At 38.0% G+C, this 144179-nt stretch overlaps 2 protein-coding genes across 4 annotated transcripts; both read left to right on the plus strand.

The window, feature by feature from the left end:
• The first annotated feature begins 15662 nt into the window (after positions 1 to 15662).
• On the plus strand, positions 15663 to 26194 carry ARGLU1 (arginine and glutamate rich 1). Of its 2 annotated transcripts, none has more exons than XR_015749901.1 (4): positions 15663 to 17751; positions 21273 to 21498; positions 23258 to 23827; positions 25375 to 25414. XR_015749901.1 is itself a non-coding variant. In XM_026668907.2 (4 exons), the coding sequence occupies exons 1-4, from the start codon at positions 17399 to 17401 to the stop codon at positions 25537 to 25539; spliced, it is 828 nt and encodes a 275-aa protein (XP_026524692.1). In that variant the 5' UTR covers positions 15663 to 17398; the 3' UTR covers positions 25540 to 26194. The 2 variants fall into 2 exon arrangements, 1 of the variants encoding a protein (XP_026524692.1); XM_026668907.2 differs by having other exon boundaries at positions 23744 to 23827; positions 25375 to 26194.
• A 7791-nt stretch (positions 26195 to 33985) lies between these two features.
• Positions 33986 to 89570, plus strand: EFNB2 (ephrin B2). 2 transcript variants are annotated; one of them, XM_026668908.2, is made up of 5 exons: positions 33986 to 35029; positions 58209 to 58492; positions 83578 to 83670; positions 84499 to 84612; positions 87059 to 89570. In XM_026668908.2, exons 1-5 carry the CDS (start codon positions 34902 to 34904, stop codon positions 87439 to 87441), a joined length of 1002 nt encoding a protein of 333 aa, XP_026524693.1. In that variant the 5' UTR covers positions 33986 to 34901; the 3' UTR covers positions 87442 to 89570. The 2 variants fall into 2 exon arrangements, with proteins under 2 accessions (XP_026524693.1, XP_087823416.1); XM_087967290.1 differs by lacking the exon at positions 84499 to 84612 and having other exon boundaries at positions 34003 to 35029.
• The last annotated feature ends 54609 nt before the right edge of the window (positions 89571 to 144179 follow it).

The following is a 144179-nucleotide window of genomic DNA, read 5'->3' on the forward strand; positions in this document are numbered from 1 at the left end:
TGCATGGCTTATTGGGCTGGTGCCACCACTCATGGCAGAATGCCACAAGGGTTGTCACGCTGGTGGCTCTGCTTGCAGCAGAAAACTGCAAGGCTCACTAGCCTCGTGGCATCCTGCCGTGAATGGTGGCACTAGTGTGACAAGCCATGTGGTGTCTGGCTGGTGAGTGGCCACAGAAGTTGGGCAATAACATGATAGGTGTTGGGGCATGGGAGGTATGGCTGTGGTTATCAAGAGCTTCGGTGGCACAGTGGTTAGAGTGCTGTACTGCAGGCCACTTCTGCTGACTATTGGCTGCCTGCAATTTGGCAGTTCAAATCCCACTAGGCTCAAGGTTGACTCAACCTTCCATCCTTCTGAGGTGGGTAAAATGAGGACCCAGATTGTTGGGGAAAATATTCTGACTTTGTAAACAATTTAGAGGGGGCTGTAAAGCACTATAAAGTTGTATATAAGTCTAAGTGCTATTACTATTGCTATCCTAAGGTAAGCGGATAAGATGTCCCCCCAAAATAAGACCTGGTGCTTATTTTGGGGGCAATTTCAGGGAAACATGGTAATAGTTTCATTACTACCCAAAATCTGCAAAACCTGACTCACCAAACCAAATATAGTCTACTAGTCATGTATTTGTTGCCCTCTAGTCAGATGCTTTGATGTTACTTGTTCATTTCACACAATCTGCAAAATAAGACATGTTAAATGCATTGCAAGCTGCCATACATGCCTTAAAAGTGTAGGTGATAAGACCTATAGGCCCATCCTAAATAAGAGACCTAATTTTCATTGAAAAAAACAGATATACTTCATAGGAAGGAAGTGTAATCCTTTCAGATATCAAGATTTGTATTAGTGTTTGCTATATAGTTTATAAAAGAACAACAAAATAAGTCATTATGTTTTTTTGAAAAAAAAATGAAAAGGGGGAACTCTAAAATGTAATCTTAAATTCAGCAGACCAAACAGACTTAATACTTCAATGTATGTAGCAATCTTATAAATATTAAATGAACTTTGTGATTTATAAAAGTATGTTTCTGGCAATGATAAATCAAGGGGTTGTGACACAATAACTATCCATCATTGTTTACAAGCCGGAACTCTCACCATCCATTTTACACAAGGCTACATTGTCATCTGAAAACAAATGTTGCCATACATTCAATTCTTAAGGTGCGGTCCACCCACTTAACTAGATCCAAAAGTGATTTAGGGTTATCTATTCATTAGTTAATTAAATTTTACAGATAAATTCAGGAAACTTACTTCACTGAAAGTCTATTCTGTGCCAAAACTCTTTTTCTATTTTATGGTCTTTTAAACTGAGAAAAACAACTCCCCTCACCCCTTCATTGGACGTTAAAAGATCTTGCCAGCGATGGAGAAGGGAAATCGTTAATGGAAGGCAGAATTTTCCACTATTTCAATAGGGTAGGTTAGAAGAGGAACCTTTCACCATTTTGAATTACTGCAGAGATAACACCAAAATGGTGTTATTCTTCATACTCTTAGATTACGTGGTACTCTACACATCATATGGGTATTCCTGGATATTTTGGCTGGGGTTTACAAGAGCTGTACTCTAAAGCAATTGGAAGACAGCAAGGTGCCTACTTTTAACAGCATGGAAGAGCCTGAATGATTACCTGGATTAAAGCCTATATTCTCATCCTCTTTTAGTTCTCCATCATGGTAAGTGCTGTCAGCAATAACAAGGTTCATTCTCTGGCTTCCTTCTCTTAGTTCATTAGTTCACTCCCAGAAGCTTCATCCTTTTCTAATTCCTTCTTCTTCCTTTATCCATTGATTCTACTATGGCTTCTTGCTTCACAGGATCATAAACTCATTCTTCTTCATAGGCTCTTTAGGGTAAACTTGAGAATATTTGGCTGAAGTCACAGTAAAAATACAGAATACCTGTCTGTATTCAAGGTAAGTAGAGGATGATTAATGCAACTGAAAGTGCTATTGTGCTATTATGTGGGTTATTATTTTCCAATTAATTTTTAAGATGCCATCCTTGGTGTTCTCAGTTTTTCTTCTGCCAACCCCTCATTACCAGATCACTTAAAAGAACAGCTTTCCTCTGTGCAGTTTGAAAATGCATAACACTAAGTGCACACATTTATTTCCCTTGCAATCTTTTGGCAAAGATTGACATAATGGTGTTATACTGAAAGTGAATATGAGGTCACCAAACTATATTGTTCTTTAAAACTAAAACTAGTTGATGACTCAAAATGTATGCTTCCAGTCTTCTACAATAATGCTTTGCAGAGTCTAAAATGTTAAAAGGGGGATAGTTTTACTTGTTTGTTTAGATATATTGTGCCCCACTGAAAGCCAACTTATACCACCAACATGGTCAAACAAACCAGGATGTAAAATTTCCTCAAGGCAGGGGTAGTTTTAAAAATTGTTTAACTTTTGATTGGGAGCTGCCCAGCGTTATTTGAAAGGTGGGCAGATACATAAATGTTTTAAATAAATAAATAAAGTTCTCAAAACCTTTGCTTCTCTTTAAATGGCTGGTCTATGGCCTAAGTCACACCAGCTTTATCCGAAATCTTCAGATATGTTTAGGGATCATAATTCCAATGATCCCTAACTGTCTTAAGAGAAGTGAGAGAGCCTGGATGCAAAATTGTTTAGTTTTTGTTTTTATCAGCTGTCAAATAAGTCTGCTTCCCCCAGCCAACCACACTGCTTGCTTTGGTGACCAATAGACTTGCTTCAATAAGATATAAGTTCTTCCAGATGACAGGGTATGGATGGGAATTGGCAGCAAGATCCCTCCTGATAAGTGACATCATAACTAGGTTTGCAACTGTGACACATGAGTGTGTTTATGCTGCTTTGTCCGTGAATGGGGACATTTTGTTAGAACTCACTGCCTTGTGCTAAATAGTGGTCCTCCTTAGATTGCCCACCTCTTGGCTTTTGGATTCATTACATAGCAATTTCTTTTTCCCTATTCATTCATCAAAGCAACAGGTGGGGTTGGTAGGAAAAATGCCCAAAGGCTGATTTGCTAGTGTACCAGCTGCAAGGGATAGAAAGGAGACTGAAATTTGCTGCTATGGCAACTGTGAAGCTTTGGGTGTTTTCTCTTCATTTGTTTATATTTTCCTACAATTGACTTTTCCTTACACAGTCTCTACTCAAATTACCTCTGGGAAAGAGAGAGAGAGACAGAGACAGAGAGAGACAGAGAGACAGACAGAGAGAGAGAGAGGAGAGAGAGAGAGAGAGGAGAGAGAGACAGAGAGAGAGAGAGAGGAGAGAGAGACAGAGGAGAGAGAGACAGAGAGAGAGTGTCTGGAGAAACACTCAGTTATTAATCAGCTTGAAAGGATAGAAGCATGAATATTGGTAGGCCAACTGGTTTTCTGCACTCAGATATTATCCATAAAATCAGAGCAAACACTGATTGATCGATGGTTCTCCATGAGCTATTGACTTGCCAGCATCAAAACATCTGAGATGATCGTGTTCAAAGCTGATGTCTAAAGTCTCTTTATACAAACTTGCATATTTTGTGTGCTATGCTATGATCGTTCATCCACTTTGTGAAGTGTACGATGCTTTCCCTAAGTAAAAAGAGAGGGAAAGAAAGTGCTTTGAGTAAAAGCAATCTGGCTGAAGAGTTTTGGCAGAGAGAAAAAACAAACCAAAGAAACTTGTGAGGACAAAATTAACCGTACAACAAGAATTGAAGCATTGGAGATTCTCTGCAATAATACCTCATTAGTGCAAATTCCCAGAATTGGTCTGGATCCTTATGAAGAACCAGAAAGCCAGAAAACCAACCTGATCTTCATGAATATAGCAATCAATCAATCAGAATAAAGCTGGAAGGAGCGTTGGAGGTCCAAATTCCTGCTCAAGCAGGACAACCATTTCAAACACGTGACTGTCCAGTCTCTTGTTAAACATCTCCAATGACGAAGCATCTACAACTTCTGGAGGGAAGCTGTTCCACTGGTCAATTGTTCTCATTGTTAGGAAGTTTCTCCTTAATTCCAGGTTGCTTCTCTCCTTGCTTAGTTTCCATCCATTGTTTCTTGTCCTGTCCTCTGGTGCTTTGGAAAAGTTGACCCCTTCCTCTTTGTGGCAGCCCCTCAAATGCTGGAACACTGCTCTCATGTCTCACCTGTCCTTCTTTTCTCTAAACTAGTCAAACCCAAATCCTTCAACTGTTCTTCATGTTTTAGTCTCCAAGCCTTTTAGTTGCTCTTCTCTGCACTTTTTCCAAAGTCTCAACATCCTTTTTTTTTTCATGTGATGTAATGTGTAATGTGATAATGACCTTGAACATTATGTATCTGATAGGGATCATCCTTATCACCCATCCCCTCCCACTTGTGACTGTATGACTGTAACTTTGTGGCTTGTATCCTTACAATTTATATTGATTGTTTCCTAGAATGATTTGATTGCTTATTGAACCCTATGACTATTATTAAGTGTTGTACCTTATTATTCTTGACTCTTGATAAATGTATCTTTTCTTTTATGTACACTGAGAGCATTTGCACCAAGACAATTTCCTTGTGAGTCCAATCACACTTGCCCAATAAAGAATTCAATTCAATTCAATTCAATTCAATTCAATTCAATTCAATTCAATTCTATCTATCTATCTATCTATCTATCTATCTATCTATCTATCTATCTACCTACCTACCTACCTACCTACCTACCTACCTACCTATCTATGGAACATTTTTGAAGGAAGTAAATCAGGTTTTTAGAAGGCTTAACCACATAGAGGAACAGGGAGATAATGGATTGTGTACAACATCTATCCTGGCTAACCTCCTATGCCTCTTCTTCTCTAGTCCAGTACTTCACCACCCTCTCATTTATGCTTGTCGTCATATGGCATTGCTCCCATCATAAGGGAAAAACAAGAAATTGTTAATGTAATAGTTAAGCACTTTTAAAAGTACACATTAGTTACTGTAACATTGACCACAGCTCCAAAAATCCCTAATCAGTATATTCGTTATTTATGGATACAATTGAAAGAGACTCAATTTGGACAAGCTGCCTTAGAACAACCCAGGAAAGAAAGTAAATCAGTATTACTCTCTTAAACCTAAATATAAAAGAGTAAAAGGCAGAGGGTTGCATAAGAGGATATTGGGTGAATTGTGCTTTAAACTTCATTTTTGGAAGCCGACCAGACAAAATAGAAACCAATCCTGAGCAAATAAATCCTTAGGAGAGATGCACACATCACATGCCACGCAAGTGCCACTTTATTGACATTAAAAATATGGCTGATTTAATAGATCTGTACACACGGTTGCAATAAAGTATGCATCTTCACCTTATTTTTTACATTATTTGTCTTTCAGTGACAGAAGGAAACAGTCTGGGGACCTACATTCTCAATGTGATACAAGCAAACTTCTGCTTGTAAAATAGCTTTTCTTTTCCAGTTCTCCTTTCATCTATGGCATTTCATATCTGTTATAGAAGGCTTTTAACTGTATTGAACTATTATTAGGGTACTTGAGGGGTAAGATTTCTTAGCCCAGTAATAGCCATTCTGACAACTGACAACACTACTGCATATGACCCAATATTGATTTCCCCAGGATTCAGTTCCAGACTTCTTACATTAATTCCACCTGTATTGATTTAGGGGAAAAACATACTTTTAGAATCTGTATTCTTTTTGTTCCTCCCTACTACTTCCTATAGAGCAGTGGTGGTGAACCTTTTCGGCACCGAGTGCTGAAATGGGAGCACATGCACGCATGCACTGGAACCCAGAAGAGCAGCTCCCCAACACGCATGCACAGCACTGGAAACTGGAAGGTTAGCTTCCCAGTGCATGCATGTGTGCCAGCCACCTGGTCTTCTGGTTTTTAATGCACATGCATGAGTGAAGACCAGCATGAGCGTACCGGAACCTAGAAGAGCAACAGGTGAGGCTGCTGTGCTCGTAGAGATGGCTCTGCCTGCCACTTCCAGCATGTGTGGCATCGGTTCGCCATCATGGCTATAGAGTCATATAGCCACTTAAATAAAATATTATGGTACAATCATTTTGTTCCAAATCACTGTATTTTCAAATATGAATGTTTACATTTCTTGTGGGATTTCCAACTACAGCTTATATTTTCCAAGAATGTTTTGATAAGAAGCACCCCTCATTGTTCAAATTATTCATGGTTCAAAATAATTCCTTTTTGTTTTTAATTAGCATCACGTGGTGATAAATGGAAATTACTTCTAAGTCTGTGCAGGAGTGCATTCTAAAACTGCAGCTTATGTTGGAGTTATTCCAGAAGAATATCAAATACCTATGCAAATTTTCAGGTAGAATACACACATGTATATGCTCCTAGAGATTCTTTTCTTTAAAATATTTTGAAAAATAAAAGCATAATCTAATTGACATTTCTGTAATGTATATATATACACATACATACATACATACATACATACATACATACATACATACATACATACCCAAGGTGCATGCAATGCAGAGAGGCCTCGGAGATAGTCCAACAGATAATAGCAGGCAGGAACAACATATATTAACTGGCACAACTAAATACCTGGCGTTGTGTACAGATCCACTTGTACAGTGTATGTGCGACACCCTTCCAAGTCCAGATGGGATTTCCAAATTCAGATCTGGCCAATTAACCAGACATTATGTTAGTACATAAGGCACAAAACACAGTGGCAGTTATAGATGCTGATTTCAGAACCTGGAAAAATAGTAGAGCCTAAAGGAGGAACTAGGGAGCACTCAGTGCTGTCACTCCTAAGCTGGAGCGTTGTTGTCCCCAATTTGGATGTGAGCCTGGTGCCGAGGCCGATGAAGGATGTCAGACATGAGCTGCAGGTTCTGATTGCCTTTTTATTGGAGTACTCCAAGGGAAAGGGGTCCTGGCCAAAATGCCAAGAACAAAGGATTAAGAAAGTTTTATACATTTTCACTAAAGGAGAAGGAGGGACAAGGCAGGATAATTTATTTATTTATTTGATTTGATTTGTAAATCGCTTACCAATCAAGTTTGGAGCAGTTCATATTGAGTTTGTATCTGTTGTGTGCTCTTGTATTGTTGCGGTTGAAGCTGAAGTAGTCACTGACTGGTAGGACATTGTAGCAGATAAGAAATAACATCTAGTAAACATTTTAGTAATGATCTAACAATTTGTTCTATTGGTTTCTAGCTTCCCTATTCCTAAGCCTTGGATAATGAATGCTCCGGGAGTTATCTAATACACATTCTATTTGCCCCAGGCCATCTCTATTCCTAACTTCTAGCTGAGATCTGCAAGATGCCTAACTCTTTGTTACTCTTATCAGCTTTCCAATTACCCAGAATTGTTATAAGTTTTACACCTGCATATATCCTGTGAATAAGCAGTTTTTGTTCTTGTGGGACAGACTCCACAGTTATAGGCTTCCTGATTTACTTTCAGCTATGTGCCATGACTTTTATTTTAGCAGATAGTCCATCACATCATCAGAACTCTCTGTTTATAAGAGTGCAGTGCTAGGAACAGCTAAGCAGGACCCTCAAGCTTCCAGAGCATTGGTAGAGCACCTAAGATTGGGAAAGACCCATCGCACCCATAGAAATGAGTAAGGACCTTTTTTAAATGGATTACAGAGAACTTAAAGCTATCTCTGGACTAAAATACAATCCATATCTTCGTTACCTTTCAGATTTCATTCCATTTTTCATTTTCTAGCTCTTACATCCCCCCTCCCTCAAAAAATATAAAAGAGAGGGGCCTAAAATGCTTCAAAAAATAAAACAAAAAAGTATTTTTGAGATAATGTCTATGAAATTAAGAAATTAAACATTGAGAAATTATATTTTAAAATGCATATTCGGTAATATAAAATAATACACAGATATGTATATTGTATTATTTTGACATGTACAGATTAATGTGGGAATAGAACGGACCAGGTGACAAAAGAACAGATGGAAAATTGCTATAGATGGTTCTGCCAATTCTTAATGCTGCTAAGGTATTATTTTATTTTCTCTATGAACGTTGGTCTGATTTCTGTGGAAATATTTATACTTTAAGTGGATATGAAAGAGGATAATTGAAACCCGTCCTCCTATACATTAGCAAACGGGCCTCTAAAGTGGCCAATATCTTTTTTTCAAAACTTCAAATAGGATAATTGGAAGGGTTTGTTTGCCAGAATTGTTCTTGGGAAGAAATTACAGAAGCTGTTAGCTTCCATGAAAATGCTGACTGACTGCTAGCAGTAAGTGCTGCTTAATACAAACACTCTGGAGAAAATGCAGGAAAATGCAGACTGCATAGCTCTCAGTGTTTTCCAGTGCACTACAGATCCAGTCCAAGACATCAAAATCAGAGGTGGTATTCAGCAGGTTCTGACCAGTTCTGGAGAACCAGTAGCGGAAATTTTGAGTAGTTCGGAGAACCAGCAAATACCACCTCTGACTGGAGATTTTACAGTATCCTTCCCCTGCCATGCCCACCAAGCCACGCCCACAGAACCGGTAGTAAAAAATTTTGAATCCCACTGCTGAACAAAATGTTGGGACGATCACTACTACTAACATAGTTATTGTGAAGTGGAGCAGGAGAGCCACAAACATAACTTCAGTAAATTCAAAGAGCTGGATTATCAGATTATCTTCTTTCACAGCGTTCCAACCTTTTGGGCCCCAGGGACTGGTTCTGTGGAGAAAGGTTTTTCCATGGACTGGAGGGCTCGTGGTTTTGTGTGCTGCCTGCATCCCACAGATGGGGCTTTGCTTGTTTGCAAAGCCCCATTGCTGGCATCCCCCGGACTGGTGCCAATCCATAGACCAGAAGTTGGGGACCCCTGTTCTATTAGGTTCAAGCATTATTGTTCAGACCTAGGCTTTCCAAGATAATAAAGCAAGACTCCTTGTCCCAATAAAACCCCTTTTATTTAAGTTAAAGTTAATTCCTCTCCAGCAAAGTCCCAGCAAACAGTCTTTCATGAGATTTCACAACTACAGACCTTTATCAGACTTGGAGAGTTGCCAGGCCGATATCTGCGAAACGCCACACTGTAGTAGAAATTACTTGGCAAGAAGTCAGGAACAGATCTTCACCCTAATGAATTGAAGTAATTGTCTCCTGCAAACCCCACTCCCCTTTTGCACCTCTTTATTCCCTATGGGAGGGTCCATTCACCATCCACCTGTGCCCTAACTCCTGAGTCAACCTTTGTTCCTTAACTGTTCCCTTCTCCTGACAGCTCTGCGCATGCATACACTGGGAACAGGCTCCAGCTGTTCTTCTGCCCCATTGATCTCCAACTCTGAAGGCAGCTGATAACTGTCAGATGGCCCTGGCCCCATCTTTTCCTCCAATGCAGAGCACTCATCAGAGCCTTCCCCAGACTCCAGGACTGGCCCATGTTCCTCCCCAACCTCCTCGCTGTCCTAGTCTGTTGCAAGTAGCTAAATAGTTACCACTTTGGTGGGAAGGTAATCCAGTTCTGTGACATTAGCTGGCTACATGACCTCGGAAGTGTCTTAATTCCCCCCCCCCCCCCGCCCCCCCCCGCCCCAACCCCCCCCTCAACCCCCCCCGCTGCTTGTTGTTGGTGCTCGCCTTTTTTTTTTGTTAATTTGTTTATTTCCCCTTCAACCCCACAATTAAAAAAAATGCCCTTTTTTTTCCCGGTTTTGCTTCCCCCACCCCCCCCCCCCCACCCCCCACCCCCCCTTTCCAACAACCCCCCCCCCCCCCCTCCCCCCCCCCCCCCCCCCCCCCCCCCCCCCCCCCCCCCCCCCCCCCCCCCCCCCCCCCCCCCCCCCCCCCCCCCCCCCCCCCACCCCCCCCCCCCTTTCTGACATCTCTGATTCAATGGCTTTGAAAGGGAGATGAACACTGCCCCCTATAGTCAGCAATGACTAGTGGAAAAAAATCCACCGGGACTTCTTTTATTAGAACATTCTACATATTTTCATTACTTATGAACTACCCTTCAAACAAGCAGCTTGCAGGATTTGTGTATGTGTGGAGGTTTATATTGTTGTTGTTTTTTGCTTTGAAATCCATTTAATATCCCTTTCTCTCTCCACAAAGTCTCATGGCCAACACACCATTGTTTTAGTTACATTTAATACAGTATATAAAAATGAACTGTCCCTCTTCTCAGTACTGAAACAATGACGTCCTAAAATATTTGTATCTGACAAGAAAACAATGAAAAGCAGAAATGGCCTCAACAGGCATGGCTTCCATTAGAACTTGGCAAAATCCACTCCTCTTACATTGAAACATTAATCAGATCTTTCACACAGTAGCAGACCAAAGGCAAAGATAAACTTTTAGTTACAAAGATGTGGCATTTTCAAGAAACTAACAAGTGAAAAGAGTCCCTGCTTTTTTAAAAATATCTTTTGCCTGATAGGTACACTGAATATTTGATCTCTGAGTTAGATCATATTCCTTGTTTTCTGGGAGCGATTTCCAATAATCTCTGTTAATGAGACCAATGCACGGTGTTTTTTTCCCATTCATATATATGTTTCTGCAAAATAACAGTTTGCAGAAACATAGATAATCACTGTTTGCTTTTAAAAACAACAACAACAACAATCATGGACAAAACTGTCATGCTTCAAAATATATATTAGGGCTGTCTGGCAACGTAATATTTTTCATGCACATGTGTGGAAAGTTTAGTGAGATAACCCAAAGTGCAGCAAAATCATTCATTATTGTTATACATACAGCCTTATAGTACTTTTAATAAAGAATATTTATTTAATTTCATTTGATGTGCCATCATAACATGCCAGAGTCTCTCAATAGTTTACAGTAAAAAGAGCTGTAAAATCAACACTATAATAATTAAAATTAATTAAATAAGGAAAGCCAATAATATTATTATATTACAATCAATAGTTAAATGGCTGTTCAAAAATTGTTTAAGTCTGTTTAAGAAGATCACAAAAATGTGGGAGTCCCACACTTGGCTTTCCAGCCACAGAGAAGGCCCAACACTGTGTTGTGACTTGCAGCAATTGCAAGTGAATCTCCTCTTACGATTCAATAGGTATGGAGATGTATATTGACTTAAGTTGCATAGTTCTTCAAAATTAATGACTAGTACCTTGTATTTTGCCACAGAGATACAGTGACTGTTCCATGTACAACATCATATTGTTTGTTATCAAGCTTGGAGGTTACAAGCATGTATTCTGTGTTTAGATCATTATTTTCCAGAAAGACTTAACATGACAAGTAAAGCTAATAAAAAGCAGTCTAACTTATTTAATCTAGGAAACTGATGACAGAGAACTCCAGAACAACTCCTGTATATTAGCTTCTTCTGGATAACTGTAATTCTATTTAGAACTCATTCATCTATCACATCTCTAAAATTACAGACCCTGTCAAGGAACATCTTTGTCTTCTCTGGATTCAGTTGCAATTTATTATCCCTCTTCCAGTCCATTACTGACTGCAGGCAAGCATTCAGGAGGAATCATATCACTTTCTAGATTGGACAGAGAAACAGATCTAGGTGTCACTAACATACTGAGAGCACCCAGAATGAAATTTCCTGATGATCTCCCTGAAAAGCTCTGGAGATAGAATGGAATCCCGAGAGACATAAATTAAGAGCTCCTGTTTTGAGGAATACCTCAAAAGTGAAACCATATGAAATCTGTGAGAGATTTAGGAACAGGACATGATTTACAACATAGAACATAGAATAATAGGGATCTTGGGAAGGGATCTTGGAAGTCTGCTAGTCCAAACACTGCTCAAACACGAGACCCCTATATAATTTCAGACAAATTGATGACAAGTCTCTTTTTGAAAGCCTTCAGTGATGGAGCACCCACAACTTATGAAGGCAAGTTATTCCATTGGTTGATTGCTGTAACCATTAGGAATTGTTCTGACCCGGGCTTCTCCAACAGCATGAAGCCGACTCCTTGTCCCAATAAACCCCTTTTATTCAGTTTACAGTAAATTCCTTTTTAGCAAAGTCTGGCCAACAGTCTTTCAGGATATTTCACAATTACAGACCTTTAACAGGCTTGGAGAGTTGCTACACAGTAGCAGATAATACTTGGCAAGAATACAGGAACAGATCTTCACCCTAATGAACTGATTGTCTCCTGCAAAACCCCACCTCCCTTTCGCTCCTCTTTTATTCCCTATAGGAGGGGCCATTCACTGTCCACCTGTGGCTTTACTCCCAAGTTGACCCTTGTTCCTTAGCTGTTCCCTTCTCCTGGCAGCTCTGTGCATGCGCACACTGGGAACAGGCTCCAGCTGTTCTTCTGTCCCACTGATCTCCGACTCCTAAGGCAGCTGATAACTGTCAGATGGCCCTGATCCCATCTCTGCCTCCGACGCAGAGCACTCGTCAGAGCCTTCCCCAGACTTCAGGACTGGCCCATGTTCCTCCCCAACCTCGAGACCTGAGTGCCATGTGACAGGGTAATTTCCCATTACTTGCCCCAGCTCCTACCCACCTAGCAGTTTCAAAGCATGAAAATGTGAGTAGATAAATAGGAACCACTTCAGTGGGAAGATAACAGTTTACCTTGATTTATCGCCATAAATCAGAGTACACTGGCTCCCTTGGCTAAGAAACAGAGATAAACACCACCCCCTAGAGTTAGAAAGAACAGAACAAGGAAACCTTTACCTTTACCCTAGGTAGCATGGATGTGGCACACTGACAAATGCTCTAGGTATCACTGGCTCACGTCTACGCATTGTACATAAAACAATTCTCTCAAAGATATCATCATTTGTGTAATTGTGTTCTTAGAAGACACAATTACACAACTATCTCATCTACTTCCCCTAGCCAGCTCTACTCTGAACTGTGCTCATGTCTCATACAGCTAAGTTTCTATTAAACAAGCCAGGTTGGTTAGCTTTCAAGTTGTGCTTAATACCTTGGATTAAGGAAGAATCATAATACAGTAATGAACAGGGGCTGGAATCATTCTGCAAGAGTGAGTGCTGACATGGTCTACGGAAAAGAGAGCAGCACTTAGGGTTGTCTTCTCCCTTTTCCTATTATGGTCTGCCAATTTTCCAATACCAAATATTCTGTTCTCTGTCCTCTATTGTGACTGCAACCTAGGTTTCTAGAAAAGTATGATCAACATATTATCAAACAGTATTATTATTAAAAAATAAAATAAAATAAGATATGGCCAAAATCTAACCACCCTCAGTACTTCTACACGTGAGTAGAAGCTGGTAATGAAGAACAACAAAGGGAGACAATGATGAAGACAATGGGTGATCCTAATCAATAGGTCTATCCTTTTTTCTTCTCCTGTTATGTAACCTGCCATTAATACAATCCTCCTCTAGCAAAATGGGCCTACTCCAGATAAGAGAGAAATGTAGAAGATGGACACTTAGATACATCCAGAAGAAGAGAGGAGTGGGTCACCTATTGCCATTATGAGGAGGAATAAAAAAAAAGAAGAGGAATAAACTAAAATCTCCCTTTAAATTCCAGGTTTTCTTGTTTTGTAAATGATACGTGTAATTGTGTTGTGTTCTTTGGAGCCTTACAATTATTTTTGGTGAGGTTTCACATGGCACAGGAGAAGCTTTCAAACTTTCTTGGTTCTTAGTATCTCAGGAATTTTTTTTTTCATGGTATCCCTAAGCCAAAACTGAATTATTTCAAGCTAGTAGTTTGAGGGGTGTTTGATGAGAAGTATCACTCTGTTTCCAAGAAGAATTTGAAATGTTCTGTAGTACCTTGTGAGTCTACTGCAGTTCCCTAGGTACCTTGTGTCAGAGTGTTTGGGAGCCCCAGATTAAGAGGTCCCACTGCTGCTGATTGTTCCTGTTCTCAGTTCTCTCTTCTGCATTATGCAATCTCCCAGATATTGTAAATTTCCATGATTTGAAAAATCCTCATGGGAGGAATCCAAAATGATGTTTACCTTTGGAACAACTAGAAACACACTTGTACAATGCCATGTACACAGTTAAGGAAGGTACAGTAAAAGAACTTTGCAGCCCATTCATTTCCAAATGTTATTATTTCGAGATAAAAAGTTAAAATTACTTGCAGGGGTGGGATTCTACCAATTCGCACCTATTCACTAGAACCGGTTGTGAACATTCTAAGCAGTTCGGAGAACCGGTTGTTAGAAGAAATTACTGGCCTAATCCTGTAAGGAAGGCAGGAAGGAAACATTCTGGTGTTGCTTACACTAACTGCCTCTCCGTTAACCCTTATTACATTCTTGGCAGGACTAGACTTCCTGTCTCAGGAACTTCTCTGGAGTTTTTTCCCCTCCTTTGCTGGTATTTTGCTTGTATGGAGTGACCATTCAAAGTTACAATGGCACTGAAAAAAGTGACTTATGACCATTTTTCACACTTACGACTGTTGCAGCATCCCCACAGTCATGAGAGGCCAGGCGAGGAGATGAGTGCCACGGTGTGAGTGATATTGAGTTGGCACTCCCAGCCAATAACATGACCACCAAGCCATGTCCACCCAGTCACATGACCACCAAGCCACGCCCACCACCTAAGCCATGCCCACAGAACCGGTTGTTAAAATTTTTGAATCCCACCCGATTACTTGTTGTGTATCTTGCCCACAGAATATTGCTGAGTATGTCATGTGTGCACAAGCTGGTTTTGCAAAGACATCATAAACTGGAAGCTGAAGTCATCTAGTGTCCTGCTTGAATAGGGTGATCAGAAGTACCATAAAAGGAGGACATGTCCTGATTTTTGTCCTCATGCCTGGTGTCTGGCAGGCACAGCCTTCAAATCAAATGTCTATTTCTCCCCCCCCCCTTTTTTTTTTTTAGTAATTACCAGGTATCTCTTCCTGAGTAACTTTTCTTTGGCATACTTTCCTAATAAGTGCTAACCACAACTTTACAAATTCCACTGTAACCTTAATTAGTACCCTAAGATTGCTTGCACTACTACCTGAAATTGTAATACTGTAATCAATTACACACTGTGTATTTGCTTCCTAGCACATTCCTGTAATTGAAAAACCAGTCTTTCTCATGCTGGAAAAAGTTAATTGCATGTGCATGTAGACATAATTAAAATGGTTTTTTTTCCCAGTTTTTCCTGATAATTTTTGTTCCAGATGACAAAAATGTTAACCACTTACTATGTCCTTTTCTCCCATTTGTCCTTCTTTCCAATTGTCAGTGACCTCTTTTGCGTGTTCAGATATCTGGCAACCAAGTTTCAGTAGACCAAACACATTTCATCTTGATAAGGGAAGGAAATTTTATAAGTCACAATTAGGATGGATTCCTCTAACTATTTTTCTCCAATAGTTTCCATTGCTATTTTGGAAACAACTTTTAAAGCCTACTTTACGTGGAATCCAAGGCATTATTAGTTATTAAGCAAATTGGAAAAAAAAGTTGGTATTTTTGTAACAGTAGATAAGTTTCCTTTCAATTCAAACTAAAATAGGCATAGTTTCTGTTGTAGTACATAGAAAATGGCCATCTGCTGAGTTTCATCCTTAGTCTCTGACATTTCATAAACTGAGTGATTTACAGATATTAACTATAAAGATTGCAAACATGCCATCTTATTTATGTTTGTATGCTGTTTTTTTAATAGCAAATTGACATAACTAGATATCTACAGATCTAGGTATCTGCTTTAGGGTTACGGTTATCCCTACATCACCCTGTTTGAACACCCAGACAGCTAACCTGAGGTTAGAAATAGACACAATGCATCCTATAAATATAAAAATAACATCCCAGGCAGGGCTATTCTTTCAGGCTTTGGGTTAGAATGACAGTCGAGAGCCCTTTGGTCTTTTTTTTTTTTTAATTGTTAAGCTGCCCTGTAGACTCAGGTGAAAAAAAAAGACTCCATGTGAGATAATGAGTACAAATAGTCCTCAACTTATGATGACAACCGAGCCCAAAATTTATGTTGCTAAGTGAGAAATTTGTTAAAGTGAGTTTCACCCCATTTTATAACTTTTCTTGTCACATTTGTTCTGTGAAACACTGCAGTTAAGTTAGTAATGTGGTTACGTGAATCTGGCTTCCCCATTGACTTTGCTTGCCAGGTCACAAAAGGTCAAAGGACCCAATATGAACCAATTGTCAAACATTCAAATATAAATCACGTGACCATGGGGATGGTGCAACGGTCATAAGTGTGAGAAATTTTTCAGTGCTATTATAACTTCTGTCACTAAATGAACTGTGGCAAGCAAATTTTGAAGTCTACTCCACATGGAATCCAAGGCATTTATTAGTAATTGTTGGAAGAAATATCCTTCTGGGTTCAGTTCCAAGTGGGGAAAAAGAAACTGGAAACATGGAGGCTGTTTGGAAAGATGGCTTAATAGTGGACAGGACCACATGGCTTGGAGCTCCAAAATGAAAAGGACAATCACATGCTTCAAGATGTTGGGTGAAGGAAAAGAAGGAAAGGGCTGAGATGCTGAGAGTGCAATTGTTTTATACCTTCTGTTGGGCTCCACCTTAGTGTTTCCTGTTCCTGTATGACATGTATTTCATTGGCTGTCAGACTCTCAGGGGCCTTAGCTAACTTTGTAGGCTTTGTCTGGACCACATGGCTTCACCTGAGTGCTGGCTGATGCAATCTTCCCAGGCCAGGTGGTGAGATGGGCAGAGGCCTTTGTTGTGTAGAATACTCTGGCCTAGGCCTTAACAAAGGTGGTCGTGAGCTTCTGCTTCTGAGGTTAGTTTCTGCTTCTGAGTTTCTATTCTTTTTAGGGGAAATATCTGCCTTTTTAATATTTCCTAGGATATTTCATTTTCCTAGGAGAGGATGGGTGCTAACTTCCTACATTATTAAACAAATTGAATTATTGAATTATTATTATTGTACTTGTGATTATATTTTAAACAAAGTAGGATTGCTGCTTCGAAGTTCCGTTCCGCTCACGGGTTCTGTCCCCGTTCCCCGGCGTTCTCAAACCGCCCCTCGCCAGAACTCGAACACTCGGGTTTTTCCGTAACAGGCCGTAAGCCGCGAAATCACTCGAGCATCATCGTCGCCATCCTCCCCCCCCCTCCGCTCCGTTTAAGCATTCCCGCGCATATTCGGCTATTCCCGGCAAACCCCGGCTCTTTTCCTCTTCGGGCATTTCCGTAGAGGACTGCGGCGCTTTCCCTTTCTTAGGCGCGCCGTCGAGGTGCATTGTGGGCGAGCGCGGTGGATCCTGGGGCGGAGGAAGGAGGAGAATTCCCCCGTCTTAGAGTCGGGCCGCCGCCGCCATCTTGTCTCGCTGTCGCCGCCGGGCCTTGGGCCTGCTGTGCCGAGGGGCCCGCGAGGTGGACGTAGTGCCGGCCCCCGCGTGGATCCCTTTGGGGCCGCGCTGAGGACCGCCACACCGGCGTTTGCTGAGGCGCTCGGGATGGGCCGCTCCCGCTCGCGGAGCTCGTCCCACTCCAAGCGTGTCAAGAGCTCCAAGCACAACAAGAAGAACCGGAGCCGATCTCGGTCCCGTTCGCGGGAGAAAGAGCGGGCCCGCAAGCGCTCCAAGTCGCGGGAGAGCAAGCGGAGTCGCCGGCGGGAGTCCCGCTCCAGGTCTCGCTCCAACACTGCGCCCTCCCGCCGCGACCGAGATCGCGACCGGGAACGCGCCTCCTCCCCGCCCGACCGCATCGACATCTTCGGCAGGACGGTCAGCAAGCGAAGCAGCCTGGATGAGAAGCAGAAGCGGGAGGAGGAGGAAAAGAAGGCCGAGTTCGAGCGGCAGCGGAAAATGTAAGCGTGGGCGGATGGCCGGGGTTGGCTCCATCGGTCGGGATGGACGGGCGGCGGTTTCTGAAGGGTCGGCGGGAGGCAGCTGAACGATGCAAAAATCGGCATGCGCACCCGCCGTTAAACCGACGGTGGGGAAACTGCTGGATTAGGCCTGGGATGCTGGGTAGCAAATGTGATGGCTTGGTTGCAACCTGCCAAAAAAGGTAAGTGGGGAGGAATGAAAAGGATCTGATCTGGACCTGGTTCGTGTTTGGATGGGCGAACACAAGGAGATCAACAAAGCTGTCGATTGGAAAACGCTCTTTGAAGGGAGAAGATGTCAAACCATGCTTCCATGTTGTTGCCTGGGGGAAAAAAAAATTGGACGTTATTTGTGTACTCATCAGAAATTTGAATGTGACTCAAGGATATTGTTAACTTTGTCATTATTTCCCAGTACAGGAACATTTCTGTTGCTAAGGATAGAATAGTTTAAGACAATAAATTTATATTAAAATATCTTCAACGACAATTCTTAGCTATTTTGATCAGTCTGCTCCCCTTTTCTGAGAGCAATAATCACAATTTTCTAACTGCAAACTTTGCAGTTCCTTTTGTCTACATGATTCTGATACTTCCGTAGTAAATTTTATTTGAGCACCATATTTAATGTATTAGTAAAGAAGAAAAGGGGACGGACAGGAAGTAGCTTGGCTATATGGAACAAGAGTTAGCACGATGGTTTCAATCTACATTTTCAATCTGCTATTATTAGGATTAGCATTATTATAAAAAGGAAATTTCATTTTAATTTTTTTTTATTTGTATACTGCCATAGCCTTGAGCATTAAGATAAATCTTTGGTTTTTCACAATCAATTTTGTTACTATCTATATGTACACTTAGGGAAGTACACTGATAATTTTTGTAAAATAGCATTTTACAGAATGCTACCCTGATGTGCACATATGTCACCTCTCCTGCAGGAGCTTCATTGGTTGCCGATTAGCTTCCGGTGCAATTCAAGGTGCTGGTTATCCCCTTTAAAGCCCTTCATGGCTTGGGTCCGGGTTATCTGAGGGAAGGTCTCTTGCCGGTCACATCTACCCGACCCACTAGAGCAGGGAGGCAGGGGATGTTGCGGGTCCCATCCCTGAGGGAGATACACCTGGTAGGACCCAGAAGAAGGGCCTTCTCCATGGTGGCTCCCTCTCTCTGGAATATCCTTCCCCAGAGATTAGAATGGCCCCCACTCTAGCACTCTTTCGGAAGGCACTGAAGACCTGGTTTTGCCAGCAGGCCTGGGGAACCCAGAGTGGGATGGAGCCCATCAAATGGCTAGTGTGATCTGTCGGTGGAGTGAGGTGGATGGGAGTTGGGGGTGATTTATTTTTATTTTTATTTTTTCAGATAAATGGATTGTACTTTATTAATTTATTTTATTCTTTTTGTTATTTTTTATTGTTTTTTATTTTTATTTTTTGTTTTAAATATGGTTTTACATTGTGTAAGCCACCTTGAGTCGCCTTGGGCGGATAAGCAGCAATTTAAATTAAATTAATTAAACAAATAAATTTATAATTCCTAATAAACCTTGCTGAGCAGCTTCCATGAATACACCCCAGTGTTCTTCAATTCTTTAAAAAATAAATAATAAAAAGTGTAGTCTGAGCTGTTGTGATTAATGCACCTATTTTTTTAACTTGGTGTAGAAAGGCAAGAGTTCACGCTGTGTAAACAATTATGTTGTTTTAGATTATATTTATAATATTGGTTTGCCAGATTCGTTTTGACAGAAGGCCTACATCAGTCTTGCGATTTGTGTAACATTGCTGTGGGAAGTGCAATGCTTGCATTAAAATGTCAGTTTCTATCATAACAATGAGAAGTTTGCACTCCGATTCAAACTGAAATGTGGAATGTCACAGGGCTTGAGATGGCCTGTTGATACTAAGTCATTAAAATCTTGACTGAGTTTATTTAAGTAGACATCACTGGTAACAAATGTTGATTAGCATTTTGATACTGTCAAAATCAGTGTCTGGATATTTGACATTACAGTTGCTTAAAACAAGGTTAAATATTAAATATTAAAAAGGTGAAGGAAAACAACTGACTTAAAAGATAGATGGGCAACAACACATTATTAGAATACCTGCTTTGCTTTTTATTGAGCACAGAATACTTTGAGGTATCAAAATGAATGCAATTCCAATTTACAAAGTATCATTTAGAGCAGTGATCCCCAACCTTTTTTATGCCGCGGCCCGGTATCCCCAACCTTTTTTATGCCGCGGCCCGGTACAGGCATTAGCTGGGCGCCGCCATCTTTTTTTGATGAAAACGTGCTTCCGGTGAGCTTTCTACCCGGAAAAGCTCACCGGAAGCGCTGGGCGCCGCCATCTTTTTTTGACGAAAATGTGCTTCCTGTGAGCTTTCTACCCAGAAAAGCTCACCGGAAGCACTTTTTCATCAAAAAAAGATGGCGGCGCCCAGCAAGCCAGCGGCCCGGTAGGACTTGTTCCATGGACCGGTACCGGTCCGCGGACCGGTGGTTGGGGACCCCTGATTTAGAGGACAATATTTCTATTCAGGGTTGAAATGAGAGTCTCCTTCTTGCAGACATTTCATTACTCAAACTAGGTAACATCATTGCTAGTAGGGAGTGGGATCAAAGAGCACCAAGGAGCCCTAACTGGGTAATATTTAATATGCTTCATTACAATCGGAGGAGTTTATGCTCCAGTCTAAATTTATTCCTTGCTTTTATGTCATGGTAAAAATTAGGAATATAAATCACATCAGTAATATATTCCTGTCTATAGCATCTACTATGTGTTTGAAAGAATTTATTCTAATATAACAATGTTAACAATAGACAGAAATTGCAGGTCTGGCTAATGATGGGTTGATTGTTTTATTCAATATGATTCTTTAAAAACATTTAATCCATTAAAATTAATAATTTTTAATTTTTGCATTACATTTGCATTTTGTCTTATTGAATAATTGATAACTACCTTATTGTTTGACTGTAATGCTTTGACAACACATTTCACTGCTTGAAATAAGTTCTCTGATGTTGTCATGAAGTGCTAGATTTTAAAACTTGAGTTCTATATTATAACTCAAGAGATGTTAATTTATTTCTGTGAAACACATTCTACCATTCCATTATTCTTTCATTAGGCCTCTATATTATGCATATTTTTGGTATTATAAAGTATATCCATCATGGTCTTTTGTCTTTATTTTGGCTTTGATAAATTTTAACAATAAATATGCTTATAAATTGTAAAGTGTTTGGTCCATCTAAAGATTTATGCAATTGCATTTGGAAAGCAATGCTTCGAATCTTATATTTCTCTTTCTGTAAGTATTTTTGTTTCCAAAAATTATTTCCTAGTTTTTTATTATATAGACACTCAACATTTGCATGTTACAATGTGTAAGCATGATGTACGCAACAGGTTATGGCTGAAGTGTGATGAAGAATTTAATTTTCTTGACATTTGAAAATGTATATATTTCTCTCCCTGTAGTCGGCAGCAAGAAATAGAAGAGAAACTTATTGAAGAAGAGACCGCCAGAAGAGTGGAGGAACTTGTAGCAAAGCGAGTGGAGGAAGAACTGGAGAAGCGGAAAGATGAAATTGAGCGGGAAGTTCTCCGCAGGGTGGAGGAGGCTAAGCGCATCATGGAAAAACAGTTGCTCGAAGAACTCGAGCGACAGCGACAAGCTGAACTTGCTGCACAAAAGGCCAGAGAGGTAACGCTCGGTCGTTTGGAAAGTAGAGACAGTCCATGGCAAAACTTTCAGTGTTGGGTTGTGCCTCCTGTTACGTTGAGAAGGAGATGGAATACAGCAAATCTAATTCCTTTCTTGTGTAAACTTGCATTGCTGCGAAACCTAATTTCTAACTTATTCAGAGGAGCTAACTGATACCTCAAACATTCTTCCAAAACCTGTGAAAGGATACTTGAATTTTAATGGAACTGGCCTACTTATTTGAGACTTGTTTGAAACTTTTGCCATGGCTGCAGGATATATCCACAGTTCTTTCTTAACTGGGGGAATGGGTTGAACAATCTGTGACTTTGTATCCTTCATTTGTTTTGTTTTATTTAGACTGTAAGAGGCTTTATGCCTTCAGTCAGCAAGAAAAAAATAATAACAACAGCAGGGTCCATCATTGAGCTGCAATGCCTTATTTTAACGAAAGAGTTTTTCTTGTTTTTCCTCTAAGGCAGTCATGCATTCCTCTTGACTACACAGTGGAGTAATTCTGGAACTGTGGTCCCGTTCACTTTCAGAAAAGGCCTATGCCAAATTCATGAGATCCATTTTTTTTTATCAGTGCTATTAACAACTCCTCCTTCTTTTTCTCTAGACTAGAGAGTTGTAAAAGAGCAGGTTGTCCTTGTCTGAAGTTGAGCTAAACATGTGACTTCTTCTGTCAGCAGCTGGAGCAGAAGCTGAAAATGTCTTTCTGTGAGACAGTAATTTGCTACTGGAGGTTTTAATGCTTGTCAGCACTAATCACTCCAGGATCCCCAAATTTTAAAGTTCTTTTAAAACTTTCTTAAAAGTAGTGCTGAGTTAAACAATACTCTCCATATTTTCCTGTATTATGATTTGATTAGTTGCTTTTAATCAATTTAGTTGATAATAGGAAAGACGTTTTAATAAGATACTTTTTAATATAATACAATATGATTAAAAAAATTAAAAATGCATGTGATGAAAATTCATTTTAATTCTACAAATCAAGATTTTGGCTTTACATAAATGCTGAATTATGTAAGATTTCAAATTTTTTTGAAAATTCAAATGGATTTTGGCTGAAATCGTGGTTCCTCACCATTCTAAGAGCAGATTAAATAGTAGTCAGTGAGTGGTCACATTAGGACTTTTACTGTGGAGCATAATCTTGAATTCCTGGAGTGAAGGGTGCGAACCTGTAGCTGGTTACTAGACATAGCAAGAAATATTTCTTCAAATACTTGCTTTGTTCTTATTAAACTATATTTTTGTGCAGACCTCAGGCTGTTTACAAAAACTGCCAAATATAAAATAACCTGAATATTTATTATGCTAATTGAAATTACTCTTGCAATCTTTTTGCTTATGAGTTGCATAACCAAGTTTCTTTAAACTTTTATAAAAAGAAACCTAGATTTGATTTCTATATCATACTTTTAATGGACTCCTGAATACCAGTTTAAATGGTAGAAGGACAGTTTAATACTGTCTTTAAACTTGTCACACTTTCGGATGTTCAGTCCATTTGCCCATAAAGGAAGCCCATAGTTCTACAGAATATGGATTACCATTTGTACTTTTTGCTAACAGTAAATGTATTTTTCTTATTAATTGTTTGCTTAGGAATGTTTTACATATTTTTTGTTCCTTCTTACCGTAAACATCTGCATTCTTCAGCTCAGCCTTCCTTGTATGTTGTTTCTTTATAAATGGTTGAGCTGCTGATGCAGGCATTGCCAAGCTAACAGTACAAATCATTTTAAAGAGGAAGCTGGCGCGTATGGCAGCCGAGGAGCACACTCTGCAGGACACTGGACAAGACAGTAAATATTCAACTTTTAATGCTGATTAAAGGAGTATAGGTAAAGAATGCGTAGGTATACATAATTGGTGAGACAAACTATTCACTTTATTTATATTTTAAATATTACTCTTTTAATTTGGTAAATGCTATCCAGTTTTGTAGTTGTCCTTGTTGATTTGTGTGATATTAAAATGCTAGTAATAATTGGCTAGGATTCTGTGATTATGGAGGGTTTAGTTGGTTACTGTTTGGATTGGGAGGGATGATTTAAATTTAGAGCTAGAGATCAATTTTAGTGGTTGCACAGTTTGCTGTTTGAAAGACAAGAGGGTGGCTATAAAGCTGTCCCTTTAAGTCAGCGCGCAGAAGGAGTTTCTAGGAAGACTAGTGCAGATGGCTAAGTGAGTATTTTACTTTTCTAACATCTTACCCTATCCTCCCCTTTAGGAGGAAGAGCGTGCAAAGCGTGAGGAACTTGAACGAATACTAGAAGAGAATAACAGAAAAATCGCAGAAGCACAAGCTAAATTGGTAAGTTAGTTTTAACTACAATTGAGAGATAAATCAGTAAATTCATGCAGGAGATGGAGTAGGATTACTGAACATTAATTATAGATTAAGATTACATAATGTCACCGATTCTTAGGCCCATAATTTGATTGAAAAATATTTCTCTCTTTCTTGGGAAGTTGTCATAATCTTTCTCTTCTCACTCCCTGAAATCCGATTTAGAAATATTGGGAAGCCAATCACTATACTAGTAGTCTAAATTTATCACCAGTTACAATGTACCCTTCCCCAAAATACCTTACAACCTAGATTCACACTTCTGATGGCAGTATCATCCTCCCGGTTATGTGGTTATAGTTTGGATGTTAGGTAACTGGCCTACGTTTATGGGTCACATGACTGATTTATGAGGTGTGTTTTTTTGCCAGAAACTGACATTTACAGCAAAAATTGCTCACTGGGGACAATGGTTCATTTAATGACAGCTAAAATCGGTCATGTGTGCCTTAATGACTGTCATGCCATGGGATGGAACTTCTGAGCTTTGTTATCGTCATAAGTCAAGGACCACCTGTACAGAAGCAAAAGTAAAAGTGGTCAACATGAGATATTGCCAAACACTCAGCTTTCGCATTGTCCCTTTAAGAGAACATAATTAAATATGGGACTTGAGAATGGTTGCATAGTTATTTTAGTTTAGTATCATTAAATGAAAATGAATTCAAATTTTGTTCTAGTCTCGTTTAGTGTTTCTTAAACTTAGAATCTCATCTGCAATGTTTCAAACACTGCAGATTATCCATAATATGCATATTTTATTTCTCTGTATTTATGGATAATTTTCCCCATTGTTACAAAAAAAAAGCCATGGTGATAATATGACTGCAAGTGATGAATGTTTGGATTCACTTTTCTCATAAAATATTGTGACTTCCTTCCCTATGGCTTCCTGGGAACCATAGCATTTTTTTACAGAAGCTGTAAAATTTGAAACACAATATAAATATTAAATAAAGTAATTCTTAACTTTCATGCTAGAATTCTTAACTCCTAGCTTTTAATTTGCATTAGCAGCTGTATCACAGATCATACTTGACCCTGTAGGTTGAATTCATAAATTAGGGATATAGGAGAAATACTCCAGTGCACAAATTAATTCTAGATGGATTGGTTAAAGCTGGTCTTTTAACATCATTGTGGCCCTACATCATTTTAGAAAGCAATCTATTTCTGTATGATTTTAAACTTCAAGCATCTTGGGACAACATTTCTTAGCTACTTTTGATTTTATAGTTCAAATAGTTTTCCTAACTTTCTATTGGAACATTATTTAACTTTGCTTCCTCATTTCAGTTTCGTTTTAATTCTTGTTTTTATTCTGTGTCCTGGCACCACTTCATTTTTTAAATGAAATTGTGATAGGAAACAAAGTGAAAATGACTTATTTTTCTTTGAGTAATCCAAGACAGTTTATGGGTGTTGCATGGATTTACACTATTTCCCCAAAGTTATGTAATGTTATGCAAGGAGTATCAAATATAATCTAAACTGTTGTTTTCTGGTTACAGGCTGAAGAACAATTGAAAATTGTTGAAGAACAAAGAAAAATTCATGAGGAGAGGATGAAACTAGAACAAGAAAGACAACGTCAACAAAAGGAAGAACAAAAAATGATCCTAGGCAAGGGAAAAACTAGGCCAAAACTCTCATTTTCACTAAAGACTCAGGATTAAATTTCAGCTCCGAACTCTTAATGAAAATTGGGGAAAAAAATCTTTGTATAGTAGCTTCATGTTGAAGTGTTTTGTTTTTTTTTATTTTCTTTGGTGATTTTTTTTGGGGGGGGGGGGACATCTGAATAGTTAGCTTGTTCTAATAGGGGCTGTGCTCTGCATCTCTTATTTTAACGTCTGTTAAATTAAATCCTTATCAGATCATTGTTTTAAAGAATAAATCTATTCTTATCTGTTTTGATTCTGTGATAAAGTGGTTTGATGCAGATCAGGTCACTTTATTATTAATTATGTATGGTCTGATAAGATTTTTACTACCCGCTGATCTCAGAGTTATACTCTGATGCTAACTATTAAAGCTGGTTTTATTTTGCTAACTTTAAAAAAAAGTTTGGCAAATATATTGGTAAATTCCCACAGTGTACTGGATCCTTAGTGGTTTGTTATACCAGTGTCTTTTGATACTATTCCACTATTGTGCTTGATGTTCCTGATACAGGTAAGGAAAAAAGTTGGTCAGTGTTGCTGGAGATGTGTAAAGGGAGTTCAGTATTGTCTCTACTAGAATTGTTTTTATTCCACTGATAAAACTCAACCAGCATTCCCAATTGTGTAAATAAACCAATTTGCTGAATAAAATAAAATCTTAAATTCATATGTTTTAAGTAAATTTTTTAGTGCATGAATATTTTATGCTAATAAAACTTACTTTCCCCAAATCAGGCACACATTGAAATTAAGTTCACCAACATTTTTCATACTTTCAGAGCCAAGATTACACTGCAGGTTGAAATTATTGTCCTATGTTAAGTGGCTCTTGCTGGTTTAATGATGATTTTTACACTGATTGGGCACTTATTTCAACTGTGGATTTACTGTCTTTTTGGCAAGGACCTTGATAGTTGCTGTCATGTTTCCTTACATGATAAAATTGTAGACTTGCTACTCGGCTCCGTTTCAAAACCAATTGCCATGGAGTGTTATGGAGTTCTGTTTGAGGACAGCTTTGGTTTTGTAAGAAGTTTAATAGTTTTTGCATCCCCAGCATGAACATGATGGGCAAATAAAACTGGCCACATAGTTTAAAACAATCGTATTAAGAGTACTCCATTTTTATGATCCTGTAATCCCTTAATTCGGTACTGTGTTCCTGGAAATATTCACAGGCACTTTTGGGCATAAGAGCTCATTACAGTCATTTTGTAACTTTTTTTTTTTTGCCATTGTTGTAAGATTAAATAAAGATGTAAGTTTCCAAGTAATTGCTAGTCCTTCTAGAAGGTGCAACACTTGCATCTTGCTTGTTTTCGGCAATTCCCTGAATTCTTTTTCACATGTAGGTTGAACCTTCTCATGTACTATTTCTTCTAGACTTGCAGCATCCTTAGTTAATGTTCTTATTCCAGTATTTAAATCAAAATAACAACAATGGTACCCATTTAGTTTTGTTTTTATGTAACATCAATTGTATCAAGTTTCCAGTATGTGGCATAGGTTGAACAGACTCCTGTTTTGCTTGCACGAAGTACGGAATGAAAGATCATGAAGTATACAGTTGAACAGTCGGTATCTCTGAGGATGTTTTTAATAAATTAATATTGCTGTGACCATTGTGCTGTTCTTAATTTAATCAGACTAAAATAAAGCAATGATGCCTGGGAGTTTCAAATTATTTCAAATCTTAGATGATTTTAAAAAAGCAATTGCCCTGATGCTGTAACTAGAAGCATTCCTTTGGAAGAGACCATTTAAAATTTCAGTTGCTAAATGTACTAATTGTGCATTGGTATTTTCGAATCTCGGACTCTTGAGCATACAGCTTATATCAAATAAATTGTTATATCAAATGAATTGGATATAGTTTGCTTTTGCCAAAGTACAAAGCACAGTGCATTCTCTAAAATGTAGAGGGATGGTGTATCAATTTATCCCCATGCATCTGTGTGCATCTTGTACATATTCAGAGGATTCTGGAATCTTCTGGATCAAATGTTCACAGGTCCAGGCAATCTCAAGGAAGGGAATCAATCATTAACCCTAAGTCAAAATTTCCCAGAAAATGTGGATTGAAGTGTTTTTATTATTTAGTTTTCTCAGTTAGTTATGTCTATAAGAATCTACTTTTTAATATATATTTGCCTTACAATTGTAGTATATCCAATAATGCAATAATGTCACTGAGGAAGTAGACTTGGGAGTGTTTGACCTGTTTGTTTTGCTTTGCTACGACTTCCTGTGTTTTATTTCCCCTAAAAATCCCATTAGTAAAAATGTGTTCATGTTATTATCAAACGTTAGCAAGATACTGAATGCTCTGGGTTGCGCTTGACCTTGGGCAGACAAAGGGTATTTTGTATTGCTGATGCCAGCATATGGGCTGTCAAAAAGAAAAATACTGCATGCTACAATTGGTTCTATCTGGGGCTACCTTTGGTGAGTGCCTCAAAGTTGATGCAAAATGGAAAGTTGCTGGTTGATGAAAGCTGCCAGTAAAATATAAGCACCAATTGTGGGAATGCTAATTTGCTTCCAGTAAGTCTTAGTGCAGAGAACTGACCCTGGTGCATTCATCCCAGATGGAAATGTGGAAAGTACTATTTGCCATAGGAGATGAGGAAGAAAGTATTTTGGAGGAGGATGTACATGCTATCCTTACTTTGGAGATCTGAATGGTGCTTTCCCTGATGGTATTTGGAAGGACCATGGAAATGGATCTTCTACAGACCTCTTAAAATGTTGTAAAGAGTTGAAACATTGTCACTTAATATAAGTGCTAGTGTTTAAGTTGTAATTTTGGATTGGTTATAAGTTATAATTATGAGGTGTTTTTTTAATTGATGTGGTCTTTGTAGTGTTGGCAATACAAAATATAAATATTATAAATAAATACTAAGTTGTAAGATAAAATGAATACTTGTTAAAAAAGGGAGCAAGAGCTGGAAAGCCCTAATAGTAATGAACAAAACTTTCACAATAGTGGCTCTGTGTTTGTGTGTGTGGGTGCATGTGGGTGTGTAAATATACATTATATGTAATGTATGTGTGTGTGTACATGTACATTACATATATGTATTACAGTGCATGCCATGGCTCTCAGTTATAGGTAATGATCCTATGCTCGTTTGCTGCTCGGCATGAAAGCTTTAATTCCGCAGAAATATATTAATGGAAACCAGCTATTAGCAATGCCCCAAATAAAATATGTGGCAAATAATAGAACTTGATCAAAACTGCAACAAAAAGCTTAGACATTCCCAATTCTTCCTGTAGTTCCTTAGGATACCCCATAAAAATAGCTTCACCAAGCACGCTGAAATCTAAGTGGCGTTTCTAGCTATACTGCAAAAGCTGCTAGTGAAGAAACTCTACCAACAGGCTGAACTTGAGGTACAGCTGGAGCTCAAGTTTGATTCATTCAGAATTATGTTTTGTAATAAAACCATAACTTCATAGATAAGGAAAAGTGGCTCCATTCCTTGATTAATATCCTTCACTATGTGTATATAACAAGCATGCTCCTTGTTTCTAACGCTTTCCTGTTACCAGGAAACATGGTGTTGACGTAACTTTCAGCTATGTTGCTGAATCTCTGAAACCAACGTTATTCTGATTCTCATCTTGATTGTACATTCACTAAATCTCTGTATGTTTTGTTCCACATACAAGGGACAGCTTTAGTTTTGCACTAAAGCTGTCCGGGTTCAGAATTTATCCACATCTCATCCAAATTTTTTCTAATTTTGGACTTGCTGCTAGGCCCGAAATGTCAAATTTGGAAATTGTAACATTTTTATTTATTACTTGATTTAGACTTTTTTTTGTTTTAATGGGGTATCAATTGCTGATTCCCAAAAAGGCTGAGCATATGGAACAGGCTGTCTGTAACTATTTAGAAGAGGAAGGGTTACAATTACCAGTTTCTAGTGTAGCATCCTGAGCGATTCCAGATTCGAAATATTGCTGCCCGTGAAGCTTTTGTTTCAACTAACTAAAAATTTCCTGGAAGGACATTGTCAGGACAGTCACTTATGGGGAAGAGAGAGAGAGAGAAAATCCAGGGGATTATTTTTGCAAGGTTTCTGCCACTGACCTTCGCTTTATTTCCTTTCTTGCATTGCGACTATTCTCAGCAGCTGAGGAAATGGTGACGAAGCTTCAGGTTCAATTTGCAAGGCTTTTTCTCAAGCTTGGGTGGAGGGAAAGTCAAGAGGACGGATGCTTTAGTTGGGGTTTAACTCCATGCTTTTAAGTTCGTTCTGGCAAAACTGAAACTAAAAGATGGGCTTCTTTTGCATCTTGTGGAGCCAGTACAAATGCAACTTGATTCCTGGAGTAATTCCATCTTAGGTTCGGCCAAGGTTTCTGGTTAAGAGCCCAGGGCCAACAAGAATTCCTGGAAGCTAGATCCTGGGGACAGTCCCTCGGAAGTCCATCCAAATCATCCCAGCTTTGCAATCCAAGGACTGTTTACCTGCAATCCAGACACAAATGGTCTTATCAGCCTTATCATCACAAAGGCATAGATTTTATTTCCAATTTAAACAGCAAGAGACTTTCAAAGACCCAGAAGGTTGTAAAAAAAAACACCCCAGTACTTTTCCCTTCGGACAAGACCTTCCTCTCTCCTTAAAAGGAGAACCTAACTGAGCTGATTGCCGCTGTGTTCCCAAAGAAGACAAAAACGGTTGACTCTCCACCAAGTATATTTGTTCAAACCGCCTTCCTCTTTTTATAGGCTTCAATCCGGGTGGATTTCTCAGATCTTTTTTTATTTGCACCGTAAAACCGTGGCCAGGTGGATCATCAGCGAGCGCGCACGAAAGCTTCCCCGACGTAGAAGCGAAGCTAAAAGGCCAAAGTCAGAGGCTTCGCACTTCTCCACTTGGCTGCTGTTGTCGGCTTCCCTTCCTCCTGCGGGCCTCGCGTGGCGGGCCCGATTCCCTTCGCTCGGGGAATCGGCAATTGATATCTTCTAAGGCTAGATTAGTCAGAGTAATTCTTGCCGGTAGCCCGGGCCTACTTATTCCGAAGGGGATGGAAAGTCACCCGTGTCCGGTTTAGACGACCGAAGCGGTGGCTCCTCACCGGCGGGAGAGAGTTTCGCCATCGCCCATTTCTTTGGCAATAAGCCCTAGTGGTGAGCCACGCTTCATCCTCCGAAAATCTGCAAGGGAAATTGTCGTCAGGAACTTCAAAACCAAAAAAAAAAGAGAGAGAGAGAGAGAGAAGTTGTTTTTAGGGTGACTAGATTGGGGCTGTACAAATCCGAGCGATTCCCACCACGCTCCGGCAAGAAAGATTTAGAGATGCCTGTCTCTGCCGCCATCGAGCGATCGTCCGGATTTTTGTCAGCCCAGATCCGGTAACTCCAATCTTCTGTTTCCCGCGTTTATTATCGAGGTGCCTTGAAATGTGCGAACCTTAAGGGTCCGTTTGTGCTGTCGCTGAGGGAAGGGGAGGACATCGGAAGAAGAAGTGAAGTGGCCAAGGAAGTGATCCCGTCCTTCTCAAACTTTCTCTCCCGCTCCCCTCAGCAGCCAAGGCACCCACATCTACTCAAAGGGAGGTGAGCGAAAAAGCTCCGAAATCGCAAAAGAAAAAGAGATCGGAGTTTGGGGCGACCGGCAGCGGCAGAGATCCTAAGCAGTCTCATCCTCCCCTCCCCTTTTAAATGCTTCTCTTAGGCATCTTTTAGGGCGCCCTACCTGGGAACCTCAGTCCGCCCCTTACTGCAACTGTCGGAGCTCCCTGAGCAGATGGAGTTACAAGCCGATTCTTTACACGGTTCCTCCTCGGTAGATGCCATCTCGAGGCGCCCAGGCAGCTGAGGACCGCCATCCCCATCCCCGGATCGCTGAGTACACACACCTGTCCCCCCCTCCCCGACCAGGCTTGTCGCACGGCTGCTCCACGACAGCCAAAGGACCCCCAGAGCCACCTGACTATCGGTTGTCTCGCTCAGCGAATGACATCGGATCCAATAGATCGGGCTAGGGGGGAGACACGCCCAACTTCCAGGCGCCGTCTTCCTGAATGAATAAACGTCCCCAAAAGTTGAAATCCTTTTAAAAGAATTTTGGAAAAAAATTCTCCCCGCTCCCCAATTCTTCCAAATATTCTGGGGGAAGGTCTCCTTGGGATTAAAGTGGAGGTGGCTTCACTTTGTTCGTTTCCTCCACCTCCCCCAATATCCTCAACTTGGCTATTTCCAGATGTGTCCTTCTCCCAGCAGGCGAAGCCGCTCGGAGTTCTTGTAAGGCTCCAGAGGCGCCTGTCTAAGAAGGGCGAGTTGGCCGCCCCCCCTTTTTTTCCTCGGATGGGGCTCCGAGCCTCTGGGAGCGAGCGTCATTTCTTTTTGGAAAAGGTAACCTGGACTTGCCGAAGTTAATGCAAAAGTTGTCTCCCATTCCTACAACCTTCCCGCTTCCTTCTGCTTCTCTTCGCATCTGGCGCTGGGATTCGCTGCATTGACGGACGGACGACACAGAGGATTGCTTCCACCCGCCTCCCGAAACATTATTTGGGCCGCTCAGGGGCATCGAACCAGTCCGCTTTGGAGGAGGTCAATTTTGTGCCAAGTGTCCCAAGAAAGAGACAGGAGCGCTCGATCCGGAATGAGCAGGTTTGAGCTAACCCATTTCGGTGACTGCGGGAGACGGTGCCAAACCTGGAGCTGCGAAGTCGGAGTCAATTCCATAGTTTTGGAAGTGGGACTTTCACGCGGCTTGAAAAAAAAAAAAGAAAAAAAAAGGAATAAAAAAAAAAGAATTTCCTCTCGCTAAATAAACAAGGAAAAAATCTCAGAAACTTAAACCCAGTTTTCCCCTCAAATTATTAACCCGCTCTCGTTATGATGATTTCCTGGTATCGTTTTATTTAAGCGCAAGAACGTTAAGTTTTAACGAGGAGAGGAGAATAAAATTCTGCGTAGACTTTGATATTTATTTTCCGGCTGCTTTGTTCCCTGGGTTTAACCCAATATTGAAAAGTGTTTTCAGCTTCTCAGTCCGAAAGAACTAATTTTTTTTTTATAATGTCATTGCATTTATTTTTAAATAGGTATTTCTCGAACAAAACCTCTAATGTCTAATGGTATACTTGAGATATCACATATCCTTCTAATATCGCCGCAGAATTATTTTTATGGCTATTTTTTTTTTGAAATCCACATCATTTTAGACAATTTCGAATTCCTACCTCTCCACTACTCAACCTCAATTAAAACGTTTTTATAATTCACAACATATGGGCTGTATCTAGTTTTTAGCCAGATTTTAATTTGCGTTCGTTTGCTTTGGCTACCTGCCGATTGGACAGATCAGATCGAAAACGGCACATTTCACCTCTAATTCCTAAACGGATTCAATCTCTTAAAAAAGCCCCCTTAACATCCACGAGGATTTCAACAACCACACCCAACAAAAAAGTCCAGTTTGACTTCAAGGCGAACTTTTCCGAGGATCGCCAAAACGAAGGTAAAAATAAAGCAGCGGTTTTTATAGCGGCCGCTAGTGGGTGCTGTCGCTCTATGAAATTACACACAGCTGGCGGCAGGCTAAGATTGGGCTGTGTAAAAAAAAAAAAAAGCGAGACCCGCCGCGCTAGCGCGTCCTCGTTTAATTTCCAAGACTCGGCTCCAAACTTTGTCGCGGGGCTTCCCTTCCAACGAATTCTTGGCCCGTTTTGGGTCCGGCAACCGAACCCAACCGCGCCGCCCATAAAGCCCCCCAATGCCAGGGTTTGGGAGGCCGTCTCCAAAGCGATCCCACGAACGGGCGCAAAAGCGATACAGATGCGCTGCGCGGGAGAACTTGCGCCTTCCGCTCCAAAGCTAGAATACCTGGCGCCCCTTTGGTAGTAAGAATTTGCGCAAGTCGCAGGATTGCACCGGGCGGGTTGGGAAGCGAGCCACACAGCCTTTTTAAAGTAAGGGGTTCAAATGCAGCCCCCCCTCCTCCTCCCGGCGCGCTCCTTATTGCCAGCAGCGAGTCCGCAAGGAACTTTCCAGAGCTACGACCTGGCGTCGAATCTCAAAGAGTCGCGGGGTCGGCGGTCAGAGGCCACCTGCTTTTCAGGCAGGAGAAAAATAAAGGCGAAGGCAAAGTTGGCGAGTCCCGAAGGACGTTCTTGCCTCTCGTGCTAGCCGGCTTGGCGGGGAAACGAGAGAAGTGCGAGACGCTCCCTGCGCTCAATCCTTAAGAAAAGACACCTGCGCCCAGCTGAGGGAAAAAGCGCTGGCCTTCTCGGCTCCCCAGAGCAGCGCCAGGGCTGAGGCGGCTCGCGCTGCAGGATCGGGCGCGTTACCTGTCCCTCCCTCCCCCTCTTTTCCTCGCGCCGGCCCCGCCCCTTTGGAAGGTGGGCTCCGCTTCTGGGCGTAAGTGACAGAGGCGCCACCCAACCAGCGCAAGAGTTTCTGGAGAAGGGGGGTGGCTGGGTTTATAATGAGGAGGCAGGGCGCGGGAGCGGCGACTCGCAGCTTCACTCTCGCGTTTGGAGTCGAGGAGGAGACCGTGGCAAGAAAGCCCGGCAGCCCGGCAAGACGCGGTCGAGCGAGCCTTGAACCAGAGGAGGAAGAGGGCGGCGGCGGGGGAGGGGAAGGGAAACGGCGGCGGTGGCGGCAGGAGAGAGAAGGCAGCGGCCGCTCTGTGTGGCCCCGGCGACGGCGGCGAATGTGAAGTCGAGGGCGCCTGCCTGGTCTCTCGCTCCGTCTTCTCTTCCTTGCCGTGTCGTCGTTGGCGGCGGTGCGGGCGCTGGGAGCCCGCCGGAAGAGGCATCGCTGCCCTTTGCCGGGCTCGCCCCGCTGAAGAGGGGACGAAAAGCCTTTGGACGCCAGGAATAAGCAGCCTCTTCTGGGCGGCCGGGAGGGCGATGGAAGCCCGCGGATCTGCCGCCCGGCGGCACCGGCTACCTCGCTTTCTCCAGGTGGATTTATAGAAGGGGCGAAGAAAACTGCGGGCGCCGCCGGGGAATTAATTGGGCGTCCTCGCTCGGTTTTTCCTTCGCGCTTCATCCTTGGCAAGGCGAAGCGGGAGCAGCTGAGCGCGGCAGCGGCAGGACTGAGCGACGGGCGGTCCTTAGCGTCGTCGTGCTCCTTTGGCGGCCGACGGGGGTTGAGGGACTCCCGGGGCCGGCTTGCACCTCGCCTGCCTGCCTGCCTTCCTTCCAGCTCGGGATTGCCGTTCCATGCCGGCGGCCGTGCGCTCGACGACTTAAAGCCGGGAGGGCGAGCTCGTTGGCTGCCCGGGATTTGCCTCTGGTGGTGGCTCCTTCGTGCGAGGGGAGATTGTGGACGCCTCCGTTCTTCCGGGCGCCGCGGAGTTGGCGAACCTTTGGGGCAGGACCCGCCGGCGGCGCCCCCGACCATGGTAGCTCGCCGGGGGGGATCCCCGCTCGGGAAATGCTGCTGGGGGATCTGGGTGCTTTTGTGCCGGACGGCGCTGGCCAGCTCTCTGGTGCTGGAGCCCATCTACTGGAACTCCTCCAACTCCAAGTAAGTACCCTGGGGAGGCTCGCTTCTTACCCCAACCCCGGCGAAGGCGGGGAAGGGCTGGCGAGGGCAGCCTCGCTCTCTGACGCGGCCAGGCCCTTCAGGCAGGCCGCGGCGTCGCCGCCGCCATCCGAGCGAGCTTGCGGGAGGGCAAATGAGGCGCAAACCCTGGCGAGAGCCCTCCGTCGGAGAGGCCGGGGAAACGGGACTGCCAACTGGAACAAAACTGGGGGAGGGAGAAGGGAGACGCAGTTTAGTCCTCGGTCCTCCTCTCCTAGGTGGGCGCTGAGCCCTTCCAGTGCGGGAAGGAGTGTGTGTGTGTGTGTGTTGGGGGACTGTCTCGAAGTATCGTGCAGCGATTTGTTTTTTTTTTTTTAATTATTATTTTGTACGCTTCGCTGCATTGGTGGGAGCGACATTCCGCTGCTTTAGAAGCGAAACGCGGAGCGTCTCTTGACCGCGATCCCCGTGCTGGCGTCTGAAGGCTTTCTTTGAAAAGGAACGGAGCCCAGCAAAAGACGCGGCTCGGAATCATTTCTTGGGCGAGGAGGGGGGGACAACACATGACGGGCTTGTGGGGCCATGCAGAGTGTTAGTAGCCGGCCTGGTTTCGCCAGAAATGGAGGTCCTTTGAACGGACAAACCAGCCGTCCTTCCCCCCCCCCCAGAATTGGAGCCCGTTGAGGAAAGGACATGTGTGGAAAAAGTGGGAAGGGATTGACTTTGTAGTCCCAGGTAAAGACTCCCAAGGCTTAAATCAAGGCTCCTTCTAATTTTGTCAGCAGAAATGCGGCCAGGGCGTTGAGGAAAATGTTTGCCTGGCCGAATGTTTTCCCGCTGTTAGTCTTCAGGGATCCAAGCAGAACAAAGATAATAGGCACCCTAGAAAGGGTTGGAAAGAGTTGATGCAAAGAATCAGAAAGTGACATGTGGTGGGAGTTTCCATCCTAAGTCTAATATGATATAATAATGAAGTATAATGCTGTAAGAACATGCTTATCTAAGGGATTTATGCTTAGAATAAAGGGGGGAAAGAATTTGTTTCTTGCCCCTGTTGAATAGTATCTTCCTGCAAATAACTATGTTTAAGCCTGTTAACTTTTGCAGTCTTAAGAAACCATTATTTGAGTTGACTTTTCTGTGTTTTGTTTCTAAAAGAAATGTAGTGGAAATTTCATTCTTTCCTGAGAAAACAATTTTTTAAAAGCCACATCAATCTCTGTGATTTCTTAGCATGTGGTTTATTGAAAATGATTTTAGTGAGATCCGCTTCTCTGCATAACCTCCTAAACTTGCTGGGCATGAACAGACCCACACTTTTCTCTGTAAAATAATTGGAACAGCCCGTCTCACAAGTGTGAAATAGTTTATGAGTTGGGATATACTATCTGCAGCTCTAAAACAACACACATTTGAATTTAAGTCTAAAAGTAAAACTTTGAAGATATGTTCATAAACTAAAATATTCTGATGTCCATCATTTCCCCCCCACTCCGCTATTGATTCTGCCCACTCCTCTCTTTCCCCCAAAGTGTTTTTTTTTTGTCCAAAGCAGCCCTGATAATATAGTTAGTGAAATATTCAGTTAAAACCTGACTAAATGAAGAATGGATCTTTTATTTTCATTAAAATGTGGAAAACTGCTCTATCCTTTGTGAGGATCATGAAATGCTTGTCCAGGTTCAGTAACACTTTCTTCCTTTCCTGAGATATATGTACACTCTTACTACCGCTGGAGAGGGACGCAAAGACCTTATTTTAGCATTCTCTCTGCAACTTAGAAAATGTTTCAATTAAATTCAATTTAAACCAGAAAAGAAGTGCTTGTGTGTATGTGTGTAATTACATGCTGAAGTGCGGAAGTTATCCTAGTATACAATAGTGTTAAGATTAGTCCTAGGAAAAAAAGCAAATTCTTCCATCTTTAGCTGCAGTCTAGTGATTGCATTTTTCCTACAGAGGTCACTCTTCCAGTACATAAAAGTCCACTTAGCTGTACTGTAGTCCTTTCCTTCTCCCTTCAGTTTCCAGGGCTTGCTTGCCTACGTGCTCGGTAACCAAGGGTTCGTTTTCACTATCAAATGATTTACCATTTATAACAGAGGGGCCTTGTCATCAAACTGATTCTTCCATTTTACTTGATAGAAATATTACCAACCGCAAGTTAACTACAATTTAATCAACAGCGCTTCTACTTGTTCGATGCAGCATTTTGAATAAGTAGCGCCCCATGATAGGATTGAAATGTATTGGTATTAATTATTCAGGTTTGTTCACCTCTCTGAGGTAGCATGTGTAAATGGCCTGCACTTTTGATAAATGCATTAGTAACCCTACCCTGTGTGAAATGAGTCTGATTGTCACTTTTAATCAATGTATTGTATTTCTGGGTGCTTTTCTGTTCTGAGCCTGAAGGATAGTATTTTATTTCTTCAAAGAAAGGAAAGATCTTTATAGAGAGATTATTCTTTTTTTCCCTTTGCCTCCCATGACACTCTGCTTAGAAGGATCCAATGTTGATATGTAGAGTTGCAGGCATAAACATACCTTTCATGTGTTTACAGCAGAATAGGATTTACTTCTGAATAAACATGCATAGAATTGCATTGTAATGCTTTTTCATAGTTTGAAGACATAATTGCTAAGCCCTTGTTGCTCAGGGTGAAAGGTTACTATAACTCAGAAATCTGTTGTTCTGCAAGTGATTCGGTGGAAACTTTGTCAAGACCAGGTCCCACTGAATGTTCGGTAATGCCATAGAAGTTGAACCAGCATTCTCTCACGACCTGATTTCCCAAATTTCAGTTCTGTGATTTATATTGGTAACTAGCATATTTAACAGTGGTTAGGAAAAAAAACAACAAGGTGGCTGTCAAATGAGACTTTTACATTAATGTTCCAGCTGTGGCTTAATGCCTCTGTCTGAAAATGCCCTAATCTTTAAAAAAAAAATCATAAGAGATACCACATATGTTGTGCTTTGCTCTCAGATTTTCTTTGTAGGCGATTTCTGTGGTCTTTTCAATCACTTAGAAAACTAGATACAAAGACAAGATAAGCTCTTGAATAGCTCTAGTGACAGAATGAAGAAATTTCTTCCTGCCAACAATTGCCTTGTTTATGTTGGCTTTTTTTAAAAAATCTTTGTAGCCAGTAGGGCGATTTCCCAATTACATATAAACTGAAGTTTTATTAGGTGAGTTTCAGAGTGAAGGGCAGACACATTTACTTATCAGTGAGGTTACTTAAATTTGTCCTTTCTTGCTAAGAGAAGTTATGTCAGCCAAATATTCTGCCAGTGGTGGAACTCTTCTCCTTAAGTTTGACTAATTTGACTAAGGTAAAGCAAACAAATAGCCAAACAGTATCCCCGATAACCTATTACACATAAAATCTGCAGCAGTTAGCCTGAATAAACACCAGCCTGTCAGAGACTGATAAAATGGCCTACAATTGATGGGCCTATTTAAGCTGTCTCTTCAGTAGCATAAACCAGCCTGCTTCTCATTGTTTGTTTCTGAAATTCTTATTCTTGTTTTCAAGGCAAACAAATGCACATTCACTACTGAATGAATAGCTCCTTGAACTGTGCTCTGCAATTTACTATGGGTTAATCTTGTCGGTTTTAATACAGAGTAGGAGGAAAGTGGGGAAATCATGGGAGTGAATTGTGAGTGCCTTCACATCACCATTTCTTGCATTTTGCCAGGATGATAAACTACTTGTAACAGACAGTCTTGTTTTAGAAGGATACAAAAGCTATCAGAGCAATATCTTGAGATAACGTTTGGTAAACCTTCTTCATGATTTATTTAGGAACCCAGAGCCTTGCTTCTTAATCTTAACTATTATTGTCTTGTATGTAATTTATATAGGGACACATGGAAACCACTGCAAATATATTATTTTTGTGAGTTATAGATGGTGCAAATGAAATCTTTATCACTCATTGGATATTATCTCCCCAAATGTATAGGGTTTAACCGGGAACTCATAAAACTGTCTTCATAATAAAACCATATCTCTATAAAATATATCTGACCTCAATATAGAAAGTTAATGTTATATAATGAAATTAAGTCTATTTTCAGATTTCACTTTAAACCACATTGCCAATTCTGGTTTAAAGGAGTGTAGCCCTAGCTATGATTAATCTGAGAAATATCCACATGCTTAAAGAGATTTACTGATTGCAAGTAGTGACCTCCAGATATGTTGGACTGCAATTCCCATAAGACTAAGTCATGTTGGCTGATAGGTATGGGAGTGGAAATCCAACATCTTTGAAGGACACAAGATGCAATGAGTAACTCAAGCTTTTTAAAAAAAATAGATAATGCTTACTCCACAGCAAAAGGCTATACTTGAGTGCAATTTCTTTTTGCCTTTATATACATTATTATTGCTATTATATGATCAGTTGGAAACATAGTACAGTATGTGTACATACTACTGGTATGTGTACACACACACACACACACAGAGAGAGAGAGAGAGAGAGAGAGAGAGAGAGAGAGAGAGAGAAAATATCAAAGCTTCTTACCTGAAACTTTCTGAAGTAAAGCAACTCTTAACTCAGTTTTTTTATTTAACATATGGCATCTTAATTCAGTAATTGCTATAGACAATGCAGTGACTGAAAGTCAAGTTGACTTAGGAAGTTTTCCCCTCTTTTTATATCTTTTTCCTTCTCTGCTCATGATGTTTGATGGGGAAAGTGTAATGGTAGTATACTGTACCATGTGGGGAGTTTATTAAACCAACCTTCCCTTCCTCCCCACCCCACCGTCCCCCCAGCCTGGCTGGCTCTAAGAAAAAAATATTCTTATCAAAACTTTCCTCTTCTGAATCTGGTCTTTTTTTTTTAAGTAAACAAAAATGTTTTTCCACCAATGAACATCCTTCTATGTAGATTCTGTCTTTTCTGTGCAATCAAGTAGATCTTGCTGAAGGGGACTTACCTAATTAAAGTATTTCGATTAAAACCCAAGGGCATAAATGTATGTTGGTATTGAGGCATGGGTCTAAGAACATATCCTATCCTCCCTTCCCCCATCTGAATGCGGTCAGTGTAAAGTTGATGGCTAGGGACTATGTCAGAACTGCTTGGGAACAAAACTCGTGCAGATCCATTGTTTTTCTCTGTAGGCGAAGTATACAAAGAAGTACTACTATTCAGCCCTTCAGCCATGATGGAAAAAGTAAACCCCTGACATCGCTCTCCTTGTTTAACTTGTTTAATTCTCATTTTGAATTCAGTAGTATAGTGGCTGTGTGAACTCTGAAGATTTCTTTGATAATCCATTTTGTAGTTCCGAATCAAAAACAAAATGAAAAGGTCGGACACAATTTGCTTTTATTTTTAGGCAAATCAACCCCGCTCCTAGTTAATAAGGGGATTACAACCCAGACTAGGCCCTTACAGATGTAATGTAAATCAAGGGCAGAGTATAAAGAAAGTGATCCCTTTTGATTGAAGTATGGTAAAAAGGCATAGAGAAACTAGCAGCAGTAATCTGATTGTATGGCAATAAAACCACCATTTTCTGTCTTTCAGATAAAAAATAATGTGGTAAATCCATGCCGCTCATAAGATGTAAAGGCAGATAAAGGGGGATACCATGGCAACATATAGATTAGCTTGATGTTGGAAATGACATGTCGGTGAAAGGGATGTAGAAACTAAGGGCCTTGCCTTCAGGGCTGCAAGGTATTATGTGAGAATTGAAAAAAGAGGGAGAGAGAGAGAGAATCTTGGGGTGGGGGAGGTTGGGATTAGGAAATATAAAGGCCTTCTTATAGCCAGAGTGGATGGGTAGCAGAGAAAAGCTGCTCAGTTCTTGCTCATTGGTGGTGCCTAATATGGTAAAGGTGGATTTCATTTACTGCCTTTTTATTGCTGAAATTTGGATTGATTAAAACTTTGGAACCCCGGAATGGTTCAAATGTAAATCTTTTCTTTTTTTCCCTTTTTAACTTCAGCTCTAGCAATGACATTACCTTCTGTAGGATTAGCCGCCCTTCACATTTATTTATTTAATCTATTTGGGATTCAAGTAGGATGCTGGCAAGGAACAGAAAAGAGCAGATGGATAGAATGGAGGTTTTCTGATTTTTTTTAATGTTTTTATTATTAAGACAAGGCTTTGAGTTACCTTTCTGGCAGCGCTTTCAGTCTTGCACCTCACGTGAGAAGCAAAACTAAACATTCTGTTTTGTTGCCCTCCCTTCTTAGGAATAAGAGAAGGTTGTTTAAAAACTTTATAGTAATCCGATAAATGGGTAAATTTATATGAAGCTCCTATGAAACTTGTTATGATATTTTTGATTTAAAAATGCAAGTTTATAGATCACATGCAAAAGAGAAGGGAGTGTTTTAATAGAACAAAGCATGGATTAAGGGATCATAGAAGGCTTGTTGCAATCTGTCCGTTTTGTATTTTAAGGTCTGGCATATTTGGAGAAAGCTGACTGGTTAAAATTTACCTAATCATAGGTTTTCCTGCGTAAATATTTTTGAAACTTTTTTTGACCCAAACCCAGATAGTCAAATTATCCCAAGCTGATATGCTTTAAGAAATATGTAATAATGAGCATTGTGAATTTTTCAGTATTTCTCCTTAACCTTCAGAAATCTATAGCAAAAGATCCCGTTAGGCTGCAGATAATATACAAAGCTCAGGGGAGGCCCTTCACTGCTTTAAAGGCTGGTCACATCCAAGCACCTTACATTCTGCATTTGACAATGATTGCTAATGGGCTATTCAACTAAAGTATTTGCTTGTTCACAGCGAACAGGGCATGATAAATGTCCAGCAAGCTTGCAGCCTCCTTCAGCCTTTCAAATGCAGACTGGTGCATATTTATGGAAGGCAAATGACAAAAGAAGCAGCTGAATTACTCTGGCCTTATGCTTTCTGTTGGAACAAGGGTTAAAGTGATTAAAGAAATAATGCAAAAGCCTATGTCATTTGTTTGCTAACCATTATCCAACATTTAGCTTTCGAACCTACCTGTCATGTCTCATTTCTGAAATGTTGCAGATAAGGCTATGTACATTGTGATACATCAAGAAGAGGCAATTATTTATATAGTGTTTCTCTATGCAGAGGTTGTCAAGTATGTTTCTTCACAATGTTCGTTCTAGAAATCATCCAGACATGTACATTTTAACATTGCTCTTACTTGTACATCTTTGTTCTGATGAGAACTTGCATTGCATTGAAGTTTGCAGCTGGAGGGACTGTATTATCTCTCTGAAAGGAATGTTCACAATGCAGTGAAGAAGCCGTTAGCCTGTAGATAAGTTGTGCTGATTTCTTTCTTGAAGCACACACAAAGGCAGGTGGTAAACTTCTTGGAATAACTTCTTGTATAGAGGTCAGACTCTTTCTTATGACATTGAATATTGTTCTGATTGCATTTTATTCATATTTATTCATACCTAGATTTTCCTTCTGAAGTTAGTAGAAATCTTGTTCATTTAGATTAGAAGAAATCCATCTTTTTGCAGCTTTGAGTTTATTACCACATTTAGTACTATATATAATTTATTTCTAATTTTAGAAGTTATATCTTAACTTGTTCACATAGTGGGATTTTCCTCCAAGGCTAAACTCTGGGATAGATTGGGCAGGGAGATAGTGATTTCTCGAAAGACATTCCCTGAGCTTCCTCCATTGAGAATAGACTTGGTCCTAATTTATACTACTATTCTACAATCCAAATGAACTGGATCCACAACATTATGTATCCATGTATGTAAGTGTTGCCCTGTTTGAAAGTTAAGGCCAAAGAAAATTTGAAGTCCAAATGGGTGGGATTGAATTGATGCATGATCTGCTTATAAGATAAGTTCCTACATCTGGATTCCAGTGAAACTAATCCTATTAAAGAGTCCCTTTTCTCCTCCATCCCCTGATTGATGATCTTTCTAGAACACCAGAGCTCTGCAGGATCTAACCAAATACCTTTTTAGCCCTGTTCTGTTCCTGCAGTGGCCAGCCAAGTATCTGTGGGACCCCTAACACCTTAAAAGAAAGGTGTTTTGACAAATTCACTGAAAGAGTCTTCCACAATTGATATGGGAATCTGTGAGGGACTACATCATGGCATTTCACTTGTGGAGCACTCTGCTTTAGATCTTTTTGAAATTAATTTTTGTAAGACTATTAGATGTACATAGGTAGTTGCTTTGCCTGATGTGTGAAACCACTTCATGTTATGTCCTCCATAAAAAGAAATACAATTGTTAACACAATAACTAAGATATGTAGTTGGTCCTTAAATCTATTTTCATTAAAATAATTGGAACATTAAAAAAAAAACAAAAGTTGGATCAACTCCTAAACTTTTCATTTCCAAAAATAGCCAATCTTACCCAATTATTTTGTGTGTTTTAGATATTGTAGACAATTCAGATAATTATAGAAGTCATAGGAGAAAATACAACAGTTTATTTGCATTATAAAACAATATATAAATAAATGACATGAATCGTATAGATGGTCTTCTATGATTTGTTGATATAGCCTCACAGAAAGAACGAACTCTAAAGATTGACAGGTTAACTCTTCTGAATGCTTTTAAAATACTTGATAAAAGTTAGAGAAATAGCAGAAGCAGTGGATGAGCATAAGCCAGTGTTTACATGGTCTAAAGTCTTTCGGTGAGTAATATCTTGCTGTTCCTTAATGGAACAATAAAAATCCTGTGGAAGATTTCGTTTGGAATGAAATAATGCTTGTAACTTTCATATTCTAAATTGTAGCTAATATTAATAGAATATCAACTTTTTTGTAGGTTTCCTTTGAATTAAAAAGTTGGCCAACTTTATAAACATGACAAATAAAATCATCCATTTTTTTCAGACTCTAGCCGTTGTGTACTACCCCATATTACAGATGAAAGAAAGTATCTTTTGGCACTTTTTAAACAACAGAGATGAGTGAGTCATGTGGCTCTGGGACTATGCCATTATTATTTTAGATGGGATTAGGCATTGGCTTTCCTATCACTTTCCCCCAATACTGATTTGAGCCAGCTCTCCCACTTCCTCCAGCAGCACATTCTTTTTTAATTATTAAAAATGATAGGAGCATTGAGATGTTGAGCAAAAAGAATAAACTTGGAAAAGGCAGGTCTTACGGTCTGTCATATTCCCCCTAAAGCAGGGGTCTCCAACCTTGGCAACTTTAAGACTTGTGGACTTCAACTCCTAGAATTCCTCAGCCAGCAAAGCTGGGAGATAAAGTTCACAAGTCTTAAAGTAGCCAAGGTTGGAGACCCCTACCACAAAGCCAGCTTAACACTGCCAAGTACAGTGAAGAGTATCATTGCATCCTATATTTAAATTGGCTTCATCTGCCATTTTGGGCCACTTTGTATATAGACCTTCAAGTAAGCAACCCATCCTGGAAGTGGTTGTCTATCTTATTCTATCTTATTCTATCTTATTCTATCTTATTCTGTCTTATTCTGCAACGGTGTCCGAAGCAGCCCTCCACTCCTAACTCGATAGCCTCATTGACCACCCCAAAAAACAATCTGCTCAACTCCAGCCCATTTTCGAGCAAGCTGGTACTTTCACTTTTAAATTTTAAACTTCTTTATGCTTGTCTTGAGTTTTTCATGTGTGAAGTTGGATTTAAAAAGTCCAGCTGGAAAGTAATGTATGTGTATCTTCATATTGTTGCCTTGCTGTCTGTCGGATGAGTTATCCACTAAGGCCACCTGTATTGGATAACTGTTTGCTGCAGTAGTGCCCAAATAGCAGTTCATTTGTATGCTTGACTGAATAAAAATGTCATTTAGAGTTAAGAGCATCTTTTGGGGGGGGGAGGGCCCATCCGTCTGCATTTTTTTGGCCCTTCTCCATTTGTTTTCCTCATGCTTAATTGTCACTTTATATTCCAAGAACAGTCTGATTTAACTATTCTGCAATGCTTAATCTTTAGTGCTGTTCCTGGTTCTTTTCCCCCCACCTCAAGAGAATTCTAGATTTTATTGGTGAAATGAGCATGGGGAAATCAGTTTCCTGGTGAGGACCTGAAATTCTGCAAGAGAGATTAGTTAAAAAACAGATGTGACCATGATTTCTATTACTTTAAGCGCTGCAAAACTACTGTCACTGTCACGATTTTCTTAAAGCATTTGTTATGTGCTGTGATTAAAGTAATAGATTTATAACATTTGGGGCAATCTGTTTTTTTAGTAATGCAATGCTAATGACACACATTGTTACAACTTAGGCTTTTGCTAATATACTGTATACCTAAAGGAAGAAAGTTTGGTGACGCCTTCCGGTTTGAGTTTCTTCGGCGACAGACCGAAACCTCATCTCTCTGAGGCTTCGATCCGTGCTCGCCGCTGGAGCTCTCTGAGCCGGCTGGTTTCGGGGCTAAGCCACCCATAGAGGTGGTGAAGAGGGGGGAGACTGCCTGCAGGGTTCAGGACAGCCACATCTCTCCACCCCAGCTGGCCATTACTCCCTTTCCCGAAGGCGGTTGTAGCGGTGGTCAGAAATGGCCACCACAAAGAAGGACTCGACCGGAAAAGAATGTGCAGGAGGAAGATAAGAAGAGAAAGTTTTGGTTGACCGGGTCAAACAGCAAAAGCAACAAATAAGGTACCCTGGAATTTAAACTTAACAACATTGTTCCCAAAGAAGATTTTGAGCTGCGAAGGAGAGAGAGAAGGGAAAGGATTAGGTTTTTTTTTTTCCCTTCCTTATACTGACAGCTAAGAGACTTAAGCAAGAAACTGGAAAAAAAATCCACTTTGACATTAATAGGCATTTAAGCTGAAAATAAAAGTCAAAGGGATAATAAAGATTTCTGGACATTTAAAAGTTTTTAAAAGCTGGAAAGGAGAAAAAAAAAAGAATAGAAGGGCAGGATCTGGAAAAATGGAGGAGACTGCCTGGAATTAAGGAATGGAACTGTAATTAAAAGGAACTTACAGTGAAATTTTAACAAGATTCCTCAAAGATAAATTTTAATGGAAACTTGGTAGAAACGTTGTCCCCCCCCGTTCTATTTTTTTTTTTTTTTTTTTTTTTTTTTTTTTATATATTTATATATTTTATATATTAATAAATATATAATAAATATTATTTTTTTTTTAAAAAAAAAAAAAAAAAAAAAAAAAAAAAAAAAAAAAAAAAAAAACAAAATAATAGAACCCCAGGAAGAGAAAGTGAAAAAAAGAAGCAAGTAGAAACAGCCTTGGATTATTTGGATTACTTGGTAGTTTTGGGTTTTTGCATCTAGATGACTAAAATTAACTGGGTGGTTGTTTAAAAGTTTTTAAAATGGTATCACACTTAGAAGAACTGAAAACGGAACTTTAAAAATGGAAAGAAGACGCACAAGAAGGGAGTAGTTCTTTTGGCTTTGTGTTTCAATTCTTAGAAATTGAGATCTGGAACTATGAGAAGCAACAAGGAACGCTTGCAGAACAAGAAGATTGGGACAAAGGAGAAGCCATCTTTAATGATCAAATAATTTTAAGGGGGGGGGGAGAAAAAGGGGGAAAGAGGGTGAAAGGTTTAAGATTAGAAAAAACAACCAAAAAGAAGAAGAACAATTTGAAAGATAAGTATAATATTAGAAAGCAACAGAAGAGGGGATTACAGATGAGAGAGTTAGAAGTAGAGAGACGAGGGGGTAAAAAGGGAGGGAGAAGAAGAGGGGGAAGAAGGCAAGGAAAAGAAGTTGTAAAAGACAGAAACAAGAAATGGAGAAACGGGGAAAAGATGTAAGGATTGTAACCATAAGTTTGTTTAGAGATAATGGGTGAAAATTTAATTGTAAAAGGGATTCTGCAAAGGTACATAAGATAGCTTTGTTATATTACAAATAGAAATAACTTTAGAAAATATGATGATGGATAAAATATTTATTGTAATGCAGTGGGATGTTTGTTAATAAATAAATGAATTAAAATGATTGAGAGAATTAAAAGGGAACATTTTTAATTATTAGTAATGATTTATAAAAATATAAGTGAGAAATATGAAAAAAAAGAATTAACTATGGAAAGTTTATAAGTGTTCCCAAGGAAGTATGATATTCAATTGAAAAGAAATATTAAAGATGTTAAGATTTTAATGCATATTAATGATAGAATTGAATTGGAATGGAACATGTTTTATTTACATATATATATAATTAATTTTTTCTTTTTAAGAATATAGTGTCTATTTTAAGAATGTACCAAGCAGAATTCGATTGGAAGTTATGTATTATATTGAATGCTATAATCTTAAAGCTATACATTGAAGCTTAAATAAGAGCTTGAATGGATAAAATTAAAGGATATAAAGGTGTCATACTCTAATTGGTAACTACAGGGAAAAATTTGCTTAATAAGAAAAGATAATGTGAAATTGTAACAGGACAGACAAAAGTATAAATATAATGATTTGAATTGAGATAATTAAAACAAAGTTTGAGAAAATTAGAAGAGGGGAAAAACTATGTAGAAAATATAAAATGGTAATAAGATATGGAATAGAATATAAAAATGAGCATGAAATTGAGTTTTGTGTCTGTATGAAGAAGTGATAACCCGGGACCATGCTATTTTCAAAAAAGATGTTTTATTTGTATTTTGTTTTTGTGAAAACCCAAATAAAATTTTCAAAAAAAAGAAAAGAAAGAAAGAAAGTTTGGTGACGCTTCATGAAATTTTTTAGAAACCTAGCTTGGGTGAAATAAGAATGACATAAATAATGGTGCACCCCTGATCACATCTATACAGAAGTCCCACTGAGTTTAGAGAAGTTTTCTTCAGGAAAATACATATAGGATTATAGCTCCATTTAATTTGATAACCACACATGGAATATCATACATCTATGGTGGTGAAATGGATATCTGAGCAGAAGTATTTCATAGATTTTAAACACCATTGTTCAATATAGGTTAAAACTATGCTTTGTAGGTGGCACATAAGTGCTGTGTCTTGTTAAGTATACACATAATTTCAAATAAACTTTATATTGAATGCATGAAAAAGCCATACACAAGTTTTTTGTTTGATTCAGCGGTGTAGTTAGTTATGTCACTGTCCAAACACAACTCTATTTGGTTTTAACCTTAAGCCAGTTTGTCGTACATCATGGCATATTTTTGTTTTAACATTTATAAATTTGTGGTATTATGTATCTTGCAGGCTTTTAAATACCTTTTACTTTTAAGGAATTATGCTTTTTAAAACAATTCACTAAATATATAATGAATGCTGTAATTACAGCTGAAACAGGAATTTTGACTGTTTGGAAAGGAACTTTAAATGGCGATAGATTGACCTGAAGGTATTGGAAATATTTATTTCTCAAGTAACAACAGCCCATACAGTTGGCTTGTTTTGGGGTGTAGCGTGATCTGTGCATGCATCTGTAGTAAGAAGAATTCATGGATTGTACAAATTGAAAAGAAACACACATACACTATAGTTTAGTATTATGTATAAAACAAGGATACATCAGAACTACATAAAATAGTTTATACTGATTCGTGCATTTTAATACATTGTTTACTTCTATTTGGATCATGTATGGTAATTTTATTTTCATTAAACAATGTTAAAATTGGTATTTAAAGTACCATATAATTTATATCTTGGTGTTTTTCTTGTTTGGTATATGGATGTTGGACTTATCTTGGTTGCAAGGCGGAATAGTGAGTGCAAATTCAGTTCCAAAATGAATGGGTTTGAATAGGGCTAGCTTTATATATAGCTATTGCCAGGATGAAGAAATAACTGCTGTGTATTACATCTCATCTTGAAAGCAGCGTGTTTTAGAAAGTTTCTGCATCCCTGCGATTTTCTTACTCAGACAAATTTCAATCAAAGAATAATTAAACTAGAATTTCCTGTATTATAAGGTGCAGTTCTGACATTCCAGCCATTGACAAGATTGTCACCACTCTTTTTGAACTTGGGGTTAAAAAAAACCCCCACAATTGTAATTAAGAAGAACCTCAAACTTTAAACTTCCGTCTTAACATTCTGACTAACAAAGGATTTAAGAATAAGAATCTTTGATAGCCCAGAAATGAAAAATTATTTCTGTGTTGGTTTTGCTAGCTTTGCTTATAAGTTTCCATCCCCATTAATAAAGTGAACTAGCTGGTTTTTGCTATCTTATTTCAGATTCTGAATTTTTTTTTCATCCTTTAAAACAAAAAACATTTACCAGCATCCTACTATACAATTCAACAAAACTTTCCGTATCAAACAGATCTCCCTCGCTCCCCTGTAATCATGTTAAAAAGTAGCTGAAAAAAATGATTACCTTGTTGTAACATAGAAATAAAGTCAGTGCTGTACAGTTTGAACACACATGCGTGCCTTTGTAATACAGCGTCAGACTCCTCCATTTTGTGGCAGCAGAAATGAAAACTAAATTTTATATCAAAAGGAGTTGGCTTTCATCACCATGAAGGTTCAGTTGCACATTGCTAAGGGCAGTGGAATGTAATATTATTGTGACTTGTTTAGCAATTTTAAGATGACAGGCAAATGGATTAAGTTTAAATATAAAGGTGCCTAGCGCATACAGGCTTTATTCATGGATTCTGAGGTACCTTTAGAAGAGAGAGTTCGTCTTCCATTCCATTATCAGGACTGTATGTTTATAAATAGTGAGCCACAAAGAACGATGTTTTTGCTTGGAAAAGAAAAAAAGAAGCAGAAATGTGCAGGAGTATACAGTATCATCATGCTTAATAAAATTACTGTGTGTTTGTAATTTAGAATAGCTGAACTTGCTTTTGTCTCATAGATAGCAGGGCATTTGAATTAGTTCGTGCTACTTTATTTTTGCATGGCATTGTAGGAAAATAATTTTGTGGCTTTTAGCTCCTGCTCTCTTTCCTTGTAACCATAGCAAACAAATTTAAATGGCAGTGTATTTTTCCTTCCTGTATCTAAAAAATGTATAATAATGTGAAATAACAGAAAAGATTCCTCTCGAGTGTAGATTTGCCTGTAGAAAAAGAGAATATTGGGTTTAACCCTACTAATTCCTAAGCTATTTGTTTAACTTGCTCTGTCATCCTAGTTGCTACCATAACATATTCAGCAATGTAAAGGCTATAAAATGCAGCTTAAGAGTTCTGTAAATCTTTATTTCTGTGCTAGTCATCTGCTATTTCACAGGGATTCACAATAGCATGTTCATGCTCAGACCTGTTCTAATGTTAAAGTGCAAAAGGGGGCAGTAAAGTGCTACCCAGAAAATCCTATCTTTGCGGAGAATCTTTTGTTTAAAAAAAAAGTGGATTCTCATTTTACTCTTGATTTGTTATTTCAATTACTGATTAATTTGTTATTTTGGGCAACTCTTCTCCTGCATTTAGCAGTCTTAAAAATGCCTGTGTGTTTTTTGCATGTAAAAAAAGTGTAAAAACCATCGTTTTAATGGTAAACATTCAACTGAATGTGATTTTGTTTTCTGTGTCATCCAGCCCGGCATGCAATTGCCCCCACATTTTTCTTGGAAATGCTCAGATTCTTCCTTGAAGCACATTCTTAAAGTGTTTTTTCAAAGAATCTAATTCAGTAACAGCTTCCTTGCCTTCTCTATTAACAGCCTATTCCTCTGAAAACATAGGGCATACTTAAAAGAGAAAAAGAAAGAACTTTGAGGCTGAGAATTGAGATCTGGAGAAGTAAATGTGGAATGAGGTTATGGGGTCAAGAGTTGGACTTTTGCCAAGAGGTGCAGGCATGATTCATCCAGAAGTGGTGGGAGTAAGCATCTAATTTCCCTGTATCTGTGTAGAGGGCTTCATTCTCTCCTAGTAGTTCCACAGCCATTCACAATCCATTTCTTAAAAGACACAACTCTTAATTTTACTACTGATGCCTTGTGTATGTCTGAATTCTGGGTTAAATAGTATTTCAGTGAAATTAAGCTTTTTCTTTCATTCTGGAGAGTTTCATAGCTAGACATATTAGCAGAATAACCAGAATTACTATTACTAATTTCATTATTGGACATATTATAACAAAGTTAAACACCCCCCTCTCACCCTCCTCCCTTCCCAAACATTTTTCACTTGGTAGATAACAAATCTTCCACGTACCAGCTGCTTCCTTGTGTAACCAAACATGAATCAGTAAATGGATTAACATTTTCCACATGTACTTATGCCACAGTTATGAAATGTTTTGAATCCTGGTTTGGATATATATGTAGTAGGATGGGTTGGGTTTGTTTTTTTTTTCATTTTATTTATTCTAGGTTTATGATCTTTAATCTGGAGATCACAAGAACATGATCTAGAACTATATTTATCTAAGTGGTTAAGGCACCAGACTAAAAACCAGTAGACTTAGAAGACTGTTTTAGTCCAGCCGTAGGCATGAAACTGACTGGGTGACTTTGGTCCAGTCACACTCTCATCCCAGCCCACCCCACTGGATTATTGTTGTGGACAAAATAGGAGGAGAAAGTATTAGACAAAATTGTCATCTTGAGTTACTAATAAATTGACACGGGTGGAGTAAAAATCTGATAAATAATTGGATAAATTTATTCATTTATTTTTCTGATTTATAACTAATAGAAAATAATACAAGTCTAGTAAAATAAAAGTTAACAAAAACTTAATAATAAAAGTCGTGGGTGGGCATTGTTGCTGATCCTACTTATCTTCTGCCTTTCTAAAGGACACCAGTCTTGGATTTCCTGAGGGAGCCATTTTCTCTCCTTGGCATTGCTAAGAGGTACACCCTGGTCTTTGGTGAGGGGAATCCAGGACTGCTGGCATCCAAGGCAGGTCCAGAAACCAGAGGAAAGGGCATTTTTGACACTGATTCCAAACCTTATTTGCTTTATGGGTTAACAAGTTTCATTGTCTGCAGTATGATTGCAGACAATCATTTCTGGAGGTCTTCAAGAAAATAGTGAACAGCCATTTGTCTGGGATGCAATAAGGATTTCTACCTTGGCAAGGGATTGGATTTAGAAGACCTCTAAGAACCCTTCCAATTCTGTTACCCCATTCTGCAATAAATTCTCTCTTGGGAACTGTCAAATTCTTTAGACTTATTTTTAAGTAACATTTTAATCTGAAGAAATTTGAGACCTGACGTTTTGCAATGTAAAACATTTGCGTCATTGTTATAGGTAGATTTTGATTTACAACAGTTCAGTGACCCTTCAAAGTTATTACCATTTTTCACACTTATGACTGTTGCAGCATTTTCATGGTCACATGATCAAAATTCAGATGCTTGGCAACTAACTCATATTTATGGTGGTTGCAGTGTCCCAAAGCATGCGATCCCCTTTTGTGGCCTTCTGATAAACAAAGCCAAAGGGGAAGCCAAATTAACTTAACAACCATGTTGCTAACTTGGGAATCACTTATCAGCTGTGGCAAGAAAGGTCATAAAATGAGGCAAAATTTACTTAGCCATTTTCTCCCTTAGCAACAGAAATTTTGGGCTTCAATTATGATCGTAAGTCGAGGGCTTACGTATTTGCAAGAATGTCCCTGGGCGCTATATAATCTTAGACAATATAAATTGGTTGCAGTTTAGGGGTTTGTTTAGAAGTTAGCCATCAGTGATGATAAGAAGGCAAAAATGGAAATCAGAGGTCTTGTTAATGTCCAGGGAGGAAACCTAGAGGAGTTAGTGTGTTTTTGAGACTATTTCTCCAGATACTATTTCTCCTGTTATTTTGTGAATGGACCAGCCTTTCTCCATGGCAGACATTTTGTGAGAGAACCCATAGCATGCTATCAGATTTCCAGGTCTGTTCAAAAGATGGAGGCCATGGTTCTGAACTCTATAAATATTCGTGTAATTTGTAACATTTCTAAATCAAGAAATAGATCCAAGTGCAGAATTTATCTCCTCATCTCAAGGAAATGGGGATGTTTGAGAAGCCTGCATGTTCATCTGTATAATCTCCTCATCCCTTGAAGAGAATGGAGTGTATAAAAAGGGATTAAGACTCACTAAATGAAAGTCAGTTACTAAATGAAAGTCAGTTAAGCTTGCCTAGAAGCTGTTGTCCTGTTGCAGTCCTCAGTAATGACATATTCTTAGAATAGCAGAGCAATCCAGTCTTGTGTCAACTGTGCTTCTCTATTGATAAAACCTGTTGTGAATGGCAGCTCTGCAGTTACAATCTGAAAATGAATGTAACATAGTCCAGGGAAGCTCATTGTTAGCAGTCTAGTTCTGCTTTACATGTTTCCCACTCAAGAGAGATCTTCAGCGCATTGTTTAAAGTTGTAGTATAACAAATGAACACATGATTGTTGTGATACTTGTATTTTCAGAAAAAATAATGTAATTCTGCTCAAATTGAATAATTGTACTGATTTTATAAAAATAAAATTCCATAGCAGTATGGTAGTACTTAGAAGTATTCTAAACAGGTAGTCCTAGATTTATTACTTCAGTTGGAATCACGATTTTTGTTGTAAGTCATTGCTGTCATAACTCGAGTCATCATGTGATCTGACTTGAATTTATGAACATTTTTATGATGGTCATAAGTCAAGTCATGCAGTTATAGGTGTGAATCCAGCTTACCCAATGGCAGTTTTTGTCAGAAACTGGCCAAAAACATTGCTAATTCACATCCCATGATTCTGGAATGCTGCAGCTGGTTATAAATGCAAGATGGTTGGTTCCTAAGTGCAAGAATTGTGATCAAATGACCACAGAGGTAGGGTATTAGTTGTAAACCTGAATTTAGGTCTTAAATCCCTTTTTTGAAAGCCATCATTTATTTGAACCATTGTTTAATGGTCATAATTTGAGGATTGTGAATATTCAAGGTAACAAAAAGACATTTGTAAAGCTAGCTGAATCAAGAAGCATGGTGTAGAATGAACCATTCTTAAGAATGAGAAAATATATTACTTGTGTCATTGGTCTAATAGAAACAGTTTAGTGGTTTAGTTGATTTAGCGGTTGAGACACCAGACTAGAAAAGTGGGGCACGATGAGTTCAAGTCCCACTTTAGCCATGAAAGCCAGCTAGGTGACTATGAGTCAATCACTTTCTTAGCCCAACCTACCTTACATGATTGTTATTGTGAGAAAAAATAGAAGTAGAAAAATGTGTTGGATATGTTTGCCATTGTGAGTTATTTGTAAAAATAAAGGTGGGATACAAATAAATATACGTTTTGATCAAATCAAATAAATCTACAGAGTAGAACAATATTTGGAGGAGTATTCCCTCTGTTGATAACAATACTTGGGCTTGGCAACTTTAATTTATGTGTAATTTCAGTAACAGGTTGGGAAGCAAATAGTGTAAGATGTTCAGTGAACATAAGGAGCAATGGGATTCCATCCACTGGTCAAGAAAACTGATATGGTTCCTTGATGGTCACACTTTTAGCCTAGAGGCTCATCTTTTCTAATATCTCATGTTTAGGAGACAGATGGAACCAACTGCCACAGTCTCATGCCCTTTTCTCTAAAAATCACAAAAATATCCCAGAACAAGGAGATATCAGTTGTAGCCAAATTAAAAGTAGGTTTTAGAATATAAATATTGATATATTATGTATTCATACATTTTCAAATTTAAAATGTCTTTATTCTTGATTCCCCCCTCCCCCCACTCAAAGTAATGGGATGTTTCAGCAAAGTAAAAAATAAGCTTTGTGGAATTTGTGTATTTCATATTCAAATTGCTTGGCCCAGGGCTGAAGTTAGGGTAGTATAAAAGCTGGATATGTTTAGGCAAAAGGTGCCATTAGTCTGTGTCTGTTGGATGGATTCCTAGTAAACATATGCAGTTCCATATTTTCTATTGTAGAAGCTACAAGTAAGGCAAATAAAAACAGTTAAAGGAAGATTAAATCGGTTTTGTTCATTAACGACATCTGATTCTGTATATCCCCACTAAAAGTTATATATTCTCTGTCTGCCTCACCTTACTTTTATATTAATTTTATACTTATTTGGGTTCCTCTGCTTAATTTATATGATTTCTTACTTGAATAAAAATGTACAGTGGGAGTGAACAGTACAGGTGAAACTCAAAAAATTAGAATATCGTGCAAAAGTTCATTCATTTCAGTAATGCAACTTAAAAGGTGAACTTAATATATGAGATAGACTCATTACATGCAAAGCAAGATGGTTCAAGCCATGATTTGTCATAATTGAGATGATTATGGCTTACAGCTCATGAAAACCCCAAATCCACAATCTCAGAAAATTAGAATATTGTGAAAAGGTTCAATATTCTAGGCTCAAAGTGTCCCACTCTAATCAGCTAATTAAGCCATAACACCTGCAAAGGGTTCCTGAGCCTTTAAATGGTCTCTCAGTCTGGTTCAGTAGGAATCACAATCATGGGAAAGACTGCTGACCTGACAGTTGTGCAGAAAACCATAATTGACACCCTCCATAAGGAGGGAAAGCCTCAAGAGGTAATTGCACATGAAGTTGGATGTTCCCAAAGTGCTCTATCAAAGTACATTAATAGAAAGTTACGTGAAAGGGAAAAGTGTGGAAGAAAAAGGTGCACAAGCAGCAGGGATGACCGCAGCCTGGAGAGGATTGTCAGGAAAAGGCCATTCAAAAGTGTTGGGGACTTTCACAAGGAGTGGACTGAGGCTGGAGTCAGTGCATCAAGAGCCACCACACAAGACGGATCCTGGACATGGGCTTCAAATGTCATATTCCTCTTGTCAAGCTGCTCCTGAACAACAAACAACGTCAGAAGCGTCTTACCTGGGCTAAAGAAAAACAGAACTGGTCTGTTGCTCAGTGGTCCAAAGTCCTCTTTTCTGATGAGAACAACTTTTGCATCTCATTTGGAAACCAAGGACCCAGAGTCTGGAGGAAGAATGGAGAGGCACACACTGCAAGATGCTTGAAGTCCACAGTCTGTGTTGATTTGGGGAGCCATGTCATCTGCTGGTGTTGGTCCGCTGTGCTTCATTAAGTCCAGGGTCAATGCTGCTGTCTACCAGGAGATTTTGGAGCACTTCATGCTTCCTTCTGCAGACGAGCTTTATGGGGATGCTGACTTCATTTTCCAGCCGGATTTGGCACCTGCTCACACTGCCAAAAGCACCAAAACCTGGTTCAATGACCATGGGATTACTGTGCTTGATTCGCCAGCAAACTCGCCTGACCTGAACCCCATAGAGAATCTATGGGCATTGCCAAGAGAAAGATGAGAGACATGAGACCGAACAATGCAGAAGAGCTGAAGGCCGCCATTGAAGCATCCTGGTCTTCCATAACACCTCAGCAGTGCCACAGGCTGATAGCTTCCATGCCACGCCGCATTGAGGCAGTAATTGCTGCAAAAGGGGCCCAAACCAAGTACTGAGTATATATGCATGCTTATACTTTTCAGAGGTCCGATATTGTTCTATGTACAATCCTTGTTTTATTGATTGCATGTAATATTCTAATTTTCTGAGATTGTGGATTTGGGGTTTTCATGAGCTGTAAGCCATCATCATCACAATTATGACAAATCATGGCTTGAACTATCTTGCTTTGCATATAATGAGTCTATCTCATGTATTAGTTTCACTGTTTAAGTTGCATTACTGAAATAAATGAACTTTTGCACGATATTCTAATTTTTCGAGTTTCACCCGTAAGTCAACTTTGGGACACTTTTTATTTCATGCTTTTGCTGCCAGATACACCCAACTGCTACAGATGTACGTAGCTTATACCTGCTGTAACATGTCACACTGCACTTTTTAAAAAAGAGGATATGTCCTTCAGATGTTTGGTACCATGTATGGGATTCAGGAAGTTTTTGATCAAGTCCAAAAAGGGTGTATCTGTTTTAATTAGCTTGGGCACTGCCACCTCATGTACCTTTTTCAAAACAGATGGGGAATTTTATTTGTTATGGGCTACTTTAAGATGTTCATAGTTTGCTTCCTTTGCTGAAGGATTGTGCAATAGTATATAGCAGCTTTTATTGTGTATAAATACAAACATTCAGGTGTTTATCTTTCTGATTAATGGCCAAGCTAAAATTATGACAACTCTCTATCTTCAGTAATCTGAGATATTTAGCCTATAAAATCTGCATGCCTGGATGAAAATAATTTCCCTTTGAGCCTGTGTTGGAAATGCATGAAATAAAACAGCACTAGAGGTTGGGGACTTAGTACTTCTCCATTATTTTATATTTTTGATCATATGAGTGTCTGCTGTGGAGTCCTTAATATAAATTGCTGGAAATAATTATTCATTAAGAAGCCAATTTCTTCAGTAATGTTTTCTCTTACAGTAAGATAACTGTCGTGAAATGTTTAGATTAGGAGGTGTTTAATATTAATATTAAAGGGTATTAATATTAGGGAGATTCTGCATCCATAACTCTAAGAATATTAATTGGGACTCATAAATCTTAGGCAGAAAGTAAAGATTGCAGTGACTTTTTTTTTGCTTAAACAGAGTACATTTAAACCAAGAAATTATTTTCATTTAAAACTTAACCTTTGTTAAGGTAGTTTTACATTAAGGTAAACTGAGTTGCTTGAATAGTGAATAGCCAGTTTTAAGTAATTTGAAATATTTAATGTATCTGGTTGATACCAGGAACATTTAACAAGTTATTGGTGCAGGTTCTAGTTTTAACAAAACAAAAGCTTCACTCTTTTGTTTTACGTTTCAAAAAGATAAGCTGAAACCTTCCTAAGGGATAATAAAATGCTGTAATAAAAGAAGGTCAGATGTATATCCAGTGCTTGGAAGCTGCAGCTGCTGTTGGTTCTCCATATGGCAGACTAGGAGAGAGATGAGGCCTCTACCTCAGTGGAAATAGTTGTTTATTGTATAATGAACAGAGGCTCCAAATAGTTTTATCCAGTACTTAATATTGGATACTAGATCAGATGGTCCTATTTTATCCATTTATTTTGACCAAGTATCTTTGCTTAGAACAAGCTCAAGAAGAAAATCTTTAATTAATTCTTATATTGTTGAATAAAACTTAATTTGAATTCTTCTTAAGGTAGATCCAGAAGTTTGTGATAATTAACTTATCATTTTGGATTTCAACTTGTCCATAGTAAAGAAAACTAAAATTGGGTAGTTGTTGTTTGTTTATTTTGATACCTTCAGTTTGTAGGTTTCTTTTTATGAGTATGATACATAACTTCTCTTTATCTAATGAATGATTTTTATCTGTTTTTTTTTCTTTTAGATTCCATCCTGGACAAGGATTAGTACTGTATCCAAAGATTGGAGATAAACTGGATATTATATGCCCAAAGGTGGACTCTAAGACTGGTGGTCAGTATGAGTACTACAAAGTCTATATGGTTGAGAAAGACCAAGCAGACAGCTGTACTGTTAAGAAGGACAACACTCCCCTGCTCAACTGTGCCAAGCCTGATCAAGATGTTAAGTTTACCATCAAGTTTCAAGAGTTTAGCCCTAACCTCTGGGGTCTAGAATTTCAGAGAAACGAGGACTATTACATCATATGTAAGTGAACAATAACTTTGTTTCCTTTCTTTTTTTGGTCTTACTGTTTCTTAATTTATTCATTGTATTCAATCAAGTAAGAAGCTTAAAGGATTTATATTGTTTTCATTGAAAGTATTTTCATGGCAGCTTATTATTAACTTCCTCCCTACTGTTTTTAGATCCTGTTTTATTTCCAGGTTTTCAGACAACTGGGTAGGCTGAACTGGCAATGTTAGCAATGTAACTGATTAATACCTGGGTATCTTAATATACACTGCTCAAAAAAATAAAGGGAACACAAAAATAAGACATCCTAGATCTGAATGAATGAAATCTTCTTATTAAATACTTTGTTCATTACATAGTTGAATGTGCTGACAACAAAATCAATGGAAATCAAATTTAGCAACCCGTGGAGGTCTGGATTTGGAGTTACACTCAAAATTAAAGTGGAAAAAAACACTACAGGATGATACAACTTTGATGTAATGTCCTTAAAACAAGTCAAAATGAGGCTTAGTAGTGTGTGTGGCCTCCATGTGCCTGTATGACCTCCCTACAATGTCTGGGCATGCTCCTGATGAGGTGGCGGATAGTCTCCTGAGGGATCTCCTCACACACCTGGACTAAAGCATCCCCCAACTCCTGGACAGTCTGTGGTGCAATGTGGCATTGGTGGATGGAGCGAGACATGATGTCCCAGATGTGCTCAATTGGACTCGGGCCTGGGGAACGGGCAGGCCAGTTCATAGCATCAATGCCTTCGTCTTGCAGGAACTGCTGACACACTCTAGCCACATAAGGTCTAGCATTGTCTTGCATTAGGAGGAACCCAGGGCCAACTGCACCAGCATATGGTCTCACAAGGGGTCTGAGGATCTCATCTCAGTACCTAATGGCAGTCAGGCTACATCTGTCGAGCACATGGAGGGCTGTGCGGCCCCCTAAAGAAATGCCACCCCACACCATTACTGACCCACTGCCAAACTGGTCATGCTGGAGGATGTTGCAGGCAGCAGAACGTTCTCCACGGCGTCTCCAGACTCTGTCACATTTGTCACATGTGCTCAGTGTGAACCTGCTTTCATCTGTGAAGAGCACAGGGCGCCAATGGTGAATTTGCCAATCTTGGTGTTCTCTGGCAAATGCCAAATGTCCTGCATGGTGTTGGGCTATAAGCACAACCCCCACCTGTGGACGTCGGGCCCTCATACCACCCTCATGGAGTCTGTTTCTGACCATTTGAGCAGCCATATGCACATTTGTGGCCCACTGGAGGTCATTTTGCAGGGCTCTGGCAGTGCTCCTCCTGTCCCTCCTTGCACAAAGGCGGAGGTAGCGGTCCTGATGATGGGTTGTTGCCCTCCTACGGCCTCCTCCACGTCTCCTGATGTATTGGCCTGTCTCCTGGTTGCGCCTCCATGCTCTGGACACTACGCTGACAGACACAGCAAACCTTCTTGCAACAGCTCGCATTGATGTGCCATCCTGGATGAGCTGCACTACCTGAGCCACTTGTGTGGGTTGTAGACTCCGTCTCATGCTACCACTAGAGTGAAAGCACCGCCAGCATTCAAAAGTGACCAAACCATCAGCCAGAAAGCATAGGAACTGAGAAGTGGTCTATGGTCACCACCTGCAGAACCACTCCTTTATTGGGGATGTCTTGCTACCTGCCTATGCTTTCCACCTGTTGTCTATTCCATTTGCACAACAGCATGTGAAATTGATTGTCAATCAGTGTTGCTACCTAAGTGGACAGTTTGATTTCACAGAAGTGTGATTGACTTGGAGTTACATTGTGTTGTTTAAGTGTTCCCTTTATTTTTTTGAGCAGTGTAGTTTAAATAGTATAAAGAAGAAAAGTCAGTTATGCTAGAAATTAAAGGGCTGCATCCCATATGTCATCTTTCTGATCTAATACGTTTTCCCTTAACCCCATTTGCAGTATTAATACATTGTATTTTGAGATGTAGTAAGATACAATAATATTCAGTCAATGTTCATTCAGTGATAAATAACAATCACAGTTTGAATGACACTTTAACTCTTTCAAAGTATTTGGCAGTGTGTTTCCTATATATACATAACATACAAGAAAAGTGATCACAAAGTGAGATAATAACTTCAAATAGAAAACATAAAATATAATTGAAGTAAAATTTGTTTGTATTTGCATGGACAGTTTTGTTTTCTACTTGCTTGGTTACTAGATATTTAATCAAACTGGAGTATGGTTAGCTGGTATAGCAATGGTGCCAGGAAAGAGGTGAAAGGATGAGTGGGAAAAAGCTCAGGTGACTTATCTGTGGGATGGATGCTTTAAATTCGAGTGAAAAAAAAAAAGCTGAATGTTCCTATTTCTCAAGAGACCAGCAGATGTAGATGTAGTTGTTCTTCTAGCAACAGATCATTGCTGTGTCCCAGCCATAAATGAATCGTGATGCTGGCATGTATTTATGATGGTTGCAGTATTCCAGGGTCATGGGATGACCATTCATGATGTTCCCAGACAGATTCCCACAAGCAAAGTCAATAGGGGAAGCCAAATTCATTTAACAAGCACATGATTCTTTTAATAACTTCAGTGTTTCAGTTAACGGTTTTGGGAAAAAGTTCGTAAAATCAGGTTTGACTTACTTAACAACTGCATTACTTAGCAATAAAAATTCTGGTTCCAATTAAGGTCCTAAGTTGAAAACTACCTGTAATCCACTTATTTGGAAATAGTAAAAAAATGATTTTATTAGGTCAGTCCTATGTAAGTAGGCATAGTATTATAGTATAAAAATATTATTTAAAAAAAACAACCATTGTCATACTTCTGAATCATTCCTGAAAAACAAAGTGCAACAAATTCCTTTTATATGTATTCATTTAAAAATGGAAAAAGAACAGAATGGGACTAAAATAGGTACTAATAAAATTAATAATTGTATATATAGAGTACATATTAATTAAATTAAAATGTGTATTGTTCAGAACAAAAATAGAATATTGAAAATGTAATTTGATGCACGTATGATCTGTTTTAAAATATGGCTGTTGTAATTTTAAATGCAAGACTTCTCAGTGCTTAGGGCTTCTGAGAAAGAAGTGAATCAATAAATTTTGTATTGCTAGAATAAAAGGTACAGAACTGAAAGTAGTCAGTACTCCTTATGAAAATGTACCGTGTAAACAGATCCCTCCGTGCTCAAATAGCTGTTACGAAATATAGCAGTTATTTAATGTTTTAGGGATTAATTCCCAATAGTAGGCCAACTGTGACATAAATGGTACTTTAATTATGACTTGAGACTTATGGACAAATGGAACTTATGGAAAACTGTCAGCTTTGTCATATCTGTGTCAGTAATATTCTAAATCCATAAATAAGACTCATTTTCTTCATTTTTGTATAATTATTTCATTATGGTAATACAGTATAATAATTACATTTCCGGGAGGATTATAGCATTCTTTGGGGTTTAGAAAATTCACATCTTTCAGCCTGGTGCCTTGGAAATGGTATCAGGGTGATGGGTGATGCCTTCAAGATCCAATTTCTGATCATAGGTCAGTGTACAATCCCCTGAAAAACCCATCAAAAAATCTTATTTCATAAAAATCTGACCTTAGGTTGATACTTTGTTTCACAAGAATTTTTAAATAAAAGTAGTTTTTAAATTTGCCTATAAGTCATATCAAAAGCCTGAATTCAGATCCAAGAGTCAAATACCTGCATGTGAACAAAGTTAAGTGGGAAAGTCTGAAGAAAAGGAACCAAGTTGTTATCTTTCTTATCTCATGATCATTCTTGAAGAAAGATGACATAGCACAAAACAGAAGAGACAGAGGGTAAATCACAGAATGAGTAAAAGTGCAAGGAATAGATTGCATCCCTATCCTTTGCAACTTTGCTAAGTAGAAATCAGTACAATAGTAGAATTACAGCAGTTGAGTCTGTCTTGATTACTGTAACAAATCTTCTGAGCTTTGGTTAACTTAATCTACAGCTCTGTGTATTTTTATTGGGAAACCAATTTGATTCCTTCCAAGTAATCTTATAGGGAATCATTTCCAGATATTAGTAACTATTGAAAATATTTCTCAGTAACAATACTTGATAAGATATACTCTCTCATCCAGTTAATAATTCTTTCATGAAGGCTCTTGTGATCCATTTCCTAACTGACACTTGGCTGGAGGAAACAAATATAGGATTTAATTTTGGTTCTTGAACTGACCCATAAGCTACGGTCAGAAAAAGAATGACTTTCTCCTTGTCTTCATTTTTTTCTTTTTTAACTAGTCAAGATTCTAAAACTTTTGACAACTTTTAACCTATTGGTAGAAGTGGGTAGGTAACTTTGAAACTGTTCACTTTTCAATAAACAGCTCACAATATGTTTGTGAGCCACCCAGATAGTAAGATGGGTGGCAAACAATCCTATAAATAAATAAGATAACTTTTAAGCAGAAATGAGAATTAGAATGAACTAGATTCAATTACAGATAATCCTTGCTTAAGAATCAGCAACTGTTGAAATGTTCCACCAGCCTTGGTTCACCCAGTCGACATTTGCTGTTTTCTTCCTAGCTGCACCGGGCTTCTTTCCAGAGGCTGCACACACCATTTTTGTGATGATTTGGAAGGCTTTTGAAGTCATCTGAAACCTCATGAGAAGGAATGTTCGCCTTCCTTCAAATTGAATGTGCTGTTCTTCAAAATATTGCCTTCCAAAGCTTCAGGAGAATGGTACATGTGAAGGAAGAAGGCTTATACATGTGGCTAACAGTTACTGGGGGCAGCAGGACCTGCAGAATGCAAGTAGTTAGGGCTTTGCGCTGGAATGGCTGGCTGCAGCCCAGTTCTTGAGGTGGCATTCCTCAGCAGTGGTAGGCGCCACCAGCACTGTGGCTGAAGTTGCAATCCAGGGATGGCAGCATCTGGCTGATATTGCTGAAGGTGCAAGCCTCTTTTTAAGGTCCAGTTCCGTTGATTTTGCCACTGTGGAGTGCCGCTGTACAAGGTGGCCAAAAAGGTAGAGATGAGGGGGAAGATAGGCAGGTAGGGTAAACTGAAGAAACTACAATTACCTTATTGATTTAGATTTAGATTTAGATTTAGATAAATTTATTGTCATTGTACTCAGAACCTGAGAACAACAAAATAAGGTGCTCTTTCACAACATACAACTGAACAACACCAAAAGACATATACAAATAACAATGTAAAACAAATTAAAACAATTTACAATTAAAAACTATACAACCAGGATATATATATGTTAAGACCATATATATATTATTGAGACCCGAGATAGGGAAGGACCAAACTGGGAATGGCTTGTATAAGGTTCCCCTTTCCTAAAAACTGGTGGGATTTGATTAACGATGGCAGCAGGGGCTGTTGGGATTTCTGCATTAAACAATGTGGTCATTTGATCGCACACTTATGAACCACATTGCTTAGCGATGGAGATTCTGGTCCCAATGTCCTTAACGGAGGACTCCCTGTAATTTACAATGAACTGTTTGCTATCAGCATACAGATTTAATGATATTATGTAATTTTTTTAAAAAAGTAGGAAAAATCCTAATTGAGAAGAGGATTAAAAGAGGTATTACAAATTTTACACAGATGAATCTATATCTCGCATTATTTACTGTGACTTTGATTATGACTACTGTGTCTAGTCTAAAAGCTGAAGAAAGTCCATGGTTCAAAAGAATGATAAGAAAAAGTTGCTATTTAGAAGAAAAAAGGCCCACAAATCTCATTTTTGCAAAACTAAATTTTCCATAGTCAGATTGCCAAGAACAGGATATAATTCAATTCCACTTTCAGCCATAGAACCTTTCTGGGAATAAATATTCATGCCAATAATTTATAGGTTATAAAATATATATTTCTCACATTAATAAAAATGAGCACAATAACATTTCCTTTAATTTGGATGTTTCACTCTTGACTGTTTTACAGAAGTTATTACTCTGTTATATTTTCCAATTGATATTCCCAGATGTGCCTTCTTAAATGGATAAAACTCCATCTGTTTGACTCTAAGGGCGAATGAAAGTAAGAAAAAGTAGTTCAACCTGTTCCTAACTTTAAAAATATAATTTCTTCCAGAAAAATTATATTCAACAGAATAATTAAAAAACCAAAATTCTACTACATATTTACACACAATAGTATTAGCGAAAGGTTTTGGATAGGAGCACTTCCGTTCCCTAATACCAGCTATTTCTGATATTCTTGTTTTTATAGTTTGCCATTGTTCAATTTTTTAAAGCAATAACTTTTAAAACGATAAACTCTGGATTTTGAGGACATGACCTTTTATTGTAATATGTAAACGCTTATAAAGAATATCAGGTTGCACGACCATAGGCAAAATATGATCTTTGCTTTCTCTCTTTTGTCTTAAATTATATTACACATACAGAAATTACTTTCAACTTTTCTTTTGGGTTTAATGGAAAAGATTTAGAAAAAAAAATACCCAGGGACTTTGATGTTATATATGTTAACAGCAGCAAGATTATACAAAAAAATGGAAGGACACTTTGATTCCCACAATGAATGAATGGCTGCAAAAGTTGATGGAGTTAACAGAGATGGACGAAGTGACTGGTCTGATTAAAGAAAAGAATGCAATTTTATTTTTACTTGGAAACCGCTTTTGGACTTTGTGCTTGAGTGGAAAAAAATGAAACTTTGTTTTTGGGTTTTGCTAATCAAATAGGTTTGTTGTTATAGAAATGGCTAGTTTGTATTATTATATAAAAGTAAAACAATGAGGTTTGATGCTATTATCTTATTCTACTGCACCAAAAGGAGTCAGACGTTTCCAATTTTTTCTTTTCTATTTTTGTATTTTATATTGTATTTGGATAAACTAATAAAATTTTGAATTATCTATATTAAAAAGAAAAAGAAATTACCTTTGACTCTAACATAATATGATACAGAAAGTTCAGTCACTGAATCTTTGGAGAATCATTCTTAATTCAGCTAATTCAGTTCTATTTGAATTAAATACACATCATCAGCATAAAATTATTGAAGGGAGAAAAGTAAGGATTTTTAAGGATTCTCTCTCTCTCTCTCTTTCTCTCTCTCTCTCTCTCTGTGTGTGTGTGTGTGTGTGCATACGTACACTGGATAGAATTAATGGATGTAGAATCTGGCGAGTGCATTTTTCAACCCACCAGGATCTTGTAAATGTACTAATGTGGCTATTATAGAATGCCTTCATTCATATATGTGCCATTACATAGGCAGTGCCATCAGTTGATCTCATTTATAGCTAGACAGAAAGATACTCCAGAAGGGAATATGTAAATACTATTCTTATTCTCATGGGTAGCAAATGAGAGATCAAGATGACTGTACTTGTTAGTAGGTGGGAGCTGGTAAGCCAGTCTTTTCCCCAATGTATGGCGGATATTAAAGTACACAGAAAAATAGAAGACACACTGCTTACAAGTGAAAATGAAGTATTTCAGAGTTGCTTAGAATTGCTTTTACTGTTTTATAATCAGTTGAATATTTTCAGCTGGTTTGTTTAATATTTCATGCCATGACTGGTTCACATGCATGCGTGAACACACAAACACATAAAAGTTTTGACAATTAAATTCTACAAAGGAGAATCTCCTTTTTCTGCTTAAGGAGCTTTTATGTATTCATTATGCAGATTAGTATTAAACTAAAATACTTTAAACATAATAAATAACTTAAACCATTGGTTACAAAGGCTTACATGCAGAGGTTTGATTTTTATGTATACAAAGCGTCTCTGTGACTTAAGTAGAACTACTCCCATGTGTAAAGTTAACTACAAGTGTAAAACTATGCAAAATTAGTGCCCTAAGGCGCTTTTCCTCCTGCAGTGGGATTTGAAGAATTCTCATTAAATCAGAGGAAGTCATTTGCATCCTGTAGAAGAGGAGGGCTGTTTAAAAAAAGTCAGAATAAATTTAAATGGAACGTGTTTATTTTTTTTCTGGGTAGATATGATAACCAAAAGGTACATAAACTATTTAATTGTAGAGGTGGAATAACAGAACCATAAAACATATTGTAAGGATGGTTCCCATTTCCAGTTATACATAACTTTCCCCTGGAGTATTTAATAGAATAAGAAGAAAGTATTGTGTAAAAGAAAGGGTGGGAGAGAGGAGGGAGCAGAGAGAAAGAAAGAAAGAAAAAGAAAGAAAAGAAAAAAATCCAACTAAGTCTTTTATTTAGGATTTTTTCAGACACTGTCATGAAGTTGTTCTCCTTTATACATCATGTTAAAAATGCAAAATCCAAGTTTTAATTAGAAACAAGGAAACCTTGGAAATGCCTCAAATTTGAGTTTAGAAGTGAAATTTTTCAATATAGCAGGTGGAAATTTATACATTCATTGTATAAATTTCCACCTGCTATAGAGTAAATATTGACATCTCTGTAAACTAAATGATACAACGTTTAAAGTGTGTCCATATAGCTTCAGCTCTAAGGTGAATGCAATTTATCATAGATGCCAGCAATCCAGAGAGCTACACAATGGTAAATGCTTAGCTGTACAACCAGTATCACAATTAGTTTTTTTTTTAGTGTCAGTTGCTTTGCAGTAATGGAGAAGCTGAATGCAAGCTTTATATTCCCTTCTAATAGTGAGTTGAATACTGATTGCAGCACTTCACAGTCTAGTTTTGAAATTGTTTTTGAAAAGGGTGGCTCAAAAAAAGTGATTATAACACTTATTGTGTGAGAGCTTCAGTTTTGGAAACTGTTTTTATTCTCATATTGTTCGTAAATTGAGGCAAGATCACCTGTATGTATTTTTAGTATTTATTGTACTGTGCCCTAGATTACTAGCTATATTAACTTCCATAGCAAAATGATCACATTAGAAAATTCAATTTGGACTGTTCACATAAGATGTGTTTATTTGCTTGTTGATTAAAATAGAGTATTCACAGTGCTTCTATTAAAGTAGCTTTCATTAACTTAGAGTGTGTGGATTATCACAAATACGTTTTTCTTGTATAGCACTGTTATATTTACAGGTAGTCCTTGACTTATGACCATTAATTTAGTGGCTGTTCAAATTTATGATGGTGCTGAAAAAGTCAGGTCTTCACACTTACGACCAGTACTCGTACTTACTGCCCTTGTACCAATCCTATGGTCACATAATTGTAATTTGGGCGATTGGCAACCAGCTCATATTTATGACCAGTTGCAGTTTCCCATGGTCATATAATAGCAATTTGTGATCTATTTTTTTTAGTAGTAAAATGTCCATTCAGAAGAATGGATTCACACAACTGTGACTGTGCTTAACGATAGTGGATTCAACCATAATGACCACCATAAAAAAGGTCATAAAAACAAGTCTGACTTGACTTACTACAGAAATTTCAGTCCTAATTCCAGTCCAGTCATAAATTGAGGACTATCCGTATATGACCATTTTTGTTTGTTAATTTAGAGCTGTGCAAAATATTTGAGCAATAATGTTATCTGTGCCTGGGGATAGCTTTTGAAGATGCTGCGCAAGCTTTGCCAAAAATGCAGATGCTTTAAACCCTGGATCTCCATTCAGGCAAAGATGCTTCAGAAAATACAAGGCTTTCGTTTTCATTTCAGGATACTAATGTACTGTACAATTGCTCTATATTATTTGCACTGTATGAAATACATTTTGTTGGAAATTATTTTGTTAAAGTGAGGAAAGCAGCGAAGGTTCAAAGCAATATTATAATATGTTTGTTGCAACATTGCTCAGATTTAAAAGGTTGATCTTAATCAACTTAAGGTGCTGATTTTTAAATGCTAAGTTATTTTTATAGTAGACTGTGGTCACACGATTAAAAAAAAAAAGTTTTTTTCCCCCATTGTACATTAGAACAAACTTCTCTTTGTGCTGAATTTAAAAGCACGAGCCTTTTTTTTTTTAATGGAAACTAAAATGTGGAAAGTGGCACTAGATTGTTAGATTAGACATTATCTCTCCTGAAAGAAACATGGTTCATTTGTGGGACAAACCCTGTGTCATTTTGGTGCGGGGTGAGGGTACTGCTGGACTCTGCAGTCACAGCAAATAACGTCATGTCCATTTAAGCCATTAGAGCGTGTGTGGCACATTTCTTGTCGGTAGTGTTATAGTCTGAAATGTCACTAGGCATTAAATCAGTCAGTGTTGATGGCCTACCACCTAAAGATGAACTCTGCCTTGAGATGATGTTTTCCACTTCAGTGCCACTCTTACTGCAATTACTGGGTCATTAATATCATTGCCGGCAATTAGTGACAGTACGCTGCACAGGGAGTCAGCTATATATTTCTGCCTCCAATTGGAACCTTTTCTTTTAGATTCTATATTTTTCCAACAGCAGATTAAGTAATAAACTATAAGAATATTGGAGAGATCTGTTAAGATTGAAGAAAGCTTCCCCCCAAAAAAAAAAATAGAAAATTGGGCAGGAGAGAAAAAGAGCTTGCTTCTGTTACTGTAGCTTCAATGAATCTAAATACGGCCTTCTAATTTTGGAGAAGAAACTAGCCATCGCTCAAAATACCGTTTTAGGAAAGCAATTTCTCTATAAATAAACATATATTTCTCTAACCCCAATATGAATAACTTGACTATCTCATTTTATACAATTTATTCAACTGAATGTTATGCAGGGAATGGTCATAGGCTAGGCCAGAAAAACAGTCTACTGGTTTTAAGATGTTTTATAATATTGCTATACATAATATAATCATCCTTAAAACTATAGCTAGAAGTAAGAATATATCTATATATCTATATGTATCCTTCTGTGTGTGTGTGTGCACACACAAATATGTTGCTTTAGCACATTTTGGATGGAAGACTTTGAGATACATGTAACATGTATGCGTTTGTGTTTAGAGTAACATCACTGCTTGCTTACAATAAGTTTATCCTTTTCTGAACACCTTTCTTCTTTACGTCCTTATTTTTTCCTACTTCTATGCTCATGTTTGCCAGGTTTGCCTGGTTTTCTGTTTAAAAAAATTCAAGTTTTCAGGTATTCTGGATGCCATGTCCTGATATGAAAAAAGCATTAATGATACGATGTAAGCATTAATCATATGTGAGCATAATGCGCCTGGTTTCATCATAACAATATAGGAATTACCCCAAAGAAGTTTATTTTACTAAAGTTCATAAATGTATCTGTTGCAAAAGTCTTCAAACGTCAAAGATTGACCCTCTTTTTAGAAGTGAGGTCGCCTTTCACAGAATTCAAGAAAATGCTTGCTGAAAAAACATGACCCTTGATCTTCTTAGTAGTGCTTGTGTTTGAACTTATTGAATTGACTGAGGTTTTCTGAATTGTGGGCACTTTTCTGGCTGCTATTCGTGACCTCACTAGTGTTCCATAACACGTTTCTAGTCTTGCATCTGTACCACAAAACCCTTTTTAAATTGTTTTCCTATGTTTGCTGCTGTTCTCTGCTATAGGTGGCATAAGTGAAGTACATGCTACCCTAATACTGACCTGGACAACAAACTAGTTTGTGCCTTCCTGAAACAGGGCTACTTTCCTATTAAAAAGTAGGAGCAAATGTTTTTAATATTTTATTTGTTAAATCAAATTTATATAGCTGTCCATCTCTCAAAAGGTGATTTTGGGTGGTGTAATTATATATATATATATATATATATATATATATATATATTTATATTTATATTTATATATATGTGTGTGTGTGTGTGTGTGTGTGTGTGTGTGTGTGTGGATCTTTGGTTATTTGGGTTTTCTCCCGTGTAAGATTGGAAGTATCTAGGCAACGTTTTGATGAAGTCTCATTCATCATCTTCAGGCTTGTGTCTTCCGCTCTGTGCTTCTCAGAGTGATGTGAGCTTGCATCAGAGAAGCACAGAGCGGAAGACACAAGCCTGAAGATGATGAATGAGACTTCATCAAACGCTGCCTAGATACTTCCAATCTTACGCGGGAGAAAACCCAAATAACTAAAGATCCACATACAAATACCCGCAGAACCTCAGAAAACAAATATATAAATATAAATATAAATATAAATATAAATATAAATATAAATATAAATATATTTATATATTTATAAATATATAAATATATAATATAATTTATATTATTATATTATATTATATTATATTATATTATATTATATTATATTATATTATATTATATTATATTATATTTATTATATTATATTATATTATATTATATTATATTATATTTATTATATTATATATATTATATTATATTATTATATTATATTTATTATATTATATTTGCTTTCTTATGTTTTCACGGGTATTTATATGTATGGTATTCAGCTTTGTTTGGCTATTTTCCCATGTCTTTATAGTTGTGCTTTTAAAGTTGTAGTGACGTTTCAGCAGAATCTCAACACGAGCCTGATGATGGCAGATGAGATTCTGCCGAAACGTCGCTACAACTTTAAAAGCACAACTATAAAGACATGGGAAAATAACTGAACAAAGCTGAATACTACACACACACACACACACACACACACACACACACACACACACACTATTTTATTATATATACAATATATTATAATAAAAACAGGTTAAAAATAGAAAAAACAGCATTAAAATGGAGATAATTAAAAGTAAAAATATATACAATTTGCATGGGCCTTGCTTTATTCTCTTTTAGCATTAATACATACATGCTTTTTATTTGCATTTAAAGCTGTAAAAAGTTTGCTAATTACTCTTGCAGGTGGACTGTAGAGTAACTAGAAGAGAAAATCATACCTGTTCCATTGTTGATCGCAGCTATAATGCATTTAGGGCTGAATCTTAGATAAACTTTGTTGTATGTGCTCTACATGACAGAAAACAATTGCAATGCCATTCCTGTGGAGAGGAACGTAAGAATTTGTAAGACTCCTATGGATTTGTGAAATGAGGATGAGAATCACTACTTGTTTGCTAGCACACCAAGCACTCAACTGTACTCTGCATTGATTTTTCTTCTGTCTTTTAAAATAAATTTTGCTATATAGACTGACAGCCAGTTCAGTCTAGTGGTTAAAATACCTGAATAGAAATCTAGAAATTAAGAGTTCAAGTCCCACCTTAGCCATGAAAGCCAACAGGGTGACTTTGGACTAGTCATTCTCACAGCCAAACTCATTTCACAGAGTTGTTGTGGGGAAAATAGGAGGAGGACAGTATGCTGGATATGTCCCCTGTGTTGAGTTACTTTTAAAAATGATACAGGTGGGATACAAACAAACAAATCTCACATACAACAGAAACTAAACTAAAGCAAATGTGCTATGTGTATCAGTTTAAGATCTTTTGAAGCACCATTTACAAACACATTCTTCAAAACTAGCTTCTGAGGAGCTGTGATTGATACTCAGCACATCTTTAAAGAAGAAAATAAAGCTTGAATTTAGCTTCCCTTCTCCCAAACAATTGGTACCAGAAAAACAAATTATGTTACTCATTGTGTGGCAAAATATTTACTATTGGTCAGGCATCTCTCTGATTATGAATGTTTATGGATTACTCACTTTCAAATTAATGCTGTATGGACACACCCAACTAAATGAGTGATATCATTTAGTTATAAACAGAAATGCTAATATTTAGTTTATAGGAGGTGGCAATGCATACAATGAATGCTGTAGTTGAACTGGATATTTTCATTTTTAATTCTTCTCTCTAAATTTGGACATACTGGATAACGTTTGAGCAGTATGCCTCCCTTTGAGAGAAAAAAATGTTGAGGAAAATAATGGATGTTATCTTCTCAACAACTACAGCTACAAAAGATTCTAGAAGCAGTAGATTATTTAAATCCTTCCCAGTTCAGGATTTATGTCCACACATAGAATGTAAAAAGAAAAGTATCAGTTGCTTGGTAAATTGGTAAATACCTTTGTTAGGACTTGGTGAAGTTCTTGTTTGCTCTCAATCTTTTAGTAGCCTTTAACATTGTGGTATTCTAGTGCATTGCTCCCAAGGATGGAGGTGGGAAGTTCCACAGTCTTGTGGTTCAACTTATATATTTGAATGAGTTTCATGAGAAAGGAGTGCAGTCACAGTCTTCATTCCCATATCTACTTGAAACTGTTTGAGAAAGATGATCTGCCAATTAACAGTGAGGAATTAAGATGATATATCTACCATTACATTGCTGCCCTAGGCTGAGGTGGAAAGTCATAAGCTGGTTTTGGGAGGGGTTGGATAAATAAATGAACTCTTAAATATTTGGCAGTACTTGTCAGCAAATGTGTAGACATTCCCTAAATATCAGTTGTAACCTTGATTTTGGATAGATTTTGTTACTCCCTTTAAAGAGTAGTCCCGAGGGTGCTGCTATACTCCTGGCTTTTGCTGGAATATCAGGTAGAAATATATTCTTGTCATTACATGTATGTAATGCATAACAACCTACTGGATTGGTGTAGTGGGCTACCTTTGAAAATGGCTTGAAGCTGCAATTGATATAGAATTCAGCAGATATAACACATCTTTTTTGCAGTCACTGCACTGGTTGCTTTCAGGCCAAATTCAGAATGTTGGTTATTGCCTATAAGATCTTATACTTGAAGTGCTGGATTACATTAAGAACCACATTATCCAAAATGTTTTTCAAACACCTATAAGATCTTTGAGAGCCTTATATGAAGTCCTGGCACTGTGAATGGTGTAAAGAATATGTCCAGAAGGCAGAGTTTCCCTGTGGTTTTGCTGGCGGTGTATCAAAACATGTCTCTTTTCACTTTTGACATAATTGAAGGTTGCAAAATTTCCTTTTTTGGGTGGAAGGTTGGAAACACCAAGGTTAACTACTTTATTGTAAGATTACGTTAACATAATATTGAACTCAGAAAGCACATTTCTCTTCTCTCACTTTTACCATGTAATAAACTAGGGAGGGTTCCTCCTGAGACATTTGCCATGTCCGCATTCTTGCTGTGGGCTAAGCTGTCTCTTCTCCAAATGTTCTCCTGCCTACAGCTCTTTCCCCTGTCTCCCATGGCCATTCCCATGTACAACTGCAACTGGTCACTTTGATTGGATTGGCATTAAGATTGTGTAAATGAATACAATGAAATGAAATAATGCCATATAAAGCTGATAACAGAGCAGGGGCATCTGTGAAAAGGGAAAGGTATTAAAAGTCAAAATGGCAGCTCATGTATAACAGGAAGAGATCTTCAATTACGCAGTTGTTGCTACTATCTTGATTTTTTTTAAAGGTCTATGAATGCCCCTGAAAAGAAGGGGTATTATGCTGATCTCCTGCCTAATGAGTAATTATGGATCATTTCTTCTTGATATATAATTGTTATATTCTAGTACCAGTTCTAGTGTATAGAATAAGTGGACAACAAAAGCAAAAAACAATGTATAAAATAGTTTAAAATAAATAGATAAGTAATCTATAAATAGATAAGGTGATGATTAGAAAACTGAATAGGGTTATGGTAGGGTGTACGCTATGGATCCCTTGCAGTGTTTTTTCAAAGGGAGTTTTTGCTCTAATTCTAAATGTGACAGGATATTCAGAAACATAATCTCCTTAAAACACACACACACACACACACACACACACACACACGGTATGAATTTGTGGCCAGTAGGAGTTGTGTTTTTATCTATGTCACATTCTAGCATTAGAAAACTGCTTACATCAATAATTAAATTTAAATGGAAATCTGTATTAGGAACAAAGTCTATCATAATTCAGCTAGCACAGTCATGTGAGAGCCTCTGTGGGTTTTAAACCCTGTCTAAGAGATTCTTCTGTAGCTTTCAAGCTCTTGAGGACCGAGATCAGGGGATTGTATAAAAGCAATGTAATATTTTTAATTAAAGCTCTGTGCTTAGATCACCACAGACAGCTGCTTATGTGCAATTTCTAGCTGCTACTAAAACAAGCACCTTGATTTGTGGTTTTTCTGCCAGTGTAAGTCTGGGTGTTTTTGAAACTGTCTTGTAAAATGAAATAACATATGTATAAGAAGTAATTACTTGATGCTTTACTAAAGTAGGCATTTAATGAAAGCGGAAGAAACTGACATCAGCTACAGGATACATACCCAATCCTATGGCAAACACATTTTTAAAAAGATTTATTTTAAAGATTTTGTATTTGAAAAACTGATAAATTCATAATGGACAATTAGTTTGATTATATTGGAAAGTATTCTTATTGTTGTTATGGGAAATGAAATAATTTTACTGTTTTTGCTTAAGTTATTTTAAGACTTGTATTTGAAGAAAATTGTCTGAAAATTCAACAATACAGATTTCTGAAATATAACTGCAATATTTAGTTATATGTTATATTTTTGAAAGAGCTTCTTCATATTACTTTTTAATCCCTAAGAGAGCTGTGAATTTTAATCCCCCCTTAGCCACAAAAGCCAGCTGGGTGACTTTGGGCCAGTCACTCTCTGTCAACTTAACTCTCCTCATAGGTTTATTGAAATGAGGAAAATAGGAGGAAGGTATACTGGATATATTTCCTGCCTTGAGTTATTTAGAAAAATAATAAAGCTGGCTTACAAATAAAATACATAAATAAATAATATATATAAAAATAGGATAGTAAACAGAATACATTCTGCTTGGCCACCCAGAAGGACATTTTTTACCTTGTTCCAGTCTCTGATCTCTTCACCTTTATTTATCATGGTTTATCACTATGTTTAAAAAAAGCACATCAGTTTATATGGAGCTTAAAGATGCATATGAATCATTTTCACACCCCTTCCTATTTCATGTCTTCGTGCAGAATAGTGTCATTCCATTTTTGTTTTGTGTAACAGAATATCCTGAAGCATCATCTGTAGACATTTCTCCAGTTTGATTTCACCAATGTGTTGGACTTCAGTTAATGGCATTTAAGCTCAAAATAAGCTCAAAAAGCCAGAAGAAGGCTTCTAAAGCACTTTCACTTTCAAAAGTTATTTTTTTTGCCAGCCCTTCTTAGTCAAGTTGTATTTTCTATTTTAATTAGAAAATCAACAATAACTGCAGAACATTATTGGCAATAATAAGTAGTGGTGTATATCTTAGATAAATTCTAGAATGCTTCAAAGATTGAACAAGTATACAAAAAAATAATATGTTTATTTTGGAACTTTGTCTTTACTGGTAAAAGATTAAAATGGATTAGATCTGGATTAGATCTGCCATTCCAGATCTATCCCTGATAGTTGGCACATCGGTTGGACTCTGATGAGAGTTGTACTTTAAAAGGTTTGAAGAATGCAATATCTCATTGTTTCACAGGGATTTCCACATTTGTTCTCAGTTAACTGGGGGAAAAAGGACCATGATCTACAGTTTTATTTCCCTAGCTACTTCTTGCCCTGGTAAACCTAATTGGTTTAAACAAACGCCAAACCTTCTAGTTTCTTTTTCATTAGCTGTAATGAGAGTGGAGGAAAAGGGAGTGGGAGACTCAAGAGACAGTAGCTTTTTCATGTCTTTTCTAAAGCACGGAGCTCTGTTCTTTTCAGGTTGAGCAGTGCACTTGTCCCTTTTAGTAATATGCTGAGAGCCACATTAAGAAAAACTGTGACAACAAAATTCCTTTACATGTACATTTCATTAGAAAGAAATGTTGCTAATGCAATCACTCTCCAGTGCTGCATTGAATGTAAAAAATGCCATTTAATATTTTTTTCCTACAATTTTCTTGTGGTTGTATGTGAGGATTTTAAGGTAACTCTTGGAAGTACAAGTTGTATGCCTTAAAAAAATATCTTTGTCTAACATCAGGGGTGGGATGCTACTAGTTCGGATCACTTCGGGCGTACCAGTAGCTTCAAAGAGCAGCTGTCATAGAATCGGTTCAGTTTGACTTGCTCCGAGGATCTTCAGTGGGGCCCTTCAACCTGCCCGTGCTCCTAGGTCCTTTTTATTCTCTCAGCTGTTCAGCATGGCAGAGCGGATTGCCCTGCTAATCAGCTGAGAGGCGCAGGGGTTTTACTTTAGTTTTAGGACACACATGCACAGTGCACATTTGACGCACATGTGCCAAAGCGTGCAATCACCGAACTGGTTGTTATGCCAGTAGCACCCATTCCTTTCTAACATGATATCTGAATAACTTCAGTAGTAGTGTTCTAGAATTTAGGAAAGAAAAGTGACTTCCTAGAAACCAGATGTAAACAAAATAGTTTTGACTGCCCCTAACTAACCACTGTGAAAACTCGATGATATGTTCAATTTGTTTCTCTATGCAGAAAGTTTCAGCATTTAATTCCCTTTAGAAGATCAACTATAACATTTAGCAATGTGTGATGCTCTATATTTACAAACTCACAAACTGAGTATAGGAGGAGATCAGAGGTGGTATTCAGCAAGTTCTGACCAGTTCTGAAGAACTGGTAGTGGAAATTTTGAGTAGTTTGGAGAACTGGTAGCAGAAATTTTGTTCGGAATACCACCTCTGACTGGCCCACCCCCATCTATTCTCTGCCTCCTGAGTCTCAGCTGATTGTCTGGGTCTTGTTTTGTTGCCCTGTACAGGAGAATGGAACTGGAAAGCAGGTTAGCGGAGTGGGGAGAGAATGGGATTTTACAGTATCCTTCCACTGGAGTGGGGTGGGAATGGAGGTTTTGCAGTATCCTTCCTCTGCCACGCCCACCAAGCTACACCCACAGAACCAGTAGTAAAAAAATCCCAGCACTGTAAATCTTTCATCAAATAACCAAATAACTAGTCGTTTAGAAGATTTCTGCAGAGACAGACAGTCTCTGAAGATGCTATCAGCCTATACTTCTCTTGAATTTTTCTTTATTTGATGTTTCATGTGGGGGATCTTTTCATACATAGATCTATGTATGTTTTTAGTTGGCTGAGGATGGCAGATGAATATGGGGGAAGAAAGCCTGGTATCTCTAGCTGATGAAAACCTAATCACCTAATTTCTGTAACAAAAAAAATGACAATTTTGACTGATGAAGTCTGATATGTATTGTCTCTCGCATTAGATACAATTCAATTAAACATTTCCTGTTACTTCTACTTCCATTAATTTTACCCAGTAGTATAGCAGTACAATAAAAATGGGAGCTCCATTCCCATATTTTACAATGGAAATGTACTGAACTGTTAAAACTGCGTTTTATATACCTATTTTATCTTCCAAAATATAGCAATTATTATTTTTGAATATTTTATATTTTCTTCCATGTATCTTTATTATATGTAGTTTCTTCCAAAATTATTCACAAGGTAGTATGAATCAAATGCATCATTCATCTTATTTACTGCTAATTAAATTATTGGTTGAATTGTAGTCCAAAGGAGGATTATATTAAACTGCTTAAAAATGGGAATGCGCTTTGAGTGGATGCTAGCATCCAATTGGTAAATGACTGTTACCATCTGCAGTTTCATTGCAATCATATTTTCTAGCTTTTTAAAAAATGCACCATTTGGAATTAAGAATTGGTTTTGATTTTGTGTGTTTTGTATGTCTTGCCTTTGCATTTAATCTCTTTGTGAATGAAAGGCTGCATCTAGGCACAAATCCAGAAGCTTAATTCTCCATCTGATTAGAGCAATGTACTAACTTGATAGGCTGAAAGCAGCCAAGACTTAGGCAGTGGCTTAGTCTTCTAGGGAGGCAGAGTAATAACAGTCAAATGAAGGAGTATTAAAATGTAATATTATTTCCAATCCACAGAGACTGTATCAAAATAATACCACAGACATTCTTTGTATATATCACTCTATTTTTCCCTTTTTCATTTGGAGTGAGATACATTTCTATGAATAAGGATTTCACAGATTTCTGAAGATATATAACAAATCAAATCTTGATTTGAAAGACTCCCTGCCTTTTTTAATACAAGCTTGCCTCCTGAAGATGAAAATGTAGATATTCCTAAGTAAATCTTGGATTGGTATAGTAGTTAAAGCACTGCTAGAAACCGTGAATTCTAGTCCCTCCTTAGGCCAGTTGTGACCATGGGTCAGTTGTGCACACTCAGCCCCAGAAAGAAGAAGGCAATGACAAATCTCACTTGAAATTTTGCCAAGAACCTACAAGGGCTTATCACTCCAGCCTTGGCCATTTCCAGGAGTGAACACTGACTCAAAGATGTGCATGTGCACACCTGCACAAAATCTAGGAAGCATCTTTTATATTGACTGATTAAAGTTTGAAAAGGGGCAATTTTGAGTTTTCAAAACACAGTGGGCTTGACTAAAACATTATTCCCGGAAGCGTTAAAGCAGCTAGATTCTTCGAAAACCTTGTCTCTGCTGTACTTGTATCCATATGGCCAGCCACTTTGTTTCACTGGCAATACCAGCAGAACTATTGTTTGTGCGTGGGAAGACAGGCAGGAAAGCAGCGTGTGCATTTGCACAAATGAATACTTGTGGGAAAGCCCTTCAAAGCTGTAATGCTGAACCTTCCTAAGGATGTGTTGTGTTGATTTGAACAGGCATGCTTTCCTACACTCCTATTCTTTGAGACATACCCATTTCAAATGCCTTGCACAGCTCTTAATTTTTTATTGCTGTAGCCATGCTTTTTTTTAAAAAAAAAAATCCTTTACATTTACCAAATAAGTGGGATCATATAAATAATATCTCTGTGATGGAAACAAATTTACATTTGAATATGCCAATATAGCTTATAGACACACTGTGCTTCTATAGCAGAAATATATGGTTGGTATTTTGCAGTTTATACATTTTCTAACATTACTAATTTATTTCTATCTCAAATATGAGAAAAATACTTTCTGCTTCAAATCATACTAATAATAAAATAGTAATTTCTAGGTTGTATTCTATATGCCAAGATATCCTAGAAAATATTCGGCTTTCTCACTTTGTTGAACACATGCTATGTAGTACTAAGTCAAATAATAGAAAACTAGAAAACCTGTTTAAAAATGCAGAAATCACTGTGTATAAACATTTATAAACATTTCAAAATATGCTCCCGGTTTTTATGTTTCTCTCTATAGCAAGTTTGACTGAAATACAGATAATCTTTTAAAAAATGGGAGCAGCCTATCTAAATGCTTGTGCTGTGGTTTTAAGTATGGTTATCAAAAACCTTACTGCTGAGCTGTAAACTGCAAATGTTTTTGGACATAACAGAATAGTAAATTTAGCTAATTTGGCAACCTAGAGGTTTTTTTTTAATTTGCAAGTGTGCACAACTATTTGATTTCCTATCAAGTTGCCAGTAAGTAGCTAGCCACCTATTTTTTTTATTATAGTACGCTTTTGCTGTGTTCTGATTATATGGCCTTCAGCAATCCATTGTATCGCTTATATGGTGGATGAGGGTCACACTTTGAATGTAGGTAGTGTCTAGTGGGTACTGTCAGGAGCATAGCAGAAATTGAGCTCTTGTATGGTCTGGCTCATTTCTCTCCTCAGCCTTCAAGACAGGAACTAAGGATGAAAAGAACAATCAGTCAAGGTTACCACATTGACTTGTAGTTGCACTGGAGCTGAGGCTTAGTTTGTGTTTTTGGATCTTTATATGAATTTGAAATATATTTAAAGGAAGCGTAAAAGCTGAGGACTATAATAGCCTGGTGAAAACTTGTGTGTTCTATTATGCAAATGTTCTAACAGAATTAACTAAGCATTGGCATTCCTTTGTTATAAACATGTCACATGCATGCACGAATGCACACACATACACAGAATACATTAGGCAGTTCAGAAAGTACAGGAAGATACTTGGTTATTTAGACATATTAAAATTGACTCTGAAAGGAGCTACCGTGTTTCTCCAACAATATGGCCTCCACCAATAGGAAGGCCCAGCATGATTTCTAGGCGTGAGGTGAAATTAAGCCCCACGCCCAAAATTTAGGCCTATTTAAACCATGCGTTTCCCCGCCATTTCTCACATCATCCGTTAGAACTACACGAGGTGAAGAGAAATGGGAGGGAAGGGCGGGGGGGGGGGGGGAGAAAACTTGCCTTTAGGAGTGCCCTGCAGGTAGCCTAGGCTAGAATACCCTGATCTACCGATAGAACATCAGCCGATAGAAGCTCCCCGAAGGCAGAGTCCCCAACCACTTCAGGGTGTGGCATGGCTGCCTGTGTCCCCTTGCCTTTAGGCAGTCTCTTTTGGGTGATGGAAGCTTCCCAAGCAGTCACCAGCCACTTCAATCGGCTGTTAGAAGTGGCCTTGGGGCGAGCGCACACACACACACACTCCCCTCGCCGCGAGGCCGTTTCTATCGGCCAATGAAAGCCTCCCCGAAGGCAGAGTACCCAGCCACTTCAGGGCATGGCGTGGCTGCCCGTGTCCCCTCACCTTTAGGCAGTCTCTTTCGGGCGATGGAAGCTCCCCAAGTGCAGTCACCAGCCACTTTGATTGGCCGGTAGAAGCGGCCTCGGGGTGAGCGCACACACAAACTCCCCTTGTCGTGAGGCCGCTTCTATCAGCCGTGGCACTATCAGCCGTGGCACTTGGGGAGTTTCCATCACCCGAAAGAAACTGCCTAATGGCGAGGGGACATAAGCAGCCACGCCATGCCCTGTAGCAGCTGGTGACTCTGCCTTCGGGGAGCTTTTGTCGGCCAATAGAAGCAGCCTCGTGGCGAGGTACGTGCGTATGGGCTGCTCTAGGTGGGGGAGGAAATTAAGTCACCCCTGAAAAGACGGCCTAGCCGTTTTTTCGGGGGTCAAAAAAAAATAAGGCCCGGCTTTATTTTGTGAGAAACACGGTACTAGCTCCCACAGTAAAGAATTCTGATACTTTTTATTGCAAAATCATTTACCAAGTATTCATAACTCTTTCAGACTACACTAAATTATAAATGTAACATGAGCATTTTTGCAAAACCAGCTTCAAGCCAAGGCAGGTTCAGTTCCTTAAGGAAAGCAAGTACATAATAGTATATATTTATTTGGCAATACTACTTTTCAGGGGTTTTGTTTTGTTCTTTTTTGAGAATAAAACGCTGGATTGTTTACATGATTAGAGGTGCATCTTAGTTATAACAAGCCATAACTTTTCTTTTTGAAAATCAGCATGACATTTTAATCAGAGAAAGGTAGGTTTTTAAAAAAGCGAATTCCTGCATCTTGGCATTAGTAAGAACAAGTCACAGTTTATTAACTATGCTGTCTACTGGAGTTTAATTTTATTATTTCTGTCAACCGTATGGGCACAAAGGCAAAAACCAAAAGGTCATAAAAACACAGCAAAAGATGCATTTGATTTATGTCCAAAACTGGTTCTTAGTATTGATTTTCTTTTCTCTGGGGGAAGAAAAAGATTTCAGCAAAACAAAACTATATATCTCCATTATTTTCTAGCAGTGCGAATGTAACAAATCAGATCTGTTTTCTCCCGAGTTACTCATTTAAAAATGTACAGCAGAAGTTAGAAAATGAAGAGGTGAAATTTTGTTAGTCTCTAACACCAAAAACAAAATGTACTTCAGAATCCAGAAAAATAGGAGACGGAGCTGCAAGAAAGGGAAGTTCATGTAGGGAGGAATTATGTTACACCCACAAGGAGGGAGAAGTAGAACAAAAGCAAGAAGTAGATCAAAGGCAGAGAAAAAGTTCATAGATTTTGCAGCTAGTGAGAAGATTAGAGAAAGAAAAATATCAACATGGGGCTGGGAAGACCTAGTGAAAGACTCCAGGCATATGAAGGAAACGGGAAATATATATAAGGTACATTTTAAGAAAAGAAATCCCCCAGGAAAAATGTGGGATAACTAAAGGACCTAAAGAAAAAGACGACTTATGGGGCCCTATCTAAATTAGATGAAAGGGAGATTCTGCTTAGTGCCAGAAGTCTCATTTAATTACTTTTTCTCCATGGGAAACCCTACAAGTATTTTCATGGCCTTCCCTTATTCCTTTTCTTTCATACTTTGAGTAAGTGGCCAGATGTAGCATATGTGCTGTGAAAGGCTGAAGAACCCTCCGTGTGTGTGTGTGTGTGTGTGTGAAGGGACGATTCCTTTAGAAATGAAGATCAGCCATTTGGCATGGATATGCAATAAATTAGCAATTTTACTTCTGTAAATCAAGACGGACAATTTGCAAGACTATTTCTGGATGATTTCTGTAGTAAACATTGTGAATTAGAGTGGTAGCCTGCCAATTCCATCCTACCCCTCGTGGTCTTCCAATCAATAACATGGCAGGAATTTTCACCTGTTCTGTTCTATTGGCAATTTTCTGAGGGACACTTTTCTTGTGTTTGGCTCTCAACTGATTTGCATAATCAGTATTTTTAGAGCATGCTTTTTGAGCTGTGTGAAGAAAGTGGTAAGCTGAAAGAATACGATTGTCGCAGTGAGACTTTTGCCAAGCTATGTGATTCCATTTTTAAGGAAAAATTGTCCCTCTTCAGTTATGTTTGGAATATATCACTAGATAAATGTAGATAAAGGATTCATTAAGGTAAAGTAGCTAAGGAATTAGAAATGAGGTGAAATGATTATTTGAATTATTATGTATTTTTTTTTAAAAAACATAAGTTTTATCTCTGATGCCCTTTTTACTGTTTTTCAAGTAAAAGGAGGCAGAACTTACCTGCCTCCTTGAAGATACAAAGCTAAATAGATGTTAGACTTTAATTCATATCATATATTACCCTGCTATTATATAAAGGCAAGCACTGGAATGTATAAATGAACTATTACAAACTGTAAAACAAAGATATTCACATTTTTTCGCAATTTAAAAATACTGGATCTGTGGAATTTCAGTTCAATAAAAAAATTAAAAACTAAACTTCCTTGTTTTGCTGAACTTGGCAAACTTCTTTCTGAACCAACTCATTTTTTCAAGGGAGTGGAGGTGGGTGTGGAGAGCAAACATTGGCATAATAAGTCAGTTGACAGCTATGGAAAAAGGCACCTGGATGAATTAGAAACTAAAAACACAGCCTGTATTGGATGTTTGTTTGTTCTCTTAATTGCCAGTATTTCCTGGCTTTTTCTGGATAAACCTGAACAACAGAAGTAAATTTGGACAAGTGACACCTGTTTTCAACTACTGTTTTGTGTGTGTGGCTGTACCTGTTAATATCCTGAAAACTTTCATTTGGTTTCTTTTTTTTTTCTTTTTCCAATCAGCAACATCCAATGGATCCCTTGAAGGCTTGGATAACCAAGAGGGAGGTGTATGCCAGACAAAAGCCATGAAGATCCTTATGAAAGTTGAACAAGGTAGTGATCACCATTATTATTATTATTATTATTATTATTATTATTATTATTATTATTATTATTATTATTATTATTATTATTATTATTATTATTATTATTATTATTATTATTAATTCAACAATTGTAAACAGCTCTTGTTCCCCAACTCAATGGTCCTGGCTTTGCAGAGTGAGTGAAACTGTCTTATATTCTGAAACAAAATTCTATTTTCTGGACCTAAGTTACTGACATTTTATAGGAAGAGTTAATTCACTGAGATCTTTTCGTTGAACAGCTCTTCTTAGAAGGATAAGTTATCCGTGAATAGTATGTGCTCCAGTTATTCTTGCTTGCAGACCATATATTAAAGTACAGTTTCACAACTCAAAATTGTTTTAAAAGGAGAGGGAGCTAATGTTTTCATAGCTTTGCTTGTAACAAAACCTCACTAAAAATGAGGGTTTTGTTCATGGTCTTTTTCTCATCTATAGATAACCTATTGTACAGGGAAAGAATGAATTGTTCTTCCTAATTAGAGGTTGATTTAGTAGTCAATCAATTTGCTTGGCTGTGCTGAAATGTCATTTGCAAAGGCTTTCTTGCCAATTTCAGGAATCCCCTTCATTTTTGCTGATAGCTTCATGATCTGAATCTCTTAAAATAACTATATAGCTTTTTGAAAAAAACAAAAAAAACTTGCTTTAAAGAGGAAAATTAGATTCTCATATCTCCTTATAGTCCAAAATAAAGGACCTTCTGTTCAAAACCATTCATGCCTCATGAAAATTAATAACCAGCTTAGAAAGCACATTATTATTAGTTTGTAGTGAATCGTTTGTGTTCTTTCAGTTCCCAATTCTAGTGGGTCCCCAAATAATGCTGATCCAACTAAACGCCCGGAACAGGAAGCTGGTACCAACAGGAAAAGCTCCACAACAAGTCCCTTTGTAAAGGATCATGCAGGTAAACAGGACAACATCTAGATCCTGAAGGAGGGTCTGTTATGGGCTATCTAAATGCAATCCTATGGAGACTGGGGTTGGGGGAGAGATTATCTATGGTAGAGGAGCTACCACTTCCTAAACTCCTTAGAGCTTGCAACAGCTACAACAAGAGTGACAGAATGGCTTTTTTCCCCTTTTTTTCCTCTTCTTAAAAACATGCTTCCTCCCCCACTGATTCTGTTGGAAAGAAGTTATCTATGTCTCTTCCAAGGCTGGCATAACCCTCTCTCTCACACATACAAATTCAGAGTATGTTGGGGAATGAAAATGCTTAGCTTCAGAGCTTCCCTTATATCATTCTGGTATGTTCCTTTGTCCGTATCACCTGCATGGCCATGGAGCTTTGGCTGCTGATCAAGGGACAATCTATGCATCACATATTTTCTATCTGTTCATGGAAAAGTTTCCTGGGAACATCAGATTACACCTCAAAAGCATTAATCAAACTAAGTAAATTGAATATATAACAGCCAATTTAAAAAAAAAAAGAATATACCAAACCAAAAGAGGATGGAGCTTCTGCAAAAATGTAATCTCTTTCTCCTTCCTGTTTGGTTTCATATAAATTTGGTTTTGTACATAGTTGCTACTGATCTTTAGGAACAGATCTTGCTCTGAAACATTTTGCAATTATAGGAAATGGATTTTGTTAAAAAAAAAAAGAAGGAAAAAATTGGTTGCAGTCCAGGACATAGTTAAACACCCTTAAGCCCTCTTATTTAGTATGCTTTTTATATTTATATCTTTATATGTAATCAATTACAGATTGCCATCATTGTGTCCTGGCAGTATTTCTGAAAGTTTTGTTTCCTGACCTGGTGAAACTACCAGCCTGCTGTTACCTGGAGAAACTAGCAATAGAGATAGTGTCCTGATTTCAGCTTCCCATGCAAACATATCATTGCTGTACAAAGGTTGTCCCTATTGATATCAGCAGCTTGCTCTTCTGCTAGAGCAACTAACCACTGCTACATTCATAAAGTTTGCATGATGGTGACTCTGTGTTGCGATTTCCCATCTCCCCAAACTGATAAACGAGGTTCAAAAGCCCCCCTCCCCTCTCTGTATTGGCATGCCATGGTGGTTGGCATTTTTGCTTGGTTAATTATGTTACTAGCCATCACTTTAACATCAGCTTCTTCTCTTTACTTCACTTGAACAAGAAAGAATACACTGGAGAAAGTTAGCAGAAAGAACAGCAAACTGAGATTACTGTTCAATCATAGATACTAGTTTATTTTAAAATTCCCATTAGTTGTTTCATGGCTTCTTTTCAAATTTATTTGCCCTCATGCTTATAGATCTTTTAGTTGGTAGCTAGTAAACATCAATATTTTTATATACTAGAAATATAATTCTTTTCACCTAAATTTAACATCACAGAAATATTCCCATTGAAATGAAGCATCCAGTTGCAGCTAAATTAGTACTGATTTTTCCAGTGAGAGAGCATTTGATTTAATTAATAAAACTTAAATATACTTGCAATAAGGACTGCTGCTTACATTATGCTTGCTTCTGATGTCACAGCTTTTACTGTTTGAATTTATAAGCAGCAAGTCCCTTGATACTAGGTATGACCAACACACTGGAACCTTCTGGAGTGGTTTTTTTTTGGCAACTTTTGAGGTGTGGACTTCAGGTCCCATAATTATCCAGCCAGCATGGCCTGGGAAATTTCCAGGAGTTGAAGTCCAGACATTTTAAAGTTGCCAAGTTTGAAAAATACTACACTAGAAGGTTCCAGTGGGCCATCATGCCCCTCTACAAAATACAATTTTCTGTGTACCAGTTGAATAACATTGGGTTTGGAAAGCTATTAAAATCAGTTCCAAGACTTGGGTTTGAATAGAGTCCCAACACTGATAAGAAGCTATCAGTTCCTTCAGTCAGTATTAGAACAGTAACACCGAAGCCTATAGATAGCTATTCCACTCATCAGTGTTTTCATTTTGTTTTAAATACTGGGCTACATAATAAAGATGCATATGCAGAAAGAAAAAGGCACACAGTACTATAGTTTAATACAAATTGGTGTTTGTAAAAGATAGTGACCGATGAGTCTTGAGAATTCCTGTTTCTCTATTTTATTCTACTAGCTGCCTTAAGCTGGCCAATGTCTGGGGAGACATGACATGCATCAAAGGCTGTTTTATCAGTGCTGTCCTTCTATGCTGATGGGTGAAGATAGATATAAAGTGTAATTTGGGAGCAACATGATAGGAGAACAACAGTCAGAATGTCTTTTTGTGATGTGAATGACTGGTTGCATCTAGCTACTCAGGTTTTCAGAAGACAATTAAATATGGCTACAAAGTGGTGATGGACAGTGATTGTTTTGAACTTAGATTTCTCCCTTCTCTTTCTCTCTTTCTCTCCCTGTCTCCCTCCAACCTTATTCCTAGGTCCCAACTCAGATGGGAGCAAAGCTGGACATTCCAGTATCCTTGGTTCAGAGGTGGCCTTATTTGCAGGGATAGCTTCAGGGTCCATCATATTCCTCCTCATCATCATCACACTGGTGGTTCTTTTGTTGAAGTATCGAAGGAGACACAGGAAGCATTCGCCTCAGCACACGACAACTTTGTCACTTAGTACATTAGCAACCCCAAAACGCAGTGGGAACAACAACGGGTCTGAACCCAGTGACATTATCATCCCTCTGAGGACTGCAGATAGTGTTTTTTGCCCTCACTATGAGAAAGTCAGTGGTGACTATGGACATCCTGTGTACATAGTTCAAGAGATGCCCCCTCAAAGCCCGGCAAATATTTATTACAAGGTCTGATGAACACTCAGTGTGGTACCTGTTTTAAAACTCTCTCTCTGTCTGGTCAAATGCTATCCATGACACAGAGGTTGGGGATTGTGATGAGCCACTGTGTGGGTTCCTGGACCAGATGCAGAGGAGGGAACAGCAAGCTCCACCCTGTTACAGAGAGCTGCTTTGAGGGGGCAGCTTTCGAGTCTGTAGAATTCCTGTCTTGGTGAACAAGCATTTACTTGGAAGCTGGAAGAAGTTACATAGAAGATTCCCATAGCAATTGCAGTTTGTTCATCACCTTCTAAGCCATGTGCTGTAGGCATTCAGGCACGTACAAAACCCCCCTAGGGAAGATGGAGCAACTCGCAGATACTAATGGTTGTTTTAGGCATTCTAGGAAGAGAGTCTTAAGTCGTCAAGCTTGAAATGCAGCCCTGTGACTTTGTGTGTGCTTCTCTTGGTGCTCATGGATTTGTCTTACAGACCTCTGCTTTTAAGTAAGATTTTAAACTTTTTTGTTTGTTTTAGTCGGTCCCTGTGGCATTTTTTTACTTCAACCAAACGGCATTCTGTCATCCTTCATATGAAAATTTATGCACTCCATATCATGCATTGCTTTTGGAAAAGTGATTTTTCTAAAAAAAAAAAAAATATTTTTTTACCATCCCATATTCCACCTATTTGTGAAAGCAGCCTTACTTGAATGGATAATGCTTTGGGAGAGACTTTGGGCTTGCTGAAAGGAGAATCTTCCACTCAAAAGCTAGCTTGTCGGCCGAATCCACAATAGAAGTGACTTGTGGCAGAAGAGAGAGGGAAGGGCTGAAAGAATGCTACGGTCTCTGGAATATCAACCAGACAAAGGTAGACAATTTAAATAGCACAGCACTTTGATATCCGGAGTTCAATGAAGAGTGTTAACACACAGCAATAGGAGCAGCTGATTAGGGTCTGTACTTGAAGGATGCCAAGGTTTTCTCAAATAGCATCTTGCAGGAGGAAATACTTCTCCCACAAAGTAGCGCAAGAAAATTAATGTGCCTGGAAGACAAGACAATAGAAGGCTGCTGGTGATATATTAGGGCACGACTGCTGTGGTACTTTACCAGCAATAAGATGTACAGCTTTGAACTAGCTGTAGCAAAATCTTGGTCTGCTTCAAATGATTTTTTTTAAAGCAGACACAGCTGCTATTACTTACCATATTTTATCTAAACATAGGGAAAAAGAAAACAGCAACATCTGACATAGACAAATCACAAGCTTAATGGTCAAGAGGGCTATAATTCCATCACTCAAAACAAAGCATTCACATCTATATAAAATTGGTCAGGGTTGTATTTTTCCTTCAATCAAACCTTTTGACATTCTGATTTCTGGCAGTGCATTTTGAGTTAGTCATGTACTGCCATTCATGGGATTTTTCTCTTTCTGAAATAAAGCACATATGGTAAACCACCACATAAAGATGCAACGCATTCAGCTACAAGAAGGGGAGGTATAATGTGACTTATTTATAATAAGTGTATAGAACCCAAGGGATGTATGGTAGCAGATTTTGTTCAGATTACTAATATATCTATATATTGAAATTGCACAGAATCCTTACAGAAGATGTGAAATTCCTCTATGACCATGAAATCAATTTGGCTATTTCTGGGGAAAACTAGATCTTTAACTCCAAAAAGAACAATATTGAGAAGAAATGTAAAAATAACCAAACCCTCTTAGCTGTCTTACATAACCAGTAGACTAGGAAACAAAGCCCCTGAATCTTGAGAGAGAAGTGTATAACTACACAATGTATTTTAACAAGATATTCTGATATGGCTTTCCTTTTATTTTTTTTGTGCTGTGTTTTCCCGCCTTGCCTTATGAGATGGAGTATTTTTTGAGCTGGATACCAATAGGAAAGTTTACTATAAAGTTCCTGCTTTGAAGCGTAGTTGTTGTTCTCCAACCTCTGCACCCTGGGGGACATAAATCTACTTTTTTTTATGTGCTATGCAAAATAGATGTCTTATCACATAATTCTGTTACCATAGCAACACTTCACTTTCTGGACTCGAAAGAAGTTGTAGCTACAGCATTTTAAGGTTCTCAACTTCCACAGAGCACATGCAAAAAAAGAAAGAAAGAAAGAAAAAGAAAAATCACCACACCACACTTCACCACAGAATCCTGTCATAGAAATGATTACTTTTGGTATTTCCTGAACCTGAAAATGACGTTGGTTCATGAAGGGAGAGATGGAGGGGGGGGGGGGAGGAAAGCGAGAAGTAACATGGTTCTGTGGGAGGTTACTATGGTAACTAGCTGCAGCACAGAAGCAGTCCTTTCCTAAAGCTTTTCTCTCTATGAACCCATCCATGCAAGGTTTTTCTTGTAAGTCCTTAGGATTTGGAGGGGAAGTGGAAAAATAGATGGGGTAGTTTTAAAAAAACAAAACCTGAAAGAGGTTGTTTAGCCAGTTAGTTCCCTTCTTATAATGTACTAAACATGGGGAGGGGAGATTATTGAATAAATCTATAAAGAAGAGCAACCTGCAACCCAGGAGGGGGGGGTTGGGAGAAAGGAGCCCTGTGTACCTGTGTTGTGTCTTGTGCAGAATAATGACAATCTTGCCAACTGTTCCTTGAGGTTGGTGTTTGGTTCAGCTTTGAAAAGTTACTGTAAATGCCTTGCTTGTGTTAGCCCTAACTTTTTGAAAATTTACATCATCATGTTTTAAGAGTGAAGATGCTGTAAATAAGTTGAGATTGACTGTATATGGATTTGGGGTGTTACAGTAGCCTTATTCACCTTTTTAAATAAAGATTCAATTAAAAAAATACACATGGAACCGAGAATAAACATCTTTTCTTAACCAGACTGTGTATATAAAGCAACACTGGTTTTTTATAAAGTCTAAACAAGATGTTTTGTATAAAATCTGACTTTTGCTATGTATTTAGCTACAGCTTGTTTAAAGGCCGTGTCATTCCCCTTTGCGCAGTTTCCAGGATAAAGAGATAAGATTTAAAAAGGTTGCCAAATTGCTGCATATTTGTGCTGTAACTGTGTACCATGAATATTTATTTAAAAATTCCTTTGTCCAGTTTGTAAGTAACACAGTATTATGCTTGAGTTATAAATATTTTTTCTTTAAAAAAAAAAAAAAAACTAGACTGTCTTAGTTTTGAAATCTGCTTTGTTCTATGTTGCAGTTAGCCCCTTTGAGAAATTGAAATCTATGAAAATTCACATTCCACATCTGTTTCAAACTGAATTTGTTCTTTAAAAAAAATAAAAATATTTTTTCCTATGGAAATAATGGTTTCAATAGCTTTTTATGGAGGGTGGGAAATGTTCTTTCAAGCTTTCACCTTCTTTTCCAAGTTAAAATTTTAATGTAATTTTGAGGGGCGTGAAGAACTCCCCGAGATCCTTTTCTGCCTGAGAAAAGTTTTGCTTTCATTCACCCAAGAATGTCAAGTGTGTCTTGTTAAGAACTTGAAAGAGTCTAGTTCCTACTTGCATATGCATTATATCTAGAGACCTAACCTTAATACTAAAATTGTTTGTGAGCAACGAATTGATTCATGATATCCCTTTATGGGTTATATACAGGAACTGGGTGAATAAAATTTATTTAGACTTAGAATAACTTTATTGTCACTTTGAATGTACACTAATCGGTATACATTAGAATAAAACTTCATTGCATACAGTTCTCAAAGGGTCTCCACCTCTAATATACACTACATAAACATGAATAAATAAATAAACAAATAAAAATTATGCATATACCCACATATATGACATAGAGAAACAGCACAGTTTAGTTTGGATGTATACTTTTTCCCAATTTTCAAAAGAGTGTCTATCCCAATTACTAGGTTTTTGTTATTACTTCAATTGTGGAGCAGGAAAAAGAGAAAATGTGTTTGTGTCTTATTCCTGAGCAATCACGTTTTTTGCCTACATTGAAATTATTTGAAGACTGGAATCTAGATTCAATCTCACATTTCTAATGCAGGAGCCATTACAAAATGGCATGATTTAGAAAGCTAGGATACCCCTTGAAGACAATCATAAGGATACTGGGATAAAAAACATAGTGTGGTAGTGGTCCTTGGTGTACTCTGAGCTTGGTTCTTTTATGCAGACATTTTGTTACCCAAACTAGGTAACATTATCAGTGCTGTTAGCTAGTTTGGGTAATGTCTGCAAGGAAAAAAATCCAAGCTCAGAAAGCACCAAGGACCCCTCATTTCAACCTTGAGGTACAAACATTTTCCTTTATAAATGTAGTTCTTTGTACCTGTTTTCCAGCAAGATTTATAATGTTAACGTCTGCAAATGAAGAAGCACTGAGTTCATATTTACATTTTAGTACAGATAGTTTTCAATATCTATAACCATTTGTTTACTAACTGTTGGAAGTTGCAACAACACTGAAAACAGACAACTGATCCTTGCACTTATGACCATTGCAGCAACCCCATAGTCACATGATAAAAATTTAGGCCCTTGGCAATATATTTACAATGGTTGCAGTGTCCCAGGGTCATCTAATTGTTATTTGCAACCTTTTTAATCGGCTTCTAACAAACAAATTCAATGGAGAAATGGGATTAACAACTACATTTGCTTCACATCCATGGCAAAAAAGTTGTAATATTGAGCATGAGTCACTTAACAACTGTGTGGGTTAACAGTGGATAATGCTGGTTCCAGTTGTCATAAGTTGATGACTGCCTACATACTGATGTGATTTTTGATGGGCACTTAACTTGCTATTCTCCAGTCCTGTCTCTGATACAATGGACAGTAAAATTAATGCAAAACAAATCTTCATTGCATCAGATTTCCCACACACAAATGCATAATTTTTGTTTGAAGGAAAGCAAGAGGGGAGAGAATAGAATAACAAAGGAGCCACAAACATTCTTGCATTCAGAATATGAGTATATATTATGAGATCAGAAATGTCGGTCTTTGATGAATCCATGAAGAATTGCATGAAATCTTTTAATAATTTCTGATGCTACTATTTCATCTTGAAAACAGTCTTTGCATACATCTTCTCAATTATTCTTGAGGTCAACATAGAATGTCTTGAAGGAGTGAAATGTACTGTCACTAGTTTTCAATATGGCCATTTAGGCTTATATATTTTTCTGATTCATTTTTTATTACTGCCTAAATTGCCCTAAATGGCAAGACATTTTTGAATAATGGTAGCATATGGGACAACAAAGTGGATTAAGTTCCCCAGTTGTTGTAGTTGCAACTATTAGGCTATGTAATAATATTAATGAAGATGGGAACAAAGTTGGCATTTAAGTTGCAGGTTTAGTTCTGGTGTCCATGTTGCCTTGGGCAAAGTGGTTGTTTGCAAGCCAGTTTGCCCCCCCCCCCAAAAAAGCCTCATTTTTCTGGATGAATGATACTTATAGTAGATGACTCTTTGTTGCCACTTAGAGATTGTCCAGGTTTTTTTCAGCCCAGAATTGGTAGATCATTGATGTTTGATTGGCTTTACATGGGGATGGATGATCACAAATGGTGTTCATTTCTTCTTTAACCTTGGAATAATTTATTCCTAGTATTTGTCAATCTGTTAATTCATTGGGCAGGTATTATAATGTGGAAAACACCTTATTTACATTTCTTGGTTGATGGAAGATGGAAAAAACTTACATTCTTGCAGCAACTCAGTATGATTGCAAGAAGCTCTACTTTCTGAGGCCGTATCCAGCCTGGATCACCAAGAGTTAAATGCTTGGGGAAAAAGGCCTTACTAAGTAAATAGAAATGTTTTGCGTATTTCGTAGATATTATATTCTTTATATTCACTTTAAGAATTTTCTGTACTAGAATATGAGTCCTACTCCAATATTTCTTTGTTTTATTACACGTCCACCACAAATAAGTCTCTTCTTTACATTTGCATTTCCAACATTCATTTGAAGTTGATACATTCAATAAAAGTTTTACAGAAGGAAAGAAAATAGATCCACAAAGCCTAGCAAATCCCCATCCAAATATTTAAAACTGGTATGCAAATACTGTTTCATCTACTTTTATTAACTTCTAATAAACATCAAATCATTCTGCATAGTGAGATGGCCAGCATATAAATTAGATAGATAGATAGATAGATAGATAGATAGATAGATAGATAGATAGATAGATAGATAGATAGATAGATGATAGATAGATAGATATTGCAATTATGGTTTTAAAGCAATTGCTTATCATACTAAATACTGTTGTTGATACTTTCTCTGGCACATGAGCAGCCATATAAATTGAACAAGATAAATAAATTCACAACCTTTGGTAAATAATACTTTTCACCATATTTGTTTTGTCAGTTCCTGCCCTTCACATGGTAACCATTACATGCTGGTATACATTTTATGTTCATTTCCAAGCAAACTGTTTCATTGGGATGCATTGGTACTTCATTAATATTTTACAATAATACTTGATGACAGTATCAGAAATAAAGGGACAAACTGAATTTTTAGTGTTCCATCATCATGACACTGGGTGAATGGTTATTAAACACTTGCCTCTAAATTATCTAAAGGCCCTGTGTTTAGCTAAGCAAAATTGCTGCTTTTTTGCCGATGAAGGTTTTTGTAGCCATTATTTTCCTCTGCTTTTAAGTCTGATCTTGCAATTATCTTGTATATTATTTTGGAATCAGATTGTTAGTATTTCTTGAGTCAAGAGTTGAGGAAGAATCTTTTAATCAAGAGTTCTATGGATATTCTGGAATTCTTCTCTTCTCACCAATTAATGTGTCCTCTTAAAGAATATCTTTGAAATATTTGTACCCATGATTGCCAGTGTAATTCTAGACATGTTGTATGAAGAAGTTGGTAACTAGCTTAGTCTATGTTCCATCCATGCCACTCTCTTATTTTACAGGTAAGTGCAGGTTTAATTACGTGGGAGTCGGTCTAATACTTTATATGGACAATGAATGGCCCTTATTTCCTTATGTCTATATTTAGGGATTTTTTTCCTGTGACACACTGATATAATTTCTTATCTGCTCTGAGACAACATGCAAACCCAATGCAATCATTTCCAAATATGAACTCTGAAGCAGGCACACATGACCAACCAATGGGTGTTGAGTATGGAAATGACATTGCTTCTCCGACTGCTTGGCTAATGCGTTTCCAAGAGATTTTTATCTGTGATGAGTTAACCTCACATATACTGATGAGAGCTTGCTGAATCTTCGGTGATGTTCAGAAACCTTATGACTGTTGCATAATATGGTAATGTGGTGACCACTAGCATGGAAAATGTGTCAGTGATACTCTATCATATTACCTAGAAGCGGCAGAAATTGGTTTCACTGGAAATGACAGAGAACATCTCCATCTATGACAAAAATAGCTCTTAATTTCAATTCACTGCCAAAAATATAGAGACAGTAATTCTACATTACTCCCTGTTAGGTTTCAGATATAAGGATCTTTAAACAAAGGAGATACTCTTGTGTGACTGATGTTTGAATTCTTTTTTTAATCACAAAAGGATGGCAGGACTCATATAAATGATCATATGAATTATCACTTTTTTGTATGTATGAGCATTTTAATTCAATCAGCTTTATGTAATGATACATCAGGTACACTGATCTTGTGATAATCACAGCTATTGTAGCGATTGCACATAAAAGTAGATTTTAAGTGCTGCTATAGGTTTCTTCTGCGTTGTTTGATTCTGAAGCATTTTTCCCCCAGACATTTAAAGGCTTCTTTCCACAACATTGTCTTTCAGATAAGAATTTATTTTTAGCTTCTGTTAGTGTACCTGACTCTTTGGAGATGATTAAAATTACAGTTCTATATTGCCTACTCAGAAATAAGTTCCTCTTTAAAATATAAAAATAATTTTTTTTAAAAAAATAAAGAAATAAGTCCCTCTATGTCGATTTGATTATTAGATATTATTAGACTTCCTCATCTAGAGTATTCGTTCATTTAATATACACTGCTCAAAAAAATAAAGGGAACACAAAAATAAGACATCCTAGATCTGAATGAATGAAATATTCTTATTAAATACTTTGTTCATTACATAGTTGAATGGGCTGACAACAAAATCACACAAAAATTATCAATGGAAATCAAATTCAGCAACCCATGGAGGTCTGGATTTGGGGTTACACTCAAAATTAAAGTGGAAAAAAAAACACTACAGGCTGATCCAACTTTGATGTAATGTTCTGAAAACAAGTCAAAATGAGGCTCAGTAGTGTGTGTGGCCTCCACGTGCCTGTATGACCTCCCTACAACGCCTGGGCATGCTCCTGATGAGGTGGCGGATGGTCTCCTGAGGGATCTCCTCCCACACCTGGACTAAAGCATCCCCCAACTCCTGGACAGTCTGTGGTGCAACATGGCATCGGTGGATGGAGCGAGACATGATGTTCCAGATGTGCTCAACTGGATTCAGGTCTGGGGAACGGGCGGGCCAGTCCATAGCATCAATGCCTTCATCTTGCAGGAACTGCTGACACACTCCAGCCACATGAGGTCTAGCATTGTTGTGCATTAGGAGGTACCCAGGGCCAACCGCACCAGCATATGGTCTCACAAGGGGTCTGAGGATCTCATCTCAGTACCTAATGGCAGTCAGGCTACCTCTGGCGAGCACATGGAGGGCTGTGCGGGCCCCTAAAGAAATGCCACCCCACACCAATACTGACCCACTGCCAAACCGGTCATGCTGGAGGATGTCGCAGGCAGCAGAAAGTTCTCCATGGCGTCTCCAGACCCTGTCACGTCTGTCACACGTGCTCAGTGTGAACCTGCTTTCATCTGTGAAGAGCACAGGGCATCAGTGGCGAATTTGCCAATCTTGGTGTTCTCTGGCAAATGCCAAATGTCCTGCATGGTGTTGGGCTGTAAGCACAACCCCCACCTGTGGACATCGGGCCCTCATACCACCCTCATGGAGTCTGTTTCTGACCGTTTGAGCAGCCACATGCACATTTGTGGCCCACTGGAGGTCATTTTGCAGGACTCTGGCAGTGCTCCTCCTGTCCTTCCTTGCACAAAGGCGGAGGTAGCGGTCCTGATGCTGGGTTGTTGTCCCCTTACGGCCTCCTCCACGTCTCCTGATGTACTGGCCTGTCTCCTGGTAGCGCCTCCATGCTCTGGACACTATGCTTACAGACACAGCAATCCTTTTTGTCACAGCTTGCATTGATATGCCATCCTGGATGAGCTGCACTACCTGAGCCACTTGTGTGGGTTGTAGACTCCGTCTCATGCCACCACTAGTGTGAAAGCACCGCCAGCATTCAAAAGTGACCAAACCATTAGCCAGAAAGCATAGGAACTGAGAAGTGGTCTGTGGTCACCACCTGCAGAACCACTCCTTTATTGGGGATGTCTTGCTACCTGCCTATGCTTTCCACCTGTTGTCTATTCCATTTGCACAACAGCATGTGAAATTGATTGTCAATCAGTGTGGCTACCTAAGTGGACAGTTTGATTTCACAGAAGTGTGATTGACTTGGAGTTACATTATGTTGTTTATTTTTTTGAGCAGTGTAGTATTTTTGTTAAATAAGGATGGGAAAACTTACAACTATTTGTATACCTGTTATGTAAGGGGAAGAGAATCTACAATTTTTTAATTTACTTTTTGGCATCCAGCCACTATTTTATATATATATATATATATATATATATATATATATATATATATATATATATATATATATATGGATCTTTGGTTATTCGGTTTTCTCCGCGTAAGATTCAAAGTATCTAGGCAACGTTTCGCGGGTCCCACTCGCCATCTTCAACACTGGCACTAAGCGAAGCACCAGCCTGAAGATGGCGAGTGGGACTGCAACGCTGCTCAGATCTTGATCTGGGAAATCAACAAGATCACTACAAATCGAGAACCTCAGAAAACATATATATATATATATATATATATATATTTGTTTTCTGAGGTTCTCAGGTATTTGTATGTGGATCTTTGGTTATTCGGGTTTTCTCCCGCGTAAGATTGGAAGTATCTAGGCAACGTTTCGATGAAGTCTCATTCATCATCTTCAGGCTTCTGTCTTCAGCTCTGTGCTTCTCAGAGTGATGTGAGCTTGCAGCTGCTTCTTCCTTTTAACTGCTAGTGGGGTGTGACTTGATTGGGTGGGGGCTTGGCTGTGTTCTGATTGGGTGGGGTGTGTTCTCATTGGTTGGGGTTTGGCTGTGTTCTGATTGGTTGGGGGTTGGCCATGTTCTGATTGGCTGGAGGTGTGTTCTGTTCAGGTGGGGGCTTGGTTGTGCTCAGGTTGGTCTTAGTTACTGGGGATTTGAGCTGGTGAGCTGTGATCTTGCTGTTTGGCTTCGAGTTCGTGGTCGTGCTGCATCTTCATGGTGGGGGTCAGTTCTGCTTCATGTACGGCTCAGGGGGTTTTCAGTGGGTAGTGATGCAGCTGCAGTGCGGCTTCTGGTCTGTGGTCGTGTCTCATCTTCTGTGTGGGTGTGAGTCTGCTTTTTACGTGGAAGTGTGGTGGTGGCATCTCGTGTGGCCCTCGTGGGTGTGGGTCTGGTGTCATTCATCATGTTAGGCACTCGTCTGTTCATGAGGGCGGGTTTCCAAATGGCTGGTAAGCGGGAGGTGTCATCTCTTTTATTCATGATGTGTGGGCGTTTTTCTATCTCTATGGCTTCTCTGATTATTCTGTTGTTGAAGTGTTCGGTTTTGGCGATAGTTCTGGTATTTTTAAAGTCAATCTCATGTCCTGTGGCTTTGAGGTGTTGGACCAGGGAAGAGGTTGGTTCTTCTTTTTGATTGAGTTCTTATGTTCTTCAATGCGTGCACTTATTCTTCTGTTAGTTTGTCCAATGTATGTGGTTGCTTTTTGTACACAAGAATTTCCCTCCCCCCTCATTAGTGTTGGATACTCATTTTTCTATTTTTCTGTTTACTATTTTATCCTTCTTGATAAAAGAAATAATTTAATAAAAAGACCTTCTGAACGCAGTGACTGTACATGAAACTGCAGTTGGTTCTGAAATTTAAACTCAGGCCTTTGCAATCATATTTATTAAACTAGGGTCCCCAACTCCCAGGTGCAGCCCACTATCAGGCCTCAGAAGCACCAGGCAAGCATGCGTGCATGCACAGTTTTGCTTGTGCACGCAGTGGGCAGGTGAGTGCACAGCACAGCTCCATTCGTGCAAGTGGCAGGCAGCAATGAAGCTGCACACGGAACCATCCCTTCTCCCTCCTACCGGTCCACAAAGCCGGAAAGGGTGAAATCAGCTGTATTAGACTTACAGTTCTTGCTATCTGTTGAACCCTCCAGGTGCTTTCTGTGTGCTTTCAAAGTCATGAAATATTTCCCTCCAATAAAGCTCCAGTTATTTGCAGCATGAAATAGACAGCATCATTTAAAAATAATTGGCCTACACCGGTCATGAGATTAAATGTATGAATTTTTTGACATGGCAACTACAGTGAAAAGCTACCACTACTAACAACTATGTTGTTAATGACTCAGGAGGACTGGCTGGGGAAGCTGAAAGTACATGGGGCTAGACCTCAGCATCAGAACACATGTTGTTTAGTAAAAATTTCTGGTTCAATCCCTAGCTTTTCCAAGTAGGGCAATTTAAGACCTCAGATACTTAAGCCAATCATGGATGATGTTGACTTCGTGTTAAGTAGATTTTTAAATTCCTCTATTGAGTATCTGCAAAGAGAATTTTACAAATGCTGAATAGTTTTTATAACTACACATAGTATAAAACCAAGTTGACATATCCCCTATTTTTTAAACTGAAGGGAAAAGATGTATTTGCATTTAAACTGTTGCTGACATGGAGGTGTTGACTGAATGCAATAACAGAATGTATTGCTTCTTTATGAATCTGGGCTGAATCAATCTGATTTAAATGGAAAATGAGATAGTGTATATGCCTTGAACCACTCTGAATAACAAAAGGCTCTCTTTAATAGAGAATGAAAGTGTAAGAAAGTGATGCTTTCAACATCTGCTACATTAAATTTAAAAAAACAAAAAAAGCATTGCATCGATAAATCCCTTTTCATTGAAAAGACTGAATATCTGGTCACTATGATTCCTAAATTGTTTTTTACACGAATTTATAAATTTGTGGGGGAAAAAACCCTAATTACTAGCTACACTATTAAAACATTTTCAAATTCAAGCTCTCCTATGACCTCTGCATTAGTTTGCATGCTATAATGCTAATCTGTACATAATTAAACCAGTTAGGAGCTTTGGTTCATTCTTCAGTAACCTTCATAAGATTTTGTTGTAATTTTATGTACTACGAAATATTGAAATATCTTGTAAGAATTAGAAAACTTCTATTGATTAACTCTTGTTCCTTGATTATCATCTTTATCTTCTTCATCTTCAAAAAAACCACTGTTTGTATGAAGTTTAGTGGATTTATGTCTCTTATGATACTTCTCCCATATTTTTATTATACTATTTATATAGTTATCATTATGGTCCTTGAAGATTTATTTCTATGGGTCATTTTTAGTGGAATGTCTGCTGATTTGAAGAGTAGGCATAAAATGTACTGAAGAAGACAGATAATTTTAACTTACAGCCACTTTATGCCAGATGAGTTGCAAATAATACATCAAGACATCTGTTATAACAAAGTTAACTTACAGTATCTGCTGGTGACCACTGTCTTTCAATATATTTTGGTGACATCTTAAATATTTATGTGTGTCAGCTACTTCAGAAGCTGTTTCCATATACATGCAAAATTACTGTGTCTTCTAAGTTTGATTTTGTTTATCATTTCATTTTTAAAACCTTGATAAGTATGATTCCCTACTAGCGTACATGGCTAAAATAATGATATCCATAAAACAGACCGAATCATCCCCAAAATAGAAAATTCAATTTTAAGTTCTGTCATGCTTCAATTTACTGGATGTAGTTGCCATTCCCAAAAAAGAACAAATCAGCCCATTGAGGTATCATTAGTTGACTACTTCCTCCCCCCCCCCAAAAAAAAACAACAACAACATTCACTCTACATGCTGGGAGTGAGATTTAGAAGACAGAGGAGGAAATTTAATCTTCAATACCAAAGCAGATCTGATAGATCCATTTCTGTGGTAGTGATTTATAACATCCACTCGAATTAACCAACCATACTTGTGTCAAAATAATAATAATACAGACAGATTTTATATTGTTTCAGTGATAGCGTGGTGCAGACTAGCCCTAATAGTGACATTCCAGGGATGCCAGGGGATGCTGTGAGATAGACTGGAAAGTTGGAAAAAGGATTCTTGAAGGATTCACTGATGAGCTACTTCTGTGTTGGTGCCAAATTAAGTCAAGCTCAAATTTAAAAAGGCTTTACTTTTTAATGAGTTGCTTCCAGACTGCAAACCACAGCATGAAAACACTGAAGGGAATGACGTGGGATATTCTCTGTATAATTTTCTCCTCTGACCACACATTGCCTACTAAAAATCCAACAGAAAAATAATAACCTTATATCAGTTCTTTGAAAAATATAGAAAACATACCAAATTATTATCTACACAGCTACACTGATGAGAATTCTTGGGAATTGTATTATAACACCTTTGGAGGTACCAAATTGGGGGGAAATTATAAATTTATGGGTCCTCTAGGGTTTGATCCAATCTCTTCCCAAAGCAACTTTCTTTTCTCTCCACATACAAATGTGAATGGCATGAACTGAAGGTCCTACAAATTTCACTTATATTTCTGACAAAATTTATTTTCACTTTGAGTTTTTGATAGATGCCAGTACTTTTATTAAAAGTCTATACTGAAACATTCTCTTACACTGTTATTTGCCAGCTAGACAAGAGCACTGGGCTTATTTATGTTTCTTCAGTAATAAAATCAAAACCTGGATGCACAGTAAACCAATCAGAACAATGTGTGATTACACACAATTCTTTTTATACAACATGCTACTCTTCCAACTCAAACACTTATCTCTTTTCCCTATATATTTTATTCATTTTCCAGAAGAAAAATGTTACTCTTGTAGCTGCACAGATTTATCCCACCTGGTGGCTTCCAAATGGGATGTGTCTAAAGGTCTCAGCATTTTCATCTCTGTGGGTTTAAACCAGGGGTCCCCAAACTTGGCAGCTTTAAGACTTGTGGACTTCAACTCCCAGAATTCTCTGGTTTAAACCCTAAATAATCTAAAGGTTTATTTTTACCATTTCCTTTCACCAAATTCAGTGAGTCCGGTAAATTCAATGAGTTGTGTAGCTTCAAAATAAAAGTTGTTCTAAAATGTTAACTTCTTGTTTTATGTATAAAACCAGATGCAGTTCATACAAATTTAACTCATAATTAACTTGTGATTACTCATGAATCTTCAAAGAATCACAAAGCTATGGGAAAAGTTATTGTAACAAACTAATATAGCTATATTCCAAAAATACAATGAATATATTCCCCAATTGGACCACATTATTTGAAGAACCCTCTTTTCCTGGTCACATCTATCTGACCCAGAAAAGCAGGGAGGCAGGGAATGCTGCAGGTCCCCTCTTCTAAGTAGGCCCATCTAGTTCAGCAGTGTCAAACTGGCGCCCCATGGGCCGGATGCGTCATGCGCAGGCCACACCCACCCCAGCTCCACAAAAGGAAAAATGCTGTGAAACATCACGTGATGGCAATGTGATGCCACAAGTTTGACACCTGTGCTCTAGTGGAACCAAGAACAAGGGCTTATTGACCTGGGTGGCTCCCTACCTATGGAACATCATCTCCTCAGAGATAAGATCGGCTTCCACTTTGATATTCTTTTGCAAAGCCTTGAAGATCTGGTTTTGCCAATGGGCCTCAGGATTCCATAGTGAGATGGAGCCCATCAAGTAGTTTATTTGATTGACTGTTGTCTCCAGGGGTTGGGGTGGGGGTTATTGCTTTTTATTGTTTATATATTGGATTTTTTAAAATCTTTGTAGGCTTCCAGGAGTCACTGAGAGTGAGTAGGGGTAACCATATAAATATTCTTAAATAAAGTAAAAATAAAACAAAATTCTAAAGAAACATGAGCTGTAGGCTTTAGCCCATTTTTCTAAAATTCAACAATGTAGAACTTATATAATTACTGTTTGTCACCTCTAAAGAAGATCCTACATTACCTATCTGAAAAGAAAGGATGAAATTTTCTCTAATGCCATAATCCTAGGGTGACTACTTAGAAATCTTGTTATGTTAAGTGCAATAACATTAAATATGCTTTTTCTACCCAGACTCTGAACCCATTTCAGGAGAAGAAATGTCATAATTTCAGTTTTAACAATGATTGGGTATTTTTCTCACTGAATACAATAATACATGAAGATTTCTCTGAAACTTGTTTTAATTACCAGAGAGCTATACTACTTGGCGTACTAGTTGAACCAGACCTTTCCAAGTGGAAAAAAACAGTAAAGAGAAATGCCAAGACAATTTCACATTATTTTTGACTTGAACAGTTGTCTCTTTTTCTTTTCTTTTATAAAATAGACAATTTATTCTACATTGAACTAGAATGAATGGAGGGAATGAATACCTAGGTTCATGATGGCGAACCAATGACATGCGTGCCACAGGTGGCATGCAGAGCCATTTGCGCTGGCACGCGAGCTGCAGGCAAACTTACCTCACTGTGCATGCATGTGCCTCACAGCTGATTTTCAACCTGTTTGAGGCCTTTTCGGCTTCCCAGAGGCTTCAGGAAGGCTTCTGTAGGCTTTTCAGACTGAAAACTAGGCCCATTTCATCACTTCCCATTTTTCTGGAAATACCGGAAGTGACGAAATGGGCCTAGTTTTCGGCCTGAAAAGCCTGCAGAAGCCTGCAGAAGCCTTCTTGAAGCCTCTGGGAGTCAAAAAAAGGCCTCAAACTGGCCGAAAATCAGCTATGAGGTGCAGTACAGGTAAGGGGGCAGTGGGGTGGGTGGGTAGGTATTGCGCACGCATGTGTAGGGGGCACATGGGGGCTGCACATTGCCTCGCTGGGTGCTGGCATGTGAATACAAGCATGCAAGCATGCACACTGTTTTTGGAACAGGAGCACAAAAAGCTTAGCCACCACTGACCTAGGTGATGTTAACACATGAAGTCATGAAGCAATGCATACCTTCAAAAGGTTCAAAATGTATTTTCAAAAAACTGTGTGAGATTCTGTCTTAAAGGTAGTGATTGCATTGGCAAACAAAAAGCAGGTTCTGATTCTTCTCATTATTAACATATGCTGCATTGATTTGTTTCCCAATGGTACTCTTTTTTTAGAAATAAATCCAATTCTTCTATTTCCAGTTCCATGTTTCCTGTTTGTAGCATCTCATATGCTGCTTCTTCCTCTCCCTTCACCTATACTTTCTAGTAAATTTGCAATCTTTTCCATATTTCTGGACTTATGTTTTTACCAGCAGTCCAATGGATGTAAATTTAAATGAATTTTAAATTCAAAACTAGTGGAAAGTACAGGACATTTAGCAGCTCTATTTCAGCAGAGTTTGTGTTTTTATTATCAGGGAGGGCCCTTGTATCCAGTGAAGTTTGGATGTGGTTCAGACTATAATTTCAAAAATTCTGAATCAGTATGACATGTGGCTCTGCCGTAAAATTTAAAAGCTGTCAGCCAAATACACTTTGAGGACTCCAGAATGGAGAAGACTACTATTTTATGGAAAATTATATCTGCATAAATTATGATAATGATAGTTAAAGTACTGAAGATCTGACAGTCTCTGCCAAAGAGACAAACAAGCTAAACCAAAGAAAATGAGGTTCATTGTAAAATATTCAAATCTAGGTTAAACAACCAAGTTTCAATCAAAGTAAGTAGGCAAAAATCCAGGAGTCCTGCTTTTCTTTGCATTGAGATTTATCTAGTAAATCTAGTATAATATAACAAATCATAGTGCAGATTACATTCAGTTCATTCACAGGTTGACGTTCCCCACTGTTTCAAGAACAAAACATTTATGAAGGGAAAATACAGTGGAGATTCAACCACTTGGCAAAAATAATGCTGGAGAAACATTATAAGAAGCATTAGGAGCCTCTGTAGCACAGTGGTCTGAGTGCAGTACTGCAAGCTACTTCTGCAGCCAGCTGCCTACAATTTGCCAGTTCAAATCCCACCAGGCTGAAGGTTGACTCAGCCTTCCATTCTTCGGAGGTGGGTAAAATGAGGACCCAAATTGTTGGGGACAATATGCTGACTCTGTAAACTGCTTAGAGAGGGCTGTAAAGCACTATAAAACAGTATATAAGTCTAAGTGCTATTGCTATTAGCAGTGAGAAGATGCGGGATGGATAAGACAACTACAATCAATTTGAGAAACATAATTAGAAAAGTGGAAATTTTGCAATATATTAACTAATGTAAACATATTCATTGCTTTTTAATAAAGCTATGTAGATCCTTTGGGACAACTTTGTTTTATATCAAGAGACTACCCCCTTTTTTTGTAAAGTTGACTAGATTTGCTGCTTGTTAGGTGCTAGCATTATGAATATAAGGGGTGGAAAAATCCATCTAAAAGTAGTGAAACTGAAATGATTCCATAGTGCACTTATCCTGTGCTATATCAGAGATATGTTCTATTGGTTTGGGATTATCTATCTTTCATATCTATTTTATATTGTGTATTCTGCTGGATACACAATACAATTTTTAATGAGGTAAGGGAACTGATGGAATTGTTTAAAGATGATGATTTGTTGTCTGGCCTTGTGAAGGTAAATGCTGGCAGCTGTGGCCCATTAGAAAGCTGAAGGATATTGCTGGAACCAATTAATAATCTATAACAGAATAAAAGCAAGGTAGAGAGATGAGATGCTCTGGTCATGGATTAGATATCTGAAGCTAAAGTGCTTTGCCTTGATTTTAGTTGACTGGGAATGATTTAAGGTTTCCTGTAAGAAGGACAATTGTGGTTTCTTAAGGCCACCCTGCTCCTGGAAGAAACTGTGAATGATTAATGGCTTTGTCACAAGAGAGACAGAAGTTGGTCCAATAAAAATATCACCTGACTTACTTGTAACTCTCTTGCAAGGGAGACAGGAATTATAAGGAGAAGTTGCCTCAGATGTGACAAATGATAATGCAGACCACTTCTGCGATCTTGAGAATTTCACTTGTCTGAAAAAATGAAATCATATCCAACATAATACAGCTGGGGATTTCTTCTCAGAGCCTTGAACAGGAATACAATGATTTTCTGTTTGCAAGTTATGCCCTAGGTTCTGCAGTATGGTTGGTGGCTTCATTTTGGGACACTTCTGTTTGTAATTTCTTTATCCCACATTTCAACCTGAAAAGTTGTTGGAAAGGGTTATATAATAATAAAGACCATAATCCTGAACCCAGATACAAGAGACAAGGAAATGGGAATACAAAAAGAAGAAAAAAGAGTTGACAGTTCTTAATATTTCAGCAGTCCTGTCATAGTAGAAACAGATGGTTCTGTTGCCCAGGGCTCATAATTTTGCTGTTCTGACTCATAGAGAACTCTCTGTAATGATTTTTGTGAGAAGGAAGAACCCATAGCCCAGATTAGTGTTTCTCAACCTCTGCAACTTTAAGACCCATGGATTTCAACTCTTAAAAATTCCCCAACCAGTGAGCAGAAGTAGCCATTTCTGACTGCCTCTTATAGGTCCCTGTAGTTGCTTGATACTGAATTCTAAATAGAGGAAGATTTTCCTGCATGACTATTAAGTGACTTTAAAAGCTTCCTTTATTTTACCTTTGGTTTTCATCAAGCTGCTATTGACATCCAAATTGGAGAAGATACTTCTGAATGTCCAAGTTTTCCTTGTGTAGTTTTTCTTCTTTTTGGAAAGAAGAGCAAAGGTGCATGTTGTCTCTTAAGAACAAGCATATGGAATTAATAGATAGATAACCTTCACATCAAAGTTTGCTGATTCCTCCATGTTTCTATAGTTTTCCCTCCCTTAAATGAGGTTTTCCCTTCCTTTACTCATGTCCTGGACCTGTATAGATGCATACAATTCAATTCAATTTTTCCCATATTCAATTTTTATTTTAATACAAGCTGATATTCCAAAATAATAATACTTCACTTTCACAAAATCCTAAAGCAAATTGCCTTTTATGCATTTGTCTCTTATTCCCATGGGCATTCATTTATGCTTCTAAACATATCCTGCAGTGCACTTAAAGAGGGTGGATGGGGTAGAAATGCACAAATCAAAGCTGGCATCATTTTCTTTTCTGTCTTTTAATCTCCAGAAATGAATTCTTGGACATTTTCCCTTAACTCTTCTATTAGCAGAGGCGACAATTTTCCATTGTTCAAATTAATGTCAGTGGTTTTCTAAAAGACAAGGACATGATAGCTTTTTGAGAAATGAACATTTTTCTCCCCTTAGATTTAATCTGAATGCAAAATTGCAGGGGGTGAGGAATACATATGTTAATAAATATATTGATTTTTTTTGTTACTAACTGCTCAGGATTTTTGCTACTTAATTTGTAATATTAATATCATGATTATTTCATTTTTAGAGGGATTGCTATATTTTGTGGGAGCAATGACTTGTGATATTTTAAAGACAGAACAACCTCTGCTCTTAAGGGCAATCACATGAAATTTGACTAAATTTCCTGTGGCCTTCAGCCTGGTTTTAGAACCACTTCACAAATTATCAGTTTGGGCTATGACCAAAACACTTTGTGCTTTTTCTGAAAAAATTGCTATGTGAAGAGGAAAAGAGATAGAAAGGAAAGAAAAATGAAGGTATCAAAAGAAAAAAAAGTGTGTGTGTGTGTGTGAGAGAGAGAGAGAGAGAGAGAGAGAGATGCAATCCTAGCTACTTAATACATTTATGCATTGTTATTCTGGGAAAGTAAGCTACTCATTATATTCTAATACTATTTAAAAGGGAGAATTCTAGAAGGAAAATGAAATTCTTCAACTTGTTTCTGTCTTGTTTCTCTGCTCCAAAGTAATCCACCTCACATTCCTTCACCCCACCCTGAAAACAAGGTTGCAATTATTGCTAGATTTGCCTTACCTTTTTTTTTTTTGCCTTTTTCATATTTATTTTGATGAAATTAAACATCAAAAGATGTGAACAGATGAAAGTGCAAATACAACAATGTAAGTGGCTGTCACAGTCTCTTTCAAATTGCTGAAGTTTTTTCTTTCTTTTTACAGTTATTGTACTTTTAATATACAGAATGCCTACTTTTAAAGGAAAACATTTTAAGTATTCATTTAAACATCAGCTGATAAAAGGACATGCCAAAATCTATGCAGTCCATACATTGTATACCCATTATCCCTTAAGGCAAAATTGTTGCACAGTTTATTATACTGAACTGTTTATTCAACTCAGCTTTTTTTAAAAAAATCTTTAAAGAGGTCTACTATTTTAGCTTGTTTCTCTAAGCTGGTTATGATAAACACACTTTTTTTTTTGCATATTAGGCTGTTTGTCTTTTAAGTTAACTTGCAAAATGTCTACCATCCCTATAACAGCCAGTTTTATAAGGAAAAGGATAATTGAGGAAAGCTGCAGCCACCTAAGGTTATCACTCAGTTTTAGGGAAAGCCAGATTTTACTGAGTAAAATTATCAGTTAAAATTTCCAACTCCTCAGAGGCTAAAAATATAAGTATTTCATATGGATCATCATTTTATTAAAAAGGAGGGTAAGATCAGCTGGCTGAATTACTGGGACTTTATGACCTGCCAAGGGCCAACCTAATGTTTAGAGTCTAGTATATCCATGTCAGATTCAATTCAGATAATCACAAGTCACTCTAACCCCTATAATTTATCTCCTTCAAGCTGAGCACACAGGGAGCCTTCTCAAGAGGTTGAGAGAGAGCAAGGGTGGGGGTAGGGACTTGCCTCACTTCTAAAAGAGTTTACAAAAGCTCCCTCAAAGGAAAAATCTGAAGGAAGCCTAACCTCATGGAGTGGAGATGTCAGCCAGTCACAAGAGCAGGCCAGAGAGGTTAGGAGAGATAATGCAATCTAAAAGGGAGGTGGATGGAGGGGGAAAGCCACATAGATGCTGCATGACTCACCAAAGCAAAAGGAAAATAACTCCTTTTTTAAAAGGAGAAACAATATTCCATGATAATAAAACCCTATGGCGGTGGTATTGTTATCATCCACATCTTCCAGAAGGGACTATATTTCCAATTTATAATGTGAATGAAAATAAATTAGAAAATCAACACTATCAGAAGAAATAATGGAGAGAAATGAATAAGGAAGGTTGCCATTGTGAAGTTTATTTTACCTGTCATCGGTTTGGAATAATAACTAAATTAATGGATGTGATAGTTGTGGCTTTAGCTTTAAGGAACTTATTTCTCTCCCTGGATGTCTTCATGATTTGTTTTGGGGTCATGTTCTAAATGGTCTGCATTAATCTGGAACCCTCAAATCTCTCCCCTTCAAGAGGTCCAAAATGATCCTACCTTTATATGGGATGAACTTAATATGACTAAGTTATTGCTTTTGAAAAAGTGGCATACAGTTCCATAAATTCATAATTTGGAATTAAAGACAGATCAATAATCAAACTAAGCATTAACACCATATGAGTATTGTAGTGATTATATAAATCAACATTCATTACAAGAAAACTATTGTTAGAGAAATAGTCTCAGCAGCCCAGTCTTCAAGGTTTGATGGGATAATTGAGGTTTCCCTGACATTTTGAAAATCAGGAGGGAACAACCTTTTTGAACATCAAGAGGATATTGTTTGGAGAGGGGTCAACACCAGAGGTGGTATTCAGCAGGTTCTAACCAGTTCTGGAGAACTGGTAGCAGAAATTTTGAGTAGTTCAGAGAACTGGCAAATATACCTCTGACGGGAGATTTTACAGTATCCTTCCCCTGCCACGCCCACCAAGCCACGCCCACAGAACCGGTAGTAAAAAAAAAATTGAATCCCACCACTGGGCAACACATGAGAAGACATATTTCCAGGGCCTCATGTGTGGCAATTTCTAATGAGAGGATAGAGAGAGAGCCTGCTCTGTCTGCATATATCATCAGGAGAAGGAAGACTTGCAGATATACAGCCCGTAAACTATGAAGGGCTTTAAAAGTAACAACCACATCTTGTGGTACATTCAGAAACCAAATGGCAGTCAGTACAATTTGTGAAATAAAGCTATTATTATGGATATTTTGAGTTGCGTGTGTATAAGATGTCTAAAGTTAAATTGTATATTATAAACAATATCCAAACAACTTGAGAAATATATCCTCACCATGTCAGATCTCCCTTCAGTGTAAATTGATGAGAGATAATTTGATCAGAAAAAAAATATTCAATGGTAAAGAAATACTTACAAATGAATCATTCATGAACAATAGGGTAAAACAATATTCATGCAGTTATTCAGAGTCAGTTCCCAAGATTACAATAACGTAACTGATTTTTGCAGTCTAGTTATGTTGAAATGGAAAACCACTGCAAGCAGAATTCAGTAACCTCACAAAAGAATTGCAGGAAGCACTTGCTATGCAATGTAACATTTCTTCAATAGTTAGAGTAAGAAGGAAAGTAATTGGACTGGGTTAACAGTCGACATGAGATGCTACACAGGATTTGCTCCCCAAATCTTATCCTAATGCATTTTGAGCCATTGTTAATCCTGGAACAAATTATTTTTATTTTATTATCAACTTTAGAAACTGCCTATCTTCAACACAGATGGACCCTGGATATACATTTCTAATAATAAATTTCAGAGTTTTGTTTAAATATACTTAAGGGAGAGAGTGGACATATACTCTAGTCCCTGCCTTTATGTTCCTGAAAGAGTCTTCCTGAATATAAACTGAACACACTGCTTATATGTGATAGATCAACCTGGTCTTCAAGCTACCGTACTATCATTAAGCATCCAGAATCTATTCCCGTGGCTGTTTCAGATCATGCAGTTATGGGGCTAGAAGATACAATGCTCCTTCTCCGGTTGCACAAATGAAAAGTTTGAACAGGAATTACATGTTGGATGATAAAAACATATAAAACTGGTATAGAGACTAATAAAGATGACCATGTCAGAAATATGTAAGAACTGTTACCTAGGAAAGGAGGCTTAAATGTTTTTAAATCATGAGAAGTGAGTCAACATGCTGCCTTGGTTTACTGACATATAAATATGGAGAGGTGGTACAACATGATCAGATTTGCAAGCATCCATTATTATAGCTTGTCTCAGTAAAAGTAGTTTTTTTTTTGCAGTTGATTTTCTGGTTTGGTCTACCTGGTGGGCTGATACCTACTGAGGTTGGTAGGCATTGGTTATTCTTGCTGGAAGGTTGGAAGAATTAGTTCATTAGCTTTTTCACACTTTGATACAAAAACCTTTTGTGAGTCAAAAACTAAGAAAATGAAGTGTGCCATGATATGCCATCATTTTTTGTTTGTAAATTAAACAAAATTAAGACTGAGGCTCAGGTGTTGATTATACAGCCTTGCTGACCAAGCCATGAAATCCCAAATCCACCATCAGGCTGCTCTATTTTCTGGAATATTTTCCCTGGTTCAACCTGTAGCTCTCTACAATGTTTAATACCTTGGCCTTGTTGGGCTACATCCTCAGAGTTTATAAAAGATAGTTGTAAGCTGCAGAAAATGTCTTGGAAAGCTCAATCAATGGGCATTTTCAGCAAACAAAAACATCACCAAAATGACAAAATCATGTGACATTGTCATACATGTTATGTCTTTTATGTAGTTCAGTGTGATATTCAAATACAAAAGGGATAAAATCTGCAATGTGAGACCTGTTTTGTCATTTGCTCCTCTACTCCCAAATCCCATATGACCCACAGGTTATAAATTGGGGGCGCTAATCTAGCCTAAGGTTAGAAGTGTCTTATCAAGGTACTTGAAAGAAATACTTTATATCCTGTTACCTTGTTTAAAGATAGAATTCCTAACCTTTTTCATGCAGAATTACTGCAGAATGCAATCCTTTTTTCTCCCCAATATTATTTTGGTGGTAACTTATCATGTGGTTGAACAATTGCAACACCCCTTATGTGAGAAAAATATGTCTTTGAAGAGAAATCAGAAGCTTCATCTGGTCCAGAATGCATCGACCAGATTGCTGGCAGAACAACCACATCAATGCAAAATAACAACTCTGGTAACCTGGTATCAGTAAAGCTTCTGGATTAAGTGTTGTTATCAAGCCCATAAGGTACAGCTGGAAGACACATCAAACATTGCATTGGTAAAATCAAATCTGCCTATCTGGTTCAAACTTCTGGAGACCGTCTATTGAGAATTCTTCACCTTGCTATCAGTACATGCTGATAGCATCAGAACTTGGTAGCCCCCATTCTCTGGAACATGTTTCTCCCATGCACATATTTGTCTCTTCTCTACTTGTATTTTGCAAAGTACAAAAACCCCAATAGTTGTGCTTTTGGCTTTAAAAAAGTTCATCTTGGTATCTCTTTTATTTATGCTTTGTTATTCATTACCCAAAGTTTATACTAATTGGGGCACAGTACAGATATTGTAATTTTAAAAACAGTGCAATCTAAACCACCAAACCATGATTCCTTAACAAGGATTATTCAGCTTGGCCATGCTGGCATCTAATTCAGTGCAAAGGTTGTACAGTAATATATTCCCAGTCATAAAGCTTTTCCACATAACAGGATGTTACTTTGCATTTATTTCTTAGATCTTTACAATACGTTTCATGTTTAAAATCTCAGGAGCACTGTGAGTACAAAGTGCTACAGTTAGGGAAAATTATTCAATAAGAGTATGCATTTTCACTCTCCAGTGGATTTAGTCTAAATGTTGCATGAAATGTTTGCTGAAATTTCCATGCCATTTGCCATGCAGGCTGGCTTAATGCATTTTTATTTTCCTCTGTGTAGTTTGGAGAATTGATTAATAATAGAAGTTGGAAAGCTCCTATCTTTGAGCCTCAGAACTGTAATATAAGAATAATCACCTACCTTACATTCTAAAATTATTCACACTTCAAATACAAAGCTGGAGAAGAAGTGGGTTTTTAAAAAATTATTTACCCAAGTTGTAGGTCATCAATTGCATTATAATTCATCCATGGTCCTTTTAGAGTCAATAATGTCAATAATTATCTACAATAAATAGAAATATTAAAACTTCCATGGTAAAAATAAAAAAAAATCCACAATAATCATGATTACATCCTATTTCTGCCATCATATTAAAGTAATATACCATAACATCATATAACAGTACCCAGCATTCAGTAACAGAACAGTAAGATAATGTTCAAATCCCAAATCCCAAAGGCCCTCTGAATAATTGGGGCTTTATTGTTTTTAAAAGGCCACGAAGATGGTGGATAATATTATATTTACCAAGAAATAGTTCTGTATAGAATGGAATCATGTAAAACAAAACTGGTGTGGCACTGATGAGGGAAATTGTATTGCGGCTATGTTGTATGCATTGAAAGATCAGCAATTGCTAAATCTTGCTCTATTTCCTTTCTCTAAAGTCCAAAAATGAACTCTTTGAATCAAGCCCTTTTTTTCAATAAGATTGTCTCATCTCTTATCAGTAGTTCCTTTAGTAACATAGTTTTCTTGCCAGCTTAGTTACAGTTGTTGGAAACTTCAAATCCTTTAGTGTCACCAAAGGAACAATTGTATCTACTCTTCCATGTCTTGCCTGACTAATACTTGACTGACATTGTTCGACAGTGGAACTAATTATCTGGAGAAGTGATGGATTCCCCTTTATTGGACAGGCAATGGGCGGTGAGGCAGCCACCAGTTGCAATACTTAAATTTAGAATTGGCTCTTCCAAGTCTGTGCTTCTATGCTATAGAAATAGCAATGTTTTCCATTTCTAGACAAGAGTGTTGAATTTCAGAAAGACCACTTTGCTAAATGTTCTGCCACCTATCCATGCAAAATATACTCATGGATAATATCTTTCATCATACATTCATTTTCTTGACAATAAGCCCACCCTTGTCATCTTTATCATACTAAGGGAAATAAAGTCCCTTTGCTTAGATTTTTCTTTTTTTGCAAGTATGTATTTGCTATGTCTGAGGTTGATGTCAAAACAAAGAATAATAAAACCAGTCAGTTGAAAAGAGAATCTCAAATTTTAAACATCATTAGAATTTAAAACTAGATTACAGTGGAGATCATGATTCATATCACCATATGATTCATGGTGATCAGAGGTGGTATTCAGCAGGTTTTGACTAGTTCTGGAGAACCGGTAGTAGAAATTTTGAGTAGTTCGGAGACCTGGCAAATGCCACCTCTGAGATTTTATAGTATTCTTCCCCTGCCACACCCACTAAGCCATGCCCACAGAACCGGTAGTAAAAAAATTTGAATCCCACCACTGATAGTGATGGTCAAAGACAAGACACACTAAACTACACACCAGCCATTCCAAGTTAGACTATAAGATGAAAATCTGAGTCATGTGGTGAAATTAAGTCTAAGTGTATTGTGCAAACTCAGAAAATTAGGTTAATATTTAAAAAAAGACTAAGTTAACCATGACTAAGTAACTATGCAAGCAAAAAATTTCCTTTTTACATATTACTGAACAGAAACAAATCATTATAGATGCATCATTTGAAGGCTGACAGAAGATCAAGCTCAATAAAGAAGATGAAAGAAATTTGCCAGAGACAGAATGTTAAAAATCAACCTTACAAAGAAAAAGGTCACCTATATAAGGGATGTAGAAGGTGGAAGTGTAAACATTAATTTGTTATTCCTTTAGTCAGGTCAGAATTTGCTTGCCAAGGACAAAATCCAATACTTTTTTTTCTATTATGTACCTCAAGAAGAAATATTTTCATGTGTGTCTTGACCTTCTTGATTTCCCCATAGTCCACATCCCTTTTTTGGAGTTCCTGCATGTTCTCTTTCTCATAACTGACCCAGAAATTCTATGAAATATAATTTGTGCTTTGGGAAGTCATCCTTTTGTGTCTAAGATCTCTGTACACAATTGCTTAGTCACTGCTATTTTTGTCTTGGTTTTGCCTTTGCTTTATCGTTTGCGGTGCTTCTTTCATAAAATATTGAAGGACCTTTTCTAATACTTTCAATATAACTTCATTTTTAAAAAATCTGCATGTCATTCCTCTATAATTATATACTTGGTAAGGATAAGCCAAAGCTTCAGTACTTTACAGAAATAATCAAATAATAAATTTGCATTATAAGGTTCCAATAAACATAATACATTTTTATTAATTCTTTATTAAATTAGATTGCATTTAACTCTTGTGATGTATTATAATTGATAATTATATATAGTTTAAAAACTGATTATTATAAATTAAACTGCCAGCTACTGTAGACTCAAAGTGGTTTGCAACAAAAGCATACAATCAGAATTAATATAAGATTAAAATAATAATTAAAATCCAATTAAATCAGTAATCAAAACTTTAAAAATGTGTTGTAAGGTCTTTAAATTTAAACTGAGGAATCTCAATCCTCTCAATTCAATAGGAGGTGCATTCTGTAGACCAGGACAGGTATAAACAAGGTTAATCTGAATACATCCTTTAGATTAATACCAGAGGAGCCTATATAATGTTTGGATACACCTTCCCAGATCATCTCAAAGAAGAAAGAAGAGAAACATTAGAAAAAACAATATCTCCGTTAATCTACACCCAATCTATGTAGGTGAGAACAATTTTATATCTGACCTTGGGAAGGGGGAAGAGATCAATGAAACATTAAGGCAGGAAAAGGAAAGGATGAAAAGACAACTCAATTCTAGGAAAGTGAAAGCCATAAGCAAAACTCAAAGCAACCTCACCTTGATTTTGTTTGGTGTAAATTGGGACAAAGAACAACTTTTGATGGGTTTTCAAGATTCTGTTATTCTATCATTCTGTAATAAAAAGCATTCCTGGAATCCATGCCTTTTTCTGGTTTTTGACCTTGCCTACTTCGGAGTGTGATAAGTCTTTTTAAAAACTAAGCAGCATTATAAATTTCCCTCAGACATGGATTGGCTGACAGCGTAATGCTTTCAGTGCAAGTGGAGTAATCTGGTCTCCTTGAATTTTTCTAAATAGCAATTGATTGCTTAATTATGTACCTGTTGAGACTAGATACCAAGACTAGATACAAAGGCACCAAAAGCACATTTCAATAATCAAAATCAGAGAATAGTAGGGAGGATGTCATTGTAAGGTTTTTTTTTTCTTCCAATAAAGGAATTGGGATATATGAATTAGAGGTTAGTACATCTGTTAAAAAAAAACCCACCCCACCCTGCCCTGGCTATCCTACATAATTATTGACCACTCATTAAACTACCAGTTCCTGGTAAGATTTTGAGACAGTAATTGGAATGCAACTGCAGAAGCACCTGGATTTTCTCATATACAATTTAGTTAAATTCAGGCCTGGGAATACACCACTTTCAAATTATAACCTATCCTTGTTCTTGACTGAGTGTAGATTATAACTCAAAAGAACAGAGTATTATTTTATAATATTAAAATATTCCTGAAGTTAACTTTGATATGCCAGATACTTCTACCTGAAATGCTGCTGTTCTGTGAACTTATTTTAGATGGTCCATTTTACAGTTTGTAAAAACTCTTGCCTCACAGTTTAAAGGTTTTCATTGCCAAAATGAATGCCATCTGGGTGACTTAGCAGCTTCCTCTCATTGAAATATTCTGATTTTGTTTTATTTTTGCCTATGACCAGACCAATACATGGAAAGAGAATGGTGAAAGCATTTTTTTCTAATGTAAGAGATAGTAGTTACCACATAACTGTTAGTAATTCAAGGTATGTCAGTTATTAACTGATGTTCTTCAGTGATGGATTAAGGCTCCCTGGCTCCCTAAGCACTGACTGTACATACAATTATTATACAATCTTCATTGGTTTTTTTTCTTTCTCAACTTTGTGGTGTGCCCTTTGGGCCTGGTCTGGTGCCCTAAGCACGTGCTTAGTCTGCTTAATGGTTAATATACCACTGATGTTCTTTGCTTCTGTATTGAGGGGCACAGAAATTATCACCAGCGGTCTTCAAATTGCTTTTGAGGATTGGGCAGTGGAAACAATGGAAATGTGAAAGTATTCTCAGTGATAATTAGACCTAAAATTGCACTTATAAATGTTGATGGGGTATTCCACTGCCCATTCAAGTTCTCTGCACTATATATAGTTGGTGTCAATGTTAATTCATTTTTTGTCTGGCAAACAACAGGTGGAACTTTTTTGGTATAAGCTGTCCAAGGCTTTATCATCACTTCAGGTTCTTTTTACATTACTACTGCAAACTCAGTATCACTAAAGAACATTTTAAAATCATGGCTAGGCATCACAAAAGTTCTATGGATTATATAATTTGTCCCTCAGGCAACTAAGGAAACTTATAGGAAGCTTTTCTCTTTTTACAGTCATAAATCAGCAAAATAAATGTGGATAAGAGATAGTGACAAGCCCTAAGTTATGCTTGAAAATGTTCATGGCCTGAAGAAGATTTGAATCCATCTGTTGGGCAATTGTAAATAATCTTCAGATTATCGGAATGACACTTATTTTTTTTCTTAGGTTGCTTAATTCCATACTATTTCACCATCTTATTTTGAAAATAATTTGGGAAAGAAAAGCACATTCATAAAATTATATTAATTGCACAGTTCTTTGAAAGTTTATTATTTTATGTTTTGCTAAGTAAAATCTTAATTATCATTGTAAATTATAAAAGTATATGGTCGTTATGAAAGAATGTTGGCTTATTCTATGCAAATTTCAGACCTGCACACATTGGTCTTTTTTAAACAAAAAGATTATTTAAAAGATAAGTAAATTGGTTCTGTCAGCTTGCATTTTTCTGTAAAATCAAAATTCTAGTTCGTAAATCCCCCCCTCTCCTGTTGTTATAACTTCCAACTAAGAGGAGGAAAAAACACTTTATTTTCTTTCTACCTTTTGCAAAACTCAAGAGGCAGCTGAGTAACCCCACAGCTATAAATTTATCTGTTCAGCGCCTACAAAAATCCTATTAAAATACAGAGTAGAAAAAATAACAGATCCCCAGAGGAAAACAAGGGTTATTTCTACAGTCTGTACTGTATTTTTAAAAAGACATTTCTTTAAGCTCCGTTCCATAGATATTAACAATTAGATGCTTCTGATTGGGATTGGTTTTTTTTCTTTTTTCTTTTGCAAAACTGAACTCAGAATCAGCTGTGGACAAGAGCTGTCTTTATATTTTGGCTAAGAGTAATTAATTTTACTGTGTCTGTATTCTCTGGGGATTGTTCTTTCCATGAGGCATCTGAGAAGTGAATATGTTCTGTGTAGCTTCTCTAATTAATTAAAATGGCTTTCCATTGGGGTTCATTCATTTCCTGTTGAATTGTATATTTTATTCTATTAGCATTTATTTGGAGTGTTAAAGATGGATTAATTGCTAGGAGGAAAATAACAATGGCCAGATTCACATAAGAATGTAGTAATGGAATTGTTCCCCCTTATAGAAAAATTCAAGTATATTTTGATAGATCTGTAGCAAATCAATTCTCTCAGGGGATTTTTCAAGTAAGGAATTGCTATTTTTGAAAGGTGTAGTAAAAGTCTATACATATTCTCTAACCGTATACAGTCAGTTTGCCTTAGAGGTTAAGGCACCTGGCTAGAAGTATGGAAATCAATAGTACCACCTTTGCCATGAAAGCCAGTTGGGTGACTTTGGGCCAGCCCGACTCTCTCTCTCAGCCCAGTTCATTTCCCAATTGTTGTGGGGAAAATAGGAGGAAAAAGGAGTATTAAGTATGTTTGCCGCCTTGAGTTATTCATAAAAATAATAAAGGTGGGATATAAACAAACAAACAAATAATTGTCTTCATGAGTTCCTAACAGTTCCATTTCAAATTTCTGGGATTGTATGTAGGAATATAAGAGAGGTAGAGAAAATTAGGATATTAAACTTCAGATTTGTTTGTCATGCTTCAAGCTACTCCATGTCAGTTGCAATATAATCAATGTATATATACAGCAGGGCTCAAAAGGCTCTATTACATTACACTGTGAAATGTTCTAGAAAGAAAAACACTCCATCCTGTGAAAAGGCTTGTTATCTATCTATTTTTGTGGTGGGCCTCAAAATCCTGATTCTTATAATACTCAAATTTGTGCAGAAATCATCTCAGAGGTGGTATTCAGCAGGTTCTGACCAGTTCTGGAGAACCAGGTGTGGAAATTTTGAGTAGTTTGGAGAACCAGCAAATATCACCTCTGACTGGAGATTTTACAGTATCCTTCCCCCACCACACCCACCAAGCCTCACCCACAGAACCGGTAGTAAAAAAATTTGAATCCCACCACTGAAACATCTGTACTTTTCAGAAGTTACATTAAAAATGTAGTCAAGTTATCTTGTGGTTGGGGTATTCTTTTGTATTTGAACAAGGCAAATTAAGAAGATTTTACTAAAATTCTATTTCTCAACAAATATAACCATAAAGGGTTGTTCACAATAGTTTCAGTATGCTGCATTTGTATATTGATTTTTAAAAATCCGTAAACTAGCAAGAAAAGCCAAATTATACTCAGAATACATTATGTTAACTTTTACCAAGCTGCAGCCCTCCATATTTATTGGATAATAGCTTTCAAAATTCTCAGGACCATTGACATGGTGTCTAAGAGTGGTATAGCACATCTAGAAGGAAGGAAGATTGAGTGTGTATTATTATGATTATTATTATGCTTTGTCACATAGTCACGTATTCAGACTGGATTTGACATTTTTTATCTATCTATCTAATTCTTCCCAAGGACATGGGATAGGTAGATGTGGATGTTAATAGTGTTAGAGGTATCATCGCAGGATATAAACTGTTCCAAGTAAATCTGCATTTGCAATTAACTGATGGTGATGCTCCAGTTGTTTGGGAATTAAAACCAAGGCACCTATTGCTATTGGTACAATTTTTGCTTTCTTTTGCTACAGTCATTCCATTCTATTTGCAGATCTTTGTATTTTATCATCTTCTTTAATTCTTTTTCTTCTTTTTTGCTGTTGTTATTATTATTACTATTATTACTATTATTATTATTAATAATAATAACAATCCTTTGATACAACAATTTGTCATATCATAGAAACAGGCAACGCTTTCTAAGAAGGACATTTGTGCAGTGTGTAATAGGTTAATTCCCCCCAATATATGGTATTACAACATCTCAAATTCTATTTTTTCTTCCCCCCCCTCCCCCCCCCTGTGTCCTACAAATAATCGTGTCCCCCCTTTTTGCCAGGCCATCGCGCAGCTGGGTATATATGTATATATTGTATATGTATATATATATTCCCTTCTCAGCAATATGAATGGTATGTGTCTTCATCAATCTCAAATCCTCTATTTTACTATCCATTCTGAGTCCTATCAACTAGGAAGTCTGATTTAGATTAAATAACTAACATTTTTTTCAATTTTATTTCATTATTACTTTATTGGGAATGGCGATAAAGAGGAATAAAAATATGTTAAGTGTGTTGGCTATTTGGGATACACAGATGTTGAGTAACACTGAAGCTATAGACAAGGAGGGAGGGAAATTTCATTCCTTTTGGAATGAAATTAGCAAGTTTGCATTTTTTGAAGCAGTAGTAGGCTCACTTCCCAGAATATAGAAGGAGTCTGCAAATTATCCCAGTGAGTCAGATTCCAGGTTGCCAGCTTAAGTTTAACGGGTGAGGTTCAACTTGTCTCTTGCTTGCAGTGTTTTTCTGCTCTTTCTGAATATTAGCAAGAGTTTGCACATTCTCCCAATGAATGGAGGTTTTTATAAAGCTACATGGGCTTTCTATATCAATTAAAAATGCTCTAGGAGATGACTGCATGTCTTTTGCTATTGCTATTACCTTGCTAATTACCTTGCTAATTTCATGAGGATGCTATGCTTTTCCTTCCTTCTTCCTCTATGCTGAGAAAGGGGTAGAAAATAATATGCAAGCATCAGTAGTCACTCTACTTATGTTGTCATGGCAGAGCATAGAATATATGAAAACTGATCAATCACAACCCATCACTTTTTGTTGCTCACGGGGGCGGGGAGGGGCAGAGAGAGCGAGAGCGAGCGATGATCAAATATGAAATTGTGTTTCATTGCCTTTTTATTGAAAAGGGAGGAGCAAATTACATAAAATATCCTGATCTTATAACACAATAGATATTCAGCATCTTTACAAGTATCCTTGGATCTTGGGAATCAAGACCTAAACTCAATGCCCTGGTCCATTCCAATATCTAAGCATATCAAGACATGGCATCCCATACAAGTAAGCAGTGGAGGAAAGCAAAGAAAGGTGTCTCTAGACAAGATGGGCAGCACAAAAAAATAATAAATAAAAGAAAGAAAGGAAGGAAGGAAGGAAGGAAGGAAGGAAGGAAGGATGGAAGGAAGGAAGAGAAAGAAGGAAATGAAGGAAGCAACCAGGTAGACTTTGGTATAACATTCCACTTCCTTGCCATTTGTGAATAAATATTGCCTTCGTTGCTTGAACATTTTTCCTACCAATGGCATCTCCCCCACCCACATTCCACTAGGAAGCCAGTAATTTCCATACTTGAATGAGGAACTGTGTAACTCTTACATTGCCTAAGAGATTGTTGCTTGTCCTCCAGTTCTGACTATTGTTCATTTCCCTTGCTTTCCAGAGAAACATGATTCATCCCATTCCCTTGTTCAGTGAAAGTTAGAAAAAGATAAGTAACATGGTCCAACATATTCCCAAGTTTTTAAATCTGATATAAATCTGTTCCAATAGGAACTGCTGCACCCTACATTTGATATTACATACTGCCTAGGTCTGTTTTATGAGATCCTAATATCACCAACACAGTTTACTAAATAACAATTGAAAATGCACTACAGAAACAAAGATGGCAGATAAAGTGGGGACCAGGGGTGGGATTCTACCAGTTCGCACCTATTCGCTAGAACCAGTTGTTAATATTCTAAGCAGTTCAGAGAACTGGTTGTTAGAAGAAATTACTGACCTAATCCTGTAAGGAAGGCAAGAAGGAAACATTATGGTGTTGCTCACAGAAACTGCCTCTCCGTTAACCCTTATTACATTCTTGGCAGGACTAGACTTCCTGTCTCAGGAACTTCTCTGGAGTTTTTTCCCCTCCTTTGCTGGTACTTTACTTGTGTGGAGTGACCATTCAAAGTTGCAATGGCACTGAAAAAAGTGACTTATGACCATTTTCCACACTTACGACTGTTGCAGCATCCCCACAGTCATGAGAGGCCAGGCGAGGAGATGCGTGTCTCAATGTGAGTGATATTGAGTTGGCCACATCCAGCCAATAACATGACCACCAAGCCATGTCCACCCAGTCACATGACCACCAAGCCATGCCCACCACCTATGTCATGCCCAGAGACCCGGTTGTTAAATTTTTTGAATCCCACCCCTGGTAGGGTCCTTTAAATAAAATAAAAAGTCCTTAACAAGGAAGAGCCTTCTGGAATTAAAAAAACAAAACAAAACATTTTCCCTGCAAGCAAACTCCAGAACTTTCACCAGGACAAGATTTTTATGTCAAACAAGCCCCTCTAACCATATGTACCCTGTGTTGTGTTCTTAATCGATAAGAAATGTAATTTGACAAATTATGGTATACAAATCCACTGGCTGCCATTCTAAACACATAGCAATTGCTGCCCTATTGCAGATGACACTACTGGCAAAAGTTCTCCAGCACTCAATTTTTTTTTTTTTTTTTGCATATGCTACCTTTCTTTGTAATGAAGTAGCAATAATAGACTTTGTTGTTTTTCTTTGAAGACGTTTCACTTCTCTCCAAGAAGGATGAGAAGTGAAATGTTTTCAAAGAAGAACAAGAAAGTCCAGGTGCCTCTTAAAAAAGCACCTTTGGGACAACTATGACCTAGATGACTGAGAATCTCCATACACATTTAGCTAGCAATAAATAGGTATCTCTATTGTACTCTATTCAGATACACTTAATTATATTCCTCCTAAATCATAGTCAACTAATATAGATTATGAGAATTGCGGTTGAACACCTTTGGAGATCTTGAGTTGTTGAAAGATGTCGCTTGTCAAGTTTCAGGACAGAGGATTCTATTCTTTCTGCTTCAGGATGTTTTGGTATGAAGGGCAGAATCTCTCAGTGAGTGGAAAAGATAATTTGTAGAAAAAGATAATTTGGGAAATGGAAGGAGACATTCCTACATAGCAGTCATATGGCAGAACTGGTATTCGGGTCGCCAGTAGGACTCAAGTTATTTATCTATGCCACGGGTATCAAATTCATGACATTATGTTGTCATCATGTAATGTATCACAACTTTTCCCCCCTTTGCTAAACCAGGGGGAGGGATGATCAGCGTGTGATGCATCCAATCCATGGGCTGTGAGTTTGACACCCCTGATTATGCAGTTGCTTCTATATAACTTAGAGGAAATCCTCAATATTTTTCTTAATGTGGGGTTTACTGTGGATTCCACTTGGACAATCTTCATGTAAGAATTAAGGTGTTTCAATTTGCAATAAGCCTCCATGAAGCACCCTTGCTCCTGAAGGGTGGTAGGCTTATCTATTTCTGATCATTTCAGCCATTTAGTTTTGACTGGAGTGGTGGTTGTTTTTTTTTTTTGTATAATAGGAATCGAAATTCTGGAGTTTTGTTTGTCTTCACCCACATTTTCTTTTTTGCTACTTGTCAAATTAATCTCTCCCTGAGTGGATGGTGAATTTGGCCCTTGTTCCACATCTCCTCTCAGGGATAGGGGTGCCTACAGGGTATGCTAAAAAAAGTCAAGGTGGTAACCACAACAGTGTGATTGAAACTTTGTTTGTGTGTGTGCATATATGCGTGCGCATGTGTGTGCATGCACGCACGCACGCACACACACACACTATAGGCAGTGCTTAAAACTCACCTTTGACTTTCAACATACTGTGTAGATATTGTAGTCCTACTCAGGTTTCTTTTCCAGACAGTTCTTCCTTTTATTTACAAAAGATGATGTCAGTGTTCCAACGAAACTCCCCGTAACTCATTTAGCACTCAGAAACAAAGTTCATCCAAGTAAGAATTTATTAGAGAAGTCATATTGGCACATATTGGCCATATTTTACACAGAAGCTCCGAGGCTGCCAGATGAACTTACAAAATGGGATGAAGTTAATATTATGACTAAGTTATTCCTTCTGATAAAGTGGAATAAAACACTGTGGCTTCTTTTTTTCTGGGTAGCTTTTATATTTATATATATTTTTTGAAATTGATGAGTTCAACTTTGTATTTTTTGGTCGTGAAATCCTCTTGGGCCAAATTCATAGTTTCTTCTGATATTATTTGGTTATATAATTGCCTATCTTTCTCTCTCTTTTTTATGGTTTTCCTATATTTGTATTTATGGTGTTGTTGCACTCAACTTTTAATAACAGCAAATATAAATGTTTTAATAAGGAGTGAATGCTTTGTGGTAATTCGTTGTCATTTCCCCCCCATTTTCTATTGGGATAAGGAATGCTACTTTTGAGCAATATGGTCAAATATTAGGGAATGAGAACTCTTTTGCTTCTGATGCCATTTTCTGGACCCTTTAAAAATATTTACAGTTTAGTCATACTGTTAAGTGTATTTGATAGTAAATTTTAATTCATAAGGTAGATTTTAGCAGATCTTCGAGAAGTACATTGTGCTTTCATTGCTATTGGCCACCAACCTGGCATATTTTGAGAGATTTATTTAATCTATCTCCCTCTTTCTCTGTATGATAGATTTGCACAAAGAATGGCCATACTTACTTTCTCCCCCTTCTCGTACAATCAGATAGAACTAGAGCAGATGGTGATGAAGTTGAGGTACTGCAGGACCCCATAAAAATATCCATCCTGTGGATACCTGCACAGGAGGCATTTTCTTCATGTGAGGCAAATGGCTCCTTCACTTTTTTTCTCTTTCAAACTGCAGGATTTTTGCAGAAAATCAGTCGAGTAAGATTTTATCCATTCCTCTCCTTTTCCCTTATTTTCTTTGGCTACTAGTACAAGTGCATTCATATATTTCTTTTCTTTCTTTTTTTTAATTAGAGCCAATTATGTGACTGCCTATGCACATCTGACAGCCCATCAAACTATAATTGCCTCACAAATCTTCTTGTAAAAAATGTAACTTAGAGCTACTCATCAGGCTCTCTTCTAAAGCTATTTGTGAATAATACATGATAAAAATATAATTTGAGGGCAAAGTACAAAGAAGCATAAAGCAGGATGTAAATGTATGCAATAGATTTAAAATGAATGAACAAAGCTATTTTTTTCCAGCTTTCACTGTTAGAAAAATATGTGTTAAATTTTCACTTTGTTTCCCTTTCTACTGCAAATGGTTTTAATCAGAACTCAGGGTTCTGAATTCTGTATAATCTGATCATTATTCTATGACAGTATATAAGGGCTTCTGTTCTATATCTCATAAATATCTTTAAAGAGCACTTGGATTAATTTACAGCAGTCCTATAGTTCCAGTCAATTTCAGTTAAGAGAACAAGGAATATTCAAGGAGTTTTAATGTTTGTAACAACCTTACATGCACATACACGCACACACCAACCAAAGTGTTTAAATGCCTGGCAGTGCTTTGATCCAGTCATTATTATCCTTTAGAAAATGTTACTATTAAAAAAGAGGATTGAATAGTTTTGCAGATATCACACATAAGCAGCACAATAGGAAACATCATGACACAATGGAGTCTTCCATAAGAGAGTGATAGAAAACGACAACTTCCATGTGCAACTATGTAACTGCTTATTATTGGAATGACTGTCTCCCAGAGGTTTCTGAGTTCACTTCTCAATCAAACTGGAAGTAGACATTGTGAGGTTCATATGACTGTGCCTGAAAACCACAATTCCCACATTTCATTCTCTGTTAACATCTGCTAATCCAGACCATATGCCATGATGTCACTGTGTGTCAAGTTTCTCCACCCACATGAAACCATAAAAGTCAGGCTATAATGGCATCACATCAAGGATTTGTATTACAAAAATTTGCAATAGATTGATAAGAGGGGACTAATAGTAATACTTATTTGGTGCATTTTAACTTCAGTTTGAAATGCTGTCTTAAACTGTGGGTCTTGATACATTGTAAAATTGAAGAACTGAAGATAGATATATTAATGACTGTACCACATCCTCATTTTGAAAGAACACGTAGGTCATTTGTGTTTCTCAACTTTGTAAAAGTACTTCTAAGCTTCACTGAAATCCTTCTTTCTGAATAAATGCATTTTGGGTTGCACTTTTAAAAACATATAATGCTTCCTATCTTCTTTTAATATTTATAGGGAATCGTCTACCCTTTTTAAAAGTATTTATAGGATGGCCAAATAAAACAAAACTGAAATATAAATATGTAAATTAAAACAAAAAGATATTCTTCAATTGATAAAATAATCCAATCCAGAGCAGATTTAGGGAGCAGCCTAAAAATATAAACTCTTCTGTACAAGAAAGAATGTTGTATCTTGAGATTTAACAGAAGCTGTATCTCATTTTTAGATATAGGCCAGCACAGAGCAACAATTGTTTATTAAAAATGACATCGTTAATATTGAACACCACAGCTAAATGCAGCAAAGGAACACTCATTAGCTCATTGTGCAGGTTGCACTGCTTCAGGGTTTAAGTTACATTCACTTAAGTCAAATATTTGAGCATAAGTCAGAAGATATTCAGGGCCAGCTGTGTAGTTTGGGGGATTGTAGTCCCAAGACATCTGGAAACAAATAGCATAGGTAAGACTGAGTGTAACTATGAGTACATCACATCCCTAGGTATGCATTTCATTGGTTTACAGAATATGCTGTATTTAGTAAGGGCAAAATTATGATCAGTCAATCAAATCTTTCTCTCCCTCCCTCTCTCCCTCTCTCTTTCTCTGATTTAATCCAGAGTCTAAAAATAAAGACTGTGATAAATGCTTATCAGCAGCATAATTCATAAGCAGTTATAATCTGGAATATTTGAAAACTCCTTCCAGATCAGTCTTCAATGCACGTTGCTATGTTTGCTATCCATAGATAAGTTTCTGTTTTGGAACATTATGGAAAAGGTGGTGCACACTGCATCTCATCCTTTTTACCCAGTAGGTCAAATGTTTAATAAGTCCACTTTAAAAGATTACTTTCCATTTTGTATCCTGGAGAAAGTATGACATCAGATTTCATGGTTTTATCCTATTCTACTACGTGTTCTTTGGTTGCCTTAGAAACGTGGTTGCTATGGATTACACAGTGGGAGTTGTAAGGGTCAGCCAAGATCAGAGCCTGCCATTCTTCATTCAAAGGCAATTAATTGTCCCTGAAAAATGTAACTTACTTCAATATTTAAGAGCCCAGCACTGATATTAAGCCAAAATGAAACTTCTGTTAAAAACCCATAATTAACCTTGTCTTCAACTTGAAGTCATACATTAATAGCAATTTCATAAAGTGGACATTCCTCTGTCTTTCATTCTGGAAGACTAAGATAGGCTTTAAATAACATGTCTCTGGGGAAAAAAATACATGGATAATCATTGCCACTTACTTTATGTCATTATCTAAGCCCTGGAGACCTCACATTCCCAGCTCTTCTCCCGGAGATAATTGCATACATCTTGGGAATGTGTGAAATAGTGTTAATATTCAGCACACCGGCTTTTTTCAAAGCACCCTCAGCCCACAATGCTGCTCTGTGCTGTTGGATTTTTGCTGACATTGTTTTGGGTGAAGCACCAACTGCTTAAGAAGAGACCACATTTTTTTAGTGGGCAGCCCCAGATGGATCTCACAATGTTTAATGCTTTCCTTATTTTATTTAGGCTAAAGGACTTATTTTAAAAACATGTTGCAGATACAGCGCAAACAAAAAGCAGCATATAAACACAGGTAGACTTATACATCAGATTCCATTGTTTTGACAGTTTTTGTTTGATTTGTAAAAAAAAAAGAGTGTCTGGTCATGTGAAATATATGGGGATTGGATCACAATTATGATACCGGAGCAAAATTGAAAGGGAGATTTTATAACAACAGTGTTCTTTTAGGCTGAGCTATCCAGAGTAGACATAAATAATTTGCCAGCATGTAAGTAGATTAAATAACAATGAACTTCCCTTAATTTAATTATATTCATCCAAACTACATTATACTATCTTTCTCTTCGATTGTAGCAGTTATGACAGCCATCTGCAAGATTACCACATCTGAAAAAGTTTTACTAGTCTATAAAGATGGAGCATCTGTTTACAAAGTTAAGTGGAGCTAATGTAAATCTTTTATGTTGTCGAGAGCCACAGTGTTCTGCAACAGCAACCAAATGTATTCTAAAAGATTCTGAACATCTGGACTAAAGAATGTGCTTTAACAAGACTTCCTTTTTATATGCTTGATTTCTATATCAAACTGAAGAGCCAGACTTCTGCTTTGGTAAAGTTTTACATACTGGATTACTTGTATTAAATAATCATCAAGCAAACAACTTCATGGCTTCCTGACTCTTCCATTCCAAATTTTGCTGCAATGCCCCATCTCTATTCTTTCCAATCAATATAAACAGGGATACTTTTTGTTTTTGGTTCATATTTGGCTGTCACTGATAGAATGACAGTGTTATGGAGCATTATCTGAAAAAGAGCAGGATGATAAATTATGAAATATCAACAGACAATTTAAATAGCAACTCTTGGTAAATCTTTGTAATAATTTGAATTCTTAAATAGAACCAAGCTAGACATCTATATACTACTAAAGATTTTATGTCTGTTTGATTGTTTATAACCTTCAGTTGAGTGAAAAGATGCATCATAAGGGCAACAATTTTTGAATCAATGTATCTCAAATGAGTTAACTTACAACATGCATTCAAAATCTGGACTCCCGTTACTCCTGTGGGATTGAAATTTGGCAAAGTTGTGGCCACTTCAGAACCGCCATGCCACATTGTGTGGTCAGCCACATGCGGGTGATCATCATTTCTAACACTCCCTGCCAGTTTTGCCCATTTTATGACTTTCTTGCCACAGTTGTTAAATGAATCGCTGAAGTTGTTAAGTTAGTAACTCAGTTGTTAAGCAAATCTGGTTTCCTCATTGACTTGGCTTGTCAAAAGGTTGCAGGATGCTGCAACTATTATAAACGTGAGTCATTTGCCAAGCGGTCAAATTTTGATCACATGACCACGGATATGCTGCAATGGTTGAAACTGTGAAAAATGGTCATACGTCACTTTTTTTCAGTGATGTAACTTTGAATAGTCACTAAATGAACTGTTGTAAGTCAAGGACTCCCTGTATTTCCTGTCCCTCTTGGCCATATAGCACTAGGTGATGCAGTTATCTTATGTGGTGTAAATTGCTTCATGTTATGAATTTTCCAGGAAAACCTGTGTAGAAACCCTAAAGAGCCTTTTCTGGATTTGAGTTACATTTTTCTGTATCATTCTTGCAATAGAGTATTTGTTATTGTGATAAGTTGGAGGTCACTGTATCAATTGACAAGGAAAATATGTAGGAGGAGCATCAAAACATTCATTAGATGAAGACTACCAATCAAAAGTCAGAAATACACTATATCCTGATCAGGGGTGGGATTCTACCAGTTTGCACCTATTCGCTAGAACCGGTTGTTAACATTCTAAGCAGTTCAGAGAACCGGTTGTTAGAAGAAATTACTGGCCTAATCCTGTAAGGAAGACAGGAAGGAAACATTCTGGTGTTGCTTATAGAAACTGCCTCTCCATTAACCCTTATTACATTCTTGGCAGGACTAGATTTCCTGTCTCAGGAACGTCTCTGGAGTTTTTTTCCCTTCCTTTGCTGGTACTTTGCTTGTCTGGAGTGTCCATTCAAAGTTACAATGGCACTGAAAAAAGTGACTTATGACCATTTTTCATACTTACAACTGTTGCAGCATCCCCACAGTCACGAGAAGCCAGGCGAGGAGATGCGTGCCTTGATGTGAGTGATATTGAGTTGGCCACACCCAGCCAATAACATGACTAACAAGCCACATCCACCAGTCACATGACTACCAAGCCACACCCACCAATTAAACCACGCCCATGGAACTGGTTGTTAAAAAATTTGAATCCCACCCCTACTTCTGATATATACTTAATGTCATGCCAAATGATTTTGTCTGCTGATCAATAACTTTGATCTTCATTCAGATGAAAACAAAAGCTTCAAATTTACTTCATATGTTTGATTTTTTTTCAACGTACTTACTGATGAGGTGAGGTAAGTCATAAAGGCATTGTCAGCTTTGAAATTCAGCTGCCACATTTTTTTAAGAGAGTTTGGAGGAGTTGAAAAGTTCAAGGTTATTCTGTATGTCGTATTAAGAAATTCCAGTGGCAGTTAATTGGTTCTCGTGATTTATGAAGTGTAGAAGTGGGAGGAGAGAAGGTGGATTCTGTGTAATGCGCAAAAAAATTTTCACCTTGGGAAATTGCCTTTGACATGCCAGATCTGTTTCTAAATAAATCAATTGGAGAGAAAATGTCTCAGAGTGATTGATATCATGGATACTTTCTGGATGTCTTACATTTATTTCCCAAAGTTATCTTTTATTTTTTGAAGGGGGCTTGGCTGATACCCCGGAGTTCTTTTCCCAGAGATGGATAAAGATCAACAATCAGCTGAAGTTGGAGATGTGCAGGGGGGAGCATGTGGGGGCCCTCCCTCTGGAGTATTAATTGAAACTGCCAGCCCTTGTTTGGAGGAGATGATGGATGCTTTCAGGATGGCAGTAGGAGAAAGAGATTTGGGAGCTATACTGAAGCGTTTCAACTCAAGAAGTTGTTATAACCCAGATGTAACCCAGCTGTCTGAAGAGAAATCTTTTTCTAGCCCCAGGCATATTGCTATTCTGCCAGATTGGAGGGAAGAGAGACAATTGGGGTTGGAATTCTCCCAAGAAGACACCCCCAAGATTTTATCCTGGAAGTCCATCAAGGGAAGATTTACATCAACAGTTCCAGAATTTAAAGATGACAGGTTTGGTCTCACAGTCTGTTTGGGAGGGTGGAAGCTTGAGACCACCCATATTCACTTACCCAAGTATCGTGAGGAACGAGGAGACTATACAGATGCCAGTTGGTGGAAGCCAGAAAGAAGCATCAACTGACAGAGGTATGTTATAGCCTCTGAGGCAATCCCCTCATTTTCCAGGAATTTTGCCCCCTGCAGAGAGTACCCCTCCAGAGTGGGGATTTTATCCAGGCCAGGGTGGATTCAATGCCAATGGCAGCCAGCACCAACACAGCCCTGGTCTGAAGGGGGGTTGCCCAGACAGCAGCCACTTCCCCTCCACCTGACCATGGAACCAGGCCACACCCAACTTCCTCCTGGCAACCACAATTGCAGCCCCAACCAACAGCGAGGCCCTATTCCAGAGAGGCACCACCCAGCCAGGATTCAGGGGGCCTACCCAGCCCACGTACACCACCTGGCCTGTTCCTTCCATTCCAGTACAACCTGCAGGGGCCTGGCATGTGCCACCTCCGCAACCATGACCGAGGCTGGACCCAATAACCTTTGAGGCCATATTCGATGGCCGCCATGAACATTTCAATTATTTCCTCACTCGAATCCAATCCCATATAGAACAATTTGGAGATCAATATGCCATTTGGTGGTTACAGCCATAACAAATGGGATGAATGAAGGGGATGCTTCAGACTGGTGGCCCAACTACACAACGAACAAGCCCCCGAATTATATGATGTAAATGGATTTATTCAATTATTAAGACTCAGATTTGAAAATCCAGACAGGGTATCAGAGAATGAAGAGAAGTTAATGGAAATGAGGCAAGGCAAGCAACCCTTATCAGAATTCATTTGGGACTTTAGAAGGGTCACAAGCCACCTTATGGATTGGCCTGATTTTACACTATTTTTAAAAAGCCATTGATCCAGAAGTAAAGAAGGCCTATAAAATTAGGGGAATCCCAGAGAACTTACAATTGTGGTATGCCGCCTCCCTCATCTTAGATCGCAGCATCAACCCACACAGGAAACCCCTTTCGGCAGCCCTGACTAAGAGAATTGTGGCGAGGAGACTGCTGACCAGACCAGCCGAAACTGCTCGTACCCGATCCACCAGGGTGCTGAAATGTTACCGATGTGACCAAGCCGGTCATAGGGCAGCAGATTGTCTGGTCCCTGCTCCTGTAACACAAGCTCTGCAGTCAAAGCCTGATACAGCTGTTAGAGGTCGGAAGAATCAAGGAAGACCTCCAACCAGGGGTGGGTTCGCCAAACACAGCTGGGAAAGCCCCCTCTGCGCAGATGGGAGCAACGTACCACCGGACCGACACCACGTCCCCGACCTGCGAAGACGACCCAATGATGAGTGACCCCATCATACCTTTTACAGTAAAGGTCAAATTAGTGGTACCAAACACAGGGGAGGCCGGGGAGTTAGAAGCTGTCATTGATACTGGGTGTTCTTGGTGTCTTATTGGGCTCCCCATCATTGAACAATTGGGCATAAAGACTAACCCACTAAAACACCCAATCAGATTTGAGCAAGTGGATGAAACCTTAATAGGGGGGCCCCCAGCCACTCAAATGACAGAATTGATCAAGATGGAATTAGGACCCCATCACGAACTCATACGCTTCATAGTGGCCCCCAAGATGTCAGAATCAATCATACTAGGACTTGTTTGGTTAGACAAATGGGCCCCAATGATCAAATGGGAGGATGGATTCAGAAAAATCCTCATTGGACTGGGCCCATTGTCCCCTCTTCCACCCACTACAAAGCCACCAGTCAGCTTGAACCCAGAGCCTGAGCCAGCATCCATGGCATCCCACCTTCTCCCAGATAACCCCCAGGTACCCAACCAATACAAAGACTTGGCTGAAGCATTCAGTGAAGAAGAGTGTAATGTTTTACCTCCCCATCGAGCCACTGATTGCGCCATAGAATTAGAGCCTGGGGCAAAATTACCAAAACCAAAGATGTATTCCATGACGCCTGCTGAAATGACCAAATTAAAGAAATACATCGACAGCAATTTGGAATGAGGTTTTATTGAGCCTGCCAAAACAAGATTAGCTGCCCCCATGTTGTTCAAGGAGAAGAAAGATGGTGGGTTGATATTGTGTGTTGACTTCAGAGACGTGAACGCCATATGCGTCAAAAACATATATCCTCTCCCTCTTATGAAGACTTATTGAATCACCTGTCGAAGGGCAAAGTATTCACCAAGCTAGATCTCAGGGAAGCTTACTACCGGGTCCGCATCAAAGAGGGACATGAGTGGAAAACTGCTTTTAACTGCCCTCTGGGTAGCTTCCAATTCAAAGTCATGCCTTTTGGACTTCAGGGGGCTCCTGCAGTGTTTATGCAGCTCATCAATGAGGTGCTACACCTGCACCTTTACTGGGGGCTCCTCGTGTACCTGAATGACATCCTTATCTTCAGCGAAACCATGGAAGAACATGTTCAATTGGTCCGACAGGTTCTAGAAAAACTTCTAGCCACCAAATTATATGTGAAACTCTCAAAATATGAATTCCACAAAGAGTCGCTGGATTACTTAGGCTACCGAATATCCAACCTGGGGATTGAAATGGATCCCGGAAAGGTGAAAGCAGTGCTGGACTGGCAACCCCCAAGAACCCGAAAACAACTTCAAAGTTTCTAGGGGGTTGCCAACTTCTATAGACAATTCATTCCATTCTTTGCTGAAGTTGCCCTCCCATTGACAGAGCTATTAAAAACGGGTCCGTCACCCACCAAACCAAAGCCGAGTCAACCCCTGGCTTGGACTATGGACTGTCAGAAAGCTTTCAAGACCTTAAAATGCCTCTTTGCAGCTGAGCCCATCCTCCAGCACCCAGATGCGACCAAGCCTTTTATTGTCCAAACAGATGCAAGTGATGTAGTGATGGCAGCCATTTTTCTGCAGAAAGACTCTCAAGGCTGACTGATGCCATGCACTTATGTGTCCAAAAAGCTGACAGACACAGAATGAAGGTGGGTGGTCTGGGAGAAAGAAGCATTCGCTGTACGATGGGCTTTATTGACTTGGAGGCATTTTCTAGAAGGGGCGCCAGAGGCTTTTGAGGTATGGACTGATCATAAGAACCTCGAGGCTCTAAAGACCCCTAGGAGATTGTCACCCAAACAAGTCCGCTGGGCCCAATATTTCAAGCGATTCAATTTCAACATTAAATATATCCCCAGAGGGAAAAACGTACTGGCGGATGCTCTGTCCAGAAAACCTCAGTTTGACAGCCACCAAGAAGAAATAGTACAAGCCTTAAATTCAGACGCTCAATCGGCAGGTCAAGTGACCACTCGAACCCAAGCCAACTGCAACCCCAAACACCTGGAAGATAAGCTGACTGTGGAATTGAAAATGGTTCTATTGACTGATCCTTGGTTCCTGGACCATCAAACCGAGTTGACAATGAATGATGGACTAGCTTGGAAAGGGACTAGCTTTACGTACTCACAACCCTAAGACTACTGGTACTAAAATGTAGCCACAACTCACGGCTGGGAAGCCACTTCAGATTCCTAAAAACCCTAGATTTACTGAGAAGACAGTTCTGGTGGCCAAAAATGAAATCTGATGTCAAGGACTATGTAAAAAGTTGTTCAATTTGTGCCACAATGAAACACAGAACTGGAAAAACCCTTGGCTTCCTGCAACAAGTTGCTGAATCAACACAACCTTGGGAAGAAATCGCAATGGACTTTATTGTTGAACTACCTAAGAGTGAAGGGAATATGATCATTTGGACTATAATTGACTTATTCTCTAAACAGGCCCATTTTATAGCCTGCAAAAGACTTCCATCTGCGAAAAAGCTTGCAAAGCTGTTTGTGAAACATATCTGTAGACTACATGGAGTATCTCATACAGTAATATCAGACAGAGGGGTACAATTTACCACAAAATTTTGGAGGGAATTTCTGAAATCCATTGGATCCTCTCAAGGGTTATCCTCAGCTTTCCATCCTGCTTATAACGGAGCAGTGGAGAGAACAAACGCCATGATTGAACAATATATTAGATGCTATGTAAATTATCAACAAGAAAATTGGGCTAAGTTATTATCTTTTGCAGAGGTTGCTTACAATAATGCAGTACATAGAGGCATGGGATTGACTCCATTCCAAATCAACACTGGAATGGATTTTGTCCAGATGCTGGAATTACCTAGACAACCTCCCTCATCCATGTCCCTAACAGAATGGATGAACTCATTAAAGAAAGGGTGGGAGGATACAAAAAAAGCTTTGAACGAAGCTGCAAAAAATTATAAAAAACAGGTGGATAAACGTAGATCCCTTCAACCGCCTTTTAAAGTGGGGGACAAAGTATATTTGTTGACCAAGTATCTTAGGTTGAAACTGCCCAGTAAGAAGCTGGGTCCAAAATTCTTGGATCCATTTCCAATTTCAAAAATAATCAATCCAGTCACTGTCCAATTAAGTCTTCCTCAACTATTGGGGAAAATTCATCTGGTGTTCCATTGTTGTTTACTAAAACCAGCTACTGCATCAATGATAAGACCACTGCCAATCGCTCCCCCTAAACAGTTAATGGTACAGGGGGAAACACATTATGAGATTCAAAAAAATCTTGATTCTAGATTACATCATGGCCAATTGCAATATTTGGTCTTATGGAAAGGAAACCCCCTCTCAGATGCTAGTTGGGTAAAGAGTTGGGATGTTCATGCTGATCAATTGGTTAACCAATTCCATGAGGATTTTCCCCACAAACCGAAGGGTCCTTGTGGAGGGGGGAGAGGGGGTTAAGGACAATGTATTAACCCCTGTATGTGTTTTTTTCTTTTTCTTTAGGAGGAGGAGTTTTCAAGGGGGGGGGATACCTGTCAGCCTTGAAATTCAGCTGCCACATTTTTTTGAAGAGAGTTTGGAGGAGTTGAAAAGTTCAAGGTTATTCTATATGTCGTATTAAGAAATTCCAGTGGCAGTTAATTGGTTCTCGTGATTTATAAAGTGTAGAAGTGGGAGGAGAGAAGGGAGGAGAGAAGGTCGATTCTGTATAACGTGTGAAAAAGTTTCACTTTGGGAAATTGCCTTTGAAATGCCAGATCTGTTTCTAAATAAATCAATTGGGGAGAAAATGCCTCAGAGTGATTGATATCATGGATACTTTCTGGATGCCTTACAGGCATTGGATCAGTATCTCCATTGTGACACAGGCAAATATATAGACAAAGGCACTGTGCAAAGGGTCTGGAAACAGATATACAGTATGTGTCCATTGTTACATAGGCAGTTTTAAATCCTTCTGCTCTCCATGGTCTTGTGGAATGCATGCACCTCTCTCAATGTGTTTTAAACAAGATGTGATGTTTTTCAATTGCTACCCTAGTCACTAAAATGCCACTGCTTTTCCTTTCTCCCCTTTTTTGCTAGAATGACCGTGTGGCACTTCTGGAATGACAATGGTCCTGTAAAAAGCACAATTTAACAAAGAGATCAAGAAACTGTAATTGGAAAAATGGGTGGTGGATATTTTGGGGGGAAAGGGGGACAAAACGTGTTGCTTTTAAAGAGGTACCTATGGTAGATGTCCTATTTGTGCATGCACACAAGCTCACAATCGCCCTGGCCAATGGGCTTTAAAACTAGTTAGACCACAAAACAGGCAGGGTATTTATTGCCTTCATAAACAAAGCTTGTCTTCTTGTCTTCTGCCAGCTCACTGCTGAGTGAGAAAAGCAGGCCTCCTACTGCTGAATTATGATCTTGCTTTCAGGCATATGGCCCCAGGATCTATAGCAATTCCTCCAACAGCTTGAAAAATGGAAATGCTTTGAAAGAAGATGAGTTTGCTAGAGCTGTGACTGGCAGGCAGTGAAATCTTCTCATTGCTTAGGTTGGAAGAAAGGACAATCCATTTCAGTTTCAGTTAGCTCTCTTTTCACTCATAGGGTTTGCAAGGTACTAACAAGAATACAGAGATTGCAATTTATATATTGCCGGCTTAATTACGGAAAATTTTCTCCTTCGTCCCTACCCCCATCTCCCTTTGCATGGGATCTTTTAATAGTGTCTGCATCAAGATGCAAGATGCAGTATTCTCAAATATTAAAAGCAGTTTGGTGCATAGTAGCATATAAACTGCTGGATTTCTGAAGCAGCCTTTTTTATGGTCTTTTAAAAAATATATAATATATGACATGCTATAAAATTGATGACAAAATATGTAGATGTATTTGCTTGTCTGCAATACAGATTGCATCCATTCATGGTAATAAAGTTCATTGATATCAGTAAAATTTACAGTCATGAACCCTTCATCAGATGTATTTAGGTGGCCTTTGGTGGACTTCAAATTACTTATTATCCAAAGATTCTTATTGGGAAAAAATAATCTAAAATCAAGGCATTTGAATTAGAGTATATTCTCACATATAATCATGCACTTATTTTAGCCACATAGAAAATATAGAACCTTTTTCTCTGACATTGTAGACTTCCTTGTACTCTTCAGCATTGGAAAAAGTGCAAAAAAGAGCAACAAAGATGATTAAAGGCCTGGGGACTAAAACATATCAAGAATGGTCGGAAGATTGGGGTTTTGCTAGTCTATAGAAAAGAAGGACTAGGGGGACATGATTGCAGTATTCCAGTATTTGAGGGGCTACCACAAAGAGGAGGGGGTCAATTTATTTTCCAAAGCACCAGGACAAGAAACAATGGATGGAAACTAATCAAGGAGAGAAGCAACCTGGAATTCGGGAGAAACTTCCTAACAGTGAGGACAATTAACCAGTGGAACAGCTTGCCACCAGAAGTTGTGGTTGCTTCATCACTGGAGGTTTTTAAGAAGAGACTGGACAGTCACTTGCCTGAAATAGTATAGGATCTCCTGCTTGAAGAAGAGGCTGGACTAGAAGACCTCCAAAGTCCCTTCCACCTCTATTCTGATTCTTGATCAATGTGATTAAGATGTCCAAGTTTGCAGAATAAAGGGCGGAGCATAAGACAATTCTGTAACATTTAATTTGAGTCTACAATACAAAACTTCCGTTTAATTCAGAAATGCAATAGCATAAATAAAACATTTGCACTAAAGGGCTGGGTTCAAATATCACACCAATAATTTGCCCTAAACCCACTGAACTGGGTAATCAGATGGAGGTGGGGTCTTTTTTTCGTGAGGACTGTTTTTAGGTGAGAATTTTTTTCTTTTGGTGGGAGGAGAGTTCTTGTAGCTCACTATTGTAATACTTTATCTGTGTTTGGCACTGTAAATATTTAATTTAGCTATCAAAAAAGATTTAACAGACCCTTAACAAGTTATTATCCAATTGTATTGCTGTTCCAGTCAATTATTCAATCCCCCTGATCAACAAAAATCATCAAAGGTATTCATGCCGAATGAAGTAAGCTGTTGCACATTTTATTTTTAAACCCCCAATATCACTGAAAAAATAAAAATTCTGAGAATGAATTTGAGAAACTGTCAGAACAGATCATGGATGGCAATGAAAACAGTATTCAAATTAGATGTTGTATGTGGGAACACTTAAACTGATAGAACTGGGATAACAGGGAACAAAATACAGAAAATCGGTTTGCATTATTGCCTTAAAAGAAGCACATACTATTATCCCTGTTGAAACTCCTCTTTCTCTGAGAATTTTAGCATATAATGAATGGAGGAATTGGATGTGGATTATCCCCAGGCTTAAGTTAAACCTTTCTGGATCTGTCTTTACTTAGTATTTATCTCATGTGAACTCGGTTACATTTTTTATTCTTTGAACTCATGCATTACAACAATTTTTGCTCTATACCACTTTCTACTGCTAGTCCTTATCTTGGCTTTTCCAGTATCAGACATTTTATTCAAACTGAATTTGTCACTAATCTTCTCTTGCAATGAATCTCTTACATTTGGAATATGAGCTAGTATCTAAGTAGCCCCCCCAAATTAACCCTCTTAGGGTTTTCAGCTGCTATGGCCAAAGGAAGTTCTGGAAACTGCAATTCTAGCAACTTGCAGAAGGCACCAAGTTGATCTAAGTTTTAAGATGCACAGTAATATCTGTGCCTTCATACCAACACATGGAACTTTTTTTAGAACTTTCTTGTAAAATAGCTGTTCTTTTAAGACCCCAAAGGAACTGATGTCTTTCTTTTGTATGTCTTCTGTGCAAGTTGTTACTGAAAAATGAGCTTCAGTGACTGTTTCTAATTTTAAATCTCTTCCAAAATATTTTTTTGGACTCTTCAGTCCCTTACTAAACTTACAAGTATATGTTTGGCTGAGTGCTTATAAATAAATACATGAAACCATAAAATGGAAATATTTGCCTGGAAATATGCCAGATAAATGTCCCCAATTAATACAGATGGAAACAATATTATTTTCCTTTGGTCTTAAGAAATAAAGTGTAGAGAATTGTTGTTCTTTATTTTTTTTAATAAAAGTTTTTCAGTAGCTTCCCTTGAGCCATTAAACTTAAAATAGATTAGCCTCTAGGGAGTGTCAGCTTCCCAGACATGTCAATTACACAGAAGGATAGCAAGGAAAATACATCCATTTAATGGAAACCTACAGACTAGTAAAGCTAACTGCATCATTCTAGCTTTCATCCTCTCCATACTAAAACCTCTGCTATGTGTTGCCAGATCTTTTTGACACTTTTGTGTTTCAGATTAACAAATGGAACATTCAAATTTTACAGGTTCAGTCCCATAGAAAAATAAAGCAGCAATGTCTCGGTTTATGATTGCTAGATCAGAGAGATCTTGGAGTCAGATTAGATCAGTCCTACATAAAAAGTAAGTTACAGTATTTAATTTCTGCACAGATTTTTTAAAAATGTGCTAGTTCTCTTAGATATGGTAGATCAGTTTGATGATGCTTATTTATCCAAGTTTCTAGTTTATAACCCTTCATTCTGTATTCGCCACATGCTTTTTTCCTTTCACCAAGCTCTTATAACACGAACTGACTGAGAGAAAAGGGAATCTCCCATGAGATGAGTAGTGCAGATAGAACAGACAGCACCATGATGAGGAAATAAATACTTTGATTTTTGAGTTTGGCTCTGCCGTGTATATTGTTGGCTTTCTCATACCACTTGTATAAATCGCTCCAGCAGCTATGGTTTCTAAAAGTATAAGATTATGCACGAGTGCTGCAATTACAGAAGTTGTGGGTTGGTGAAGGGAGACAGTGCAAGATCTGAGGAATGGCAAAGGTTTTGGTGCAAAATGGGCAAAAGGAAAAAAAAATAGGCCAAGAAGACAGATGGGGCCAAAGTTGCCCCAACTAAATGGTAACATCTCTCTAATCATTGTACAGTTGACATGCTTTCTATTCTATTTATTCAGAACAGAGCTGGCAGAGACCTTGGAGGTCTTCTAGTCCAACCCCCTGCTCAAGCAGGAGACCCTATACCATTCCAGACAAGTGGATATCCAGCCTCTTCTTAAAAGTGTAGCTTTTTCTCTGGTAATATCACACTACTAACTAGAGCATACAAAACATTTGCTAAACCAATACTTGAATACAGCTCATCAGTCTGGAACCCACATTATGTATCTGATATTAATACAGTTGAGAAAGTCCAGAAATATTTCACAAGAAGAGTTCTCCACTCCTCTACTCATTGCAGAATACCTTATGCCATCAGACTTGAAATTCTAGGCCTAGAAAACCTAGAACTACGCCGCCTTTGGTCAGATCTAAGTATAGTACATAAAATTATATATTGTAATGTCCTACCTGTCAATGAATACTTCAGCTTTGACCATAACAACACAAGAGCACACAATAGATACAAACTCAAGGTTAATCGCATCAAACTTGATTGCAGGAAATATGACTTCAGCAACAGAGTGGTCAATGTCTGGAATACTCTACCTGACTCTGTGGCTTCTTCCCCAAACCCCAAAAACTTTAACCTTAGACTGTCTACTATTGACCTTACCCCTTTCCTAAGAGGTCTGTAGGGGGCATGCATAAGTGCACCAAAGTGCCTACCGTCCCTGTCCTATTGCTTCTTTTTTATTTTTCTTATATGTATCCACTTCATGTATTCATAACTATGTATATACTTATACCTGTTATCTTATAATCGCTTGACAAAAAAATAAAATAAAAAATAAAACCTTCAGTGATGAAGCACCTACAACTTCTGAAGGCAAACTCTTCCATTGGTTAAAGGTTCTCACTGTTAGGAAGTTTCTCCTTAATTCCAGGTTGCTTCTGTCCTTGATCAGACAGAAGAGAACACCCATACTCCTTCTCTTACAGCAGGGATGTCAAACTTGCAATCCAAGGGCCAGATGTGTCACCCGCTGGGCATGCACACCCCTGGTTTAGCAAAGGAGAAAAGAGTTGTGATACATCCACATGACAACGACGTGACAACATGAGTTTGACACCCCATCTTACAGTATTCAAAGTCTTATATTATGAAGAAATAACTGATGATCAAATGAACAATCCCAACCAGAATATTTTCATCTATTCTTTTATTCAATCCATTTATTAAATGGCATATTTGTCATGCTGCCTAGCACACTTCATAGTGCATTTTATACTTAACATATTTCTTTCAGAGTCACTTAATATCATTTTCGAAATCTTTTCAACCTATTTTCTCCCCTTGCATATATCTTATCAATCTTTGATCCATAATAGTTTTTTTTCCCCCTCACACTTCTGTTGTTTAATCAGAATTTATCTGGCTGCCACAGCAGCACTACTTCAAAGCTCTTTAATCATTGTATTGAATTAATGCAATTACACGCCTGATGCATTAGAATTCTCACCTCTGGTCCCTGTATTTACAACCCCTCTTGAGTCTTTTGTAGCCTTTTTAGTTTACCATCCCAAATGCTGGATTTTTACATCCCATATGCTTATCTCTCTGTAAAGAATGGCTGAACAGGACTGCAACTACAAAGGTCTTTCAGAACTGAATGATAAATAGATCCAAGGCAAATGGAGTAAACTGTGTTTTATTGTCTTAACTTGGAAGATCAAGTTTCATTAAAATAGAATCAGGTTATGTACTGTGAAAGAAACATTTACTCTGTTTTAAATTTAACTGTGCTCCTTTGTTTTGAAACCCTGGAATATGAAAATAGCTAAAATTGTTAAAGAGGGCATATTCTCCAGGCATCTTAAATATTATCTATGTCAGCAACATTTAATGATTCTCTTTCAAGAAAATGTGGCTTCAGCCAAGCTTTACTTCTAGTGCAGGGCCATCAAACTTGTGGCCAATGGGCTGGATGCATCATGCACTGGACACACCCACATCTGGTTTAGCAAAGGGGAAAAAGTCACGATACATCATGTGATGCTGCTGTGGCACCACGAGTTTGACACCCCTGTTCTAGTGGCTAGGCCAGTGGGTCTTAAACTCTTAGGACCAATTCCTTTTCCTGCTCTTGAATAATGTCATTATCCTCTCCTCCAAAAAAATCCTCCCTCAGATTCTGTTGTTTTACACGAACATTCTTTGCAGCAAAATCCCAAACTTTATTCACAAAGGAACAATTATAGATTGCTCCCTTACCTCTAGCATATGCCCAGAAATTCCTAAAACTTCAGTTTAAGAACTACTGACTCAAATAGATAGATACCTCCATGATGTTTTTTTTAACAATACAAAAGCCTCACATGGTCTTAATTTCTTGCGCTCATTACAAAAAAGGTATTCTCCAATGGTCTCCCATCCAATAATAAGTCCTAACACTAATTATTTCTGACCATAGAGTGGGGCTGCGGTGCCTCACATGGTAAGACACTGGACTTGCGTATGGCTGAGGTCGGCAGCTCAGCGGTTTGATTCCCATGAGTGAATAAACTGCGTAGGGACAAGAAAGGAGCCTCTCCCTACCGGCATTTCTGTTGCTAAGCAAGATGGTTGTTAAGTAAATCCTATCTATTTTTCAATCTTTTTGCCATGGTTGCTAAGCAAATTACTACAGTTGTTAAGTGAATCATGCAGTTGTTAAACAAAGGTCATTCCTCCATTGACTTTGCTTGTTGGAAATTGGCTAGAAAGGTAGTGATCATGTGTTCCCAGGTATTAAATATGATTTCAAGTGAATGAAACATTGCCCATCTTGATTTTAATATTGTTTACTTATTTTTGTTTATCTTTGATAGATATAAATCCAAACTTTTATCCAGAACTCTAGATATCCTACATTACATTTTCTCTTCTGTTTTGTCTCTGTAAAACACCACAGAAGATCAGAGAAGATGAGCTAATGCAAATAGTTTAGAGACTCAAAAGCTTATGCTAATGCTAATATGATAGAGTATAATTCTACTTCTTGCAATCTGTACTTTCTGGTGGAGTGAAGACAATTTTGAAACACAAAAGATGAGTGTATATCCTACAACCTTATGAAAAACTAATCACTTCTCAGATATGTATTTGTGTATGCCTGATGAGTGAAATAATACATTTACATTTTAAAAATATTTTCTATTTTTAATTTCAGAAACGATTTCTTAGAATGTGCTGTCATTTCTGATTTATGGTATACTCCAAGTTCCACAGTTCTAATCATCGTATTTTTTGCTGTGGAAACCAGATGAATTTGATGTTCTAATATTCAACTGCAGACAATAAGTTCTTGCTTCTCCTAATACTCCCTTGTCCTCATTCATGCAATTCTTCCTAATTTTCTGGTATGCTTTTCCACCCACCAAAATTTAAATTCCTGCTCTGTCATTAATTGACAAATGCAACCAAAGGTCAAAATGGCAAATGGTGATTAATATGCACCCTAGGGTCCAAGTGTGACAGGTGATCTATGTCAACTAACAATGGTTATGCTATGCTGGTGTCACTATTCTTCCCACCCAAATAGTTTCATGGCACTCCACTTAATTTTTAAAGAGAGAGATTCTTTTAAAAAAAATAATTAATGATTTTTCATTGTTTGAAATAGACTCTTGTGATAGTTAAATTCATTAGTTTTTGCCTTAAAAAGAAGCTTTACTTTGTTTAATGTTTTTAGAACAATCAACAGGAACAAAAATAAAACTCGATATTTAAGTTCTAAAAAAAAGACAGGGTTCCTGGCACAGTGACAAATCCTTTCTTTTTCATTATATACATGCTAAGAGCTTCCTTTTCCAAAATCATTCTTTTTGAAAGCTATAGAAGAGTCCAGACATCAAAATTTTCCAGGAAAGCAGGAAAAACAGCTTGATATTGAAAATCTGGATTTATTGGAATTGTAGTTTCTCTGTTGGTCAAATATCCAGTACTTTACCTTCTCCTCATCTGCATATATGAAAATATCAATATTCTATCTTTACCCAGGATATGTGAGGAGGAATTCACTATATTCAGGAAGAGGGCCTAATAATAATTGGCTTGAAATAAAAAAAAATAGTATGCATGATAGTTAATATTTCAAAGTTATAGCTTTGGGGGTTTGGAATTGGGAATATAATTATATTGTTAGGATATGGAATCTTCAACAAGCAGTATGTTGACAGACTGACCATAATGATGAAGAGATTTCAGTCATGAATGACTGTCATCTAATTTCAAAAGCCTGAGATGGCATTTGGGGATCAAACATGCAGAGTAAATTATGCTGTATGCACAGTAGAAAATCTGGAAAACTGGGTAATATTATTCTGGTTTGGAGGCAT

Source organism: Notechis scutatus, chromosome 5, assembly GCF_049901735.1.
Source record: "Notechis scutatus isolate UNSWTSFEM ecotype Mainland chromosome 5, rNotScu1.2, whole genome shotgun sequence".
NCBI lineage: Eukaryota > Metazoa > Chordata > Lepidosauria > Squamata > Elapidae > Notechis > Notechis scutatus.

Bases quoted from the DNA above. Each gene is read 5' to 3' on its own strand.
- ARGLU1 (XM_026668907.2), top strand. From the start codon at position 17,399: ATGGGCCGCTCCCGCTCGCGGAGCTCGTCCCACTCCAAGCGTGTCAAG. The intron at 17,752-21,272 runs GTAAGCGTGGGC...CTCTCCCTGTAG, and splicing joins TTCGAGCGGCAGCGGAAAAT to TCGGCAGCAAGAAATAGAAG. The intron at 23,828-25,374 runs GTAAGTTAGTTT...TTCTGGTTACAG, and splicing joins CAGAAGCACAAGCTAAATTG to GCTGAAGAACAATTGAAAAT.
- EFNB2 (XM_026668908.2), top strand. From the start codon at position 34,902: ATGGTAGCTCGCCGGGGGGGATCCCCGCTCGGGAAATGCTGCTGGGGG. The intron at 58,493-83,577 runs GTAAGTGAACAA...TTTTCCAATCAG, and splicing joins CGAGGACTATTACATCATAT to CAACATCCAATGGATCCCTT. The intron at 83,671-84,498 runs GTAGTGATCACC...GTGTTCTTTCAG, and splicing joins CCTTATGAAAGTTGAACAAG to TTCCCAATTCTAGTGGGTCC.